Consider the following 144,179-nt stretch of genomic DNA (forward strand, 5'->3'; position numbering starts at 1 on the left):
ATTGCAGTTACAAGGGGAGGGAGAGAGGACTCGCTCACACAGTCACGATCAAGCAAGCGATTGTGAATGTCTACGTCAGCTTGCAACTGCAGCAAACAGATCTGTGTAATAACAACATAGATCTGAGCGACACAAATCTAAATAGATACTACAATTATTATTATTATTATTATTATTATTACATTGTGTGAATGAGAGAAGGCTGCCCTTGCTGAAAATGTGGACGTTCGCACCCTATTATGACGGTTATAATGCTAAAAACTGTAGGCTACTTTTCTATCCAGGCTCAATCCTTACTGCTGTCTCCCATGAACATTCCTAACTTCATTATGTAATCATTATGTTTCTTTGCACTGTGAGAGAATGCGGTGATGATGGTATGAGAGTGGATAGGAGTTTATCCCATTGCTTGGTCCTCCTTAAAATAACCTGATATTTAAATCATTTCCACTCTTCATCTCTGCAATTCATGAGCTGCTATAATAAACTTGATTTTGCCAATCTATCTGATAAGGCAAACCATTCTCTTTGTCATAACCTCGGTAGGCTAAAAGGGTTGGTCTAGCTTGTATACAGTAGTTTAACTTTATCTTCCATTTTGCCTGTATTGGATATCCGACAAATGTATGTGAAGGGGCTACAGTGAGGGGGGTGCTGCCTAAAATTTTACGAGGGGGGTGAAGGGGGGGCTGTGTTGAATATCACATATTAAACAAGCAATTCTGGTGACTTGACGGGAGAATGGAAAATTAATATTATGGAGGACGGTTACTGACGGCTGGTGCAGGTTTCTTTTTATGAGCATGGCGTTATTTCTATTACAGCATATTGGATGACTGTCATTCATATTCTGTCATTCACCTAGCTCGAATCACCCGCACACATAGTTTACTTTCATAGCAGCCGAGTGGGAGTGAGTAAGTGTTAATGTTAGTGTTAAAGTGTTAAATACTCTTTGCTTTGTGAGAGCGCGGTGTGTCTTTTTATTATTTTCCTTATCCACCTATTTTAGTTCATTGAACACACCTGTGCCTTGTTATTTGTCCAGATTATAAGCCTGGCTTTTGCTACACTGTTGTTCAGTCTTGAACTTTCGTTCTATGGATGTATGCATGCATGTTTCCCTGCGAAATTTGATTTTTGCAACTTCAAGTCCTGTCTCCTTTCTGCACTTGGGTCCACCTAAAACCACCTGTTACAGCAAGACTGAACCAAACATGGACCCAGCAGAGATGGACCAAGTACGTGCTGCTCTGGCTATTCAAGGAGCAACAGTCTGTAGGCATGAACAAGTTCTCCTTCAAGTCATCGACAACGTGCAAGCTCTCACCGTGGCCAGACCCAGGGTCAGGCGGCGTCAACTACAAACCCACCACCACTTGTGCATCCCGAACCAGTTACCCAGCGAAGCAGAGACCTACGACTGCCGGCCCTGGAGCACTATAGCGGTAATCTGGATGAATGTCGGGGGTTTCTGACACAGTGCTCTTTAGCATTTGAATTACAAGCTGCCATGTTCCCTACTGATCGCACTAAAGTGGCCTACATCATTTCAGTACTTCCCGGTAGGGCCCTCTCCTGGGCCATGGCTATCTGGAACCAGCAAAACAACATGGTGCTCCAGCTACCAACTGTTGACCGAGGAGATGAGGAGGGTCTTTGATCATCCTGTCAGCGGAAGCGAGGGGGCCAGCAGACTTCTTCAGCTCCGCCAAGGCTCATGGAGTGTTGCTTTTTGCCATGGTCTTACTGACGAGATCAAGGATATGCTGGCTTCCAAAGAGACAGTAAATTCGTTAGATTCCTTCGTATGTCCATTCGAGTGGATAATCGTATCCGAGAGAGACGCAGAGAAACCTACAACTTCCTCACCACCACCAAGTCCCGAACAGCTATCGTGACATCATTACCTGAGTGTCTTCGATCCTTCCTGAGTCCACTTTGGTCTGCAGCCGAGGAGCCCATGGAGTTAGGGAGAACCCGACTGAGAGAGATGTTGCCTCTACTGTGGAGGACCAGACCACTTTCGCTCCTCCTGTCCTGAGCTGTCGGGAAGGCCGGAGAGGGAGACCTGTGACGAGTCCTATTATTACATCAGCTATCATCTCTCCCGAGTCTACTGGATCTGGTGTCCTGTTGGCAGCCTCTTTCTCCTGGGAGGAACAACTCCATTCTCTTAGGGTATTCATAGACTCTGGAGCGGCTGGCAGTTTTATGGATATTGGCCTGGCCAAACCAACATTCCCCTGGATAGTCTCGACCATCCTGTCACTGTTACTGCTCTAGACGGTAGACCCCTGGGATACTAAAATGAGCCAGCTTAAATTGTATTTAATATACTAAAATGTTAAATTATGTTTTAGCATATTAAGTATACTTGAAATGTTAAATTGAAATGTTAAATCTTTATTTATATGTAAGTGTACTGAAATGTACTTTCAACACACTTATCACTATATGTAATCTTAGTCATTCAAAACGACTGAAATATGAAGTACAATTAAGTATATTCGAATTGTGTCACTAGCATATTTCTGTGTATACCAAAAGTACACTTGAATTAGATTGAAAATAGGGCTGAATGGCATACCTTATCTTGGTCCTAATTGTTTATCCGAATTTACAGTTATGGTTAGCAACTTAATGCACATAATATCAGGAACTGAAGTATACAAAACTGAACGGTAGCACTGTTCATACATAATCCAATCTCAAAATGAGCATAGAATCCAATAAATAACCTAACTGTAAGTGTTATTGTTAACAAAAACGTACATTTGAGACAGGAATGCTGGGTAATATGTAAATGACATGAAATATACTAAAAGTATATGAACCCTTCACTGCCTGATGTTGCGTTTTGGCAACAATGTCTTTAAACACCTGGTAAAATGCACACGATCAATTCACAAAAGGAAACTACCATCTTGAACAAGAGATCCTAAGAAACACTTTTAGCACCATCTGGTGGCTGATTGTTAACAATCAGCGTACATTTTTTTTATGAAAAATGGCTGAAATCATAAGTCTTTAAAGACAGACATTCTGCTCCACTGAAAGAATCTCGTACATCGTCAAAAGGGTGAGTTTCTGAAATTCAATGGATTCAAAATGCTCATAAGATGTCCAGAGATGCCAGAGTAAATGTTCTAAGAAACATTTTTGGCAAAGGAATAGCCACTTGAAATGTAAATGTTGCGTATAGGCAACATTGGGTGTAAAGGACTGTAATCACACTTTCATGCTTTGCATAGGCTTTAATGTAAAAATAATATTTTTGTGTCTCAAAAGCTGAATGAAAAGGAGATCCAGACTCTGAATGAAGTTATCACACATCTGTGAGAGTGTTAACTGCCTATATTCTTTTTTTTTGCATTAAAAAAGCCATAGAGACATGAATAAATGCAACATTGCACAACTATTGATATGAGTGCTGAATTATCTTATTTTTTTCCTTGGGCAGTCAAAATCACTGCTTAATTTTCATTCAAGGAAAACTGAGTAAATGAGAGAACTGAAATTAAACTTTATCATATTTATTTTCAGGTTATGCTACCAACGTTTTTGACAAAACTGTAGGGTTTACACAGCCCAAAACAACCTACAGTCATGAGAAAAAATTAGGACACCCTATGAAAACCTTTGTCTTCTTCAACATATTCAAACATATGGACATTTGATATTCATTTGAACAATATTGAAAAATGTAGGTAATATAACTAAACAAATACAACTGAAACAAATTATTTAAAGAAATTATTGGTAAAATGTAATTAATAGAAATGCAATCTTCTTGTGAGGAAAAAGTTAGGACACCCCTACATTTAGTTCCACTTAAAATGCCTAAAATTATAATAAAGAGCACCACATCAGGTGCAAATGATTAGAACATCGTTACAGAGGATTTTGGAGGAGCCTGTCCTATTTAAACCTCAGATATTTAGTTTGGTTTGCTCTTGATTGTTGAAGTGAGTTGCATCACCATGGCGAGATCAAAAGAGCTCTCTGAGGCCTTCAGAAGAAAAATTGTAGATGCATATGAGTCTGGGAAGGGATATAAAAAGATCTCCAAACTATTCGAAATTGGCCATTCCACTGTCCGGAAAATAATTTACAAGTGGAGAACATTTAAAACCACCACCAACATGGCCAGGTCAGGCCGCCCAAGCAAGTTCAGCATAAGAGCTGACCGAAAGATGCTTAAAGAAGTCTCCAACAATCCCAGAATGTCATCACGAGACCTACAGGTATCTCTTGCCACAATTGATGTCAAAGTACATGCATCCACCATAAGAAAGAGACTGAACAAGTTTGCATTACATGGGAGGTGTGCAAGGAGGAAACCCCTGCTGTCAAAAAAAAACATCAGGGCAAGACTAAAGTTTGCCAGAGAACACCTAGAGAAAGACCAGAACTTCTGGAACAATGTGCTTTGGACAGATGAATCCAAAGTTGAACTATTTGGGCACAGTAAGAGTAGACATGTTTGGCGCAAAACCAAGACAGCATTTGAGAACAAGAACCTCATACCAACTGTGAAGCATGGGGGTGGAAATGTCATGGTTTGGGGCTGCTTTTCTGCAGCAGGGCCTGGTCAGCTCACCATCATAGAATCCACTATGAATTTTGTATTGTATCAGAGGGTGCTTGAGGAAAATGTGAGACCATCTGTTCGAAAGTTGAAGCTGAAGCAGATGTGGACCATGCAACATGACAATGACCCAAAACATTCCAGTAAATCTACCAAGGAATGGCTCAAGAAAAATAAATTGAGAGTTCTGGAATGGTCAAGTCAAAGCCCGGATCTTAATCTTATTGAGATGCTGTGGATTGATTTGAAACTGGCTGTGCATGCAAGACACCCCTCGAACATCACACAGCTGAAAGAATTCTGCAAGGAGGAGTGGGAAAAACTTTCTCCCAATTGATGTCAGAGACCTGTAGACAGTTATAAGAAACGTCTAATTGAGGTTATTTCAGCCAAGGGGGGCAATACTAGCTATTAGGGCATAGGGTGTCCTAACTTTTTCCTCAGTAGGAATTGGCATTATTGTTAATTTTTCGTTAAATAAATGATTACAAAGTTACATTTTCATAGTTTTTTGTTCAATTACATCCCCTTTATCTATAGACATTGTTAGAAAGAAGATAACATATTGATATGTCCATATTTTTAAGAGAATAACTTAATATTTTGGGGGGTGTCCTAACTTTTTCTCATGACTGTAGATCTAACCTACAACTGAATTTCTCATTGATTTTGTGGTAACTTGAGAAGAAACCAATGCCGAAACGTGTTATGCTTAATAACCTTTACTTTAGAAATAATAAAAGGTACAACATGTACCGAGGCACAAGCTAACCAGAGCAGCGTCCACTTGGCAGCAGGGGTCATTGCAGGAACACAAAGATGACATAAGGGAGGAGTCAAAGGTCATAGGATAAGACCATAAAAGAATAATACAGATATTCTCATCCATTATACACTATGTATTCAATATGAGTATTGTACACACTATAACAGATCCCATTAGAGGTGCAACTGCATTGCAGTTGAAGGGCCAGGTTACCTAACATTCTGCACTGCCTCTCAAGTACATTTGTTAAAAACATGAATATATTAACATATATTTTAAGCATATTATTTATACTTTTAATCTATTTTCAGTTAAAACCCTAAAGCTACCAACATATTTCGTATACATTGTTTACCAACGGGGATTTGGCCAGACCCCAAGACTGAAAACATAAAAAATCCAACAATCTTTCAAAAAGTCATATTTTTTCTTTCATAATCATTTGATGATTTTTTATTTTTTTATTTAACCTTCATTTTACCAGGGGAGTCCCATTGAGATGATGAGACCTCTTTTTCAAGGGAGCCCTGGCTAAGAAAGCAGCAACACAGTTTAAAACAGCATAAAAGCAAACATCTGCAGAGTTACACAACATATAAGCAACATATAAGCAAGCAACACCAAGAGTACAAAAGGCAAAGCACACAAGCAACACACAGGATCCTATGTGTAACAGTAGACACACAAAAGCAACACACAATCAGCATTAAAAGGTACAAAAGCAAGACATAGAACACAACACACAAGCAAAACATTAAAGCACATAAAAAACAAAGCATGCAGTAACAGTAAACACCTCGCAGAAGCATAAGGAGACAGGAGGAAACAGGTCTAATGGAAGCAGTTACAGACTCCTATGAAGTCTGCCTCCAAGCCCTTCACTAGACTTTTGAAAGCCCCGACCGGGATCAGCTCCTCAATTTGTAAGTCTGTCTGTAAGTGGTTCCAAGCTACAGGGGCGGCGAACCTAAAGGCCTGCAGTTCAGTGCGAACCTTAGGGACGTTAAGTAAAAGTGTGTCGCTCGAACGCAAACAGTAATTACTAGTTTTGAACGAGATATACCCACCAAGATAAGAGGGGAGCAGACCAAGGATAGACTTATATATAAAGATGTACCAGTGAGTTAGCCTGCGAAGGGCCGATGAAGGCCATTGAACTCTGGCATAAAGGGTGCAATGGTGAGTGACAGCTTTGCAGCCCGTAACAAACCTCAGAGCACTGTGGTACACGGTGTCCAGGCGTTGGGCAGAGGCATGCATGTACAGCAGATCGCCGTAATCAAGCAAAGGGAGGAATGTGGCCTCAACCAATCTTTTCCTGGCGGAATAATAAAAACAGGTTTTATTTCTGAAATAAAAACCTAGTTTGAGCTTTAGTTTCTTTACTAGGTTTTCTATGTGAAGTTTAAAAGTTAAACGATCATCAATTAAAATACCTAGATACTTGTATTCTTCAATCTGACTGCCCTGCAAGGTTGTAATGTTGGGAAGAGAAGTGGATGTTTTCTTGGCTTTTGAGAACAGCATCAATTTAGTTTTTAAGGCATTCAACACCAACTTTAAATCAAACAACTGAGATTCAACAATACCAAAAGCAGACTGCAGGAACTTAAGTGATTGAACAAGGGTGGCACCACAACAGTAAATAACAGTATTGTTGGCATAAAAATGAAACTGTGCAGTTGGAACATTAAGACCCAGATTATTAACGTAAATAGTAAACAAAAGTGGTCCCAAAACAGAACCTTGGGGGACCCCTGAGACAACATGCATTACACTGGAGGAAGTACCGTCAAATAAAAATAGCCTATCAAAAAGAAATGTCATCTTGCTGGCATTTTAACAATACCCATTGATACAGCTTGCTAGCAAAGTGGATAGCTTGTCAGTTTAAATTATGACTAGTCGACAAATGCTTGATTTAGCAAAGCTTTATTCGTTCCAAAAAAATTTTTTCACAGTTAAAGGCAAACTAAACTCACATTTTAAATGTGACGAAACAAAAGCAAGGAATTCTATCAGAGCAGAACTTTACTGCACGTTATCTGATGCTTCACGGTCAGGTAACCATGACAATGATCGCAACGACAGGTAACGACAACTGTAACACCAATTAAAAATGCTTCAGGCAGCAATGTTTGTAAACACTAAAAGTGGTCTATAGTTTAAAAGTTTTAGGAGGAGTTACAGTGAGAAAATTGAAAGAAAGAGAATAAGTAAAAGAAATATGATGGGTAACAATAGTTGGACTTGCTCAAGCAAGCCCACTAATAATAAGAAGTATGGGCACGATAGGATATGCCTGGGGCAGTTCAGTGGAGTGATAGAAGTAGAATGTAGAGTGGTTTTAACTGGTAGCTAAGAGAGTGCATTGTTGTGTAATCGTTCTAAGAATGTGGTCTGCAGGTCTCCTGCTGTTTTTTATTTAAGAGTTCTGAGAGTTCCATGGCAGTTGCAGTAACAATGGAGCTCACAGAATACTGGCCTATAACATTCCACCATGTTAATGGATGCAGGTTTTTGAGTTACAAAGGTTAGATAGATAGTTGAAAAAGTTGAATAGGTTTCAGAAAGATTTTATCAGGGTTCATAATTTGGAGTTTGTGGCATATTTTACATTTGGATTGGTGTGAATAGCTTGAAAGGTGTAAGAGCAGCAGTGGTCCAACAATGATTTCCAGAGACCTCCATGTTAAAAAGTGCACTTTCAAGTTTAAAAAAAGGCTCAAAATCAAAAGTCATAGCATATTGAGTTAGACGTCTCTGTAAAGTTGGATTATTGTGAACATCTTAAAAGTTGTAGTTGAGTTGCAGTGGGAAAAAGTTGGAAGAAAGCGAATAATAACTAGAAAAATAAATTTTAGAAGAAACTTTGTGGGCTTGCAAAGTCTTATTTTGGTAGTGCAAAAGGTTTAACGATGGTTTGGACGATAGATACATAGATTTGCTGGGTAGTTGAAATAAAGTGGGATGGGTTGGTTGGTTGGTTGGATGGATGGATGCATGGGTTAATTTCCGGAAGCAAGCCTACTATTACTACTACTACTACTACTACTACTAAGAAGAAGAAGAAGAAGAAGAAGAAGAAGAAGAAGAAGAAGAAGAAGAAATATGAAGAACAATAGTTGGACTTGCTGAAGCAAGCCCACTAATTATGTGCAGTCACCTTACAATTGCAGATTTACATTGTATATGACAATGAAGGTGTTCTATTTTCTTGAGAATGTTTCCTCGACAAAGTAAAGATTAAACAATGACATTGCTAAATAGACTGGGGTTCAAACCAGGCAACAATGATTACATTGGACAATGTACAATGGACATACATAATAGTAGTTTCAGAAGTAAAAACATTTATTTTGTCCTTTTCCTATACAAGAGCCCTTTTTCAAAAGGTACATTGCAGGAATGAAGAATTCAATGGTTGACAATGAGTTCACTGAACTCCAATGGCCTCCACAGTCACCAGATCTCAATCCAATAGAGCACCTTTGGGATGTGGTGGAACGGGAGATTCGCATCATGGATGTGCAGCCGACAAATCTGCAGCCACTGTGTGATGCTATCATGTCAATATGGACCAAAATCTCTGAGGAATGTTTCCAGCACCTTGTTGAATCTATGCCACAAAGAATTAAGGCAGTTCTGAAGGCAAAAGGGGGTCCAACCCGGTACTAGCAAGGTGTACCTAATAAAGTCTAATCTACACAGTGTGTAATTGATTCCTATGCAAATCAGAGTCCCTGTAAAAACAAAGATATTTATTCCAAAATTGCATGAACTATTATTCTTGTATTAAGTTGGACTCAATTCAACTTATTGAGTGATTTGTTGATGACATTTTTGCATTTTAGCTCATTTTAAGAGTGCCATAGCAAAGGGTCTGAATACTTACATACATGAGGTATTTCTGTATTTCAATTTTAATTAATTTACTGAAATTTCACAAAACGTGTTTTTGCTTTGTCATTCTGGGGTATTGTGTGTGGATTGATGGCAAATTCTTTTAATTTAATCAATTTTAAATTGAGTCTATAACACAACAAAATATGGAAAAAGTGAAGGGGTCTGAATACTTTCCGAAGGCACTGTATATTGTGTTCACTGCAAGGCACTGAGGACATCACAAACAGAATTTCAGAAATACAAAAAAAACATGTTAAAAGATATTGCCCAAATGTACAGATACAAAACGCTAAAAATGATGAAAATACTACATATCAGTAAGAGACTTTATAATGTCTGCATTTTTGATCGAGGTCAACTCGTATTAATTCTCTTGTCTTTTTAATACTGTGTCACATATGAAAATAACTCTGCATAATTTCTACAGTAATTTGCTTTAATGCCTAGTTGACCGATGTTCACAAAATAATAGAAAATAGGTCTGACAAACGCACAGCGTTCGTGAATCTGAGGATGTTTTCATCCTTTCTTACTTTACTGGTTTTCTTCTTGTACTCAGACCAATGTCTAGTTTCAGCTGTTTAAGTAAGTCTCTTTAAACTACTGAAACTGGATGTATTTTAATATGGCAGTGCTGTATAAATGCACATAGGCTGTTAGGTGAGGGTTGACATGACATGACATAGTGCTATGGTAAGTCACTCCACTGGGTTGACCCTTGGTCCTGACTGGCCTGGATAGAAGAGGGAGAGACCACTGTGAGAGCTCTCCTAAAAAGTCACATTTAGTGTTCCATGGACCAGAGGGCATTCACATGAATACTGACTTGGTCCAACAAACCGTCTGGGATGGGATGGCTGAAGACAAACAGCATTGCTTACAACAACAGCCAACTGATGTGTGGCCCCCTGAAAAACATACAGCGCTTCCAACTCTGGTCTTCAACTCTCCTTCTTCCAGTTTGGAGGATAAGTGAATGGCATATTCCAGTTGCCACATTTCATTCAGTGCTGAGAAGTCCTTCTCTTTGAAGCCCCTCCTCCCACAGTTCCAGAAGACCCCCCACACACATAAAGGAATGTGGACGGACAGACTGAGAACAGATAGACATGACTAGAATAGAGAACTCTGAACTATGGAAGAAGGCATGAGTTTAACTGTATGGACGGAGACCCACAGAGTATGAACCCATGTCTAATAAGGCACACAGTGAGTATGGAGTGAGAGGGCCTCTACAGCCTCCCTATCCTATGGCTGTGCCTGTGTGGGTAACCGTGTAAGGATTTCTGGGGGGCACTCTAACTGGCCCATGGGTGCAGCTTTCAGGGGACAGAAAGGCACAAAAACCTCACACATAAAGACACACATAAAAAATCTAACAAAACATTGAAACAGCCGCTTATCTTGTAAACAAGTATTATTTGGATCATAGCATCCAATTTTTTATCCTTAGAAAAAAGGAATCCTTTACTCAGCATACTTTATTTTGCCATTTAACTGCAGAATTTCAGTAGAGGAGAATCCCCCCTCTCTTTTTAGTTGGTTTGGTGCAGGTCAGGGCTGGGCTGGTGAATTTGGTTGGGTGAGTGGGGGGGCAGTGGGGGTTTAGTAGTAATTGCCCACGTGGGAGGGCATGTGTGAATTGGGGTGGTGGGGGACGCTGGGGTTGGGGTAGATACCCCCTGTAGGAGAACTCCAGTATGGAGTGGTGGGTCCAAAGAAGTTAGAGGAGGTGACAGGCATCGAGGGGGGGTGTGGGGACACAAAGTTGACCTTCTGCTGGTGGGCGTGGTAGGAGGGCATGTAGGCCAGGTCTGAGGGGTACTTGTACATGGAAGTCTCAGTGGGGTGGGGCTGCAGGGCCTGGGCGATGCCGTGGAAGTCAAACTTGTATGCATAGCGCTTGCCGTGCACTTTAGTCATTATGTTCTTGTCGTAGTAGTAGCGCAGGGCGCGGCTCAGCTTGTCATAGTTCATGTTTGGCTTGCTCTTGCGCTCGCCCCAGCACCGTGCCACCTCATCCGGGTCGGTCATCTTGAATTCGCCATTGGTGCCCTCCCAGGTGATGCAGCCGGCGTTGGCACTGTCAGACAGGAGCTCCAGCAGGAACTGCCACAGCTGGATCTGCCCTGAACCTGAGGAGGGACAGTAAACAACCACAGCAGTCAAATACACAGCTGATGTATCTCATACAAACACATCAAGACACCGAACATTCAATTATTCACAACTCCATAACAAGTCCTCTAGTGAAGACTGAAGACTGTTACATTACATATGCCAACGACTACTCCCAGAGCTCACTGATGCTCTTATTATTACCTGGGTTGGCCAGTCGGCTGCTGGTGGGACCCAGGATCTGGTAAGGATCTATGGGGAGAGCAAAATGTTGGTAAGATTGTATGACCATGCATTACACTGATGCTTATGTGAGGGTTGTGACCCACTATGGTGGTCTGTGTGTGGAGTGTATGGTGGATGGAAGGAATGAGCAGTCAGAAATCCATTACCTGGCTGAGGCCTGGGCTGCTCAGTGGACTTGGACACGTTCTGTGTGACCACCGGTGAGCCTGGAAAAGGAGAGGTTAGGAGGGGAAAAAAATGAGAAAAAAATCTGCCGGTCAGCCATAATCACGGTACACATAACCATGGTACACATCTTAATGGCACGTCAGGCCTGTTTCAAAGCAAAAAGGCAGAAGCTATTGGCTACTTTAAGTACTTAAAGCACCCCGTTTTCAGGGCTGACAACTGAGTTTAGGTCCAAGAAGGTCTCTCTGTGAATCAGAGGGGGTGCTCACCTTTGCCACTGTGCATGTTGTTCGACCATCCTGTCCACCTTACAGCATTATAAGAGGGGTCTAGGAGGAAGAGAAAGAGAGGTTTATCAACATGGTACACTTTACTGTTTCAATGCTTAAACTCTTTTGAGTCAAGATGAGCCTCCTCATACAGTACAACCTCTTATACTGAAGGTCACAATTGAAAAGACTTCGTGACTCTGCTTGAGATGTGGCGCTGTATTGGCAGTACATACTAACTCCCCACCTACTACTCTATCTCAGGAACAGCATGTGGTGTGAGCAACAAGATTGTCATGTACATAAGGGAAGAGAGCAGTGCCAGAGAGTGCTATAAAAAGGTACTGCCCAGGAAACTCGTTGCAGGATATCTGGCCAGGAATACAGCGCCCTCCATAAGTATTGGAAAGAAGAAGCATTTTTTTTTCTTCTTTAGGCTCTATACCAACAACTCCAACAGTTTGGATTTGAAATCAAACAATTACTATGGGGTCAAAGCAGAGATTCTCAGCTCTAATTCAATGGGGGGGTTTCAGATTCGGTTCACCATTTAGAAAGTATTTTTTAAACATCTATTTCAGGGCTCCAAAAGTATTTTTGGAAAAAAATCATATAATGTCTAAATAAAGTATTCATGTTTAGTATTTGGTTCGACAATCCTTTGCATGCATTAACTGCCTGAAGTCTGCGACCCACTGAACCCCACCAGACACTGGGTATATTCTCTGGTGATGCTCTGCCAGGCCTGTACTGTAGCCATCTTCAGTTGTTTGTTTTGAGGTCTTTTTGCCTAAAATCTTATCATCAGGAAATGACAAGCATGTTTGTGGGGGGGACATGCAGCGTTCGGCCTGTAGAGGGAGCTACAGGACCGTGGCCAGGGTTCGGAGGCGAGGCTGATTGCGCAGGTGTTGCGAATGAAGCCTCGCTAACGAAAGGTTTTAAGATGTGTGTGCCTCTGCTTTCGGGAGAGAGGAAGGAGGGCGACTGGAAAGTCGCCGACTGTTTTTGAAAGACTGGAAAGTCAAATCGAGATAACGATTGTGTTAATAAACGGGACATTCCCTCACCAACACGCTGCGTCTGCCTCTGTGTGTCACGGACATTGTTACAATGTTCAATTGGATTGAAATCTGAAGATTGACTTGGCAGTATGTTTGGGGGCATTGTATGATGAACCCACATCCAATAAATTTAGAGGCATTTTCTTCTATTCGAGCAGACAAGATGTTTCTGTACACTTCAGAATACATTCTGTTGCTGCTGTCAGTGGTAACATCATCCATTAAGACAAGTTAGCCAGTTCTTGTGTCAGCTATACATGCCCAAACCATAGCAGTCCCTCCACCTGTCACGTCCTCCACTTCCACCTAGCCTGTGTCAGTCCCTCTCCCTCTCCCCAGTCTGTGTGTTCCGTGTGTGGGCATGGCTCCAGGCTCCTGCCGGCTCATTCACGTCATCATCTCCACCTGCCAGTCTACACACCTGCGGCTCGTCTACTCATCACCCATCTGTGTTTTATACCCCGGTTTTCCGTCCACTCTTTGCCAGTTCGCCATAGTACTTCCGACCTATACGTCTAGTCTGGTTTCGGATCTACGAGTGTTTTCTGGACTTCTTAGAACTACCTACCCGTGTATCGACCCCTGCCTGGACTACCCGCTATCCTGCCCTGCCTGCCTGCCCTGCCTACCTGCGTGCCCAGTCTAGGCTGCCTTCCTGTTTCCCCCAATTCCTTCACTAAATACACCACCATGTTTCACGGATGAGGTTATGTGCTGTAAATCTTTTTTTCTTCAAACTTTCCTCTTGCAAACGCTCTGGTACATGATAATATTCATCGTATCTGTCCACAGGACCATTTTCCTGACCTCTGCAGGCTTTTTAGGTACTTTTTAGCAAACTGTAATCCTGATGTGTACAGTTGTTTTGGGGTTTTTCTTAATTATGGTGAGCATTCTTCGGTCATCCACTGTAGAAGTCTTCCTTGGCCTACAAGCCTGTTTGCGATTGCTGAGCTCAATGATGTGTAATGATGTTACAAACAGTTGATTTTGGTAAGTCTAAGGTTTTGACTGAGTTTCTGAATGATTTTTCTGATATTCCAGCCTCATAATGGCTTCCTTGACTTTCATTGACGTCTCTTTGGTCTTCATGTTGACAGACACCAATAGCAGACTCCAAAGGCAAACACATAGCCTAGAATCAATACTAGACATTGATAGCTCTCTTATGCCTCCACAAATGACGTGATGGAACACAACTCACTAACCAGGTCAAGTAGGGATGCACCAGTTCTATGGTAAACCACGGTGTCAAACGCTACGGTTTTCATACTGAAAAGATTTACCAGTTCACCAATGTTACTGCTTAATGTACTTCTAAAACTACCATTACCAGCATTCCATTGTGAAAACAAACAGCTGCACGTATGCCATCAGCGTCACGCTTGAGAAGCCCGTTACTGAGTCTGTACTGAGGTAAAGTTAGCAACAGTGGCAGAGGGAGGGGAAGCAGTAAGGCTATATCCACTGAAAAAAACAGCTAGAATCCAAAGTGTGGGACTACTTTGGCTATCCTAAAAATTCCAATGGAGTCCTGGTCAATGGAAATCCGACTTGCAAGACGTGCCGGAGAAAGGTCTCTGCCAACGGAGGGAACACGTCAAACTTACAGTGCCACGTGTGAGCATCATCCGCACCTCTGAGGAATTCAAGGTGAGTTAATGTAAGCTAGCTAGCTAGCAAGTTGGCTAATGTTTTGGTCTTGCTAGCCCAGTGACATTGGATTCACCTTTACAATTCATTTTGTAGCTTGTTGGTTACAGTTGGAGTAGGAGGGTCAGTCTACGCTGGAATGAGTGGGATAGAATGTTCCATTTATCCACCCTTATGTAGTCTACAAATGAAAGTTACCATTGATAGTTTTTCTCTCTTCTTTTAAGAGCTTCTACATGGCAAGTGGCTAATAAATTCATGAAAATTACAGACACACAGACCTGTAAGACACATGCGCACACCTGTCTCTCTTTCGCTCTCTCTTTACTTAATTAGCGATTAGCAAATCGTGGTCAGCAAGTTCAGCGACAGCCAGCAATGGTTCAGGGCAACGGACCATAGTGAAATCCTCTGAGATGAGCACGACACCCCCCCCCCCTCAAGACAAGCACAACAAATGAATCACGTTATGTCATACTGCACTGCCAAAGATATAATGCTGCCAAGTAGTGGAAAAGCCTGGATTTCTCTACTTGATGAACAAAGCAATCCCACAATACAAAGTGCCATCAAGAAACTACTTTGCTGCAAAAAGTGTCCCAAAGATGTACAATGTGTGAACTAGTGTTCAAAGTAAAGTAGCTCAAGCCCAGTGGTTTTCTGAAACCACAGACCTTTGGACTGGCAGGTCTGCTGGTGGGGAACCATACATCAGCTTAACGGTGCACTACATTTCCCCTGAATGGCAACTTCAAGCCCACTACCTCGAGACCCTGAACTTTCCAGAAGACCATACTGCAGAAAACATTGCTGAGGTCTTTGTGAATAGCTTCAGGAACAGAATACAGCAAGGAAAGTCTGTCTGTAATCACAACTGACAATGCTTCGAATTTGAAGAAGGCCTTTGCAGAGTTTCCATGTGTGTGGATCAGCTGCTTTGGACACAACTTGAACCTGGCCATCTCCAAGGTCCTAAAAATAGACAGGGTTGACTCTGCCATCTGGGCATGCCGTACACTGGTGAATTTTTTATTTTATTTTATTCTCATGCAGTTGGAAGAAGCAGCAGGAACTGAAGAAGAAGAAGGCAGAACTGGAGCTCCCTGCCCACTCCATGATCCATGATGTGTCAACAAGATGGGGGTCAACATTTGAAATGATCTCCAGGTTCCTCGAGAAACAACAAGCGATCTGTGCGGTGCAGGCGGCAGACAGGACCATGTGGTATCTAATGCCCAATGACACAGCCTCTGCCATTATAGAGGATATCAATCAGGTCATGGGCCCCCTCAACACCTTGACAGATGCCCTGGCCTCAGAAACCCGAGTCACACTCTCATCACTGAAGCCAGTTCTTAGGCACATCACCAAATAAATACTGTGACAGGTAGTGATGGCAGTTTGACACTGAAGCTTCGATACGTGCTTCAAACACTGACCAACAATTTTATCGAAGCACTGCTTCAAAGCTTGCTTTGGTGCGAAAAAAATCACGTGACATATGACGTCCGAAGCAGCAACTGCTTCGTTGCCTGAATGAATCACCTGACTGGTTCGCGGTCCAATCAGGTGATTCACTGGCACTGCCTCGTCTCGATTCTGACAGGTGATAGGTTGCGACAGTTTTGAATTTGAGTGCCTCAACACTTTATAACCGCTCTAAACAATGCACAATTTGTGGATTGTCGTAGTAGGTGTGTTGTTGGTATTGCGTTTGTATTCTCTGAGTGTTCTTCTTGTAATCTTTGAGTGTTCCCCATCCCACATAATCACCCCCTGCCATAGTTACACAAACACACCCAACCTATGCCATATTTTCCCCAGCACTCTCTCCTCAATAACACAATACACACATTCATCAATCTTTATTTGTAAATAGAACATGATATTCAGTCTTAGTGTGTGTGTGCATCAAAGAATTTCATCAAAGCAAAGATACTGTAGCGAACGGCGGGGTAGAGCAGCTTGTCTTAAGCGGGTATCGAACTCGCAATCTTTCGCTTACAAACCGGCCGCGCTAGCCACAACACCAAGAGAGGTAACTCCCTTGGCGGAATTGCTAACGGGCCTTACACAGGGTCGTTACAATACTTTAAATCCAAGGGTGATCAAAGCAAAGATGCTTCAGAACAAAAGATCTTTTCTACAAAAGTAAAGTAGTTTCTCCAACACTGCTCATTGAGGTGTGTGTGTGTGTTCGTGCGTGCGTGCGTGCGTGTAATTAAAAGCCTCCTGTCCACCAACTAGCCTGCCTAATTTGACTATAGCCTTGCACTTCGCCAGGAGAGGTCACTGTAACTGAAGCTTCGAGTAATGAACCCATTTTCGAAACAATTGGCTCAAGTGGTTCAGTGCTTCACAAAAGCTTCATTTGCCCATCACTACAGCCAAGATCAAAGGCAGGAGGAGAGGGAAACCACACTCACGTTTCAAAGACGCACACAGGATAATTTCGCAGGCCAGGAGATAGGCGACGTGTCGGGATCTCGGGCAAACGATCTGGATGCAAACGATGGCACCTCGCAGCCAGGTAGGTTATATTGCGGTTCTAATTAGCTGATTGTCATCAGGTGTTTGCGTTACGCGTGAGGTGTGGCGTGGTTGCATGAGTGCGTTCTGGGCAGGGACAGTTGAAGCAGCGCGATGACACAAGCCAGTTATTCGGGAAGTGAGTGGGGATTTTGTACACTTCCTCTTTAAAAATACTTATGGAGGGAGCTGTACAGTATGTGGCTTTATCTGAGATGCAATGATTTCTCAAAAGTAGAGGAACCAAGATGTTTTCAATAAAATAACAGTTTCTTGACCAGATTACAACATACTGACTACAAACAGAGGGACTAACACACACCCACAGACGCATAAAGACAGGCCTTTTATGACATTTCAACAAACAGCCAAAACTGCAATCAGGTTGGGTAGTATTGCCCCCTGTTTGTGAAGTTCAAAACTGATTGAATGTGGTGTGAGAAACTGGAGTGCTAGGAGTTGAAATCAACCACTATGAAACAGGATGTATCTTTTCCCCATCAGGCCACCAAGTAATCAAAATGTCACATAAATGTCCACAACCTTTTGTTCTTATCCACATGATCATTGATGATCATTGGTGTGACTTGTCACTGTGTGTGTGTGTGTGTGTGTGTGCACGTGTGCGTGCATGCGTTCATGCGTGCATGTGAGTGTATGTGCAAAGTAACCCATACAGTGAAGGTGACAAGAACAAGACAGATTTCACTGTTGTCACGCAGACTCTCTTTATTTCCCATCTTGACTCATCAATGACCTCAGAATCGACAACTGGTTGAGTTCCATGCCAACGCCTTTCTAAACAATGTCCAACACTGCCCCCTTCTGGAGAACATATGTTGCTTTCCTGTTTAAATCATCAAATAAATCAACACACTTCGGCTTTATTAAAACCTGACTCATAGCTTTGTCAAAACAATCGTTTTCTAGAACACTATGCCATTACATGTCTTACATAATTCATAATCCTGTACTGAAAATATGAAAACATTTAAACTTCAACCACATCTCGGAATACTTTTACAGGATGATTATTTTTTCCTTATTTCCTTTCCCTGATGTGACTTTATAAGAAACACTCCATCAGAAACACTCCCCTACATTAAAGGGTTCTCTTGATCTTCTCACTAATTTCTAACTTTCAACTCTTAACCCCTGAATTGCCTCAATATTTCTGAACCTGGAAGGGCTAAACAAAGAGAGGGGCTCTCTTTCCTCTCCTCTGGGCCGGGGCTGGATGGAGGGAGCAGAGGGGAGGGGAAAGAGAGATAGAGAGAACGAGGAGTAACAAGCGGGCGGCTGGGGCTCAGTGGAGCCTGTCAGGTCCAATCTGGAGCAGGCCAACGGGCACCAGCCATGAGAGGGGCATACAGACTGGGAGCGAGGAGAATCCAGATGAGCACACCAGGTCAGGAGCACAGCACAGCAATGCAAAGCTAACACAGACACAGCAAACGGAAAAGCACTTAGCCCCTTTACCTTTTTTTCCCCAGGCCTACTCTAAGTTGAGCCAGTTTCCACTCTGGGCTGGGGTATGGTGCACACTCCAGTCTCCTGGGAGACTTGACTGCAGACCAGCTAGTCAAAACAAAGGCTGAGCACCAGTGACAGTCGAGTCATGGACCGTTTTTAACCCACAATCTCAGCCAAAGAGAGAGACTCAAGGCAGCGCAATGCTTTTGTATAAGAAAAGAGCCAAAGAGGGAGAGGCACTGACAAAGCTGCCAAGCTTAACTGGATCCGGTGCACCATCATACAGTACTGTATGTATGTCTGGATCCTATCCACTTGTGAGGACATGGAGGGAAAGATAAAATATGAAACAAAGAATGGCCCATCAATCTCCAAACCTTCCCTCTCTGTGACCACTGAGAGCCCATGTGGTAAATCACTGAATCGATGAAAGTACTGTCTACCAGTGCCCTTTAGCTCAGCACTCACTCAATTTCATAGCTGCTGCATTCCATGTTTTATAAGCTCACTTTTATTCATAACATTGCATTTACATCAGACAGTCTGGAAAAGATTTGGAGGTATCCTGCTGAATACTGGTGCTTACAATACCCTGAGAGAGCCTATGGTATTTGATTGTTTTCTAAAGGCAATATGACTTTGAACATCTGGCGAGAAAAGATCAAACAAGCACGATCCTGGCATTTCTTAAAGCAAGAGGCTTTTATGTTTTGGCTGTGGTTGTGTAGCAATGGTCCGGACACAGAGGTAGTGGTCTGGGAATCAACCCGTTTATTGTTCAGTCTTAAGTTAGTAATATGCTTTCTGCTCCGCGACTTTCCAGCCCTCGTGTCTTCAGCACCTTCGTTCTTCATCGCCACTCTCCTACTGAAAAGCAGAGGCACACACATCTTACGCCATTTGGTAACGTGGCTTCATTCGCAACAGGTGTGCGACAAAGCCTCGCTCCCGCATCCTGGCCACGGTCCTGTAGCACCCTCTACAGGCCCGAACGCTGCATGTCCCCCCACATACCCCCACCGCCCGACACAGGCCGGGGATACGACAGCCGACAGCCTACTCCCCCCCCCCTGCACAGGAGAGGAAGTCTGCCACGACCATCTGCACCCCTGGTCTGTGCACGACCGAAAAGTTGAAGGGCTGCAACGCGAGATACCACCGGGTGATCCTCGCGTTCACATCCTTCATGCGGTGGAGCCACTGGAGGGGAGCATGGTCAGAGTAGAGGGTAAAAGCGCGACCCAGCAGGTAGTAACGGAGGGCGCCGACCGCCCACTTGATGGCCAGGCACTCCTTCTCCACCGTGCTGTACCGGCCCTCCCTCTCCGACAGTTTGCGGCCCAGGTACAGCACCGGCCGGTCAGCCCCCTCCACCTGCTGGGTCAGCACTGCTCCCAGGCCTCTATCCGACGCGTCCGTCAGTAGGGAGAAAGGGAGGTTAAAATCAGGCGCATACAGGACCGTTTCTCCGCGAAAAGCGCCCTTAAGGGCCTCGAACGACCCCTGGCACTGGCCCGACCATTGGACCGGATCGGGGGCACCCTTCCGGGTGAGGTCCGTCAAGGGACTGGCCAGCTCTGAAAATCCCGGCACGAACTGCCGGAAATAGCCAGCCAGCCCCAGGAAGGCCATCACCTCCTTCTTAGTCTTGGGCCGCGGAGAGGCGGCGATGGCCGAAGTCTTTTCAATCTGCGGCCGCACCTCCCTTCGACCCAAGTGGTACCCCAGATCCCTCCGCCCGATCACGCACTTCTTCGGGTTGGCCGTCAGCCCCGCCTGCCTCAGGGACCGCAGAACAGCCGCCAACCTCTGCACATGCTGCGCCCAGGTGTCACTGTGAATGACAATGTCATCCAGGTAGGCCGCAGCATAGGCAGAGTGCGGCCGCAGAATGCTGTCCATGAGGCGCTGAAAAGTGGCTGGGGCTCCGAACAACCCGAAAGGGAGCACCGTGAACTGGTATAGCCCGAGCGGAGTGGAGAATGCAGTCTTCTCCCGGGATACCGGCGATCTGCCAGTATCCCTTCGTGCAATCCAACGTCGTGAAAAATGTGGCCGTGCCAAGCCGGTCCAAGAGCTCGTCAACCCGGGGCATCGGGTAGGCATCGAATTTGGAGACCGCATTAACCCTTCTATAATCCACACAGAACCGTATAGCCTCATCCGGCTTGTTGACAAGCACGATGGGGCTACACCAGTCACTGCGGGACTCCTCGACCACACCCAGCTCCAGCATGGCTTCCAATTCCCTGCACACTATCTCATTTGTGTACCGGTAACCTATAGGGACGCGTGCGCACCGTTAAACCCGGCTGCGTTTCTATATGGTGGTCGATAAGCGTAGTCCGACCGGGCAGGGGAGAGAACACGTCGGCGAACTTAGCTTGCAAATCTGCAACATCCGTGGCCTGGCTAGCAGAGAGATGGTTATCAATACCGACCGGAGTGCTAACTTGTGATTTTGGGACTTCCGGTCCGAACTCATGTCTCTCTGGAATTATTGTAGCCAGAGCAACAGTGACCACGTCGTTCCATTTTTTTAGGAGATTTACGTGATACACCTGCAAGCTATCCCCCCGGTCCGAGCGTACTACCTCATAATCCACGTCCCCCATGAGACGTGTGACCACAAACGGCCCTTGCCACTTCGCGAGTAATTTCGTGCTGGAGGTGGGTAACAGTACGAGCACCTTGTCTCCCGGTGTAAATTCTTGCAGGTTAGTTCCCCTGTCGTATAGGCGCTTTTGACGCTCCTGGGCTTGCTGCAAATGCTCGCGTGAAATAACCCCTAGGGCGTGGAGCTTTGTGCGCAAGTCCAGGACGTATTGAATCTCACTTTTACGCTAGACCCTTCCTCCCAATTTTCTTTAAGAAGGTCTAGGACACCCCGGGGCTTACGCCCGTAGAGTAATTCAAACGGGGAAAACCCGGTGGAAGCTTGGGGGACTTCCCGTACCGCAAACAGCAGGGGATCTAGCCATTTATGCTAATTCCGACTATCCTCGTGTACAAACTTCCGGATCATTGATTTCAAGGTCCGATTGAACCTCTCACAAAGGCCATCAGTGGCCGGGTGGTAAACACTGGTTCGAAGGGTTCTCGACCAATGGTAAGGTTGATTTTGTGTTTTGAGAAGCAACGAAAGACACTTCAGGCCCCAATTTGCTTCCGCTAAAGAGCACTGCGCAACATTAAAACCATGTGCAAAGACCGTTTTGGTCATTTGGTGTCACCACAAAGTCTGTCTGCCCCGACCAACACAAACTTTGTAATATAGGCAGGGCAGTAAATGGGAGTTTTCGGAGGACGTGCCCAGGGGTGTTCTACAGCTCAAACACGTATGACGTTCCACGTTAAATAATTACTCATGAAAATAGACACTTATTTGATCATAACAGGCAGTAGATGTCGTCTGTCGGGGATCAAGTCTCCCCCTCATACAGCCAGTACATCCTCTATAAATATGTGGAAGTAGGCCTAGTGTATATTCTCGCATTACTAAGTTCTGTAAACCTAAAACATAGAATGACCAATGTTGCATACGCCTCAGCTCTCTGTGCCAATTATTAAATCATGGAAATGTGCATGTCTTTGATTGGGTATACAATCAAATAGGAGAATATCTTAAACATTGTATACTGTAGATTAAAGGAAAATATGCACACATGCTTCATAGGAGAGCCTTTACGCACAAACTAAAAAGATGGTTGGTAGAATCATTCTGAAAGTTGTAAAATTTCACTTATTCAATCTATGGTAATATTGGGAGGGGGACATAATATAAACTAGAATACTAGCACACTGCTTGATCTCCCACACTGATCATTGGAACCGTGTGCATCGTGTGCAACAGGTTCAAACAATGCGCTACACAATGATCCCACAATTTCTTTTTACGTTGAATATATAAATCCACTATTGCCAGCGACCCTAAGTAGGCCTACAATAGGCTACTGTAATAATAAACATACAGTCATGACAACGTTTACAGAGAGGAAACAAAAAGGTATGAAATTATATAAATAAATGCATGTAGGCAACTGTAGGACTAAAGTGGCAGGTAATTATGGTTATGACTGGGGGATAAAGGGGAATTGCCTATTTATTTAGCTGATGCAAATGATAAAAAAACATGAGAAAAGTCTGATTCATTAAACCGTACAGCATTTGGAGACGCGCAGCAGGTTGAATTTGGCAGGCCACTGTAGGCTTGTTGAGTGCTTAGATCATAGATATTTCAGCTCGTGGGTACATTTGTTGCCTCAGTATGGACATTTTATTTGTCAAAAATGATTAAATATTCCAACATTCGTAATGAAATCCTGATTGGCAAGAACAATGGACATCTTCATATCATATTAAATTATCCCAACCCACTCATTGAGACCTGCCCTCCCCTCTACGCTAACTGAAGCTAAACTATTATCAGCATCATATTTCCTTCTTTCCCGCCTAGATAGGCCCATGTCCTGTGAGCAAGGCAATGTGGTGGTGACATCACATTCCACATGTACAGCATATGCACCTTGTTTTAAGACAGTAATAGAGGCTTGGGTGGGTCTGACAAATGTCAGTGTAAATTCTGGCTGTGCAAGGTTTCTCCTTAGAAGACACTTAAGACAGAGATGGATAAGGAAATATGAGAACTGACTCTAGCTCATACACGTTCAATGAACCACCTGTTTTGCATAACATCATACATTTACTATAGGCATTTATGCCATCACTTAATGCTGTCTCTATTGTTAACTTAAAAGTGTGTGCAAAAAAAAAAACGAGGAGCTTACTTTGTGTTTTCAATATTAAAGTTATTTATTTGTAACTTAGGTATGTGTTTACAATACTCAAGTAGGTCATTTTTTATTGATGTGTTTTTTCAAGATTTGACTTGGTCATTTGTTATTTGATGCGTGGCGATTTCAACATTCAAGATGCGTTGTGGTTGTTTTATATGTCAATATGACCATTTGTTATTTGCTGGGTTCAACATTCAAGAATCGTTGTGGTCATTTCATCTATGAATTTTGGCAGAAGTAACGTTCCATAGTTTTGCGGTGCCATGGGGGAGAGATCGTTTCCGATTAACAAACAAAGGCGTGACAATTTATCCAGCACGCTCTCCCCCTTCAAACAATCCCTCAAATTCCTAACTTAATTCTGTAATCATTCTGTTACATTATTAAAGCCGACTCGCGCCCAGCTCGAATCACCCTCACACACAGTTAACTTTCATAGCAGCCACATACTGCATTACTTTGCTTGTTGTATTATTCCTTCTCGCGAAATAGACTTCCTACAGTACGTACCTTCCCCCAAGTATTAATTGTTAATGTTAGTGTCAAAGTGTTAAATGCTCTTTGCTTTGTGAGTGCGCTGTGGTGGTGGTGGTGATGGTGGTGGTGGGGGGGGGGGTTGAGACAAATAGCCAAAATGCGAGGTGGGGCGTGGTGACATACAGTAGGCGCTTGCTACTGTAGATTGCAACGCATGATTGGATGACTTGGGAGTGGCATACTGACAAATATATGCAACACTTATCAGAGCTGTTTATAGGCCTTTTGCCTATAGTGTTGCCTATAGTGTGGCCTTTCACTCACACTAATCACGATGTCAAAAGTCACCAGAATTGCTTGTTTAAACATGTGATATGCAACACAGCCCCTGGTTCAAACATGGATGTTTTCATCACCTTGTGGTGATGCTGGGTATCTTCTCTGCTGATGCTCTGCCAGGCCTGTACTGCAGTCATCTTCAGTTGTTGCTTGTTTTGAGGTCTTTTTGCCTAAAATCTTATCATCACCAATGAGAATGCATGAAATGAAATGCATGAAATGAAATGCATGTTCAATTGGAAAAATACTTACTTTCCACTTTTTGGCCCTGAAAAACTCCCTAGTTGCTATGGCAGTATGTTTGGGGTCATTGTCTTAATGTATGATGAAGCACCATCCAATGAATTTGGAGGTATTTGCTTGTACTCAAGTGGACAATGGGTTTCTGTACACTTCAGAATACATTCTGCTGCTGCCATAAGCAGTTACATCATCAATTAAGACAAGTTTGCCAATTCTAGTGGCAGCTTTACATGCCCAAATGTTTCATAGATGAGGTGGTATGCTGTTAATCTTGGGCAGATCCTTTTTTCTCCAAACTTTCCTCTTTCAATCACTTTGATACATAATAATATAAGACCTTTTTCCAGACCTCTGCTGTCACGCCTGAGGTTGCTGTCTGGTGACTCTGGCGCCCTCCTCTGGCGGTACGGGGCCAGTGGCCTCCCAATCTACCCAGATTTGTTTCACCTGTGTGTTCTGTCCCCTGTCCCCTATATCTAGCCTGTGTGTTCCCCATGTCTTTGTCAGAGATTCTCCCTGTCTGTGTGTGAGTACCCTGTCTGCCAGTTGGTTTTTGTGTACCCAGTTGTTTACCCCGTTGCCCTACTTCATGTTTGATATTCCTTTAGTTTACCGTTTTCCACTTGTTAAGTGCGTACCTTTGTTTACAGAGCTTGGCTTCTCCACTTTTATTTTACCCCTTTTTCCCCAGTGTTTGTTTATGATTACTTTATAAAATTACTTTATTAAACTTCTTGTGATTAACTTTACGCTAGTTCTCTGAGTATTCCTCCGCACTTGGGTCCACCGCATCATCAATTGTTAACGCTCTGCAGGCTTACTTTTAGCGAATTGTAACCTGACCATCCTTTTTGAGAACTAGTGGTTTGCACCTTGCAGTGAAGCCTCTGTAGTTCGTACTCTGTGGATGGTAGTTTCTGACACATGCATGCCTACCACCTGGAGAGTATTCCTGACCTGTGGGTGAGTTTCTTTTTTTTTTTTTTTATTAATTATGGTGAGCATTCGGTCATCCACTGTATATACAGTGGGGGAAATAATTATTTGATCCCCTGCTGATTTTGTTAGTTTGTCTGATTACAAAGAAATGAGCGGTCTATAATTTTTATGGTACTTTTATTTTAACAAATAGAGACAGAATATCAACAAAGAAGTCCAGAAAAAACACATTATATAAAGTTATAAATTGATTTGCATTTGATCGAAGGAAATAAGTATTTGATCCCCTACAAACCAGCAAGAATTCTGGCTCATACAGACCGGTTATATGCCCATGAGGCACACAGATTAGTCCTGTCACTTTAAGAAAGTACTCCTAATCTCTGCTTGTTATGGGTATAAAAGACACCTGTCAATAGAATCAATCTCTTCCATTCCAACCTCTCCACCACCATGGGCAAGACCAAAGAACATTCAAAGGACATCAGGGTAAGAGTTTTAGACCTGCGCAAGGCTGGAATGGGCTACAAGACCATCAGCAAGAAGCTTGGTGAGAAGGAGACAACTGTTGGTGCAATTATTAGAAAATGGAAGAAATACAAAATAACCATCAATCCCCCTCGGTCTGGAGATCCATGCAAGATCTCGCCTCGTGGGGTAAGGATGATCATGAGAAGGGTGAGGGATCAGCCCAGAACTACACGGGAGGAGCTTGGTAATGATATTAAGGCAGCTGGGACCACAGTCACCAAGAAAACCATTGGTAACACACTACACCGTAACGGATTGAAATCCTGCAGTGCCCGCAAGGTCCCCCTGCTCAAGAAGGCACATGTACAGGCCCATCTGAAGTTTGCCAATGAACACTTAAATGATTCAGAGAAGGCTTGGGAGAAGGTAATGTGGTCAGATGAGACCAAAATTGAACTCTTTGGCATAAATTCGACTCGTCGTGTTTGGAGGGAGAGAAATGCTGAATGAACAATCCCAAGAACACCATCCCCACCGTCAAACACGGAGGTGGAAACATTATGCTTTGGGGTTGTTTCTCTGCTAAGGGTACAGGACGACTTCACTGCATTGAGTGGCCAATGGACGGGGCCATGTACCATAAGATCTTGGACGAGAACCTCCTTCCCTCAGCCAGAGCACTGAGGATGGGTCGTGGATGGGTCTTCCAGCATGACAATGACCCAAAACATACAGCCAAGGCAACAAAGGAGTGGCTCAAGAAGAAGCACACTAAGGTCATGGAGTGGCCTAGCTAGTCTCCAGACCTTAATCCTATCGAAAATTTGTGGAGGGAGCTGAAGCTTTGAGTTGCCAAGCAAAAGCCTTGAAACCTTCAGGATTTGGAGAGGATCTGTAAAGAGGAGTGGACCAAAATCCCTCCTGAGATGTGTGCAAACCTGGTGACCAACTATAAGAAACGTCTGACTTCTGTGCTTGCCAGCAAGGGTTTCTCCACCAAGTACTAAGTCATGTTTTGCTTGGGGATCAAATACTTATTTCCTTCGATCAAATGCAAATGAATTTATAACTTTATATAATGTGTTTATTCTGGACTTCTTTGTTGATATTCTGTCTCTATTTGTTAAAATAAAAGTACCATAAAAATTATAGACCGCTCATTTCTTTGTAATCGGGCAAACTAACAAAATCAGCAGGGGATCAAATAATTATTTCCCCCACTGTACCATCAAATAAAAGCTGAGAATCTATACTTTAAACTCATTGTAATTGTTTAATTTTAAATCCAACCTTTGGAGCCAAAATAAGAACAAATGCTAGAGAAATATTACAGTATTATTATAGACAATTGTCATGAAATATTATTGTTGTTTTTAATTAATCCATTTTCAAAATGTTTTCAATTATTATAAATGTGTACCCAGAGAGGCTTGGATAACCTGCACTGTCCTATTGTCATATTTGGGCAAACTTTGTGTTGCTCCTATTTAAAAGCAATGAGGAAAAAACTGGTCTGCTATCGCTGTTGTCCAATGAGGTCTTGCCATACCAGGAATTAATCAATAAGTGGAGAGTCCCTATCGAATGAGAGTAATCATGATGGTAATTGTAGGATAGAGGCATAGATAGAGTACATTAATTAGACACATCGAGTGTAAAAACTAGTAAATACAATTTCTTAATTGTGCAACCACTGCATGTGTTGCATGACTTCACATCAGGGTTAGTTTTCAAAGCATTTACAGGAAAGCATTAATAAGTGCATTTATAAAGCATTAATGCCTAATTGCAAGCTTCCTATTTGGCAAGCACCAAGTGAATATTGAACAATCTAAACTAATGAGTTATAATTTTTTTTTATTTTTTTTTTATAAATGTATGAACCCTTTACAAAGAGGACCGCAATGTAAAGTGTTACCATCATGGCTATTGAAAGGAGTATTTGCATTTCGCAGGCTTATAATGCATTATGGGGTGAAAATAGACAATCAAAGTACATTCATGATGCATTATAAACAACTAGCTCATAGAAAATGAAGGCAAACATGTGTCTGATAGGCCATTCTTACTACATCAGAAATGACTACGTATGTGATGGATACAGACAGTTTATTTGATCTAAGACAGCTAAAGAATCCACTGAAAAAGACAAACAGCATGTAAATATAACAGAGGTAGCTACGCTCCCATGATGAGTAACCATAGATGGTTTATGTTTCTCCTTCGTCACTATGAAAAGTGAAACCAAAGTAAAAGGCCTTCTAAAATTCAGAGCAGTTTCCCAGATTTAGTGTATGGAAGATTGTGGTGCTCCTACCTTCTTTGGCAGCCAGGCATGGAGACTGGTCTGTGTGACATGGAGTGTTGTAGGATAATGATGAGCTACCTGCAACATGCCAGATTGATGGAATGTCAGAGGTGTAGGATCTGGAACTTACATGTACCTATGTGTTGAGGCATTACGCACACAAAATACTGTAGACAAAACCCATGAAGAATCAATTCTGTGCTTTGTTCTTATTCACCAATCCACCAGTGTATGAATATTATAGTAACCTATATCATGATAGCTTATAATAAAGTAATGTATATTCAAATTTGTATTTTCCACAAGTCATTGTTGGCTAGTATGATGTTTGGGGCTTTAGGATTTCACAGTGAAGTAACAGTGACCAATATCCAGCAGGTGGAAGTAAAAAGACAAGGAATGAAGTAGATCACAACTAAATTTGAGATGCTTCTCAGGTTTATGTCTTAAAACCATAATTATATGTCTGTTCAATATAGAATAAAATAAGTATTGGATATATAATTCTCTATCCTTAGACTGCTGTAGTCAACAATTAAAACATTTACTTCAGATTAATAAAGTCAAAGAAGCAAGCCTATGCACATGGCTGGCTATTCATTTCACCTTATGGAGCATAACTCTTCATTGTCAGTGCTTACACAGGCACCCTGGGTAGCACCAAAACGCTCTCTTAATTTTAGCTGCCCCGGGGCATAAATCAGTGGGTGGAAAAACAGATCAAAAAATGCACTGAGAAAACAACTACTACTGCTACATGGGGAGCATAAGATTTAACGCAAAGCCTGCTAAGGGGAGGTGCTGGTGGGAAGAAACCCTTTTCTGAATGGAGAAAAGAGATGAATAATGAATAGTTTACAGCAGCTTTTCTTGCTGCTTCTGCTGGATGCCTTTTTCTCATTTTGGAGGGTGCCCATGGCAGGCTTGGGGTCTGTTGTTTGGGAGGTATGGGGGAGGTGGGGCGCTCTACATACAGTGGGGGGAAATAATTATTTGATCCCCTGCTGATTTTGTTAGTTTGCCCGATTACAAAGAAATGAGAAATTGCCAAGCAAAAGCCTTGACTTCTTTGTTGATATTCTGTCTCTATTTGTTAAAATAAAAGTACCATAAAAATTATAGACCGCTCATTTCTTTGTAATCGGGCAAACTAACAAAATCAGCAGGGGATCAAATAATTATTTCCCCCACTGTACATATTCTAACCCCCACACCATCCCACCCCAACCCAGCCCTAGCCACCCTCAAACTTCTGGCCCTGGTTTGGATCTAGGGGCTGCTGAACAGGGGAGGCATTGTGTGAGGCAGGGTCCCTGCACAGCAATCAAACGCAGCTCCCCATGCAAAAATAATCCCACATGCAGGGTGTAAGTGCACGGGGCAGGCGTGCCACTGATCCATCCTCAGAGGGGGTGGAGAGAAAGAGAGAGAGAGGGAGAGGAGTGGGTGGGTGGGTGGGTGGGTGGGGGTTGTCGAAGAACAGGGTGGGGGTTAACCCTTCCCCTACTGCGTTCCACATGTGGGCTGCCCCAGACAGGCAAAGAGGCAGAGTTGCTGAGAAAAACACGAGCCAATACCACAGAGAAAGGCAGGCCTACAACTAGAGAGAGAGATAGAGAAACACGGCAACACTAACACTTTGGGTGAGGGAGGCTTGGCTGCATCGCCTATTTATTTAGACACGCTCTTCCCCCTTTTGAAAACAAACACATCCCAGTAATTTGACTGCACAGTGGGAGGACTGGGTAATGTTCAGCCTCCTCATGCCACATCTGCTCAGAGTCTGTTATATGACATAATATCTCAAATAGCAGTTTTATTTTCTTTCTATTTATTTTCTTCCTGTTCTATGAACAGTGGCGGACTTGGCTATGTTCCATCCGTTTCAAATTAATGTTTTGGGCTACTGTTTTACCTGGGGTTTGCAATGTGCATTTGACAACTGCAAAGCACTCTTGGCCGGGCTCCCCGCCTCCGCCATCAGACCTCTGCAGCTCATCCAGAATGCTACCGCCCGTCTGGTGTTCAATCTCCCCAAATTCTCCCATGTCACCCCCCTCCTTCGCACCCTTCACTGGCTCCCGGTAGCAGCTCGCATTAGATTCATGACCCTGGTGCCCGCCTACCGGGCGACAAAGGGAACAGCCCCTCCCTACTTACAAGCAATGGTCAGCCCCCAAACCCCTGCCTGATCACTCCGCTCTTCCTCCTCGGCTGGCCGCCTGGCACTGCCACCTCTACGTGGATGCAGTGGTCGTGCTATTCGGTCATGGCTTTTCACTGTCCTGGCGCCCTGGTGGTGGAACAAGCTTCCCACTGCTGTCAGGACTGCAGAGTCATTACCTACCTCCCACCGTAGACGGAAGACCCATCTATTCAGGCTACATCTTGACTGTCCCTCCTAAAGACCTCTTCATCCCCACTACCCCCAGTTTCTCTACTGTAAAAAAAAAAAAAGGATATGGATAAAGGCATCTGCTAAATGTCTAAAATGTAAAAATGTAAAAAAATGCCTACACTGTTTACCTGGGTTTGAAGGCTGTGTAATGGTAATGCAACAGCAGAGGCAGACAGCCAAGCTGCTGAGCCCCTCCACTCCAGTGCTAATATGCCAATAGAAAGAACTAATGCAGGGGGAGCTCAATAATAACCTAGCCAGTGAGAGAGTGACTGTGAGAGAGAGAACTCCAGACTTCCTTTTCCTCCCCAGTCCTCAAGTCCAGATGTTTATGGTCTGCATAAACTATTGAGGGCTTGAGAATGTCCCCCACTCTGGAGCAGGCAGCAGCAGCAACAGTGCAGGAGCCCAGACTTATCATCTCCTCCCCACTCCCTCCCTGTAAATCCATCCAGTTACAAAGAGCAAGGACAGCTGGGATACAAAACTATTGCTATTCTCCTATAGCACTCAATCATGGCCACTTCGGGCCATTTCCACGCACTTCAATAAAATGCTTCCCCTCTCTTTCTCTCCCTCCCTTCTAGTCAGTGGATACGGTCTCTGCTTGTCTGAGATTTGTCTGTGCTCTGTTGTAGCACATGTGGTATCAAACCGACCTACATGGGTGCAATAAAGCAAACAGTCCACAATCCCTCCCTGACAGACTAATTTGAACAAATTCTCAAATTGCAACCCAAATTGAAAGCACATTGGCGGCCAGCGCTTAAAAAAAAAAAAGTTACCTACAATGAGGCCAAAATAATGCACACCCTTATTACAATTTGCAACTAGAGACAAAGATTCAGATATGGTTGGAATGCCTGACGAGTGTATTTATTAGACGTTATATTATTAGACATGAGTATTAGGACAGAGGCGTGTGCTGTTACGGTAGGGAGGGGAAGCCTCTGTTAATCAGAAGCCTATGTTAATCAGAGTTTCAATAAACAGACCCCAACATACATGATGTACACATATGTGTATGATATGATTGCAGTTTGCAGAAGACCGTCATGTTGGGGGGGAGGAGGGGGTGGAAGACATTACACAGCCTGTAATCACTAAATTCTTCCAGGGCCTGCCTCTCTCTGTGTCTGGGGCTTAGCTGTATGCTTGTGAGTGAAGCCAGAGGTCTCCATTCTGGACGGGGTTGCTGCTAGTCTGTGATTGTGTTTGTTTGTGCTGCAGGGAGAAAGAGATTGGCTTCAGTTTCAAATCTGCAGCCCCCAGGTTTGGGATAAACCATCAAACCTCCCCTTCCCTTTCTAACGTGCCTTTAGTAACCCAGTTCTTCCCACCTCCGGCCACCCTGCGTCAATATACTCCGCTCAACTCTCAAAGGGCCGGCTGCAACTGGTCAGTTGAGGCACAGGATGAGAGCATTTGTCGCTTTGGCTTGGGAAAGGGTCCAAAGCAATTTCAATTGCTGAACAGCGGATTCTGAAACATCTCTTTCAACCGTCCCAAATGAAAACTGTGTTGTGGAGAGGGCCTGGCGGCACAGAGCCTCCCGTTGCTCAACACAATGGGGCCGTTATACTCACAACAGCCATCCCCATGCCCAGACACAACACACAGAGAAAACTGTTGACACTGTTAAAGTTTCCATTACATCACAGCAAGGCTCATCACAATTTTTTAAAAGCACCGTTAAAATGAGTCAACCCATCAGGGACTCCACCCTGCTCCATGTCATGACATTTGCAGTAGCAGTTGCTATTCTGAAGAGCAGTACATAAATCAGAAGCTAACAGTCAGACAGTAAATAGAATCAGAAGCTAACAGTCAGACAAGGATTGTGGGATATCCAGAGGAATATTTACTGGTTGACTTCAAGAGTAAGGTAACTGATTGGTGGACAACCTCTTACATTATGCCTTCACATGCTTCATAATGGCCATCCACCAACCCCCTGAAATACAGGGGATATCCATAAAACCTGAATTATAAAATGTTTAGATGATCAACCATACCAGATGCTGTCTGTCTTTCTGACATTTGCATATTGGTGTGGATAAACCTTGTTTCTTTACAGCCGCGTCCTGCTGCCAAAACGTGAGGTCATAACGTACAGAAAGCCCTCGAAAAGAATCAGCCAAGTTGCCTCCATTGTAAATTATGGATAAAAGTTCCATGCTGTGCTGAACACATAGGCCTCACTTGGTTTCTGAGGCAATGCACCTGGGCTTCATCTGACTGTGGCCTTATGTGGACTAAGGCACTGTTAAGGAGTTGATGGTTATCTTAAAAAAAAATCCAGTAAGGCTAGCTGCATCATTGTTTGGCGACTGTAATATGATGACTATGGTGACAAAACACAGTGAGTCATGTTATTCTCCTTGGTTGGGCATTTTCACCCTTAGTCCAAAAACAGAAGAGACACACTGCCAAATCTGTTTGATTTGTATACCTCCTCTGCACTGTATGAAAGACCCAGGCAGCCATGGTCTAGCATGTTACAGACAATTGACTGGGAAAGGTAGGGAGAAGGTAAAAAAAAAAACTTATATTTCCAAAATATATTACCATTACGTGCTGGATTCATTGATTTCTTAATTTATCTTATTGCCTTCTGCTATTTGTTGCCTTTTGATGCTGAGCAAACTTACTTTCCCTGAGGTAATTGAGATGAGAGAGCAGGACTTCAGCGTTGTACATGGTGGTGAGTCGGAGGAAGTCGTCCTTGCTCATCTTACACAGCTCCCTGCCGTCTACGTCCTGGAACATGGCAGTGTCAATCTCCAGCAGGCCATACTCCTTGATGGCCCACTCTACCCACTGATGGACATGGTCCTGGGACCACAGCGATGGATCTGATGGGACACAAGGAGAGAGATGTTTGATGTATGTCATGTTGACTGCATGGTTCTTCAACTCTGGTCCTGAAGAGCTAGTGGGTGCACAGCCCAGCACGAACACACAAGCTAATCAATGTATCATGGTTTGGACACATTTTATTTAATCAGGTGTGTTAGTGCTATGCTGGAACAAAAGCCTGCACACCCAGTAGCTCTCCAGGACAAGAGTTGGAGGTGTACAAAAATAAGAGGACAGTGACAACTTCTGTGTTTAAGGAATCTTTTACTTGGTGTAATCAGGCAGCAGAACAAGTCCATACTCTGGGTCCAGCTGTGTGGTCTGAACCAAGAATTGAGTTTTTCCTCAGCTCTTGTAATGTTTTACCCCTTTGATCCATCACCCAGTCTGAAGCAGGTATAAGGAAATGTGGTCAATGATAATGCTAATCAGACAGGTCTGTCTAGTCACCATATGCAAACAATGAATAAACCACTTGAATGGTGGACAAAAGAATATTGTAAACCACACCCACTTTCAGGTCACCACACCTTTGGGGTCTCTTGTATAAAATGTGTGTCTCTCAAACATGTAGTTGCATTTGAGCTGCCTTTCATTACTCGGTGTACCATACAACACAATTTTGCTTGGACAATAAACTTGTTACTTGACTGAACGCTTTTGGAACTGCAGGACATTTTATTTCACAAGGACGAAATTCCTACATAATTGGCGAGCCAGCATCAGCCGACAAGGGGGGACGCTTGGAGTAGGAGTCTTCTTCACAAACTCAAGACAAAACAATTCCTTCTTCAATCCAGGAACACTGAGAAGGATTTAACAACCAGAACCTTCCTTTATTCTGAAACACCTTTCGATGAACAAAGAAACGAGGAACCTTGTAAGATTTCATTGCATTCTAAAAAGTGGAAATTTATCCCGTTGAGGCTACTTAAACGTGTAAAAGTTTCATCCACTTTGGGTGAAAAAATAAGCAATATAGGAAAAGTTAGATTTAGGAGTTTTTTCAAGACTTCTCCTTGCATCTGATGGATGGATGATTTTGACCTGCTTACACTGTAAAGTTAGAAAACTATACTGGGGTTTAAGTGGGAGGTGGATTTGTAAAGGAACTGGGCTTTTCAGATAAGAACCAGCAGGGTATCCTATATCTATCCTGTGTCCTTGTGTTAAATTGCCACCGTAGGTATATTGTACTAGAGTGTACTTAGAACCTAATATGATGGAATGGGCCATTGAGTATGTTGGGTTAACCCCAACGCAAAAAGTCGTCTGGAAACATATGCTGAACAGGATGAACGACGATTGGTAGCAGAGAATAGCATTACCCTGTGCCATCAAGTGACTTCTCTGAAAAACAGATTAACTGAGTGCAACGCTTTGAATGTATCACTTACCAAGCAACTGGAAAAATGCCAGAAGTGCCTTTGGGCCAGAAGTGAGAGGAATCCAGAAGTTAAGCATAAGTCTGCAGCAAATGTGTAGGGCAGTGGGATGGGTCCTCTGATCCACGCACATGCTTGGCAGAATTACAGAGGCTAGGTACAGCAAATGGTTTGGATGGTTTGGATGATCATGGTTTGGATGATCAAGACAGAACAACAGACAGCACACCCAGATGGATTTACCATCCTCGCTGGAGATTTTAATCATGCTGACCTTAAGACTGTCCTACCAAAACTCCATCAGCATGTCAATTTCCCAACAAGAGGGGAAAACACCTTGGACTTGGTCTACACTTCCCACAAAGGAGCATACAAGGCCTCCCCCACATCGGACTCTCTGATCACATCACTGTCATGCTAATGCCAGCATATAGGCCCAGAGTGAAAGTCGGAAAACCGGTCCGGAAAGAGATAACTGTGTGGCCGGAGGGGTCCAGGTCTGCTCTCAAGGACTGTCTTGCAACAACAGACTGGGACATGTTCAAGCAAGCAGCCACACAGAACAACCATACGGACAATGAGGAGCTTACAGACACTGTCCTCTCTTACATCCGTAAGTGCTCTGATGATGTGACCCACAAAAAGACCATCATCACTCGGGCTAACCAGAAGCCATGGCTGACAGGGGCTGTCCATCGGCTGCTGAGGGCCAGAGACAAAGCCTTCAGAGCCGGGGATGAAAATGGCCTAAGAACAGCGAGAGCCAGCCTGTCCCGTGGCATCAAGAAAGCAAAACTGGACTACACAAATAAGATTACCTGCCACTTCAAGGACAGCAGAGACACGCGGAGCCTGTGGCAGGGCATTCAGACCATAACGGACTACAAGCCCGCGCCACAGACCTGCGACAACAACATCTCTCTGCTCAACAACCTCAACAGCTTCTTTGCACGGTTTGAAGCAACAAACACTACAAGCCCACAGAAAACTCCACCCCCCCCCCACGATCAGGTCCTGTGCCTGTCTGCTGCCAGTGTGAAGAGGACACTCTCTACCATCAACCCCCGCAAAGCAACAGGCCCAGACAACATCCCAGGCCGTGTGCTGAGGGACTGCGCAGAGGAGCTTAAGGATGTCTTCACGGACATCTTTAACACTTCTTTGCGTCAAGCTGCTGTCCCATCACATTTCAAGACCTCCATCATCATACCTGTGCCAAAGAAATCCGCTCCATCCTGCTTCAATGACTATCGCCCGGTAGCACTGACCCCCATCATCATGAAGTGCTTTGAACGGCTAGTCATGTCTCACATTAAGTCCATCCTCCCCCCCACCCTGGACCCCTTTCAGTTTGCATACCGAGCAAAACGTTCCACAGAGGACGCAATCTGCTCTGCTCTCCACCCAGCCCTCACCCACCTGGAAAAAGCAGACTCATATGTGAGAATGCTTTTCATAGACTTTAGCTCAGCATTTAACACCATAATCCCGCAACAACTGATCTGCAAACTGGACCAGCTGGGGCTCAACACCTCCCTCTGCAACTGGCTGCTGGACTTCCTCAGCGAGAGACCACAGGCAGTACGAGTCGGCAACAACACCTCGAGCAGCATCACACTCAGCACAGGGGCCCCCCAAGGCTGTGTGCTCAGTCCCCTGCTCTTCACCCTGCTGACTCACGACTGCACATCAACCCACAGCACCAATCACATGGTGAAGTTTGCGGACGACACAACTCTGGTGGGTCTCATCTCCAAGAACGACGAGACCCACTATAGAAAGGAGGTCAACCTTCTGACCACGTGGTGCAGAGACAACAACCTCCTGCTGAATGTCAGCAAAACGAAGGAGATTGTGGTCGACTTCCGGAGAGGGCACACCGAACACCCACCACTGACCATCGATGGTGCTGCTGTGGAGAGAGTGAGCAGCACCAAATTCCTGGGGGTGCACATCAGTGAGGACCTCTCCTGGACCACCAACACCGCATCACTGGCGAAGACAGCCCAGCGGCGCCTCTACTTCCTCCGCAAGCTGAAGCGAGCGAAAGCTCCCACACCGATCCTGACAACATTCTACCGAGGCACCATTGAAAGCATCCTGTCCAGCTGCATCACTGTGTGGGGCGGTAGCTGCACCGAACACAGTAGGAAAGCACTGCAACGCATTGTGAACACAGCTGCTAAGATCATTGGTGCCCCACTCCCTTCCCTGCAAGAGACTTACTCCACCCGCCTCACCCGAAAAGCTACCTCGATTGTGAGCGACGCAAGCCACCCCGCACACAGTCTGTTCAGCCTCCTGCCTTCTGGAAGAAGGTATAGGAGCCTCCGTGCCCACACCACCAGACTCACGAAAAGCTTCATACCCCAAGCTGTCAGGAAGCTAAATTCTCTCCCCTCACTTCCCCCAGCCACATCCTCCTAGCTGTCAGGAAGCTGAAACCACCCCCCCCCTCCCAACCCTTCAGCCCCCCCCCCCCCCCCCAAAACACACGGACTCTGGACAATCCACTATTCTATTGCTACAATGCACTATTGCACTATTATTTTTTTATACATAATACACAGTATTTGGCTGCTATTTTACTGACTTTACTGTCTTTACTGACTGCTCTTTTTGCACTGTTTAAATTATTTTTATTGAATGTTTTACTTTTAGTATGTGTTATCTGTTGTGCCTGGGCACTTTATCTGTCTCACCGTGGGAGAGTGAGAAACGTCCTCTCGATTCCTTTGTATGTCTTGACATGTGAAGAATTGACAATAAAGCCACTTTGACTTTGACTTTGACTGTTAAATTCTGCAATTGACTGTTCCTGTGGATTTTGTGGACTTGTTGCCTGAGTATCAGAAGACCTGCAAATAGAGTGTGGGCAACTGCTCAACAGAGAAAATTGCACTGATGACTCTTATTGGTAATCCACAACCAAACTTGGGACTTAAAACACAACACCAATGAGGAGTGAGAATCCTGCAGCCTACCTGAAAAGACTCAGCCTACGTGAGAAGTTTTCCTGCTACACAAGAAATTCTGGGAGTCTAAATCCCCAAAGAAGTGATCCAGCTTTCCTGGCCCTGGCCATGCAACAGTATGGTTCATACATTAATGAAGCCACCAAACTTGCACTGAACCTAAAGCAAAAAGAGGGAAATTGGACTTTTGCAGTGGACGTAGTTAGTAGCTGGTATGAAACAACACAAAGCTCTCCAAGTCAGAAGTGGAAAGTATCAGCAATAGTCACCAAGGAAGGTGACAAGAAAGTTAATCACAGAAACAAACGTCACAATTGTAGAAAAACACACACAGAGATATTGCTGGGCCAACGGAGGCGTGCAGCCAGAAAACATCAAAAACAGCAACACCCAGTGATTCTGAAAGAGCTCTGCAGGACTATCAAAACTGCATTTAAAAAGGCCATGGAAACTTCATCCTACAGCACCTAGACTCCCCCGGCACCTACGCCAGGATCCTGTTTGTGGACTTCAGCTCTGCATTTAACACTATCGCCCCAGCTCTCCTCCAGGACAAGCTATCCCAGCTGAGCGTGCCTGAGCCCACCTGCAGGTGGATCACTGTGTGCTCTCTCCTCTACTCTTAACAGCTGCACCTCTAGCCACCCTTCTGTCAAACTCCTGAAGTTTGCGGATGACACTACCCTCATTGGATTAATCTCCAACGGTGATGAGGCCGCCTACTTGGAGCTGAACGCCCTAAAAACTGTAGAGATGGTAGTAGACTTCAGGAGAAGCCCAGCCCCAACCGCCCCCCTCATCATGTGTGACTCCCCAGTTAACATTGTGGAGTCATTCAGATTCCTGAGGACAATCATTTCAAAGGACCTCAGGTGGGCGGAGAACATCACCTCCACCATCAAGAAGGCCCAGCAGAGGATGTTCTTCCTGCGGCAGCTCATCAATCACTGTCTGGTTTGCTGCCTCCACTGCCAAGGACAAAGGCAGAATGCAGCGGATCATTCGGTCAGCCGAGAAGGTCATCGGCTGCAACCTGCCATCTCTCCTGGACCTGCTCCACTCCAGGACCAGTAAGAGAGCAGGAAAGATCATCGCTGATCCTTCCCATCCTGGTCATCACCTCTTCCAGAGACTTCCATCGGCAAAAGGTTCCGGTTAATCAATACTAAAACATTGCGCCACCTGAACACCTGTTTCTTCCCGATGGCAGTGAGGCTCACAACCAAGCCCCCTGCCTCTCTCTGACCCCCCCCCTCAACCTGTCACACAAACAACGCACTGACAGTGTAATTTATAATTATTTAAAATGATTCTAATTTATAGTGTACATGCCCCACAACCATTTCACAGCCTCTTGTGCCTACAAGATGTATTGTTCTGCTGCTCTTTTTTGTAAATGTGTTATTTTTGTTCATACTTTGCAATTTTGTACATTTTATACTTACACATTTTGTAATATTCTTGTCAATATTTGCTATTTGTTTTTTATGTCCACGCACCAACCTCACCAAGTCAATTTCCTGTATGTGCAAATATACTTGTCCAAATAAAATTATTCTGATTCTGATTCTGATTCATCAGTAAAGGTACTGGTACCAGCCTACATGAACTGCAGTGAAATGCCAATGATTCACCCCAACATGGGAACATGACCAGAACCAATCAAGGATTTGGTGACATCACAATTCCACAAAATGATCAGAACCATGTGGAGGACAAAGTCCTGGATGATGATGGTGTGAAACACAATGCTCATGAGAGAGGAGACCAAGAGCTGGTCAAGAGCTACCTCCAAAAAGAACAATGGAATGCAAATTGGACAGGATCACATGAAATTGTGGACACTTGTGGGGAGGGAAATTTGAAAGTTAGAATAAAGAAGGGGAAGAAAATACCAAGATACAATGGTATCATGCTGACAAATGCATCTTAAATAAGAATAAGAATAAGAATAAATACTACACTTTATGTTTTTTCAGATGTACGAGCCATGAACCAGATCATAAAAGCATCAAGGGGGGATTCTACATAGGAAGTTGACTATGTCTCTACAGATATTAGGATAAGGGAGTGTCTGGGACTGCTAATCAATCACATGAGAACTCTCCTATCTGCATTGACTGACAAAGCCCTTGATCAACGACTTGACTGCTTGGCTGTTGAAGGCATTGACTGACAAAGCCCTTGACCAATGATTTGCCGTCATGTCAATACAAGGAGCAGAAACCACTTTCCACCTCTGCACACACCATTTTTAGACTGGGAGCAATGTCTTTAAAGATCACAACATACTCTGGGATTGCTCTTTATGCTATTTTTTTTTCTTTTTTTTTTTCTTTGCCAATTTTGATCAATGCATTCTTGTTGAATGTGACGAGCCATGAAATGAATCAACACAAAGTTAGAATTTTACTTTTATGGACACGTTAACAGAATACTGCTTCCAACTGGGATAAGGATGAAAGGTGTAAAATCACCATTCCAACTGAATTCAACTCATCATAGAGATACTCAACAAAGATACTAAAGAATTGTGATTCCATGCATTGACCAATTGAAGTGCCCAATGTGCAGGATTGTCTTCAAATTTTATCTTTAAACCTTTCTCAATTGCTTTTAGTTTGATTAAGGTTTAAGAGGGGATTATGTAACGAAATTTGATCAATGATAATGCTAATCAAACAGGTCTGTCTAGTCACCATATGCGAACAATGAATAAGGGGCCTCAGCGATACCTGATACTGCTATCTGCCACTTGAATGGTGGGGGTCATTCCAGAATTGGAGGACAATTTAGGCATCAACACTTTTGAAAAATGTACCCTTTATTTTATCATTTTCTGAAAAGAAAAACGGGTAATAAACCATTAAATAATTTGATTTGTCCAGTTTAGGCATCAAAGGTACACTTTTTATGAGATGTTTTATTTGTTGTGTGCTATGCTTGGCACAACCCTTTTACGACTACTCAGGAACCTGAAAAAATATATTTTAAAATATTGTTTAATAAATCATTTACCATTAAGTAAAGAAAGTCACATTCACATTGAATACTCATTTAATTTCAGATAAGACTTGATTTATATTCATTTAAGCAACTTTTGAAATCTATGTAGTCACAGGTTTTTTTTTTGTATTTTTTTACTAATTTCAGTATTTATTTTCAAATATTTGCTCAAATACATTATGCATATAATCATTCAAACTATTAAAAGGACAATATGTTAAACCCTTGTGAGCTGAGAAAATCATTTAAGATTCTTTTAATAAAAATTATATGGTAACAGGGTTGCTCAAAGTAACAGGGTTGAATGGATACATTACTTTTGATTGTAGATCATGACATAAATGTGACAAATAAATACTCAGGACCACAGGAATGTTGTTTAATAATATTTTATATATCTTTTCGATGAAGGATCAACAGGATGAGTAGGAATGATAAATGTCAACAAGACCACAAACTGGATCTGATCAAATATTCAATGGACAAACATAAAAAATAGTCATATTACAGTAGGCCGACAACCTGGCATTAAAATGAATGAGCATATCAAAAATAGTCATGAACTAATCAATATTTTAGAAAGCTGATTTAATTTTCGTGGCTGAATATCCCATACCTCTCTTGCGATGGCCATGTAGCGTGAGGTAACGTTCTCTGGGGGAGGAATGAGGGTCAGCACATCCTCTAAGGGATGCCAATGGAGATCGTCCCTCGTCGGCCAGAAAAAACGTTTTTCCCCCACGCTATGCATACATTTCACCTGGCAGTGGGTATCATTCACCTCTTGGATGATCCCTGGGTAGGTGGTGTGGTCGTACACCAGGGCACACCATTTCCCCACAACCTCTGGACTGTGCCACTGCACTTCTTTTGGTGTCCTGTGTATGGGGTCTTCTGTGTGGTCAAGTGGGGGATTACAGCTGAAGCACTTGTTTTTTTGGCTATCACACTCCAGATTCCCTGTTGCAGAACACATGCAGCTGACGTCGCGGTTGAGAATTTTCCCAGTTGAAAGAGTGATCACCTGGTGGAGCTTCATTGTGGACGGTACAATGACTAGAGGGGTGTTTAATCCTTCAAGTACCTTTTTCCTGGCATTACTTATGAGCCTCTTTCAACTTTTTTCGCTGGGCACGCTGCACTCTCACACTGTGGTCTTTTTGCCTTTTCTTCTTCCCTGTTTCTACGTCTTTCCTCCACTTCTCTTTCTCTTTTTCTAAGTACTACTGTCTCCTCTGTTCATCAGCATCACGCCTGGCACGGTAGTGCCTCTGCTTTTCAGCAGCGCTCAATGGTGTGCAAGAACTCTGTAGAAATCAATTTAAAATTTTTAAAATGTCTATTAACGTATTGAAAATGATCTGAACATGATTTAAACACAGTTGAGTTCATTTTGAGTTAATAATCCCATCCAGGTAGTTGTTGCAACCTCAACATGCTTAGGCTACCTGGTGGCAATAAAAGGAAAAAAAAGACATATTCTGGAAAATACGGTAATACATTTAAAACATGTAGATTATGCTAAATTATACATACACATATAATTTTACGATAGATAATAGATTGTCCCTTCTGAGTGAACTGAAGGAGATGCAACCCTGTTACTGTAGTGCAACCCTGTTACTCTAATTACAGTAACAGGGTTGCAAATCAATGCTAATGTTAGCTTTTACCTCAGGAATAGATGCTAGCTGTGGAATGTAAATGTTACTGTCAAGGTCAAGGACAAACTTAGTTATCAAAATAAAGAAAGAAAACTTTGAAATTCATTTGTCTTATTCTGATAATATGAGTAATAGGGTTGCGTTGGTTAGAGTGACACACTCAATCAAGGCTGAAAAGATTGGAAAAATATGAAAAATAGAAGAGAGGACTTACCTTGGTGTTAGCAAATGGCTTGATGATGTCATTTCCTCTGTGTCATGTGACTCACTGTCTCTTCCTCTGCCAGGCTAAATAGGTTTCGGTAACAGGGTTACGCGGATTTTGTGGGACACAACTTCAGTGCATAATTACAATTATTTAAAATATGTTGACCACTTTTTCGACAACTATATTTACATTTTGTCTCAGGACAAGTATAATTTACACAACAAGTGCATGTTTTAGTATTTTGTACATGGATTATTTGAAATTTCATGGATGGGACAGAAAATGTCATCCAATTCTGGAATGTCCCGTGGACAGGGTTAGGGTCCAAGACCGACAGACAAAGAGTGAGAGAGAAAGTATGTGCCATCATAAATGATAAGCTCTAATGTAGCCCTATGGAAATTAGGCCTAACTATTAAAAGTTCATTAATTAATAAATAGTATATATAGAATAAGTTCATTAATAGAATACATAGGACTAAAAAGGGTAAAACTATTACTATGTTTGGTATTGGATATTGTGCAAAATGAATAGAGTTTCATGGGTTAAGTTCATGTGTTGAATTATTTACATGATGTGAAATGTATTTTGTTTTATTCTATACTATGTTCACAATGCTGGCAATATTGTAAAAGAATTTACTTTTGATTTCTGTGAGAAAATATTCAAATATAACGTTTGTGCATTTTGTTTATTTTCATAAGCCAATGAAAAAGTGAGTTGGAGGTCAGGTGTCAGGTGGAGGAGAAGGAGACGTTAGTTGGGAGAAGGCGAAGAAAGAGAACGGATGTAATATACTGCTGGCTGTGAAATCTAATAGTGTGGAAATAGGTAGCCCACTTATTTCTTGTTTAGAACAAGGTAATGCGAGTACACAACCCGTGAACTCTACAAATTACTACGTTCGGCGTATGACCTGTTTAGGAACACTTTCTCTGTAGAGGAGTAACCGTTCCGACGGTCAACCAACTGGATTAGCCTAGCCTAGCTCAGAAGTGAGATAGCTAGTTTTTCCTTCGGAGGCTTATGGGCTGTGTGTTCGACCAACAAGGGAGTTCCAAACGTCGATAGCCACCGGGAGAGACAGTAGTACCAAAGAGTCCTGCCGTTGGAGAGAACTACCCAGGTTGCCGAGAGAGGAGCTTCGCGAGGCTGCCGGCTTACGGAACTGGGAGTTTGATGTGTCGTCTAGCTCGTGGGAGTGAAGGAGCCGCCATTTTAGGGTGAGCTACTACGCACTCAAGCTACACGCGCCAGGCCTGCAACACACTGGACTTGGTATTGTGTCGTAGTTGTCTTTGCCGGCTTTAGTATAGGTTTTATTTATTTTAATTGAGGTTTACAGTCTTTACCATTTACATTTTGATATTTGTATGTGTATGTTAAGGGTTGTTGTATTTTATTTCATGTAATCTATTTTGGGGATTTAATATCAATGAAAGAGGACGAATTTGAATAAAATAACAAAAGACATATAATTGGTGGGACTGTGTTAATATATAATAGACAAAGTAAACATACCATAATAGGTAGAGATACCATTTTATTTAAAGAATTCAGGTTAGCCACCCCTATTAATTGCTCAGACCAGCAAAGGGGCGCTACATAAATGGAGGCACCGCTGAGATATTTGGTTAAAGGTATTGTTTTATTTTGTCTTTTTAGTACTTAATCAAAAGTTTAAAGGGCAAGTAGGTGCATTTTATTAGCACAATTAAAGGACTTCCAAGTAATAATTTAGTTGCAACATTAGGATATGTAAGTACAACTTTAATAACAAGATTAAAATACCAGTAAATCTTAAATTGTAAGATTAAAGGACAACTAGGTAAAAAATTAGCTCATAGTTTTAAGAATTAAAATTCACGTAGCTATTAAAAACATTGACAATGGATGTTCAGGCTGTGCAGTCGGAGTTGGTAACAGAGCTCAGAGAGTGGTGTGAAGGTGAGTCCCTCTCGGAAGACCACATGTTGCTGGCGCTCGTTCCCAAAGGCACGGAAGTGAACCAGATTGAACAAACACTGGAAACTGTGAAAATCCTAGGACGAGTGAGAGTACGAGGCAGAAGGTTCAACAGGAAACTGGATCGTGTCACGGCACTGTGTGAATGCAGAGAGAAGATTGACCCGACCCTGGTTCCGTCTGAAGTGGAAGACCTCACTACAGACATCAGTTGGCCGATCATCATTGCCCCTAAGCGTTCAGCTTCCGATGGAGATTCACCGAATCCACTGCAAGTCCTGATTGATGCCTCAGCATCCAATAGCTCTGCTGAATCCATCATTTTGGCTGTTGGCGATGTGTTGTCAAAGATAGGGAAACCGTCAGGGGAGAACAGTAGCTATCGTCGCCTACGGATGTTCTCTGGCACCTTACCAACTCCTGTTGGAGAAGAGGCGTTGGAACATTGGCTTGAACAGGCCCGTTTGATGGTCGAAGAGAGCGACTGCTCTGACAAAGAAAAGCGCAGACGCATCATGGAGTGTCTTAGAGGACCTGCCTTAGCTGTAGTAAAAGCGATACGGACGGCGGAGGCCGATGTTACCCCTTCTAAATGCTTGGATGCTATGGAGAGCGCTTTCGGTACAGCTGAGTCAGGTGAAGACCTCTATTTTGAGTTTAGGCTACTGCAGCAAAGGAAAGATGAAAAACTTTCTGATTTCATGAGGCGACTAGAACAGTCACTCACCAAGGTAGTCAGTAAAGGTGGTATTCCTGCCAGTCGTACGGACACTGCCCGAGTGGAGCAGCTACTTCGGGGTGCCATACATTCAGATCTCATGCTGGTTCAGCTTAAGTTAAGGGAGAGAAAGCAGAGTCCTCCTCAGTTCTTAGAGCTGCTGGCTGAAATCCGAGCGGAAGAGGAATATGCAGCTGCTAGAGTCAAGCTCAGCACGTCTGTTCATAAAGTTCATGCTCACGAGGATGTAGACAGCAGACAGACAGAGATACAGTCCTTAAAAGCAGATATCAAAGAGTTGAAATCATTGTTTGCTCCTATGAACACAAAGTCATTTGAAGAAGTGGATGATGACAGAGGACCTGCTCAAAACAGCCGAAAGCCAAACAAGCCTATAGGATCTGATGACAGCGTTTGCTACAGGTGTGGTGAAAACGGACACTTTGCCAACAAGTGTCAGAATGCTGAAAATCAGAACAAAGTCATTCAAAAGCTCATTCAGTCTCTCAAGAGAGCTAAAGAGGGACAGTCACGCTAGAATACTTCCTTAACCCTGTATGTCATAGGTTGTCTCATGAGGACATGCAGACAGTTAGAAGGGGGAGGATGTAGCCCTATGGAAATTAGGCCTAACTATTAAAAGTTCATTAATTAATAAATAGTATATATAGAATAAGTTCATTAATAGAATACATAGGACTAAAAAGGGTAAAACTATTACTATGTTTGGTATTGGATATTGTGCAAAATGAATAGAGTTTCATGGGTTAAGTTCATGTGTTGAATTATTTACATGATGTGAAATGTATTTTGTTTTATTCTATACTATGTTCACAATGCTGGCAATATTGTAAAAGAATTTACTTTTGATTTCTGTGAGAAAATATTCAAATATAACGTTTGTGCATTTTGTTTATTTTCATAAGCCAATGAAAAAGTGAGTTGGAGGTCAGGTGTCAGGTGGAGGAGAAGGAGACGTTAGTTGGGAGAAGGCGAAGAAAGAGAACGGATGTAATATACTGCTGGCTGTGAAATCTAATAGTGTGGAAATAGGTAGCCCACTTATTTCTTGTTTAGAACAAGGTAATGCGAGTACACAACCCGTGAACTCTACAAATTACTACGTTCGGCGTATGACCTGTTTAGGAACACTTTCTCTGTAGAGGAGTAACCGTTCCGACGGTCAACCAACTGGATTAGCCTAGCCTAGCTCAGAAGTGAGATAGCTAGTTTTTCCTTCGGAGGCTTATGGGCTGTGTGTTCGACCAACAAGGGAGTTCCAAACGTCGATAGCCACCGGGAGAGACAGTAGTACCAAAGAGTCCTGCCGTTGGAGAGAACTACCCAGGTTGCCGAGAGAGGAGCTTCGCGAGGCTGCCGGCTTACGGAACTGGGAGTTTGATGTGTCGTCTAGCTCGTGGGAGTGAAGGAGCCGCCATTTTAGGGTGAGCTACTACGCACTCAAGCTACACGCGCCAGGCCTGCAACGCACTGGACTTGGTATTGTGTCGTAGTTGTCTTTGCCGGCTTTAGTATAGGTTTTATTTATTTTAATTGAGGTTTACAGTCTTTACCATTTACATTTTGATATTTGTATGTGTATGTTAAGGGTTGTTGTATTTTATTTCATGTAATCTATTTTGGGGATTTAATATCAATGAAAGAGGACGAATTTGAATAAAATAACAAAAGACATATAATTGGTGGGACTGTGTTAATATATAATAGACAAAGTAAACATACCATAATAGGTAGAGATACCATTTTATTTAAAGAATTCAGGTTAGCCACCCCTATTAATTGCTCAGACCAGCAAAGGGGCGCTACATAAATGGAGGCACCGCTGAGATATTTGGTTAAAGGTATTGTTTTATTTTGTCTTTTTAGTACTTAATCAAAAGTTTAAAGGGCAAGTAGGTGCATTTTATTAGCACAATTAAAGGACTTCCAAGTAATAATTTAGTTGCAACATTAGGATATGTAAGTACAACTTTAATAACAAGATTAAAATACCAGTAAATCTTAAATTGTAAGATTAAAGGACAACTAGGTAAAAAATTAGCTCATAGTTTTAAGAATTAAAATTCACGTAGCTATTAAAAACATTGACAATGGATGTTCAGGCTGTGCAGTCGGAGTTGGTAACAGAGCTCAGAGAGTGGTGTGAAGGTGAGTCCCTCTCGGAAGACCACATGTTGCTGGCGCTCGTTCCCAAAGGCACGGAAGTGAACCAGATTGAACAAACACTGGAAACTGTGAAAATCCTAGGACGAGTGAGAGTACGAGGCAGAAGGTTCAACAGGAAACTGGATCGTGTCACGGCACTGTGTGAATGCAGAGAGAAGATTGACCCGACCCTGGTTCCGTCTGAAGTGGAAGACCTCACTACAGACATCAGTTGGCCGATCATCATTGCCCCTAAGCGTTCAGCTTCCGATGGAGATTCACCGAATCCACTGCAAGTCCTGATTGATGCCTCAGCATCCAATAGCTCTGCTGAATCCATCATTTTGGCTGTTGGCGATGTGTTGTCAAAGATAGGGAAACCGTCAGGGGAGAACAGTAGCTATCGTCGCCTACGGATGTTCTCTGGCACCTTACCAACTCCTGTTGGAGAAGAGGCGTTGGAACATTGGCTTGAACAGGCCCGTTTGATGGTCGAAGAGAGCGACTGCTCTGACAAAGAAAAGCGCAGACGCATCATGGAGTGTCTTAGAGGACCTGCCTTAGCTGTAGTAAAAGCGATACGGACGGCGGAGGCCGATGTTACCCCTTCTAAATGCTTGGATGCTATGGAGAGCGCTTTCGGTACAGCTGAGTCAGGTGAAGACCTCTATTTTGAGTTTAGGCTACTGCAGCAAAGGAAAGATGAAAAACTTTCTGATTTCATGAGGCGACTAGAACAGTCACTCACCAAGGTAGTCAGTAAAGGTGGTATTCCTGCCAGTCGTACGGACACTGCCCGAGTGGAGCAGCTACTTCGGGGTGCCATACATTCAGATCTCATGCTGGTTCAGCTTAAGTTAAGGGAGAGAAAGCAGAGTCCTCCTCAGTTCTTAGAGCTGCTGGCTGAAATCCGAGCGGAAGAGGAATATGCAGCTGCTAGAGTCAAGCTCAGCACGTCTGTTCATAAAGTTCATGCTCACGAGGATGTAGACAGCAGACAGACAGAGATACAGTCCTTAAAAGCAGATATCAAAGAGTTGAAATCATTGTTTGCTCCTATGAACACAAAGTCATTTGAAGAAGTGGATGATGACAGAGGACCTGCTCAAAACAGCCGAAAGCCAAACAAGCCTATAGGATCTGATGACAGCGTTTGCTACAGGTGTGGTGAAAACGGACACTTTGCCAACAAGTGTCAGAATGCTGAAAATCAGAACAAAGTCATTCAAAAGCTCATTCAGTCTCTCAAGAGAGCTAAAGAGGGACAGTCACGCTAGAATACTTCCTTAACCCTGTATGTCATAGGTTGTCTCATGAGGACATGCAGACAGTTAGAAGGGGGAGGATGTAGCCCTATGGAAATTAGGCCTAACTATTAAAAGTTCATTAATTAATAAATAGTATATATAGAATAAGTTCATTAATAGAATACATAGGACTAAAAAGGGTAAAACTATTACTATGTTTGGTATTGGATATTGTGCAAAATGAATAGAGTTTCATGGGTTAAGTTCATGTGTTGAATTATTTACATGATGTGAAATGTATTTTGTTTTATTCTATACTATGTTCACAATGCTGGCAATATTGTAAAAGAATTTACTTTTGATTTCTGTGAGAAAATATTCAAATATAACGTTTGTGCATTTTGTTTATTTTCATAAGCCAATGAAAAAGTGAGTTGGAGGTCAGGTGTCAGGTGGAGGAGAAGGAGACGTTAGTTGGGAGAAGGCGAAGAAAGAGAACGGATGTAATATACTGCTGGCTGTGAAATCTAATAGTGTGGAAATAGGTAGCCCACTTATTTCTTGTTTAGAACAAGGTAATGCGAGTACACAACCCGTGAACTCTACAAATTACTACGTTCGGCGTATGACCTGTTTAGGAACACTTTCTCTGTAGAGGAGTAACCGTTCCGACGGTCAACCAACTGGATTAGCCTAGCCTAGCTCAGAAGTGAGACAGCTAGTTTTTCCTTCGGAGGCTTATGGGCTGTGTGTTCGACCAACAAGGGAGTTCCAAACGTCGATAGCCACCGGGAGAGACAGTAGTACCAAAGAGTCCTGCCGTTGGAGAGAACTACCCAGGTTGCCGAGAGAGGAGCTTCGCGAGGCTGCCGGCTTACGGAACTGGGAGTTTGATGTGTCGTCTAGCTCGTGGGAGTGAAGGAGCCGCCATTTTAGGGTGAGCTACTACGCACTCAAGCTACACGCGCCAGGCCTGCAACGCACTGGACTTGGTATTGTGTCGTAGTTGTCTTTGCCGGCTTTAGTATAGGTTTTATTTATTTTAATTGAGGTTTACAGTCTTTACCATTTACATTTTGATATTTGTATGTGTATGTTAAGGGTTGTTGTATTTTATTTCATGTAATCTATTTTGGGGATTTAATATCAATGAAAGAGGACGAATTTGAATAAAATAACAAAAGACATATAATTGGTGGGACTGTGTTAATATATAATAGACAAAGTAAACATACCATAATAGGTAGAGATACCATTTTATTTAAAGAATTCAGGTTAGCCACCCCTATTAATTGCTCAGACCAGCAAAGGGGCGCTACATAAATGGAGGCACCGCTGAGATATTTGGTTAAAGGTATTGTTTTATTTTGTCTTTTTAGTACTTAATCAAAAGTTTAAAGGGCAAGTAGGTGCATTTTATTAGCACAATTAAAGGACTTCCAAGTAATAATTTAGTTGCAACATTAGGATATGTAAGTACAACTTTAATAACAAGATTAAAATACCAGTAAATCTTAAATTGTAAGATTAAAGGACAACTAGGTAAAAAATTAGCTCATAGTTTTAAGAATTAAAATTCACGTAGCTATTAAAAACATTGACAATGGATGTTCAGGCTGTGCAGTCGGAGTTGGTAACAGAGCTCAGAGAGTGGTGTGAAGGTGAGTCCCTCTCGGAAGACCACATGTTGCTGGCGCTCGTTCCCAAAGGCACGGAAGTGAACCAGATTGAACAAACACTGGAAACTGTGAAAATCCTAGGACGAGTGAGAGTACGAGGCAGAAGGTTCAACAGGAAACTGGATCGTGTCACGGCACTGTGTGAATGCAGAGAGAAGATTGACCCGACCCTGGTTCCGTCTGAAGTGGAAGACCTCACTACAGACATCAGTTGGCCGATCATCATTGCCCCTAAGCGTTCAGCTTCCGATGGAGATTCACCGAATCCACTGCAAGTCCTGATTGATGCCTCAGCATCCAATAGCTCTGCTGAATCCATCATTTTGGCTGTTGGCGATGTGTTGTCAAAGATAGGGAAACCGTCAGGGGAGAACAGTAGCTATCGTCGCCTACGGATGTTCTCTGGCACCTTACCAACTCCTGTTGGAGAAGAGGCGTTGGAACATTGGCTTGAACAGGCCCGTTTGATGGTCGAAGAGAGCGACTGCTCTGACAAAGAAAAGCGCAGACGCATCATGGAGTGTCTTAGAGGACCTGCCTTAGCTGTAGTAAAAGCGATACGGACGGCGGAGGCCGATGTTACCCCTTCTAAATGCTTGGATGCTATGGAGAGCGCTTTCGGTACAGCTGAGTCAGGTGAAGACCTCTATTTTGAGTTTAGGCTACTGCAGCAAAGGAAAGATGAAAAACTTTCTGATTTCATGAGGCGACTAGAACAGTCACTCACCAAGGTAGTCAGTAAAGGTGGTATTCCTGCCAGTCGTACGGACACTGCCCGAGTGGAGCAGCTACTTCGGGGTGCCATACATTCAGATCTCATGCTGGTTCAGCTTAAGTTAAGGGAGAGAAAGCAGAGTCCTCCTCAGTTCTTAGAGCTGCTGGCTGAAATCCGAGCGGAAGAGGAATATGCAGCTGCTAGAGTCAAGCTCAGCACGTCTGTTCATAAAGTTCATGCTCACGAGGATGTAGACAGCAGACAGACAGAGATACAGTCCTTAAAAGCAGATATCAAAGAGTTGAAATCATTGTTTGCTCCTATGAACACAAAGTCATTTGAAGAAGTGGATGATGACAGAGGACCTGCTCAAAACAGCCGAAAGCCAAACAAGCCTATAGGATCTGATGACAGCGTTTGCTACAGGTGTGGTGAAAACGGACACTTTGCCAACAAGTGTCAGAATGCTGAAAATCAGAACAAAGTCATTCAAAAGCTCATTCAGTCTCTCAAGAGAGCTAAAGAGGGACAGTCACGCTAGAATACTTCCTTAACCCTGTATGTCATAGGTTGTCTCATGAGGACATGCAGACAGTTAGAAGGGGGAGGATGTAGCCCTATGGAAATTAGGCCTAACTATTAAAAGTTCATTAATTAATAAATAGTATATATAGAATAAGTTCATTAATAGAATACATAGGACTAAAAAGGGTAAAACTATTACTATGTTTGGTATTGGATATTGTGCAAAATGAATAGAGTTTCATGGGTTAAGTTCATGTGTTGAATTATTTACATGATGTGAAATGTATTTTGTTTTATTCTATACTATGTTCACAATGCTGGCAATATTGTAAAAGAATTTACTTTTGATTTCTGTGAGAAAATATTCAAATATAACGTTTGTGCATTTTGTTTATTTTCATAAGCCAATGAAAAAGTGAGTTGGAGGTCAGGTGTCAGGTGGAGGAGAAGGAGACGTTAGTTGGGAGAAGGCGAAGAAAGAGAACGGATGTAATATACTGCTGGCTGTGAAATCTAATAGTGTGGAAATAGGTAGCCCACTTATTTCTTGTTTAGAACAAGGTAATGCGAGTACACAACCCGTGAACTCTACAAATTACTACGTTCGGCGTATGACCTGTTTAGGAACACTTTCTCTGTAGAGGAGTAACCGTTCCGACGGTCAACCAACTGGATTAGCCTAGCCTAGCTCAGAAGTGAGACAGCTAGTTTTTCCTTCGGAGGCTTATGGGCTGTGTGTTCGACCAACAAGGGAGTTCCAAACGTCGATAGCCACCGGGAGAGACAGTAGTACCAAAGAGTCCTGCCGTTGGAGAGAACTACCCAGGTTGCCGAGAGAGGAGCTTCGCGAGGCTGCCGGCTTACGGAACTGGGAGTTTGATGTGTCGTCTAGCTCGTGGGAGTGAAGGAGCCGCCATTTTAGGGTGAGCTACTACGCACTCAAGCTACACGCGCCAGGCCTGCAACGCACTGGACTTGGTATTGTGTCGTAGTTGTCTTTGCCGGCTTTAGTATAGGTTTTATTTATTTTAATTGAGGTTTACAGTCTTTACCATTTACATTTTGATATTTGTATGTGTATGTTAAGGGTTGTTGTATTTTATTTCATGTAATCTATTTTGGGGATTTAATATCAATGAAAGAGGACGAATTTGAATAAAATAACAAAAGACATATAATTGGTGGGACTGTGTTAATATATAATAGACAAAGTAAACATACCATAATAGGTAGAGATACCATTTTATTTAAAGAATTCAGGTTAGCCACCCCTATTAATTGCTCAGACCAGCAAAGGGGCGCTACATAAATGGAGGCACCGCTGAGATATTTGGTTAAAGGTATTGTTTTATTTTGTCTTTTTAGTACTTAATCAAAAGTTTAAAGGGCAAGTAGGTGCATTTTATTAGCACAATTAAAGGACTTCCAAGTAATAATTTAGTTGCAACATTAGGATATGTAAGTACAACTTTAATAACAAGATTAAAATACCAGTAAATCTTAAATTGTAAGATTAAAGGACAACTAGGTAAAAAATTAGCTCATAGTTTTAAGAATTAAAATTCACGTAGCTATTAAAAACATTGACAATGGATGTTCAGGCTGTGCAGTCGGAGTTGGTAACAGAGCTCAGAGAGTGGTGTGAAGGTGAGTCCCTCTCGGAAGACCACATGTTGCTGGCGCTCGTTCCCAAAGGCACGGAAGTGAACCAGATTGAACAAACACTGGAAACTGTGAAAATCCTAGGACGAGTGAGAGTACGAGGCAGAAGGTTCAACAGGAAACTGGATCGTGTCACGGCACTGTGTGAATGCAGAGAGAAGATTGACCCGACCCTGGTTCCGTCTGAAGTGGAAGACCTCACTACAGACATCAGTTGGCCGATCATCATTGCCCCTAAGCGTTCAGCTTCCGATGGAGATTCACCGAATCCACTGCAAGTCCTGATTGATGCCTCAGCATCCAATAGCTCTGCTGAATCCATCATTTTGGCTGTTGGCGATGTGTTGTCAAAGATAGGGAAACCGTCAGGGGAGAACAGTAGCTATCGTCGCCTACGGATGTTCTCTGGCACCTTACCAACTCCTGTTGGAGAAGAGGCGTTGGAACATTGGCTTGAACAGGCCCGTTTGATGGTCGAAGAGAGCGACTGCTCTGACAAAGAAAAGCGCAGACGCATCATGGAGTGTCTTAGAGGACCTGCCTTAGCTGTAGTAAAAGCGATACGGACGGCGGAGGCCGATGTTACCCCTTCTAAATGCTTGGATGCTATGGAGAGCGCTTTCGGTACAGCTGAGTCAGGTGAAGACCTCTATTTTGAGTTTAGGCTACTGCAGCAAAGGAAAGATGAAAAACTTTCTGATTTCATGAGGCGACTAGAACAGTCACTCACCAAGGTAGTCAGTAAAGGTGGTATTCCTGCCAGTCGTACGGACACTGCCCGAGTGGAGCAGCTACTTCGGGGTGCCATACATTCAGATCTCATGCTGGTTCAGCTTAAGTTAAGGGAGAGAAAGCAGAGTCCTCCTCAGTTCTTAGAGCTGCTGGCTGAAATCCGAGCGGAAGAGGAATATGCAGCTGCTAGAGTCAAGCTCAGCACGTCTGTTCATAAAGTTCATGCTCACGAGGATGTAGACAGCAGACAGACAGAGATACAGTCCTTAAAAGCAGATATCAAAGAGTTGAAATCATTGTTTGCTCCTATGAACACAAAGTCATTTGAAGAAGTGGATGATGACAGAGGACCTGCTCAAAACAGCCGAAAGCCAAACAAGCCTATAGGATCTGATGACAGCGTTTGCTACAGGTGTGGTGAAAACGGACACTTTGCCAACAAGTGTCAGAATGCTGAAAATCAGAACAAAGTCATTCAAAAGCTCATTCAGTCTCTCAAGAGAGCTAAAGAGGGACAGTCACGCTAGAATACTTCCTTAACCCTGTATGTCATAGGTTGTCTCATGAGGACATGCAGACAGTTAGAAGGGGGAGGATGTAGCCCTATGGAAATTAGGCCTAACTATTAAAAGTTCATTAATTAATAAATAGTATATATAGAATAAGTTCATTAATAGAATACATAGGACTAAAAAGGGTAAAACTATTACTATGTTTGGTATTGGATATTGTGCAAAATGAATAGAGTTTCATGGGTTAAGTTCATGTGTTGAATTATTTACATGATGTGAAATGTATTTTGTTTTATTCTATACTATGTTCACAATGCTGGCAATATTGTAAAAGAATTTACTTTTGATTTCTGTGAGAAAATATTCAAATATAACGTTTGTGCATTTTGTTTATTTTCATAAGCCAATGAAAAAGTGAGTTGGAGGTCAGGTGTCAGGTGGAGGAGAAGGAGACGTTAGTTGGGAGAAGGCGAAGAAAGAGAACGGATGTAATATACTGCTGGCTGTGAAATCTAATAGTGTGGAAATAGGTAGCCCACTTATTTCTTGTTTAGAACAAGGTAATGCGAGTACACAACCCGTGAACTCTACAAATTACTACGTTCGGCGTATGACCTGTTTAGGAACACTTTCTCTGTAGAGGAGTAACCGTTCCGACGGTCAACCAACTGGATTAGCCTAGCCTAGCTCAGAAGTGAGACAGCTAGTTTTTCCTTCGGAGGCTTATGGGCTGTGTGTTCGACCAACAAGGGAGTTCCAAACGTCGATAGCCACCGGGAGAGACAGTAGTACCAAAGAGTCCTGCCGTTGGAGAGAACTACCCAGGTTGCCGAGAGAGGAGCTTCGCGAGGCTGCCGGCTTACGGAACTGGGAGTTTGATGTGTCGTCTAGCTCGTGGGAGTGAAGGAGCCGCCATTTTAGGGTGAGCTACTACGCACTCAAGCTACACGCGCCAGGCCTGCAACGCACTGGACTTGGTATTGTGTCGTAGTTGTCTTTGCCGGCTTTAGTATAGGTTTTATTTATTTTAATTGAGGTTTACAGTCTTTACCATTTACATTTTGATATTTGTATGTGTATGTTAAGGGTTGTTGTATTTTATTTCATGTAATCTATTTTGGGGATTTAATATCAATGAAAGAGGACGAATTTGAATAAAATAACAAAAGACATATAATTGGTGGGACTGTGTTAATATATAATAGACAAAGTAAACATACCATAATAGGTAGAGATACCATTTTATTTAAAGAATTCAGGTTAGCCACCCCTATTAATTGCTCAGACCAGCAAAGGGGCGCTACATAAATGGAGGCACCGCTGAGATATTTGGTTAAAGGTATTGTTTTATTTTGTCTTTTTAGTACTTAATCAAAAGTTTAAAGGGCAAGTAGGTGCATTTTATTAGCACAATTAAAGGACTTCCAAGTAATAATTTAGTTGCAACATTAGGATATGTAAGTACAACTTTAATAACAAGATTAAAATACCAGTAAATCTTAAATTGTAAGATTAAAGGACAACTAGGTAAAAAATTAGCTCATAGTTTTAAGAATTAAAATTCACGTAGCTATTAAAAACATTGACAATGGATGTTCAGGCTGTGCAGTCGGAGTTGGTAACAGAGCTCAGAGAGTGGTGTGAAGGTGAGTCCCTCTCGGAAGACCACATGTTGCTGGCGCTCGTTCCCAAAGGCACGGAAGTGAACCAGATTGAACAAACACTGGAAACTGTGAAAATCCTAGGACGAGTGAGAGTACGAGGCAGAAGGTTCAACAGGAAACTGGATCGTGTCACGGCACTGTGTGAATGCAGAGAGAAGATTGACCCGACCCTGGTTCCGTCTGAAGTGGAAGACCTCACTACAGACATCAGTTGGCCGATCATCATTGCCCCTAAGCGTTCAGCTTCCGATGGAGATTCAGCGAATCCACTGCAAGTCCTGATTGATGCCTCAGCATCCAATAGCTCTGCTGAATCCATCATTTTGGCTGTTGGCGATGTGTTGTCAAAGATAGGGAAACCGTCAGGGGAGAACAGTAGCTATCGTCGCCTACGGATGTTCTCTGGCACCTTACCAACTCCTGTTGGAGAAGAGGCGTTGGAACATTGGCTTGAACAGGCCCGTTTGATGGTCGAAGAGAGCGACTGCTCTGACAAAGAAAAGCGCAGACGCATCATGGAGTGTCTTAGAGGACCTGCCTTAGCTGTAGTAAAAGCGATACGGACGGCGGAGGCCGATGTTACCCCTTCTAAATGCTTGGATGCTATGGAGAGCGCTTTCGGTACAGCTGAGTCAGGTGAAGACCTCTATTTTGAGTTTAGGCTACTGCAGCAAAGGAAAGATGAAAAACTTTCTGATTTCATGAGGCGACTAGAACAGTCACTCACCAAGGTAGTCAGTAAAGGTGGTATTCCTGCCAGTCGTACGGACACTGCCCGAGTGGAGCAGCTACTTCGGGGTGCCATACATTCAGATCTCATGCTGGTTCAGCTTAAGTTAAGGGAGAGAAAGCAGAGTCCTCCTCAGTTCTTAGAGCTGCTGGCTGAAATCCGAGCGGAAGAGGAATATGCAGCTGCTAGAGTCAAGCTCAGCACGTCTGTTCATAAAGTTCATGCTCACGAGGATGTAGACAGCAGACAGACAGAGATACAGTCCTTAAAAGCAGATATCAAAGAGTTGAAATCATTGTTTGCTCCTATGAACACAAAGTCATTTGAAGAAGTGGATGATGACAGAGGACCTGCTCAAAACAGCCGAAAGCCAAACAAGCCTATAGGATCTGATGACAGCGTTTGCTACAGGTGTGGTGAAAACGGACACTTTGCCAACAAGTGTCAGAATGCTGAAAATCAGAACAAAGTCATTCAAAAGCTCATTCAGTCTCTCAAGAGAGCTAAAGAGGGACAGTCACGCTAGAATACTTCCTTAACCCTGTATGTCATAGGTTGTCTCATGAGGACATGCAGACAGTTAGAAGGGGGAGGATGTAGCCCTATGGAAATTAGGCCTAACTATTAAAAGTTCATTAATTAATAAATAGTATATATAGAATAAGTTCATTAATAGAATACATAGGACTAAAAAGGGTAAAACTATTACTATGTTTGGTATTGGATATTGTGCAAAATGAATAGAGTTTCATGGGTTAAGTTCATGTGTTGAATTATTTACATGATGTGAAATGTATTTTGTTTTATTCTATACTATGTTCACAATGCTGGCAATATTGTAAAAGAATTTACTTTTGATTTCTGTGAGAAAATATTCAAATATAACGTTTGTGCATTTTGTTTATTTTCATAAGCCAATGAAAAAGTGAGTTGGAGGTCAGGTGTCAGGTGGAGGAGAAGGAGACGTTAGTTGGGAGAAGGCGAAGAAAGAGAACGGATGTAATATACTGCTGGCTGTGAAATCTAATAGTGTGGAAATAGGTAGCCCACTTATTTCTTGTTTAGAACAAGGTAATGCGAGTACACAACCCGTGAACTCTACAAATTACTACGTTCGGCGTATGACCTGTTTAGGAACACTTTCTCTGTAGAGGAGTAACCGTTCCGACGGTCAACCAACTGGATTAGCCTAGCCTAGCTCAGAAGTGAGACAGCTAGTTTTTCCTTCGGAGGCTTATGGGCTGTGTGTTCGACCAACAAGGGAGTTCCAAACGTCGATAGCCACCGGGAGAGACAGTAGTACCAAAGAGTCCTGCCGTTGGAGAGAACTACCCAGGTTGCCGAGAGAGGAGCTTCGCGAGGCTGCCGGCTTACGGAACTGGGAGTTTGATGTGTCGTCTAGCTCGTGGGAGTGAAGGAGCCGCCATTTTAGGGTGAGCTACTACGCACTCAAGCTACACGCGCCAGGCCTGCAACACACTGGACTTGGTATTGTGTCGTAGTTGTCTTTGCCGGCTTTAGTATAGGTTTTATTTATTTTAATTGAGGTTTACAGTCTTTACCATTTACATTTTGATATTTGTATGTGTATGTTAAGGGTTGTTGTATTTTATTTCATGTAATCTATTTTGGGGATTTAATATCAATGAAAGAGGACGAATTTGAATAAAATAACAAAAGACATATAATTGGTGGGACTGTGTTAATATATAATAGACAAAGTAAACATACCATAATAGGTAGAGATACCATTTTATTTAAAGAATTCAGGTTAGCCACCCCTATTAATTGCTCAGACCAGCAAAGGGGCGCTACATAAATGGAGGCACCGCTGAGATATTTGGTTAAAGGTATTGTTTTATTTTGTCTTTTTAGTACTTAATCAAAAGTTTAAAGGGCAAGTAGGTGCATTTTATTAGCACAATTAAAGGACTTCCAAGTAATAATTTAGTTGCAACATTAGGATATGTAAGTACAACTTTAATAACAAGATTAAAATACCAGTAAATCTTAAATTGTAAGATTAAAGGACAACTAGGTAAAAAATTAGCTCATAGTTTTAAGAATTAAAATTCACGTAGCTATTAAAAACATTGACAATGGATGTTCAGGCTGTGCAGTCGGAGTTGGTAACAGAGCTCAGAGAGTGGTGTGAAGGTGAGTCCCTCTCGGAAGACCACATGTTGCTGGCGCTCGTTCCCAAAGGCACGGAAGTGAACCAGATTGAACAAACACTGGAAACTGTGAAAATCCTAGGACGAGTGAGAGTACGAGGCAGAAGGTTCAACAGGAAACTGGATCGTGTCACGGCACTGTGTGAATGCAGAGAGAAGATTGACCCGACCCTGGTTCCGTCTGAAGTGGAAGACCTCACTACAGACATCAGTTGGCCGATCATCATTGCCCCTAAGCGTTCAGCTTCCGATGGAGATTCAGCGAATCCACTGCAAGTCCTGATTGATGCCTCAGCATCCAATAGCTCTGCTGAATCCATCATTTTGGCTGTTGGCGATGTGTTGTCAAAGATAGGGAAACCGTCAGGGGAGAACAGTAGCTATCGTCGCCTACGGATGTTCTCTGGCACCTTACCAACTCCTGTTGGAGAAGAGGCGTTGGAACATTGGCTTGAACAGGCCCGTTTGATGGTCGAAGAGAGCGACTGCTCTGACAAAGAAAAGCGCAGACGCATCATGGAGTGTCTTAGAGGACCTGCCTTAGCTGTAGTAAAAGCGATACGGACGGCGGAGGCCGATGTTACCCCTTCTAAATGCTTGGATGCTATGGAGAGCGCTTTCGGTACAGCTGAGTCAGGTGAAGACCTCTATTTTGAGTTTAGGCTACTGCAGCAAAGGAAAGATGAAAAACTTTCTGATTTCATGAGGCGACTAGAACAGTCACTCACCAAGGTAGTCAGTAAAGGTGGTATTCCTGCCAGTCGTACGGACACTGCCCGAGTGGAGCAGCTACTTCGGGGTGCCATACATTCAGATCTCATGCTGGTTCAGCTTAAGTTAAGGGAGAGAAAGCAGAGTCCTCCTCAGTTCTTAGAGCTGCTGGCTGAAATCCGAGCGGAAGAGGAATATGCAGCTGCTAGAGTCAAGCTCAGCACGTCTGTTCATAAAGTTCATGCTCACGAGGATGTAGACAGCAGACAGACAGAGATACAGTCCTTAAAAGCAGATATCAAAGAGTTGAAATCATTGTTTGCTCCTATGAACACAAAGTCATTTGAAGAAGTGGATGATGACAGAGGACCTGCTCAAAACAGCCGAAAGCCAAACAAGCCTATAGGATCTGATGACAGCGTTTGCTACAGGTGTGGTGAAAACGGACACTTTGCCAACAAGTGTCAGAATGCTGAAAATCAGAACAAAGTCATTCAAAAGCTCATTCAGTCTCTCAAGAGAGCTAAAGAGGGACAGTCACGCTAGAATACTTCCTTAACCCTGTATGTCATAGGTTGTCTCATGAGGACATGCAGACAGTTAGAAGGGGGAGGATGTAGCCCTATGGAAATTAGGCCTAACTATTAAAAGTTCATTAATTAATAAATAGTATATATAGAATAAGTTCATTAATAGAATACATAGGACTAAAAAGGGTAAAACTATTACTATGTTTGGTATTGGATATTGTGCAAAATGAATAGAGTTTCATGGGTTAAGTTCATGTGTTGAATTATTTACATGATGTGAAATGTATTTTGTTTTATTCTATACTATGTTCACAATGCTGGCAATATTGTAAAAGAATTTACTTTTGATTTCTGTGAGAAAATATTCAAATATAACGTTTGTGCATTTTGTTTATTTTCATAAGCCAATGAAAAAGTGAGTTGGAGGTCAGGTGTCAGGTGGAGGAGAAGGAGACGTTAGTTGGGAGAAGGCGAAGAAAGAGAACGGATGTAATATACTGCTGGCTGTGAAATCTAATAGTGTGGAAATAGGTAGCCCACTTATTTCTTGTTTAGAACAAGGTAATGCGAGTACACAACCCGTGAACTCTACAAATTACTACGTTCGGCGTATGACCTGTTTAGGAACACTTTCTCTGTAGAGGAGTAACCGTTCCGACGGTCAACCAACTGGATTAGCCTAGCCTAGCTCAGAAGTGAGACAGCTAGTTTTTCCTTCGGAGGCTTATGGGCTGTGTGTTCGACCAACAAGGGAGTTCCAAACGTCGATAGCCACCGGGAGAGACAGTAGTACCAAAGAGTCCTGCCGTTGGAGAGAACTACCCAGGTTGCCGAGAGAGGAGCTTCGCGAGGCTGCCGGCTTACGGAACTGGGAGTTTGATGTGTCGTCTAGCTCGTGGGAGTGAAGGAGCCGCCATTTTAGGGTGAGCTACTACGCACTCAAGCTACACGCGCCAGGCCTGCAACGCACTGGACTTGGTATTGTGTCGTAGTTGTCTTTGCCGGCTTTAGTATAGGTTTTATTTATTTTAATTGAGGTTTACAGTCTTTACCATTTACATTTTGATATTTGTATGTGTATGTTAAGGGTTGTTGTATTTTATTTCATGTAATCTATTTTGGGGATTTAATATCAATGAAAGAGGACGAATTTGAATAAAATAACAAAAGACATATAATTGGTGGGACTGTGTTAATATATAATAGACAAAGTAAACATACCATAATAGGTAGAGATACCATTTTATTTAAAGAATTCAGGTTAGCCACCCCTATTAATTGCTCAGACCAGCAAAGGGGCGCTACATAAATGGAGGCACCGCTGAGATATTTGGTTAAAGGTATTGTTTTATTTTGTCTTTTTAGTACTTAATCAAAAGTTTAAAGGGCAAGTAGGTGCATTTTATTAGCACAATTAAAGGACTTCCAAGTAATAATTTAGTTGCAACATTAGGATATGTAAGTACAACTTTAATAACAAGATTAAAATACCAGTAAATCTTAAATTGTAAGATTAAAGGACAACTAGGTAAAAAATTAGCTCATAGTTTTAAGAATTAAAATTCACGTAGCTATTAAAAACATTGACAATGGATGTTCAGGCTGTGCAGTCGGAGTTGGTAACAGAGCTCAGAGAGTGGTGTGAAGGTGAGTCCCTCTCGGAAGACCACATGTTGCTGGCGCTCGTTCCCAAAGGCACGGAAGTGAACCAGATTGAACAAACACTGGAAACTGTGAAAATCCGAGTACGAGGCAGAAGGTTCAACAGGAAACTGGATCGTGTCACGGCACTGTGTGAATGCAGAGAGAAGATTGACCCGACCCTGGTTCCGTCTGAAGTGGAAGACCTCACTACAGACATCAGTTGGCCGATCATCATTGCCCCTAAGCGTTCAGCTTCCGATGGAGATTCAGCGAATCCACTGCAAGTCCTGATTGATGCCTCAGCATCCAATAGCTCTGCTGAATCCATCATTTTGGCTGTTGGCGATGTGTTGTCAAAGATAGGGAAACCGTCAGGGGAGAACAGTAGCTATCGTCGCCTACGGATGTTCTCTGGCACCTTACCAACTCCTGTTGGAGAAGAGGCGTTGGAACATTGGCTTGAACAGGCCCGTTTGATGGTCGAAGAGAGCGACTGCTCTGACAAAGAAAAGCGCAGACGCATCATGGAGTGTCTTAGAGGACCTGCCTTAGCTGTAGTAAAAGCGATACGGACGGCGGAGGCCGATGTTACCCCTTCTAAATGCTTGGATGCTATGGAGAGCGCTTTCGGTACAGCTGAGTCAGGTGAAGACCTCTATTTTGAGTTTAGGCTACTGCAGCAAAGGAAAGATGAAAAACTTTCTGATTTCATGAGGGCGACTAGAACAGTCACTCACCAAGGTAGTCAGTAAAGGTGGTATTCCTGCCAGTCGTACGGACACTGCCCGAGTGGAGCAGCTACTTCGGGGTGCCATACATTCAGATCTCATGCTGGTTCAGCTTAAGTTAAGGGAGAGAAAGCAGAGTCCTCCTCAGTTCTTAGAGCTGCTGGCTGAAATCCGAGCGGAAGAGGAATATGCAGCTGCTAGAGTCAAGCTCAGCACGTCTGTTCATAAAGTTCATGCTCACGAGGATGTAGACAGCAGACAGACAGAGATACAGTCCTTAAAAGCAGATATCAAAGAGTTGAAATCATTGTTTGCTCCTATGAACACAAAGTCATTTGAAGAAGTGGATGATGACAGAGGACCTGCTCAAAACAGCCGAAAGCCAAACAAGCCTATAGGATCTGATGACAGCGTTTGCTACAGGTGTGGTGAAAACGGACACTTTGCCAACAAGTGTCAGAATGCTGAAAATCAGAACAAAGTCATTCAAAAGCTCATTCAGTCTCTCAAGAGAGCTAAAGAGGGACAGTCACGCTAGAATACTTCCTTAACCCTGTATGTCATAGGTTGTCTCATGAGGACATGCAGACAGTTAGAAGGGGGAGGATGTAGCCCTATGGAAATTAGGCCTAACTATTAAAAGTTCATTAATTAATAAATAGTATATATAGAATAAGTTCATTAATAGAATACATAGGACTAAAAAGGGTAAAACTATTACTATGTTTGGTATTGGATATTGTGCAAAATGAATAGAGTTTCATGGGTTAAGTTCATGTGTTGAATTATTTACATGATGTGAAATGTATTTTGTTTTATTCTATACTATGTTCACAATGCTGGCAATATTGTAAAAGAATTTACTTTTGATTTCTGTGAGAAAATATTCAAATATAACGTTTGTGCATTTTGTTTATTTTCATAAGCCAATGAAAAAGTGAGTTGGAGGTCAGGTGTCAGGTGGAGGAGAAGGAGACGTTAGTTGGGAGAAGGCGAAGAAAGAGAACGGATGTAATATACTGCTGGCTGTGAAATCTAATAGTGTGGAAATAGGTAGCCCACTTATTTCTTGTTTAGAACAAGGTAATGCGAGTACACAACCCGTGAACTCTACAAATTACTACGTTCGGCGTATGACCTGTTTAGGAACACTTTCTCTGTAGAGGAGTAACCGTTCCGACGGTCAACCAACTGGATTAGCCTAGCCTAGCTCAGAAGTGAGATAGCTAGTTTTTCCTTCGGAGGCTTATGGGCTGTGTGTTCGACCAACAAGGGAGTTCCAAACGTCGATAGCCACCGGGAGAGACAGTAGTACCAAAGAGTCCTGCCGTTGGAGAGAACTACCCAGGTTGCCGAGAGAGGAGCTTCGCGAGGCTGCCGGCTTACGGAACTGGGAGTTTGATGTGTCGTCTAGCTCGTGGGAGTGAAGGAGCCGCCATTTTAGGGTGAGCTACTACGCACTCAAGCTACACGCGCCAGGCCTGCAACGCACTGGACTTGGTATTGTGTCGTAGTTGTCTTTGCCGGCTTTAGTATAGGTTTTATTTATTTTAATTGAGGTTTACAGTCTTTACCATTTACATTTTGATATTTGTATGTGTATGTTAAGGGTTGTTGTATTTTATTTCATGTAATCTATTTTGGGGATTTAATATCAATGAAAGAGGACGAATTTGAATAAAATAACAAAAGACATATAATTGGTGGGACTGTGTTAATATATAATAGACAAAGTAAACATACCATAATAGGTAGAGATACCATTTTATTTAAAGAATTCAGGTTAGCCACCCCTATTAATTGCTCAGACCAGCAAAGGGGCGCTACACTAATATCAATAAGCCAACACAAAACAGACCTTTTTGACTGTACTGTATGTATTTAGTCATGCTCCCATGAGTACTCTAAAAAATACCAACAAAAGCATCAAAGAGCCATCATCCATGACCCAGCCAAATAGATAAGGGAGCAATAAAAAACATTTACACAAAATCAGCAAATGTATGCCGATAGAGAGCATGGGATCCCATCAGAATATGAAAGAAACTGTAAAATCGACTTTCAGGTCTGAATGGAGGCATAAGCTTAAGCACCTTTACAGAAGTTTATGATACATTCATATAACGAGAGACATATAATATGTGATTGGTCTTAACTAGAGAGAAATACTACAGGTTTTAGTATTGAGGTGGTAGAAATATACAGTAGAAGCCATTTTTACCTGCAGGGATGATGACCCTCCTCTCATTGGTGGTTATATTTGGGAGCGGAGCATTCTTCTCATCCAGAAAGCTTCCGTAGCTCATCTGAGATGTGTCGTTGCCCCCTACCAGCTTATTACATTTGCCCACACTGCAGTCCACTGGGGACTCCCTGCTACAGAAAGAACACAGTGTCATCAATATATTAGGTCATGATCTGTCTCAATCTATAGCTCTAAGACTGTCAATATGAGATAAAAAATGTTTTAGATATGGACCAAAATAAAAGAGCTATGGACAGAGGAGGAACATAGCTAACACATAGTTAACAGTCAGGTAAGTGATAGATGAAGAGCTGAAGGAATTGCAATATTCAGTTATCTGGTTGCATACAGTAAAGTGAGCAAAAATAGAGCATACCGTATGCCAATTCCCATTTTGAGCACATATAAATTTAAAACAAATTAAGTCATTGGAGGCGACGGACAGATGATATACTGGGATAAGCTAAAAGAGCCGGGGGCTGTTGAGAAGGGTTGTGCAGTACCTTGTACCTAGATATATTGATGTGGTCATACTCTCTCTTGACTCTGACTGGCTGGTTAATCCACTCTTGCTGAGGCGGTAAGGAGTTGATTTTGTGGGGTTGGACGTAGTCCTGTGTGCCAGATGCAGTCATGTCTGTCTTGGGGAGAGGGGCAGCAGCAGCGTAAGAAGGCTCGAAAAGGGACTGGTCTTCACTCACCACTAACAGCGCCTCCTGCAGGTCAGAGGAAGAACATGTTATAGCAAACCAGACAATCTGTGATCTCACAACTTCAATCTCTCACTAGCTGGTACTATTTTGTTTACAGTAATTATGCTCAGTTATGTGTCATATCGCAATCTGGCATCCTGTGGTGTGTGTATATACAGTGCTTAGGTCTATGTAGCAACTACAACTTCCTGTTGATGTAACCATGACAAACATGGCTACAATGTCATACTGTATACTGAGCGTTACATGCCAACTCGTCTGACCTCCCCTCCACAGAGAGAGAGAGCAGCAGCAGCTGAGGGCTCAACAGAAGCAGGGGGTCAGTTCTACAATGACCCAAGTGCAGTGCCTCAGCTGGAGCAATGTCAATGGAGCAATGAAAACAAACAGAGCAGTCTTGTCTTGTAACCGATGCATGGAATACATATCAGAAGTATCTATCACGGTCAAAGATGGTATAACAATATCTAATTTGCTAATGGAAACAGTACCTTCCACAACGGTCTAGCATACAAAAACATGTACCTACTTCAAGTGCTCTTAGCTCAAACAGTCCTAAACTGTTCATCTTGATACTGTGCAATTCAGAGCTGATGAGGCCTCCCTTGCCTCGGCTGTGTCTATTATGACAATGGTTAAACTATTTCAAGGATAAGGCTCATGTCTGATGCACATTGATCTGATGTTACAGTTTAGACCAAGACATTAATCCTGAAGGAGTAAAGGTATGTCCAATGACAATACCCAAGATAGAAACAAATTAAGGTTATTTTTTGGAGTGGGGCCACTCTTACATATTTGTTATTGGATAGACAGGAAAGTAAGGAGGAGAGGGTATGTCAGCAGGGCATGTGCCAGATTCAAACCCATGCTGACATGGTGTGCGCTGTAAGCCATGGTGCTAGACCACTGGACCACCCCAGACCACAGTCTGCAATACTTCCCTTCATGGCCACAATTTACCCATCTTCTAATGGCTACTCCAGCATGATAATGCACCATGTCACAAAGCAAAAGTTGTCTCAAACTGGTTTAATAAACATGACAATGAGTTCAATGTTCTTTAGTGGCCTTCCCAGTCACCGGACCTGAATCCAATAGAACACCTTTGGGATGTGGTACAACGGGAGATTCACAGCTTGAAAGTGCACCTGAAAAATCTGCAGGAATTGCGTGATGCAATCCTGTCATCATGGACCAGAATCTCAAAGGAATGTTTCCAACATCTTGTGGAATCAATGCCACGAAGAATTGAGGCTGTTTTGAGAGCAAAGGCCCTACCCAGTATTAGTATAGTGTTCCTAATAAATGTCTCAGTGAGTGTATGGTTTGCCTTCTATTTTCGTGTATAAATAGGCCTATAGACTGTTTCAATAAAATAACCACTGTGTTTAATTCCAGACGCGCGTCTGTGCGCTCGTTGCATAATGGAAAGCATATCTAGTCTAAACGTGTTGTATCCAACCAGCTTCTTTTTACTTTCAGCAGAGTTTCGTTGCATAGGAAAATTCAACTTCGGGAAGACGAGGACGAGAGAAGGAAATAGTTACCGCTTTCGGAGCAAAGAAAAAGCGGTTAATTGCTGTATTGTAGTAGGCTACTGCTTACAGACATATCAATCCATGTTAAAAGGAGGCGCAACTCCGAAAAGTCAGCTCTCACAAACTCGTACACCCCGTCCCCCAACCTTACCTTAATAGTTCCGTTCATTTTGCGTAATTTTCAGCGGACCCCAACAACATTCCAAACATGACACGCTCCTGAATACATTCCAGCCCCGATATGTCGCAGAGAAAGAGACAGTTAACCGGACGTTTAGTCACCGCTTGTGTGCTACTGCAAGCCCTGCCTCAATTACAGCACCAAACAGCAGGATACTTAGATGATCAGGAAAACAATCGAGTGTTCGCCCCACTGTTAATGTTTTTACTCGGAAATGTTTACAGAGTGGGTACCAGCGTTATGCACAACCTTGTTGTATCTCTTTAAAAACGGGGTTCAACTAGGCTACTGCTATTAATACATTATTCTAACAAATGAAGTTGATAAACCAAGATGCACACGTTTTGATAATTTTTAACAGTTATGTGATTCCATAATATGTTACAGCTTTACGAGTCTACAATCTGGCCATTGTCAATTGTGCTGTAACTTTAAAACAACTAATTTTTAACCACCGTATAGGCTTTTCCAGTGAGAGATGGAGATGCGAGAGTTTCACTTTCAAGTTTTCCTCTAAAGTGCTGATGAATGAGCTGTAAATCATACAACAAGAAATTCGAACTTGAACGACGTGTTTTTGCAATCGAACCTCTGTGAAGTTTTGCTGAAAACACCATAAATAAAATCCAAGCATGATGTTTTGGGTCTGCTCTACATGAGTTTCATTAATGTAATAGACTATATGGTCTATATGGTCTAATGGTCAATTATTGTTCAATGTACAATAGCCTGTCCTATTACAATGTTATTACATTGTCATAGGCTTATGGTTCGATATTGAACTTGAACCTATTATTATTATTATTATTATTATTATTACGATTATTATTACTATTGATATTCCTGTATAACCGTAGTGGTGCGGTACTGAAATGGCTGTTTCTTATTTATGGCCTACTGAAGAACTGAAGTCTTCGGTCCCCACCCCCGTCTATTTTTCCTTTCCTCAACCTTTCGAAATTGCCCTCATCAATTCAGGCACAATTTCAGCGCAGATGGTAGACATGAAGCCAACTCTGAACGTGACCAGACCAATAGGGCCCTGCCCTGGGGGAGCGGCCACAGAGCGGCCCAACGGAGCCTGCGCCACAGCGACTGACACACGGGTCAACCTGTCTGCTCTCGACTTGGGGGTCTGTTGGGGGAGAGGCCCCCTCAAGACCAGCACATCTGGATCCTGCTAGGGGTGAAGATTTCTCCTGCCTGAGGCCAGTTCAGCCTAGTGTAATTAAGGGAGACACCTTGTTTAACTATTTAGCGTTTACTTGTTTCTTATTCCAGTGGTTTGTTTTTCATCTTGTTAGTTAAGACAATGTAATAGATTTTGTTAATTAATTATGGAAAATAAATGTGTAACATTTGATATTGTAACAACATATACGACCTCCAAAACGAGCAAAGCCAAACATTCCCAATGAAATGCTCCAGGCTTTTCCCAATAAAGAAAAGTGTGATATTTGCTGCAAACAACATTAGGCTGCTTAAGGTAGGACTATAATGAGCTACCACTATTGGTTAGCCAAGCAAATTACAAATTAATTTAAGAATTTTACTTGCTAATCTAATTATTCATGCCATCAATTGAGATAATATAGGTTAAGACCAAGGGACCATGGGGGTCCTAGGACCTGTCGAGGTCATAATGAACAGTGGTAACAAACATTTTCGATGGCCAATAAATAGATGTAAGTTGGTTTATACAGTGAACCACAGAATATCTGGCTTGGTGCTGGAACATGACAGCCACACATTTCTTCCTACCACGAACTGTTGGAAGCCAGTAGGTCATTATGGTGGAATAGGCAGGAAGTGAGGTATATGTTTAGTTTAGATTTAGTTTTTAAATGGTTTCCCTTGCTCATTGTGAACTTACAACATTGTACTATGGGAAAGTGCACAAAAAATAGCCTTTGCACAAATGGTCTACAAGTGTGCCTACATTTTGAGTCATAATGCTCCTGCTGCTGCTGATATGATGATGATTATGATGATCAATAGGCATATGCTGTCATTGGGCTATACAAATTAGGCAATAGACTATTACAATATAAGGCCTATTTAAAGTGAACAAATTACTTTCATTCTAATGAGATGGAATTACAAAAGGTTGTGGGTTGTGGTTTGTTGTGATTTCAGTTACCAGCGCTCAGCCATGTTCAGTCTAGGCCTATGAATTCACTTTGTGACAATCGTTTTGGGCCATATTATTATTTTATTTATTTTGTTATAGATCTCCTATATAGATATAATTTTATGGGGCATATTATTCTAACCACAACATTGACACATTGTGCATTAGACTAGAGACTTCTGTAAGGTCCTTCCCTCTCTCGGGCAAAAAGAAAGCTGAAGTAAAATGTAAAAGATGCACAAACCTCTAGAAACAAAAAACAAATTACTCAAGTTTCTAGAAGTTTTATTTGAATATTATTTACTTTTACTCTTATTTAGAGAGAGTATAAATAAAGAGCCATCTCAAAGCATATTTTATCTTCAAACATTCCTTGCTGTTAAAGTCCCCCAAAACAAATCAGAAATTGTTCATAGGACTCATGCAAATGCCCACTGAAACTCAAGTCTTTCTACAAAGAGGCACACACGTTATGACTGGATGAAAAGACCCCTTATGCAAAGGGAAATAAGTCTCCATAACATAACAAGTCGCTCTAGGAAAATATGTTGATTATGGAGATATCATGAACGGCTTGACTGAGCAGAATAGTTCGTTTTCATAGCAGTCTATGCAGGCCTGTGCAACTGGTCTTCCACTAATACTCTAAGACATAAAGCAACATTGAGCTGGCTTTTACACAACACTCCCGCTTAATAATTGCTATGTATTTGTTTGCCAATAGCAAAAAGACAGCAGATACATAGTGTGATTACAATAAATACGTATATGTATAAATTACAATACAATAAATACACTTCTGCAATTAAAACGATATTCGCGCATTGTCAGTCGAAGCAAGGATAATAAATTGGCAGGTTGGAGGAATTCCACGATATAGCCTACCATGTGATTTGATGCTCTAATATTTTAGGCCTACTTCTAGTTTCTGCTTGCACGTCTAATATGCCGGGACTACATTAAGCAGAACGGTGGCATGTAAAAAGACATCTTAAATCGTCAATTAAAGCAGATTTCATCAAAAGCAAACAAGGCAGGCCCCATAGCGTCCCCCAACATTACCTGATCAAAGAGATGATGGTGTCTTACCTTGACGTAAGACGAGGTGTCAGGGACGGTCTGAAACATGCCCGGAAATGTGTAATAGCGTTCTACGAACACTGTATAGAATGAGAAGTATATATAACTATAATTAGCAAATATAATTAGCAAAAAAGACAAAACAAACGCACGCAGATAAGCGTCAAATCATAATGATGAAGATAGAAAGGGTAATCATTAGGTTAATGATAACAACAACAACAACAACAACAACAACAGTAATAACACTATACAACTACTACTACTTCTAATAATAATAATAATAATAATAATAATAATAATAATAATAATATTAATATTAATAGCAATAACAACGTGTGTGCTTTAAAAGAAAAAAATGCATAAAGTAATGTAATAACACTTCAGTAACAAAAGTGTGGGGAAGAATTACCATTAATATATATTTAAGAATGACTCGCTTCCTATTGTTAAAAAAGCTTCAACAAGCGCAGGAAGCTAGGCTACTATCCACACACGATTAAAGCTTTCGTTCGTTCGTTTAATCATTTTAAAACATGCCACAATTCTTCCAATTCAGGGCCCAATGCCTCCATGTGTGCATTGTGCACCAATGCATTTGGTATTTCATGCGTTCTGCTCTGAAATATATATTAAAATTAGGGCTGTCAAAATTAACGCGTTAACGTCGGTAATTAAATTTTGTAATTAATCACGTTAAAATATTTGACGCATTTAACGCATGCGCAGAACCCCCCACCCATACATCCCATAATTCCACCCGATGTCGCTCCAGTGTGCAGCTGAGCGGCGAGCGGATGCTAACAAGTCACAGCATGGAGCAAGACGAACAGGTTGGCCCTCTGGATGGGTTTGAGTTTTAAAAAAACAAAGATGGAACAATGAATAAACAAATAGTAATGTGTACATACTGCAAGAAAGAGTTTCAGTTTCACCGAAGCTGTTCAAGCTTAAAGTACCATCTCAACGCTAAGCATGCACTTGTTGGGGTTTCCAGTGCTACACCTGGCCTGCGTCAGACAACCCTGAATGAACGCAGACCAGTAAGTAAGTCCAACTCGGATAAATTAACCAACACAATTGCCAAATGGGTTGCAAAGGACTGTAGACCGATTTCCATCGTTGAAGACAAGGGCTTCGCCAATGTTTTGAAAGTAGCGTCCCTCGATACATCCTACAAGCCACCATGCAGAGGCACAATAATGACTAGAATCCACGCACTCTATGAAACTGAGAAGGGGAAAAAAGAGGAGGCTTTAGCTCAAGCGGAATATGTCGCCCTGACGGGAGACCACTGGACATCAGTGAGTAACACAAATTACTTGGGAGTTGTAGTTAATAAACTTAGATGAAGAAAGGAAGCTGCAGAGGTCCGGATGAGTCAGTTTAATCGTCTTTAATTAATCATAGCTTCATCATTACAATCCACGGCCAGATGTGGGGGCTCCTATACAGTCAATAATGTCCCCCCCCTTCTAGTCTAACCGTTCAGTCTTATATACCATACAGCATGCCTTATCTTACAGAACAGCATGTACTATCTTCCAGATTTGGGCATGGAAATCCCAGGTCTACATTATTCTAGACATGTTCAACCTATACGGTGGTGATGTTCATACCCTTTACCAAATAAGGCTATTCCCAACACTATCTCTCCTGTACCATCCCGTACTGTCTCCTCAATCCACAGTGGCCCACTGCATGCTGCAACATTCCAAGTGCACAATACTGTAGGCTTATACATAACACATCAGGCCTTCTTCTGGTCAGAGCAAAATACACTACATATTCCCCCCTACATAAGTCCCAACACAGAAAAATTGTATATCGTTAACTCTAATCATACTGCATGTAGTTGTGTGTAACATGGTTCAAAGGGATATAAAAATAACAAGCAAACCACAAATATTATTGTGAACTTAAGCCGTGGAAATTATCAAATAACAGTTCCTAAATAATAGACAGTCTATTCAATGTCCCATTAAGAGCTTACGCGTATATTAAGTCAAGCCTTGCTTATGTGATTAAAAATAAATTGCTATGAACATAAACATACATAAGTATAGACTATTCTGTGATACACACGTGGTCCCATATATGTTCAACAAAGAATAATAAAGAATGATAAAAAATACTTCAAAGAGTGATAAAGAATGACAAAAATACTTCTCTTCAGGTCTTCGTTGCTTGATTTACCCTTACCTGGGGGTCAGAGGTTACTAGCACATAACCCCCCATATGAGGACAGTCTTTACCACTGCCTCGTTTGTGTAACAGACAGAGAATAGAAAGATAGAGAAAGACAGATAGAGAATAGAAAGATAGAGAATAGAAAGATAGAGATAGACAGAGATTTGCTGAACACGAAGCCTCTAACTTCGAACTTCACCTCATCCAAAATGAGGATTTGCCTTCGGATCGTTCAACTTAATCTTCAGTATCCTTTCCATCTTCCTCATTGCTGTCATCGTCATCCAGATACCCAGGGTTTGGATACAAGTCAGGACTATCATAGTCATCAGGCATTCCTGAACCTTTACGGTCTTCTCTTCTTCCCTTCATAACTGCCATTTGAAGTGCTTGAGTATTCATTGCCTTGTCAATTCCTTGTGTTATTAGTCCTCGTATGATTGGAATGCAACAGCAGATTATAAGGGCTAAGACAATCACACAGCCCAGTATGATGGCTCCTATTCTGGCGAAATAGGCTCCCCATTGTCCCATCATGTTCTCCATCCAGGAAGTCCATTTGCTTCCAAATCCAGCACTCTCTTTAACTTCCTCCCTCAGGCGTTTGAGCTTCCTCATGGCTATAGAGAATTGTCCATCGGCTGCTGTGTTGTTAGGGATGAACGTGCAGCACTGTTCTCCAAACATGTGGCATACTCCTCCTTTTTCTGCCAATAGAAAATCCAGCGCTTGTCTGTTTTGCCAAGCCATTTCACTCGTTGCTGCAAGCTGCCTTCCTAGAGACCCTAAAGCATCATGCGTGTAGTTTATGAATCTTTGCTGGTTATAGTAGATGTAGTTTATCCAGTCAGTATTGACATTTATTCCAGCTCTAGGAATTCCCAAACTGTCCAAGCGTCTGTCCTCCTTGTATTCCCTCCGAGATCTCGTAGATCTAGATTGTTCTTGGACTTCCAAGTCCTTTGTTGGGATGACAACGATAGGGTGGATCGCCTGCACCCGAGCACATCTCCCATTCCATCCTATCTGCAGGGTGTTCAGTAGATGTTCTCCATCACAGAGCCAATATTGATCTGCTACAGCTTGTGTCGCATAGTGGTATGGGCAAACACTAGGAGGAGTCCCAGCTTTGTTCCCCTTCTTTAGGATTGCTGATATTTTCACTGTCACAAGCGCCTCCAAGTCCAATACCTTTCTGCCCTTCATTATAGTGTTGTCATAATATTCTCTGGATCCAAGGAACTGCAAGCACTCTGCTTCACAGAGTGGGGCAAAGGTAATTGCTTGAAATGGCTTTATCCCAAATGTTATTCCTGCAACATCAGAGCCCTTCATTCTCTTCAGCCAGTCTGCTTTTAGCTCCCCACAGTTTTTCCAATTGAATTTGGTATTCATGATTATTAACGAGCTTTCTTTTGCTTTGGAGCATATATAACAGTCTTTTTTGCTATGAGTCTCTCCAGTGTATTTCATCCATTGATACCAGAGGTTCCTTCTTGCTTGTCTCATCAGTGGATCTTGAATTGAGTCCTGTGCTGACCTTGTTTTATTCTCATTTATTTCCTCTCCAGGTCCAGATCTGGTTGGTCTCCTCTTTTCCATATCCTCCCTGGTTATCTGTTCATCAATTGTGAGGTTTTTCTCAATAGTGAGTTCTTGTGTTACATCTGACTCCATTGTGGTAGTTTCCATCATCTTCTGAGTTTTAATCTCCATTGTCTGAGTTGGTCCAATTTCATGTCCAACCATAAACATTGTAGGCTCATTCATGGTGGAAACAATTTCTTCTTGAACTAATGGGGTCACTATCTCAGCTTTGTCGACAGGCTCTGGCTCTGTGGTATATTCTTGTTCTATCACTGTAGGTTCAAACTCTAAAGTTGTTTGCACTTGTCTGTTAGTTGTATACGCGGTTACAGATTCTGGCTCTGGCTTAGGACTCGTCAACTCTTCTTGATATTTTTCTGATCGTGTTTTATACGTTGTTAGCTCCATTGACATTTCCACTTCCGGTTCCTTTGTTGTTGTACCAAAGCGTTGTTTAATCCCTAACTTTTGAGTTGTTAAGTTTCACCGTCTTATCTACAAATTCTTTGTCATTGATACCCCAGCGTGGTATCACCTCACGGCATAGACATTTAGCAACTGACTGGGCATCTTTTCTTTTGGTTGGGCATGCTTCTACCCATCTGCTAAATCTATCGACAACAACCAACATATATATTTTGCCTCCTACCGGGCGAGTCATATCCACGTAGTCGAGGACTAGTTCTTTCATTGGCCCATTTGGTGTTAGGATATGTCCTGGAGGAGTTAATACTCCTCTTCTAATATTGTTTTTCAAACAGATTGTGCATCTACCTATGACATGGTCAATTTGTTCTAGTAGATATGGTGCCCAAAATCCGTATTCTTTTGTAATTTTCCTTCTCACTTCCCCCCTCGCTACATGGGCAAGCCCATGAGCGTCATGTATCAACAGTCCTAGCAAGTTAGGAGGTGCTACTATCAAACCCTCATTGTTCCTCCAGAGGCCTGTAGCATCCTGACTCGCTCCTCTGACAAGCCACAAGTTCTTATCTAGTGCACTTGCTTCCTCTTGCATCATGGTCAAGTCTTTGGGAGTAATTTTCTCCTTTAACTCCACTTCGTGTGTCACCAAAAGAACTGCACCTGGTCTGTCTGCTCCAGTTGGCTGGGGGATGCTCAAAAATTGTTCCGTTCCCTCCTGATGTGGTATCTGAAGTTTTCAGGTGATGGGAATTCTCAAGTCTTGGTTCTGCCATCCTGGTAGGTTGGTGATGGGAATTCTCAAGTCTTGGTTCTGTCATCCTGGTAGGTTGGTGATGGGCTGTTACCTTACCACATCTCAGTCGTGCTCCTGAGCGGATTCAGCTAAAAGTGAATCAAAATATGTTTAGCTAAGTTTCGCAAAGTATTCTCTTTCTATGTCTCAAGATGAGCAACATATAGCCTACTTAAAAAAGGTTAGATTTAACTTTGAAACATTAACTATCGTTAAACTTAAAGTCAAAGTTCTGAATGGCAACACTTGTTACTCCTCAAATGATTCGTCAGAGCTATTGTAGCTAACTATCGTAAACTATTTCAGTGCTGCTAGCAATCGTCGCCTTTTCCAAGTTGGAACTTCGTCGCCACAACAGTGTCCAGTGTGCTATGGATTGTCCTAAATAAACTACACGTTCCTGGCAATATTGCAACTTCTTCTGAGAGGCCTTGTGTCCTTTTTCATCATTTTGTTCTGCTTGTGGAAGAACTCCACATTGATGTCTCCACAGACAGGCAGTGGCTGGGGGAACTCAAAGTACATATGCTTGTCCTCTCGCCTTGACTGGGTTGGACGTATGGATCTTGACTTTTAGTTGATAAACCACAAACTGCGGATTCCAATGCCAATTCCCTTTCTTGAAGCCCTGAGGAATCGGGTCACTCCTGTTTTTAACGGTACTGTCCCTGCAGGTGCCTCCACTAAGCATGTGGAGCGTCTCAAACACCATTTTGTGGAAGAGCAGAGCGATGGGCTTGTACTCTAGCTGGTTCTTCAGAAGGTAGCTGTAGTAGTACACATAGCGTCGCTGGCTTGGGATTGTGACTCCCTTCTTGTCCGCACTTCCCCGTAGAAGTCGAGTGCTTCCTATGCCTCCAGGAACTTCCCTCGGTGGAGGAGATAAGTGCAGATCATGACGCCGGTGCGGCCCTTCCCTGCCTTGCAGTGGATGGCCGCCCCATGATGGTCATCCTCGCTTAGCCACTGGTCCAGGTCTTCACAGAATGGCTTGATTAGCTCCAGCTGAGGCGGGTTGTGGTCTTCAAAGGGGTACTGTGCAACTCTGCAGTTAAACTTTGCGGTGTCGTAATGTCGCTCGGCGCAAAGATTATATATCTTGTAATGATTTTTGTGTTTTGAGTCCAGAAACCGTTCTACATCGTCTATGTTGTTTCTGTAGACACCCTCAAGTCTTTCTGCAGGAAAGCCCATAGCAATTATATTCGGATAAATATAGGTCAAGTCCAAGTCAAACCCATCTTCCTGGTATCTCCTTTTGTTTCGGCTGACAATTTCCTTTATTATTGCAGCCATATCTGTGACAGGAGTCCTTAAGGTATTGAGCTTAAGAGAGAGTATTGTTGTCTTTGTACGAAACGCTGCCAATATGTTTCTCCCTCGCAATCCCGTTGGTGTCACCACTAGCTAATGCTAGCTAGCTCTCTTTGTGGTTGTCTGGGATCTCAGGGTCAGACGACTGGGTGATGGAGGCCATGATAGGTGTATAATCTATTAGCGCTAGGAATGTAGCAATCGAAAATAGTTGTATTGGTCAATAGCTCAAAAGTATAGTCTAATATGTAAGTAGGACTCTACAGCCTTGATGGCATGTGCTCCTCAAGCTTGTGCCTCGTGATAAGTTGACCTTGCGACTTAACTTTATTGGAGTGTATAGCGTCTCTATGTCTTCAAAATATACTTAGTAGTAAAATCTGTGTAAACGTTTTGTTTCTATCTAACTATGTGGTTTTTTCTTTGGCTGGTTTGCCTGTTACAGCTGAGAACTCAATCTACAGTTGAAATAAGATAGCAGGTTTAAGAGGCACAAGGTGATTAGTTGATATGGTGTATGGCCGTGTCTGTGTGCATGAGAGCTAGGGGAGAGATGAAGGAATGAAATGTTGCTGGTGTTGGTACATTCAGTCTCTTCCTTTCTCGGTTGCAGGCTTCTCTGTAGTTGTAACTTTATTTTTTGGATCCTTCTTTGTCTGCTTAGACACTACCAGCTGACACCCCCCTTTCAGATTCTCTGGGCACCCCTAAAACCCCCTCTCCGGGCCCCTGTTCGGGTTCACCGGTCCCTGTGATTGCTGTTGCTGTGGCCATTGCATTCGTCCCTGGGATGTATTCATTGGAGTTGGATATCGTCCCTTGTAGGCTTCTCCGCCGCATTCGCGGGCTCTTTTGTAACATTCCCGGACCATATGTCCATTTTTCCCGCAATAGTAACATGGTTTTGCAACTCGCTGGGGTCCTGGATTATAACCTCCTTGTCTAGTATATCCTTGACCCCCCTTTCTCCATTTCTGAGGTTGTGGGTACGGAGGCTGAGGAGCAGCCTGTATTACTGGTGTCAATTGAGGTTGTGTCTGTGGTTGAGGCAGGTTTTGCAGAACCACAGCCTGTGTTCTTTCCTTATTCTGTTTTCTCTTGCTCAACTGCACCTGATTAAGTTTTCTGAGCGTCTCTTGGTCTTGCTCTTTCAAAGTTTGTTCTTCTTTGCAATGTAACTCCACCTGATGGGCTACGTGGTCCATGTAGATAACAATCGTGGTTTTAGCTTCTCCTGTCTCGAGTATTTGTTTATCTTCATCTTTCATGAGGTATCTTCCTTCTGTGTTGAGGATTGGTAGTTGTGGATAGCTTCTGGTGGGCGTAGCCCTTCCCTCATATGGTGGTGGAGCCACAGTTGGGGTTTTGTGTGAGAAAGGAGTATTCGTCTCCTTCACTAATCTCCTGGTTTCCTCTTCCAGGCTCTTATCCACTGCTTTATCTCTTATTCCTTTTACCAATGGGTTGCTCTTTTCAACCATTTGCACTGGAGTAGACGTCTTAGTCGAAGCCACACCCATAATTGTTGTTCCTTCAACCGTTGACTTAGCTGAAGACACTTTTCCAGTAGGCACTTCCTTTGTTTACAGTTCAACTTCTTGGCTGAATGGTTGGTTACTTATTTTGTTGATTCTATATTAATCATCTCTAAAATATTTTATCTAAAATAAAATATGTCTTTAATCAACACATTCAGTCACCATACCAGTGTGAAACGTTCTTGCTCTGGCTATCTTCCTATCCAGAAGCTTACTTTCTAATCTCAACCCTAGTCTTCGGCACTTTGGCGGCGGGACAATTAAGCACTCCCTTGAGGGGACTCCACTGACCCAAGTAACTCAGGTTTGTGAAGGTGCGCCCGAGACAACTGCTCTAACCACCTCCGTGCCAAAAATAACAAATTAAAACAAAAAAGGTTCAGCAGACACCGAGATGCCTTTGCTGCTATGCCTGTCAGCAAGTCAGTTCCACACCCCACAATCATACACCTTTCAGACTCAGACGTCTCTCACAAGGATGTTTGTCCTGTTAATGCTAGCCAAATCAATCCTCCTGTAAATACTAAACAAACCAAACAAATGCAAAAATTTGAATATTCAGTTTAAATTGTGATATGATCATATCGCAGTTATGCAAAAGCTTTACATTATCACACAGGTGATGCACACATAGTATTGTTCAAGTCGAAGCACGCAAAAATTAGAAGCAGATTAGATTGCCTGTGTTATACATGTTCCATCAGTGTCAGCATGATTGTTCTGTATACTATAATTCACTACTATCATCTGTTAATGGAAGTGACCGATCAGAGAGAGAGAGAGAGAGAGAACGAGAGGATCGCTTTATCTTAATTAAGCAACTAGCCAAACAATCACTCAATGGTTAATTATATTATTTTCACAATTACTGAATTTGTTTATTGATTCATTACAAATCAATCACAAATAATCAATCACTAATTCAATTCAATTAATTAATCCTTGATCACAATTGACAATTGTCAGTTATCCCCAATGGAGCAACCAATTAACCAATTTAACCAATTAACCATGTAACCAAACAACTGATTAGCCAATTAACACATTTAACCAATTAACCATATAATCAAACAACCGATTGACCAATTAACAATTACCATATTACCCAATTAACAAATCGACTACTCAATCAAATCAATAATCAATCAACCAATCAGCAAATCAATCATTCAATCAAATCAGCAATCAATTAACGAATTAGCAAAGCAATCATCCAATCAAATCAGCAATCAATCAACCAATTAGCAAACTAATCATCCAATCAAATCAGCAATCAATCAACCAATTAGCAAATCAATCATCCAATCAAATCAGCAATCAATCAACAAATTAGCAAATCAATCATCCAATCAAATCAGCAATTAATCAACCAATTAGCAAACCAACCATCCAATCAAATCAGCAATCAATCAATTAACCAATTACCCAACCAATCACTTAGCCAATTAACCAAGAATCAATCGATCAATTAATCAAATAGCCAAATGGTCAATCAACAAGTCCATATAGCGAACTTCAAACATCAACCAAATAATAGCAGTCTTACTTTGACGTAGGCTATATGAGACGAGCTGTTCTGATGTCTCTCACAAATCGGTCTTTTCACTGCTATCTGGCTCTCTCTCTCGGAACCTCTGTCCCTCTCCTGTTTTGCTCGGAAACAAAACATCAATTTCTTGTTAACATCAATCTGATTAGTTCTCTCAAAAATAATTAAACATTCAAAACAAAACATACAGAAGATACTAGATTAAAATAAGATCAGAAATAAGAAAAATAAACTTCATAAAATAGAACGTTACTTTTTCCAATGCTTAAACAGTTTCCAACATCTCAACGCGCACTTGAGATGTTGGCAACAGGCCCAGAAAAACACATCTTAAACTTCAGTTACATACACCGCCTGGCACCAAGATCTACGTAAGCATGTCCATATTGGGCGTATAGTATCGGCTAAGCTTTACAGCATTAAGACCGCACCCAACTGACCAATAAATTTACACTATTTTCAAAGAACAATAAATTTACACTATTTTCAAAGAGCAATAAATTTACACTATTTTCAATGTGCATTTTCTACAGAGAAAGAACAGAGAGAGAGAGGGAATCTCAGAGAGGAACTACACGGTTTATGCTTCGTTTTCTGGCTTGAAGCCGCTCAACCCCAAGTCAAATCAGTCAGACGGACAGAGACTGTCGAGTGTTCGCGCACCCGAGGTCCCCCACCCGCCTGAGACAAGAGGCCGAACTGCAGCACCCAGATCCCCGCATTCACGGAACAGAAATCCCCAATGAGAAAGAGAGAGGGAGAGAAAGAGAAAGAGAGAGAGCGAAGGCCTTTTAAATGAGATATTTACAGCTAACACTGTGTACACTTAATCATATTGTTTCTCAATTTAAGAACAAGGGTAAGATACTAATTTTATTTCATACGTTCTCTGGAAGAAATTAGCTCAAATAGCCCAGAGCAGGGAACCCGCCCCTGTCAGGGATCTGTAATTTTTCGAGCAGGCAGCCATTCTATTTTTAGAACGAGGAAGCAGAGAGGGAATGCGCCTCTGTTCCAGGATGCATCATCATCGATATATTTTATCAGGCCTCTGTTATCATCGATATCATCGATTTTATCAGGACTTTAACCTGCATACGTACCCAAATAGCCCAGCAGGGAAGCCACCCCTGGCAAGGTTCTGTAATGTTTGTTGTTTTATCAGGGTCTGAACCTGAATGGGGCTCTAACTCAAAACAATGTAGCCTGACCTCAGACGAAATCACTGCGCAGCGTCCCACGCAGAATTTATCGAGTCTCTACATCATTTAGTGTCTTCCTAAATTTAAGTGATCACGACCTCCAGCTGATCAGACCAGTTCACGACAACCAGCTGATCAGACCAGTTCCGTAATGTTAATTGACGTAACTCCAAATAATTCAAACTAATTAGCAAGTTTTTAGGGTTACATTGAAGGATCACATAATGTACATAACATTTCACAGACACTTTGCACTTTGTTTAAATTTAACAGACATGCAATCACCTTCAATTCATCTACCTGGTTCTTTTAAAATTTGGTCGATAGCCCACAGTCAACTTGACATAATAGCCTGTACTTACTTTCTTTGAGGCACACACCCAGCTGGTGGCCTGTTCTTCTGCACGGCTATCGGTTGGCCAAATCCTGTTCGTGACGCCAATTTGTAGTTAATAAACTTAGATGAAGAAAGGAAGCTGCAGAGGTCCGGATGAGTCAGTTTAATCGTCTTTAATTAATCATAGCTTCATCATTACAATCCACGGCCAGATGTGGGGGCTCCTATACAGTCAATAATGTCCCCCCCCTTCTAGTCTAACCGTTCAGTCTTATATACCATACAGCATGCCTTATCTTACAGAACAGCATGTACTATCTTCCAGATTTGGGCATGGAAATCCCAGGTCTACATTATTCTAGACATTTTCAACCTATACGGTGGTGATGTTCATACCCTTTACCAAATAAGGCTATTCCCAACACTATCTCTCCTGTACCATCCCGTACTGTCTCCTCAATCCACAGTGGCCCACTGCATGCTGCAACATTCCAAGTGCACAATACTGTAGGCTTATACATAACACATCAGGCCTTCTTCTGGTCAGAGCAAAATACACTATAGAGTCACTGCACATCAAATCACTAAAACATGGGAATTGCAGTCCTTTGCGCTAACTATAATGAAAACAGAAGAACGTCACTTTGCTCAGGCATGTGCAGAACAGTTTCAAACTGTAGCACGCAAGTGGGAAATTGAAGAGAAAGTCACAACCATCGGGACTGACAGTGCACGCAATATGATTGCTGCGGCTCGTATTCTACCGTATGAGCATATGCCCTGTATCGCTCACGTCATACAGAGAAGCATCACTGTGAGTCTCGCTGACAGCGGATTTGTTGCTGCGTTAGCCAAGTGTCGAAAACTTGTGGGACATTTTAAACACAGCCCAGCAAACATAGCGGAGCTGAATGCAGAGCAGGTGAAACTCGGACAGCAGCAGGAGCCACTGATTCAAGACGTTCCCACGCGGTGGAATTCCACACTTGAAATGGTCAAACGCATCATCCCCAATCAAGCAGCAATAAAAGCAACCCTGGATCAACAGCAGCATAATCTCGTTATGCTGACGCCAGCAGAATGGGATAAACTCCAGAAACTGGAGACCCTTCTAGAGCCCTGCCGGTAAACCTTCCATCATATATTGTGGCCATTCATTGTAGGCTGAAATTAAATTATTAAACCAAACGTTAATCTACTATTAAATGCAACGACTTGCGTTCAAGTAATTTACTTGTGTCTCTCTCCTTCTCTCTGTGTGTGTGTGTGTGTCTGTCTGTCTGTCTGTCTGTCTCTCTCTCTGTGTGTGTGTCTGTCTGTCTCTCTCTCTCTCTCTGTGTGTGTGTCTGTGTGTGTGTGTGTGTGTCTGTCTGTCTGTCTCTGTGTGTGTGTGTGTGTGTGTCTGTCTGTCTGTCTGTCTCTGTGTGTGTGTGTGTGTGTGTGTGTGTGTTCCACTGCAGGTATGTGACTCAGATCCTGGGTTGGGAGGCCTACGTCTCCTGCTCAGTGGTACTACCTGCCCTCTGCCACTTGCGCCGTGTAATGGAAGTTTCTGATGAGGACCCTGCATACGTGTTGAGATTTAAGACAAAATTCAAGGAAGACCTAGCCTCCCGCCAAGAACACACCAACAATGCATGGCTCAAGATTGCAACCGCACTGGATCCACGCTTTAAAGACTTGAAGAGCGTGCCCAAGGCAGACAGAGAAGAGGTGTGGACCACACTTGGAGACCTGCTACGTGAATCACCTACAAGATCTCCACACACTTCTGAAGATGGGCCACCCAAGAAGAAAATGAACCTTCTTCTACAGCTGGGCTCAGATTCAGAATCAGATGAAGAAGAGGTACAGCCTGACAGAGCCTTACACAGGTACAGAGCAGAGCCCACCATTGATATGACGGACTGTCCCTTGCAGTGGTGGTCATCACATGCAGGAGCCCATGACAAGCTGACCCCGCTGGCTCGGAAATATCTAGCCACTCCTGCATCCTCAGTTCCATGTGAAAGACTCTTCTCACTAGCAGGTCACATTGTGCAAAAGAAGCGGTCAGCTTTACTCTCAGAAAATGTGGACAAGTTGGTTTGCCTCAGCAACTGGCTAAAGGATGAGTAGAGAAGAGGGCCACATGTAAATGTGTAGGCCATGTTCTTTTGGTTTGATAGAAAAGATAAAAAAAGAGAATGTCTTTGTTTTTAGTTTTTCCTTTGTTGAAGAGAAATGGCTAAGATGGCTAGAAAGTGTGTTACAGAAAGAGACACCACCCTATTTTGTTTTCCTATTTTGACAAGGAAATGTTATTGTAAAAAAGAAAAGAAAAAGGTTTCATTCAAATAAGAGAAATGGCTTGGCTAATGGCCAAGTAAGTGTGTTACAAAAAGAATGTTCTTAACACCATCCTACTTTGTTTCGAGGAATAGCAATAACAATGTTGTCATTGTACAGCAGTTTGGTGTATATTTTTCAATATTAATACCACACTGTGGATGTTATTATAATAAACATGCATACATACATATTGTATGTTAAATGTATATATCCGCCTTCTGTCATTTATCTTTCAATTCCCGCAACAATATACAGAAGTAAATGGCATATTTTGGACCGAATCGAATGGTGATTAATCATGATTAATTAATTTTTAAGCTGTGTTTAATCATTTGACAGCCCTAATTAAAATATTATAAAATATCCCTATTTGGCTAATATTGCCATTTCTTGGTATTTGGATTGTAATCAAATTAGTTTTGATTGGATTTATTTTTGTCAAAGTGATTATTTTTCATTTATTCAGCCAAGTATCAGTGCCTCATGCAAAACATGCGGTTTTGATTAGCCTAGTAAACACATTGAAAAACGTTTGTTTTTGCTACTGCTGTTGGGCTTTCAGCTTTACTGCAGTTTCAACTTATTTACAAAATATCAATAACCACTACTATTAAAGCCATCTTTAGAGCGCGCCACAAACGCCTTGTGGTTTAGTGAATCGCTTTCTATTCGGCGCCACCACTTCCATCAAAATAAGGGGAAAGGGTCAGCTTTGGCCCCTCTCCTGTTGCTCTCCTACACAATTAGCACATTAATATTACCGTCCCGTTTTATTAAGGCCATGTAGGTAAATGTGCTCATCTATCATGTATTGTAGTTGTTGAAGTATAAGAACATACACGTTACCAAACTCGTTCTCAGGGTTGGTTAACTCTTGAGGTTCCTCGGGTCTCCACCGAATTGGGTAAATCCGCTGTTAGTTTTGGTGCACCTCACTGCTGGAGGCAGAGTACAGAGTACATTACAGTTGGTTGTTCTGGTGCCGCTCGGGCAATTTAACATTTTGATCGAGAACCTCGTTGTGTTTTTATCATGTTGTAATTTTGTATTATGTATGGTTGTAAATTATGTGTATGCAGGGCTCCCTTGTAATATAGACCTTGTCTCAATGGGACTCCCTGCCAACATACAGGTTAAATACAAATAGCCTAACAATGATATGTTCAAAATACCACCACACTACTGTCATGGTTCAGTTACGTTAACTTGCTCAAAAGAAAAATCCGTGTGGAGAAGGGCAGCAGAACCCCAATCCCAATCCCCATCACCTCATCCCTTAAAACTTACCACATATTGAAACACTTTTCGCTTTAATAAGTGCAGTTTACAAGTCTAGGGTGAAAGGGAACCTCGAGGACGGTGTCTTTAGCAGTTCCCTCAGTGTGCTATGATGAAGAAGGCTGGGACTAGCAGCATTTAACATTCCTTAGATCAGGCAAATTACATTGACACAAACTGTTTTCACAAAGCAGAATGAATTAATAATGAAGCTATTACATTTATGTTTATTAAAAACGTATTTTATTGTCGGTGCATCTACACCCAGGGCTATCTCACTGTCCTTTTCGTTCAGGCCAGAAATCCTATGCCTATTCATTGTTATCGTCAAAATCCGATTTACAAAAATTGTAAAAGCCCACTTCCCATACAGTCCACGAATATAAACCATTCTACAGTGCCCCAATAGCAACAAATTATAATCTCATCACAGATAGATTGTGCAAGCAACACATTCTGAATAGCATTGTTTACAGAAAGACATATTTTATTGTACAATTTCACGTTTCGGTGAGGTGTCTTGCTTATTTCTCACCAACTCGCTTAGCCTACTCATACATTATACACTTGTAGGGGACTATTGTTTATACACTTGTAGGGGCCTATTGTTTTAGTATTTTCAGCTCCTGTAGGCAAACGGCTCACTTTGGGCTCCCAAACGCATCCAATTTCTAAACGGTAAAAGAGCATAGAATTCCGCATCTGTAGCCAATTAGCTCGCGGCTGAGAAGGACTGTTGAATAACTGCATGGACTTTCCTCCGAGACAGCCCGTGGGCTGGAAGCCTCTAGAACGAACTGATTTACTTTAATTTATACATTTTCCCCATACCACTAATTCTCCCTCCTATAGTAGCCATGAAAGTGAGTTGTATTGAGGGCAAGACAAAACATAATTCGAAAACAAAATGTGTGTAGTAAACGGAATAGGTAAAGATAAACACAGAAAATCCTAGGAAGAGCAGTCGAGGGTCGGTCCAGGGTTCGGCAGGCAGGCGGGTAGTCAGACAGGCAGTGGTTGAGCAGGCAGACGGGTAATCAAAACACGAATGGGCTAGGTCAGAGGGCAGGTCAGGAAGAGGGACCGTAACAAATGCTGCACTGTAAAAAAAAAAGTTGAGAAAACTCAAATTATCAAGGCAACATGATGCAAGAGATATTTGAGTTCTCTCAACTTATGTGTAGGGGAAAGTGAGGTAATGTGAGACATCGGGTAATGTGAGACACCCCCTGTATCTAGGCAACGAACACATTTGTGGTCATGTGACCATTATGTTTTCAAGCCTCTCCCATTTCCACTTGGCCATGAAGGAGAGGACCTCATGGTGCTGTGGTAAGCATGTTTTTTTCACTAAAATATTTTTTTTGCATGGAAAAGTAAATTTTCTTGCTGTCAACTTAATCAACTGTTGTGCCAAAGCAAATTGATTCAGGTAGAAAAACGTATATCATACATGTTGATGAACTACCAACATATAAAACCATGTGATGATGCTAGCTGAAGATTAGCCTGAATTGCTAAGAGAGGTCGTTTTTTCTAAAATAGTGGCGGTGGGGTAAAGTGAGACAAATGCTGTGGGGTAAAGTGAGACCTTGATTTCTCTGGTCTGTCTCAGTAGCGTCCGTTACATTGGCATGGTTGAGAAAGTTGAGGATGACGAAGTACTTGCACAATTTCTCAGAAGAATCCAGGGAAACACGAAAGAGTGGGAGAGACCCACATTTGCTATAAAGGAAAATGATGTGGCACATGTTCCTAAAAGTGATGTGGTGAAGAAGCTGCCTCAACCTAAAAGGCCTGGAGGAACCACACAGAGAGAGCAACTCTTCATCTTTCCCTGTAACCTTCAGGGCTGGAATGTAGAGTAGGCCTAGTTGTAGAGTATGACAGTAAGCTGAAGTTCTAATCCAGGTGTGTCTAGTCCTGTGTTCTGAGTCCCATGCTGTTCTAGCTGGTTCTGATTGTCCTTTGCTCTGACCCCCAGACACTAGCTGGCTCTAAGGGTCCTGTGTTCTGACCCCCAGACTGTGTTCTAATCTAACTGGTTCTATCTGTCATTTGAATGTTAATTAAAACATTTTGAATTATATTATGTTGTATTTGATTTTGTTCAGAGTTACTTTCAAGTGTTTAGAAAAAAAAAAGTGCTTAATTGACCAATCCCCATGATTCTGTTACTAGTCCGACATTAGTTCTGGAATGTGTGGTTGTCAAGCTAGCTGTCAGGATTCTAACTGTTACAACATGTGTTGTTATGGTAGTTTCAGAGTGGAAAAAGTGGACTTTTTTTTAAAACAATCATATTCTCACTGCCCTTCTTCCTGAATACATTCTGATAATTTCCATTGCTAGGAAACATCCTGAATTAATGGGAAATGTGTACATTTTACTGATATATCATTTTAGCTCGCTTGGAGGGGAGCAAATGTAAAAAATGTCTCACTTTACCCCACTCTCCCCTACTGTTGTTGGCTTTAGATAACATTTCAAGTAAATTGGACAAGTTCTGCCAACTTGGAACTTCTTGTTCATCTAATTATATTTTTATCCTGATAAGAATGAATTTCTTGCTTTAATATCATGTATTTCTACCTTCAACACACTCAGTAAATTAGCCTGAATACCTTATATTTTTTGTATTTTCATTTAAAGGAATAGTCACTAAATGTATATACATACTATAATGACCACACAACAATGGAAGTCAGTTGAAACCTTGTTTATTGTAAAGTGCTTCTTGCTATCTGTTCACAGAACTCCACAAATGCTACAAATGTATTTTACAAACAAAAGGGCTCACATGATAATGTGCTGAATAGGTTGAGAAGAAGTAAAAGTCAAAGAAAAGGAAGATAGCCAGTGCCTCCTGTGAAAAAAAAAAAAGATCCAGAGCATCCACACAACAAATCCAAATATTTCTTATTCAATCAAAAAGCTTGATTGCAAACAGAAAAAATAGACACAATAAGGCATTTTATAATAACTAAAATGATAGTTTGTGTGGAGGGCTGCTGCTGAGCCTCTTGCCGCTCATATAACTGCCTTAAACAAGGATGTTACATGGTAACCGCTGGTCTTACACACAAATACCTGCGGAAGAGGAAACTTCATCACTTCCAACATCCCCTCCCTAACCATTCACACACACAAATATGCAGGCCTCTACATTCTCCAAAAACATATAGAGTCCTGGTCCTCAGCTCTCCTACGAGCTGGTCAAAGAATAAAGCAGAATAGCCAGTGCCTCCTGTGAAGAAAAAAAAAACCCAGTGCATCCACACTACAAATCCAAACATTTCTTATTCAACAATTCTTATTCAAGCTTGGAAATAAACCTGTGCAAACTTGCTCAAACTGAACTGCTCAAACCGGTGGAACAGTTTTATCATATATGGCTTCCGTGTTAACATTCACAGCAAAAGCTTAGTTTTCAGAGACCTTATGCGCTGTGAGCATCGAGAACCAAGCTCAAAAAAGATGGTCTGGATTGCTTCAAATGTGTACTTCATTGGTTTGGATAATCAATGTTCATGGCATACAGCAGGCCAAAGAGGTATGCCAAGGCAGTTTGAAGGTTTGGTAGGTTGTGTAGTATAATGGCCCCTTCCAAGACAACAGCCATGTCTCGTATTGTTGGTAATGTGGTGGCATCGTCGTCTTCATAGACGGTCAGGATTGCAACATGCACATCTCGGATCACAGCTTCCTCAGGATCAGTGTCCTGAGGAAAAGTCAGAGACATGATTAAGTACTGTGGAAAATTAAGGAAAAAATCATTTTACTGATTCTAACTTTATCATTAGTACCCTGCTACTTTTCCCATTCAGCTTGTGGATGTTTTATAATGTTAGACCCAAAAGTGACCCATCACCAGTTGTTAACAGTTTTTTTTAGTTAATACTATTTATTGCACAAATACACCAGCCAACAACAGTTGCCCCTCAGTAGATAAAAAGAAGACAGTCACTAAAAACTCATTCCATGCACCACACTTATCTGGACTGATGAACTGCAATGATGGCAGGTGTTTTTTGTGCATTTTGGATGAACATCCTGAAAACCATCTCTGGGGGTAAATAAAATATCTTCCACAAAGTGTATTATGCATAAAATGATTACCGTAAGCTTTGAAATCCTACATTGAGCAGCACTTTCATTTTGCAAGTCTATTTCCTACAGCTACTATTACTTACCAAACACCTCAGGAAAAACTCAGACGCGTCCTCCCGGACGAAAATGGGCAGGCCTCTCAGTGCTGCTGTTGTTCGTTGAGACACAATCTCCCTTGTCTACAGACAGACACACACACAACCACCCACCAATTCATATAGTGCGGCATTAAGGCATATTTCTACAAATCATAGTTATCAAATGTCATCAAGAACTAAAAAGATTGATTACATGGATTTTTACAACCGCTTGTCTTAAGTGTTTTTTGGCTGCTGCCAACATTTTTACTGAGAAGAGATGTGTTTACAAGCATGTGTATACTGTAACATATATGTATCTCCTAGAAATGTTAGGCAAAGGAGCACTTGATATTTGGCTTTGGTGGACAACGCTCTTTTGGCTGCTTAACATACCAATTGGTCAAGGTTTGGAAGTAAAGTAGTAAAGCCAGGTCATTTTTTGCATAAGCATACTTTTAGCTTTAGGCACTTTACTCACTTCTTCATCAAGCTTATCCAGGAGGTCTTCCATCGTCGGATCCAAAGCTGCCTTCCTTGCCCGATACAGTCTTAGCAGGCGAAGCACATATTTGTCAAGGGATGCATTGAACGTTCCAAGGAGGTCCTTGCTGGTGATTCGATAAAATTCTTCAGAGATCTGCACACAATTAACAATATAATTTCATTATTTGCCCATATAGAAAATTAGTGTATCAAGTCTAATTTGTATTCTGTATTTTATTTGCTGTTTTTATTATTTTCTCAACAGGGACAGAAAAACACAGTAGAACACAATGCAGGATTCACTACATTCAGAGGCAAGAATGGGGTGCTGTCCCGTTACACACTCTGAAATGAGCATTTAAATACAAATAAATACACATGAAAAACCTTACCTCTTCAAGAGAAAACAGCGCAGGCCATCTCTTCTGGACCGCTGACACCATACACTGTAAAAACTGTTACTTGGATCTAACTCAATAAAATTAAGACAACATTTTCCAACTACTTTTTGCAAGTTTAGTGAACTAACTGATATTTTAAGTAAGGACAAGTTAATAATATGCATTTCAATGTATGCGAAAAGTAGCATTTTCAGAAAAAGCCAATAAAATGAGTACAATCAATGTAAAAAATATCAGCATATTATACACATTAGACTTAATTAAAATAGGTAACATTTAAATGAAAAAATACTAGTTAATGTCGTCTGATTTATTAATTTTGACCAATTTGCCCTTTCTGTTTTGTAAGTGTAAACGGCTGCAAATAATTAGTTGCTATTATGTCAATTTCCAACATTTATTAAATCATTGCCATATCCAAACAGTAGCAATGAGCTGGACAGTATAAACATCTGTATTCATGCATTAAAAAAAGCATGACCCCAGCTAATAAAGTGCTGGTTAATAAAACACCTTTACAGTAGTGTGTAGATAAAATTGAAACATTAACAACACTAACATTACAGGTCACAAGCATGAGCATCTGACCTCAGCTTAGCATAATACAATAGCATAAAAACATCTCACTGATCCAACCTACTGACCAGTTTTTAAAGTGCAGCTTCACAGCAGGGCTATTTTGTGTGTATAAAATATAAACTTTTTTTCACACCAAGTAAAAAAAAAGTATGACCTGCAGGATAGTATAAAAAACATAACAAGGACAAACCATTACAACATCCTGAAAAAATTCAACGTATAATGATATTGAACAGACAGCTGAAAAGAAAACAGCTGTTCACAAGTGCAGAGTGACAGTCATGTCTGAGTGCCTAGGCAAGGAGCTTGTTTTTCAGAGTAATGAACCTGGGGCTTGGTTTTGGGCGCAGTGTGTCAAGTCCTACGAAAAGTCTTTTAAACACCTCAAATGTTTTGGAAAGCTTGGATGGATACTCAATATTAAGTGCACATGTCAACCCAAGCAGTAAGCAGCATGCTTTGGCCAGATTTCCAAGATGGGTAAGGACTGCTTTCCCTCAATGATGATTCCTACTGCATCTGGCTCACGGCAGACATAGATGCTCATATTCTTCATTTTCAGGTCCTCATGAACAGTGGTCTCTGCAGCCCCCTTTGAGAAAAGATAAAGTAATTAAGACAAACAATCTCATTTGTTGATGAAAAACAAATACTCCACCTCTACCTGTCAAATGCTGGTTCAGTCAGTTCACATTAACAGCCAGCACAATTTAAACCTGTTCACCAGACTGACCCAAACCTGCTTTGAGACAATACTTACACAGTAATCAGACCATATACTCAAAGAGGCATCTCAGAGTGACATCTCTCTTCTTCACTGCAGTGGCACTTGAGTCCTAGTTAATAGAACAATATTGAATAAATTATTTGTTGGTAAATTCACTCCAACCCTGTAATGCCATCATTACTGTAGGTCTGTATTAGTTTTTCCTTTTTTATTCATTATAATATATTAATAGTAATAACACTTGAGACTATTTAGAAAAAAACTGTCTAATTAACAACAACAAAAACACACCCAGATAAGCAAGATAACTGAAAAACAAACTACCGGTACTCAATTGATTAATATTGTACCTTTTATCTTTGTAACCACTTTTGCCTCACCTGTATCAGTTCCATCAACAAGTTTTTGATGTGTTGACCAGTTGCTCCTCCCTTGGCACTAAAGAGCTCTAGGAGCTTTGGGGTGTGCTTGTCCAGCTGTGACACAAACGCTGCTTCCAGGGGAACCGCGGTACATCTTCGGAACTCCTCGTTTACCTGTAAGACAGCAAATGTTTGACTGTTATTTAAGGGGGTTTAAAGATTAGTAACATTTGAACTTTATGCAAAGCAAAAAAGTGAGTCTACTATCTCATGTCCCAAGTCACAATTTCCAAAAAGTCCTCAGAAGTGAGTAGTGTCAGGAAAAACTGAATGATAAGTCACTTACCTGGAATGGTTCGAAAAGGGCAGGCCATCTTTCCTTAAATTCTCCCACACCAGGAGACTTGGCAACCACTTCCTGTCTTCTCCAGCTGTATGTTCTGGCCATCATATCATTTATGCTCCTGACAGAGTCCTTTTTCTGATGGGCAGCAATTAGGTCAAGTCTCAGATTCTCAAGGGTGTCATCTGTTTCACCATGTGCGTGTGAGGGTAAGTAATTCACTGTGGGGGGGACATGCAGCGTTCGGCCTGTAGAGGGAGCTACAGGACCGTGGCCGGGGTTGTGTCGGCGAGACTTTGTTGCACACCTGCTGCAAATGAAGTCTCGCCGGCGAATGTTTAAGATGTGTGTGCTTCTGCCATTTGAGGAGGGGAGCTGGAAACGGCGAGACGGGCACGCTGTCGGAGAGAGAGCGGACCGTGTGTGAAGGAGGCTGGAAAGCCAAGAGACATTGAAAACCCCTGTATGAATAAACGGGAAAGTTGTTCCCTTACCGTGAACGCTGCGTCTGCCTCTGTGTGACAACGAACTTTGCTACATTCACCTCTGGCCTCTTTGGTTTCTTGACATTTTTAGCAGCTTTTCGCTCATCATTTGACTTGTTTCTCAGTGAGTATCAGCAGTTCAGGGCTTCCAAGTGCTTTCCGTTTTGTCCGGTAGTTTCCACACTTATACTTTAGGCTTTGCTGCCACCCATAAATTCCATTAAAAGATCCGGGCTCCTTTAAGCAGGGATGCTTTGCAACTAGTGCCTCTGCCACTGCACATCTCTGGGAATCATTGGGGTAAGCTGTGTAGGAAAACATGGCCTCTGCCAGGCGCTCCAGGATGTCTGATTTGACACTTGGTGATGTCATTGGGGTGCCATCTCTTAAATAAATCTTGTTTCCTTGTCTTAAGGCCAGTTCAGTGTTGTGTGAGAAGGTTGGAATGGGAAACACAGCAGGCCATGGGCTCTACCTTTCAGAGGGGGAGGGACTCAGAATGACGGTATCCACTGAGTCCCCACTGAGACTCGTACACTCATATAAAGAGCTGACATCAGAGGCATCAGGGGTGCTTTCCATCAGGGGAACAACTGTCAGCATCAAGTCCAGCGGTGCATACACAACTTTAAGTGTGTCTTTATCTTTCAGCTCATTGGTAGATGTTAGGGTAAAGAAGTCATCAAATTCCTCATCTTTGTATTGAAGACATATCTGTGGGGATGGAAAAATGTTCTTTGACAGCTGCAACCAACTCGTCCACAGTTGAGGGTATGCCACTGCTGAGAGTGAGTTTCTTGACTTCATGATCGATGAGGACCCGGAATCTCACAGTTTGCTCCATGTCTAGGAAAACAGAAGACAGAGAGGTATGTTACTCAACACTGGAGAGAGAGGTACAATGATACTCAACACTGGAGACAGATGTGGCGCTTCAATGTCACCATTAGCTTTCCTGCAACAATATAGGCAGACAGAGGACATACATCAGTAAGGTGTCGTTGCTCAACAAGAGTTATATGGTCTGTCTTCTCCAGATAATATCCATGATAGTGTTCATCATACCAGGATATCTGTGTTCTCACAATAAAATACACTCTTTCCCCAATAAGTGCAATTTGAAGAATCACTGCAAAATCAGGAAGACCTGCAGTAGAACCATAGGCCACAAACATGCCTTTTGAGTACCTCGTTCCCTGATAGGTGACTGTGTCAGCCAGCTGAACTTGAGACTGAGAAGGAGATAGATGCCTGATTGACTCCTGAACATTTACATGTAGGACCTCCACTGGAACTGATGTTACTCTTACAACACTAAGAGCAGGCAAAAGTGTTGTGGAATGCAGGTGGTGGCTTATCATAAGCTGGTGCTTTGTAGCCAGGGACAGGAGAATGTTCTTGAAGTTGCCAGTATGCCTTACAATCCGTTTAAACTGGCTGTGCTTTGCTTCGAACCGCATCGTCCAGAAAGCAATCACTGGTCCAAAAGCTTTTATCAATGCAGGATAGTGTTCTAAAAAGTGGTGCTTCGGGATTACATTTTCATTAGGGAACACTTCCTGGAATCTGTGTCGGTGTTCAGAAATTTTTGAGTCAAGATATGCAATGCTTTCCTCATTATGGATTGGACCCACAACAAGCTCAATAATGTCTTTTAAAGACATCAGCAGAAGCCAGGCTGGATCATTCAAAGGTATTTTGTGCCCAATAATAAATGGCAACAGTCGTAAGAGGGCCCAATTTTCATGCGCGTTTCCTCCAATCTTTTTTCTTGAGGAGAAGGTAGCAGGCACTGGCTGAGGAGAGTTAGTTTTGTCAGCCCACTTATATGGAAACTGTGAAATAGCACTGTTAAGTTCACTAAATGTGAAATATTTCTTAGAAATGAAAACACTGAAGCACAGACCCAGTTCCAACGGAACAATCCCTTCAAAAATGTCATGTAATATGTCAGGTGGATAGCCAGTGACACAGTGGAAGTAGCTCAGATTTTCAGTCAATGGGCAAGCCTTTTTAACACCAAAACAATGTGTCAAGGCAGGGTTTTCTTTGACAGTCAATACATGAGCTGCATGTGCTTCTTGGGTGCGAGCAGGAAATGCACCAGACCTCACCTCCTTTGTCTGAAATTCTGATCGCTGTCCAAGACAAAATCTGCAAATGAATGGTCCAGAAACATTTTCCACTAATCCACAAATTGAGTGTGCCCCAAGATTGTCTGCAGCAACGCAAAACACACTTCCTTTCACATTTTGTCCAACCGAGGACATGTAGAAGATCCAAGATAGCAATGTCTTTTAACAAAGGGGCAAGCACTTCCTCATAGCCAAATCTTTTGATGTCCACTGCTTTACATAAAAGGGCCAAGTACACAGAGCTCAGAGTTGACCGAGATGAGTGTGGAATGTTGCCAAACACCCAGTATACAGCTGTAATCTTATGCTTCTTTCTTGAAGTTCCCAGTGGATTGCAAATTTCGAAGTCATCAATGTACAGTACAAGTGTAATTCTTAGTTCTTCAGAATAAAAAGAATTATCTTTATAGATATCTTTACCGTCTTGATATGATTCATATTTTGTAGATGACTTGTCCTTTTCTTAACTTTTTCTCTAAGATCTTCTTTACCCAAAATGTGAATCAAAGATTTAAGAATTGGGATATACTGGAAACTTCTCTTCTCATTTGGTTCAAGGATATACTCAACAGGCTCAACAACTTCAAATTTTTCTTTATAATACTGCCGTCTCTTGAACGATGAGGATAGAGGACCAGCACTACTGAGTGCTGCACTTAGGGGATTGGAATTGCACAATTCTTCCACCAAAGATGTAACAACAGTGTCATCAATGGTTTGGTTACTTTTCATAAGATGTGAAACAATGATACTTTTAACTGAAGATATGGGTGCAGAATTTGCTATGAAGTGAAGATCATCAACCAATTCATCAATGCACCGAACTGAAACATTATGAACACTCTCTAATTTCAACAAGAGGGATGCTATATACTCTACAACTACATTGCTCCCATCTTCCTCTTCATAGTGTGCATTAGTGCTACTGCCTTCATGATTACCATCATTGTGGATCTCATCCTCTTCAGATGCTTCAAAATCAAGTGCTTCCTCTGGTAACCTACATGTAACCAGCAGAACCGCTGCCATATGAGGTTTGTCCTCTTGTGGGTGCCGTAGCCCAAGTTCCCTCTGACACGCCCCTCAGCTAGCCGGTCAGCGGCTAATCATCTATTAGCGGCAAAGCCACTCTATAAAACAAGCTCCCAAGTAGGCTATTGGACATTCCTGGGTTCTGTATACTTTGCAGCTCTTATCTGGTTTCACGGTGCTCGTCAGTAAAAAGGTATGTGCCACTGCCTCCTCTGTTACGCTGTACCACTGCATATGTTTAATGTTCTGTCTAAATGCTAAATTGTGGGCTACAGGCGTTCTACTGTCACCAGACGCTTCCGAGTAGTCGGCTACGTTAGCACTACTGAAGGTATTTACAGCCCATTTGTATTACTGGTTGTTTAACATCAGGCTGCCTTGTTCAGAGGTTTCTGCGTACATTTAATAGCATGTCTTAACGTAGGTCTCGAGTGAAAAGACGCTCAGCGACCGTACTGCAGTGTTGCCTTGGAGACAGTCAACAAAGGTAAAATTATCCATACAAATGTTGTCTGTTAACTACGGAATTGGTATTCTGTCTGTTAAGCTGAAGCACGGCCTTTTGGTTATTGAACAGCTCTTGTGAGCTTACCATGTCATTAGCCTGTTATTTAAGTGTATAGTAGGATAATGCCTAGTGCACATTGTAATTAATATTGTTAATTATGTTCTTGCTGTGTATTTATGTATGGCTTACTCTGTCTGTTTGTGTCCTCAGGTAGCAGTTGCCACTGCTGTTTTGCCTTCACGATGTAATGGTAGCTTTTGCCCCTTTTGGTTTGGTTTCTTTCTCTTGTTGTTTAGTTTTGTATTATCTGAATCGGCCTTCTACTTAGTTGCCTCTTTTTGGCTCCCTCCCCCACGGCATTGAGATACATGGGGTATTGGCTGTCCCGGTAGTCTGCTGCATTTAAGACACCATCTAATGTCCAGCTTTCCTTGTCCCTTCCAGAGCTAGTGAAGCTGTTCATGGGACAGGTCGCCGGAGTCGAGTCTTCCCCCTGCACTGCGCACCGTGTTTTTGTAGTGGTAATCTGCACTTATTCACCATATCTGTGATCACCTACATTTTGCAGTGTCTTGTGCCTGTGTGTGTGTGTGTGTTTGTGTGGATAGGCACTGGAAACGAGAGCACGAGTGGTGTGTCGTCCACTTCTCATGGACAGGTAACCGCCCCTTCCCCAACAGCTCTACTATATCTTTGCTGTGTTGTAACAGTTACCTATCTGGTGGCAGCCATTACCCCCCTCTCTTTGCTAAGGCATAACTAAACGAATGACAGAGTGGCCTTTTACTGTTATTTATAAATAAATCTTGTTTATTTTTATAATTGAGATCACGTCTCTGTCCTTACTTTGTTTCGTATCTGTGTGGGAACCCGCTTGTCTCAAGCAAGGTGTGTAACAGCTTACCTCTGTAATATCCTGGTGGGAAAGGCCCCAGGTGGCGTTGTCGTGCACTCTAGAGCCAAGACCTTATAAACTACCAGTTGGTCACATACAGATAATCCCTGGTTTGAAATATTGTGATGTATGCTTCCTCTGTTTGTGTGTTGCAAACGTCCCATACACATTTGTTTGGTGATCACATCCTATGAAGACACACTTCACAGTCTCGTTATTCTTGAGATGATGACCTATGTGTTCAAAAAAATCCTTTTCATTGGGAAATCCAGGGTTTTGACACAAAGGGCAGGTAAATGAAAGACTTACTTGTGGTGAGTTAAGGGATTTAGCTTCTGGGTGGTATCTTGAGAGGTGAGAGCGGAAGGAACTCCAGGATTTAAAAGAACATGGGCAAGCTATATGGCTGTGTCCAAAGGTCCCATGATGCAGTCTATAATGCTTTAAAATGTCACTCTTTCCTGGTACCACAGTGCTGCACAATTTACAGGGCCATCCCATCTGTCAATGGGGAGAGAAAAAAAGAGTTAGTTATCTCTAGCCTTTTGAATACAAGCCAGAAAGCCCTTTAAAAAATACACTTAAAATACAAGTGAAGATTATCCTGCTGAACAAGACAAGAATGATTAACTTTAGTTCATCGCAGAACTTATTTTAGAAAATAATCTGAAACATCATGTAAAAACCCCACTGACTTTTTGTGATGATATCATCATACAGCACAACAGGCAGTTAACTAATTACAATATTGGGAGGAGGGATTTTAATGCAAATAAATTAGTCAAAATCTTCTCACTTAAACAAATGGTTTTAAAATGCATCAACAAAATTCATATGAATATATCAAGAGACAGGGGTTAGACATCTGCACCCAATGATTACAGAGCAATAAAAATATGAAATTTGGGTTATGAGTTATGCATAGAGTAGCCTACATAGTGAGCGTACACTTTTGTGAACGAGGAACTATGCCGGATATTTGCCTTAACTATGCTTTACCAAAATTAAACAGCTTTGGACTAATTGTGATGGTTAGATAAATAATCGGAGGCTCTCTGCCTTCTATGCAGCATCTCTTGGCTGAAAACCAAACCCTGCATGATGAGATCAGATTAATGCAACACCAATACACGTATTAATGGCTCTCTGTAATTATGTTTTAAAAATTACATGAACAATTCTCTCCTGGCTCTTCCGTAAGCAAAGGGTCTCTCCTTGTACACAAACCATAACGACAGAGCTCCACCACGTCGGTGGATTAAGCCACAGTCAACTCAATGTAAGCTAAATAAACTAGACAAGCACGGTTATTGTTCTAATGTAAGCCAGCATTGTGTATAATAGGCCTGTCATCTACAGGAGACAGAGCTTACTTGTAGATAGCTAACGTTAGCATAGTTAGCTAATCGCTGGCTAGTTAGCTAATCGCTAGCACGTGGTAGCATCTATGATCCTAATAACAGATAAGCATGGGGTTCATTCATGCACAGCAGTGCAACATTTATTTATTTACCATGAGTTAATACAGTTGAAGAGGCTCTGCAATGTAGGCTAAGTTTATTCGTTTATTTGCATTAGCCTGTTCCTTACATGACACGGTGCCATTTTAGTTGGCGGTCAAAACATTTTCAAGGTCAATTTTTAGTTGGCGGTCAAAAAGTTTGTAGGAAACAGAGCGATGCTTTTGCAGATGCGCAACACAAACACGTAAAATCTAACTTTTAACAATACAAAGAGTTACTTACATGAGGTACGTGAAGTATAAATTATCCGGCTCCGTGGAAAAACCTGTTCGAATAAACTCCTGGAACAGACGAGGGTGAAGGATTTTCCTGGGCTTGTTCTTCCGTTGCTGCAGGGCGGGTCGTGTCTTTTTACGTCTGATATATACTTTTCAAATGAGTTTTGGAAAATCAGTTTATGGGGAAGTCCAATGAAATTAATTTTATTATAGAAAATATTAAGTTTCGAAAATATTCACACTTTTTACTTATTGATAACTCAAAAAACAAAGAAAGAAAAATTAATTAATTAATTGGAGTAAATATAGTTTTTAAAATGAAGTCATATGGACAATAGCACTGAACGACTTTTTACAGTGTAGGCTGCATCTCTACTATTTCTTTCCGTCTAAGGGAAAAGGTCACTTCCATCTTGTGCCGAATCAGTCCCATGTGCCTTTTCTTCTTCTTCATTTCTTCGACCAGAGCAAGCTGTTCCTCTTCAAGAGTAGAATCATCATGGTGTTCCGGATTGTCCGGGACATGATTGACCTCTCCACGTTTGGCCTTTTTCAGTGTGAATGGACAGTCATTCCCATCTCCTTGCTTTCTTTTTCTGTTTACATTTACCTCATTGCACCCTGCATCACGCAGTTTTGCCCTAAAGTTACCAATCTTATATCTGATACTCATTAGCCATCCATCACAGCCTGTTATGCTATCTGACTCCTTAAGGCACGGATACTTGAGAACCAGCGCAGAGGCAACTGATGCTACTTGATCTTTTTCAGGATAGCCTCCTCTGAGGTCAAAAATAGCTTGTGCCACTTTATCCAAAACTTCCATTTTGACATCTCTGGTCACATCAAGGGGCTTCTTTGTCTTTTCATAGATCTCATTTCCCTTTCGCAATTTCAGTTCAACATCATATGAGAACTTAGGAATGGGGAACGGAGAGGGCCATTTAGTGACTTGTCTTAATCTGCTAGATAGAGTCTAGAGCAGGCATGGGCAAACTACGGCCCGCGGGCCACATCCGGCCCGTTTGTCTTTTTAATCCGGCCCGCCGAACTTGAAGTTATATTAATAAACCTTGTTAATGTTTTATTTCCCCTGCAATTCTCACTCTAGATACAGTGACCTTTGTTGAGGTGAGGCGTATTACTCCACGTTTGCGCTTTACTCTTTCACCCCTCAGCCTTTCTGTAAAGATGAGCGGAGCTAAGAAAAGGAAAGTGGACACAGAATGTCGAGTATTTAATAAAGAGTGGACAACGAAATATTTTTTCGCCGAATACCGATCAACTGCTGTATGCCTGATATGCCAAGAGACTGTCGCAGTTTTTAAAGAATATAATATCAGCCGGCACTTTGCCACAAAGCACGCTAACTATGCTAGCAAGCAGTCAACGAAAGAACGGGAGGCTACTGCGCAGAGGTTGGCAGCTAATTTACAGACTCAACAACATTTTTTTCATCGTCAAGCTGCCATTCATGAGTCAAGTACCAAGGCAGGTTTTATGCTTTCATTCAAATTAGCAAAAGCCAGCAAGCCTCTATCTGAGGGCGAGTTTTTAAAAGAATGTATGGTGGAGACAGCAGGTGTCTTGTGTCCTGAAAGTAAAGACAAATTTGAAAAACTCAGCTTATCACGCAGGACAGTGACTCGCCGTGTGGAACTGATAGATGAAGCTATAACCAGCGACTTAAATAAAAAGGCAGAGTCGTTCACGTTATATTCATTAGCACTGGATGAAAGCAACGATGTAAAAGACACTGCTCAGCTCCTCATTTTTATCCGAGGGATTAACGATACCTTTGAAATAACGGAGGAGTTTTTGACAATGGAGTCTCTGAAAGGAAAGACACAGGGAGAGGACTTGTACGACCGGGTGTCTGCTGTCATCGAAAATATGAAGATCCCTTGGAGTAAGCTCATCAATGTCACCACAGATGGATCTCCAAATTTAACGGGGAAAAATGTTGGCCTGCTGAGGAGAATCCAGAATAAAGTGAAAGATGAAAATCCTGACCAGGATGTTATTTTCCTTCACTGCATCATCCACCAGGAAGCTCTATGTAAGTCAGTATTACAGCTGAATCATGTTGTGAATCCTGTTGTAAAACTTGTCAACTTTATACGAGCAAGGGGACTTCAGCACCGTCAGTTCATTACGTTCCTAGAGGATACTGATGCGGACCACCAGGACCTACTTTATCACTCCCGTGTCCGCTGGTTAAGTTTGGGCAAAGTCTTTCAACGAGTGCTCAAAGGGGAGCTCAAAGAGGAGATCGGTGCATTTCTGGAGCTACTGGGGAAGGCCGACGAGTTTCCTGAGCTGAGCAACAAGAACTGGCTTTGTGATTTTGCGTTTGCTGTGGACATATTTTCACATATGAATGAGCTGAACGTGAAGCTACAGGGGAAGGATCAGTTTGTGCACGACATGTACACAAACGTGAAAGCCTTCAAATCCAAGCTGGCTTTATTCTCCAGGCAAATTTCAAATAAGTCATTCACTCATTTTCCCACACTAGCCACGCTGAAAGAGGCCGGCGCAAAAGTGAAGAAATACAGCGAGTCACTGGATGCGCTGCTCGGAGAATTCTGCCGTCGGTTTTCTGATTTTGAGAAAATTGACAAGTCGCTTCAGTTGGTGGCCTGTCCATTGTCACAAGACCCTGAAACAGTACCAGAGGAGCTGCAGCTGGAACTAATCGATCTGCAGTCTGACCCCGTCTTAAAAGAGAAGTTCACCTCTCTTAAGCTGAATGACTTTTATGCTTCACTTAATGAAGCCGCGTTTCCAAACCTCCGGAGGACGGCACAGAAGATGCTGGCGTTGTTCGGCTCGACCTACGTGTGTGAACAGACGTTCAGCGTCATGAACATCAACAAAACCAGCCACAGATCCAAGTTAACAGACCAACACCTCAGGTCCATCCTGAGAATCGCAACAACAAAACTAACTCCAGACTTGGAGCTGGCTAAAAAGGGAGACCAACAACACTGTTCCCACTGAAACTAAAAGTAAGTTTCTCTGTTGTGTTATGTAAAAAATGCATTTGAAAAATAATTTGTTCAATAAACCTTACATGTTACACATAATTTCTGTTAAGGAATGTGTCACAAGGTGAATATTTTTATTGGGGATTTTATAATGCATGCTTTTATTGAATGATTTTATTTGCAGTGTTTTAATTGTAATTCTCTTTTATTGCTGTGCTGTTATTTTTGTGACCTGTCCAGGGTGTACCCCGCCTCTCGCCCAATGATGTCAGCTGGGATTGGCTCCACCCCCCCCCCCGCGATCCTCATAGGATAAGCGGTTTGGAAATGGATGGATGGATGTTATTTTTGTGTTTTTAAATTTGAAGTGTTTTAAGTGTTTTTATTGCATGCTGGCTCCACATATTGGCAAGCCGTAACTCTTGTCCGTTCATTTTCAATTGATATTAAAGCACATGTTTTCTACATATCCCATGATATATTTTTTTCTCCTATGAGGTGGGTCACCAAAACACTCAATCCGCTCCTGGTCCGGCCCCTCTGTCAAAATTTAGAACCCATTGTGGCCCACGAGTCAAAAAGTTTGCCCACCCCTGGTCTAGAGAGAGAGAGAAAGTGGGAAAACAGTCTGATTCTGCATCACTATATAGGGGCTAATGTGACCAACAATACTTATAGACCCTTTTAGTGCAAACAGCAGGCACAAGACAACATACCATTTTCAGCTGCTTTAATTGAGGATGAATGTCCTTGTGGTCACCATCAATTTTCCACCGACTTTATATGCTTCTAGAGGGTGGTAATCCGTCAGCGCATCTGGATCCAAGGCTACAATTTCAGAACAGTGATGTTCAACAAGTTCATAAGATCTGAAATGTTCAATGTACCATGAAGAGAGCCTTTTACAAATGAATGTCACTTCCTCTGCATTGACAAGAATGATAATAATCTTATGGAATTCTGGGAGGTACTGCACTGCCCAGAAGATAAAATCATGCCCTCTGCATACTGTGTGCCATGCAGGTGAATAGTTTTAGACAGAGACACACTGTGAAGATGTGGGTACTTCTTCTCAATTTCACACTTGAGTGATGTATTTAATTCTGAAACCCTGACCACTTTCACTTTTTCAACATATAGCTTTGCCTTGAAAAGGTTGCGCCTATCTAGATGGTAGGCTAACATTTGCTGGTGTTATGAAGAAAGTGTGAGCAGCACATTTTTCCAATTTTTAGTGTCGTGGACCACCTTTTTAAAAAAGCTATGTTTAGCCTCAAATCTCATCGTCCACAAGTCCACCAACGGCCCATAACAGCGAATTAGATGCGGGTAATGGTCAATAAAGTGATGTTTTGGCCTAAGTCTGAACTGCGGAAAGGTACTAGTGAGTAACTTGCGATGATCCCGTAGTTTGGAAGACGAATAACACAATGCTTCCTCTGAGAGAGTGTGTGAAACGACAATCTCAACAATTTCCTTAAGGTCCATTAAAATCTCCCAAGCAGGCTCGTGTTCTGGTATCTTGTATCCAATCATAAAAGGAAGCAAGCGCAACAATGTCCAATTTTCATGTCCGTTACCTCCAACACTTCCTTTGTCAAAGCTTGCTTTTGAAATTTTGTGTGGTTTGTTTACTTTGTCTGTATACCTGTAGGGAAATGATGTTATGCAGTCGTTTAGTGAATCAAATGTAAACAAACGTTTTGCAATCAGATTTTTCAAACACAAAGACAATTCCACAGGAATGACCCCCTCAAAAAAGTCATGTAAAATATCTGGAGGGAACCCATTAACTGGATGAAAGAACAGTAGATGCTTCCCCAGTACACACTCCTTTTTTACACCATTAATGCTTTGGAGGTTCTCATTCTGCCGAAGCTCTTCCAAAAAAATGTTGTGTTCATCAACATCCCTCAACTGGAAATCATGAGGTCCTTACTTATCAAACAAAATCGACAGAACTTCTCTACAGTAAAACTTTCATAAAAGCCTGCAAGACTATGTGCTCCAAGGTTATCAGCACACACACAAAACACAGTACCCTTAATGAACTGATCTAATACTTCAACAAATATTCCCTCTTGTTCTAGACACTTTATATCGTTAATCAATGGCTCAAGAAACTTCTCATAACCATATTGCTTCTACCTAGGAGAGCTAGCTGAATTGAAGTGAGGCTGGACCGGAACTTGGCTGGTAAATTGAGAACAACCCAATATACTGCAGTTATCTTATGAAGCTTTCTAGAGGTGCCTAGAGGGTTACAGACTTCAAAATCATCAATGTACAATGCCAGACTGATACATTTGTTCTGCTGTCCAAGTAACTTATTGTCCTTGTAATACTTCCCGTCTTGAAAAGACTTGTAGTGTCCAGGTAAAGAGTCTTGATCAAACACAATTTGGTCCAAAAAATCTGCACGTCTAAACAAAGTCTCAAGTACCTTAGTGACAGATACATAAACAAAAGAATTGATATGGGCTGAGTTATACAAATACTCTGTGGGTTCTATTATAGAAAAGTGTTCCTTGAAATATAAATTCCTTCGGTGACCTGTAGACAGACAACCCTTCTTTGAAGTTGTTAATAGGAGTGGATTGGTTTGAACTATAGCATCAGAAATTTCTTGCAAAACGGAATCATTTACTTCAATTTCATATCTTGTAAGGAACTCTTTAACACTTTTCAAAGTCTGAATGTTAGAAAAAGACAGCAGGTTATACAAATCCTCTACAATATTCTGAGTTGCACTTCTAGAAACATGCAACTCTGTTTGCATATGTAGAAAAAGAGAAGCCAATTTGTGCTCAAGTGTCTCATTATCCACATCTTCAACTATCTCTTCAACCTCATCTGCTCTCACACTATTCTGTGATGTCCCTGCTTTACAGTCATATTGTTCACTTGCCTCATCTTCAGTGTTGCTGCTCACTATAGTTCGGAAATCTTTAAGTGTACAATTTCTATGATTTCGACTTTTATGAGAACTGAAGGTTGGGCGAGTGTTTGTTTTAAGGGTACATCCAAGAATGGGACATTGCACAGTTTCTCGATTCTTTAAATGTTGTCCGAGATGGTTCCAAAAAGTATTTTCACTGCAAGTCTCTTTAAAATCACACAACTCACATTGAAATGATGATTCCTGTGGATTGGTGGATTCTCTGTGTGACCTTGATATGTGTGATCTCAATGCACCATGTGTTTTAAAGACACATTCTGTGTAAATGCACGGCCAGTGGGCTCCTTTTCCGTGACGAAGGCGACAATGGTTTATAAGAATTTCTGCAGAGGAGCTGGCAAACTTGCAGTATCGGCACTTCATGCAATCCACGTCTGCAACAGAAGAGACACACAATGAAGCATATTCAATTGTGCTAAAAGCATTTTGCTACAAACCCTGTGATTTGCATTTGTAATTGTACAATGACCCAATATTGCTGTAACTACAATTACAACAACTAATGGGTGACAATATTGAAGCAATAACAAGTCCAAAACGTAACATGTTACATTACTGAATACATAGCCATAGCTTAGAGGGTTGAAGGCTATTCACAGACAAATAGCCTAGACTGCACATCAACAAACTATACATACCTTCACAGCTAACTTGCTACTAAGTTCATATTCTGTGCGCTAATCAAGTCAAGACAAGTTTACTTATGTAGTGCATTTCATACACAGGGGTAATTCAATGTGCATGAACAAAAGCAAAGAATAATCGTAAATAAAAGCAAAGGGCACCAATGCCTCAATTAAACTAGCCCCCCCCCCACTTAACGTTACTATCTTTTAGGGCAGGGGTTCCCAAAGTGGGGGTCACGAGATGATTTTCAGAATCCTCTTGATGTGACCCCTGAGGTGATTACGACAGATTCATATTATAATCTATCTCGCTATCTATCTAGCTAGTTCTATCTAGCTAGCTACTCCGCGGGCTGAAAAGTTTGGGAACCCCTGTTTTAGGGTATGTGCAGATCCTTGTCTCCCCTAAAAACGTATACCATGAAAATCCCATCAAAACGCGTTAGTAACTGTTAGAAATTATTTTGATAAAAACAGTTTATTATTGCTATAATAAAAATACATTACTGCAGTGTGCTAAATTTACTAATGTGATGGCCTGTTGATAAATGAGCGATGGATCAAGCATTAGTCCCATAGTAAGTTGGATTAATACATGGAGACGTTAAGCCAGGTCATCAAGAAAGATGTTGCAACACACACTTACACAAAGAGCTATCGTGGAAAGTAACAGAATAGGGAGGGCATACCAGAGTAGGTATCTTATCTCTTACAGGGTGCTGACTCCGCAGATGGAATGAATGGTGTGACCAGCCCGTGAACAACAAGGGATGCCAAGTCTAAACCATGGTTCCTCCCCAACCAAATAGCCAATCACAATCATTTTGTATACTGTAAATGCTTTGTTTGACTGTTTGAATGCATCCATTTTTGGAGTGTTGGTTACAGATTAACAGCTTGCTGACTGTGATTTTTTTCTCCAAAAGTGGTCCTTGTACAAGTTTGGAATTCTGACATATAAATAAATAGCTAAAAGTAAGAAGTAGTTTGTCTTCTCCTTCAAATAAAGAACACGTTTTCACATAACACCCTTGGTGCTTGTACATAAATTATTTTAGGTAAGCTAACTGTGCATAAAATGCCCTGTTATTGTAGCTTAGCGTTATCGATAGCTAACAACCAACAAGAACGTGGGTAACTTCGCTTAAAAACATTATTAAGACAAAGATTCAAACTAATTGAATCTCTTTTGCACAGCATAGTGCGCTTTACTGTTAACGCGTTGAAAAAAATTGTTAAAAAACACGTTTTATTTCGTAAAAAAAAACACTTACCTGACAAGGCAGCCCTGAGAAATGGTCAACTTCATGCAGCAGCCGTTAAAAAGGAAAATTCCCCGCCGTTGACTTCGTGTGTAGTCCCCTGCACAGAGGCACGGAAACCCCGTATAGCGCTGCAATGCGCATGTCTATGGGGTGAAGTTGTTGCAACTCTCAAAGCCTTGTTACATTGAAGTTCTTGTTTAGTTCTTGTTTAGTCAACTCTGGAGGGAAATTTGTTGGGCAGGCTTGCTTTTGTTCGTTGCAAGTGGCAGATCTTTGTTTCTGAGTCAGATTGTTTAGAAAATGTGTGTGAGACCAACAATTACTAGTTATCTTTTTTACAGTGTGGTCACGAACTTATAAAGATGTGATATTGTACAGTAAAGGCCTACAGTAATGTCAAAACGTCCTTAACTAACCATAGGTTATCAGTCTTATCAAAAAAAGAATAATACACAACACTCGCATTCATTAGATTCACACACATTGCATACAGTACCAGTCAAAAGTTTGGACACACCTTCACATAAAATGTTTTTTTTTTCTTAATTTTATTTTCTACATTGTAGATTAATATTGAAGACATCAAATCTATGAAGGAATTATTTAGTAAACAAAAAAGTGTTAAACAAACCAGAATATGTTTTATATTTTAGATTCTTCAAAGTAGCCATCTTTTGCTTTGATGACAGCTTTGCACACTCCTGGCAAGTTTGTGTCCAAACATTTGACTGGTAATGTAGATATTACAAAGTTAAACCCGCAGGAATAACGCAGCAGCAGGATACACGCTTTGTGGCCTTGTGAGTTTGTCTTTCCTGTTCAGTTGACCCCACTCAGTTCACTAACTTAATTTCCTACACAGTGCCCTTATCCTAGCCCCCACCCAAAGGTGCCTCAAAGGATGTCAGGCAATTCACAGTTGCCCAAGCATATGATTTTTACTACAGCCTCATCAAGGTCGTCACTTCAAGCAGAAGAACAACTAAAGCGAATTAAGAGGCTTTCAATAACTCTTTATATCAGATATTTACACCCCTGGTTTAATCAATATAGTGGTTGACTTCCTTTTAAAAATGTTAAGCCCTATAATCAGTTGCAATATAGTTCAACCAATTATCAATATTATAGCCTCATGTGGAATGGCCATACTTATCCTACTCAGTTGATCTATTCATGGGAGTTTGTTCCTTTCTTGATTAGGCCTAAAGCTGTGATGCGCATGGAGGCTGGGTGAGTTCACTGAGTTTTCACTTGATCGATTCACTTACATGTGTGGTTATGACACAATTGGGAGAATTAATTACATTTTACAAAAATGTTACTTTCCCTGAGCAATGTAGACGGTATTGTTATCAGTATGTGTACACTACGAAGGACTCTGAAATCTCTGAGACTATACAGACGAAAGAAAAAAATCAGACCTCCTGGACATCGCGTGATTCATTTACATTTATGGCATTTAGCAGACGCCTTTATCCAAAGCGACTTAGAACAAATATATTTGTTGAAGTAAGTGAATCATCTATCCATCAGTCATCATAAGATAAAGTAATCAATGCTCAGACCAGGGGCCATGGGCAGTCACAATGCTAGAAGATTTATTTATTTATTTTTAATTAACAGGAGAGAAACGTGTACAGGGGGGTAGTGGGGGTGAAGAGGTCTTTAGGAGGGACCGTTAAGATGTAGCCTGAAGAGATGGGTCTTCAATCTATGGTGGAAGATTGGTAGTGACTCTGCAGTCATGACAGCAGTGGGAAGCTCATTCCGAACACCAGATTGGGCGGCAGCATTTTGGATGAGCTGCAGAGGCCTGATGGTGGAGACCAGCCAAGAGTGCGTTGCAGTAGTCAAGGAGAGAGATCACAAGTGTTTGGACCAAAAGTTGTGCTGCTTCTCTGGTGAGGAATGGACGTATCCTTCTGATGTTGTAGAGGAAGAATCTACAGGAGCGTGCTGTCGCTGTGATGTTCGCCACAGGATAAGTGGTTGTCAAGGATCACCCCAAGGTTCTTGGCTGTATGGGAGGAGGTCACAGTAGAATTCTCTACTGTGATGGAGAAGTCTTGGAGAGGGCAGGCTTTCCCTGGGAGGAAGAGCAGCTCAGTCTTGTTAAGGTTGAGCTTGAGGTGGTGGGCTGACATCCAAGCAAAAATGTCTGCAAGACACGCAGAGACACATGTTGCCACCTGTGAGTCAGGTGGGGAGGAGAGGGGGGGGGGAAAGGGGGGAAAGAGAGAAAGAGTTGAGTGTCATCTGCGTAGCTGTGGTAGGAGAAACCATGTGAGGAAATTACCGAGCCAAGAGATTTGATATAGAGGGAGAACAGTAAGGGCCCTAGGACAGAGCCCTGGGGGACCCCAGTGGTGAGGGCTCGTGGAGAGGACATCGACACCTGGTAAGAGCGATCGGCCAGGTAGGATGCAAACCAGAAGAGTGCAGAGCCAGAAATGCCCAATTCTGAGAGAGTGGAGAGAAGGATTGGGTGGTTTACTGTGTCGAATGCAGCGGACAGGTCCAGAAGAATGAGAACAGAGGAGAGGGAGGAAGCTCGAGCACAGTGGAGGGCCTCCGTGACAGCAAGGAGAGCAGTCTCAGTAGAGTGCCCAGCCTTAAAGCCGGATTGGTGAGGGTCAAGGAGGTTGTTCTGAAGGAGGTAGTTAGACAGTTGGTTAGAGACGTTCAAGGGTTTTAGATAAGAAGGAGAGAAGGGATACCGGTCTGTAGTTATGGACAGCAGAAGGGTCAAGAGTTGGTTTCTTGAGAAGAGGCTTGACTCTGGCTGTCTTGAAGGCAGCTGGGACAAATCCTGTGGATAGAGAGGAATTGATTAAGGTGGTAAGGAACAGAAGGAGGTCTTTGGAGATGGATTGGAGAAAGGGGGAGGGGATAGGATCAAGGGGGCAGGTGGTTGCCCGCTTGGATGTGACCAGTTTTAGAACATCATCAGGGGAGAGGGGGGAAATATCTGATAAGCCAGAGACCAGGTGTAGCACAGTGGGTTTGGGATGAAAGGTAGCAGTGTTGGTGAGAGGTAGAGGGAAAGAGCTGCTAATGTCATCAACCTTCTTTTCAAAGTAGGTGACAAAGTCAAACGCAGACAGGGAGGAGGGGGGAGGAGGAGGGTTGAGGAGTGAGGAAAATGTGGGGAACAGTTTCCTTGGGTCAGAGGCAGAGGATTGAATTTTGGAATGGTAGTAAGAAGCTTTAGCAGCTGATGCAGATGAGGTGTAGTTGAGGAGGAGAGAGAGATAAGGGTCTAGGTCATCACAGAGGCCAGTTTTTCTCCATTTTCTCTAGGCTGCCCTGAGCCCTATTCTACAAGCTTGCAGGGTTTCAAACAGCCAGGGAGTGCGTGGAGAGGATTGTGCCGGCCTTGAGGTCTGTGGACAGAGAGAGTCGAAGGATGAGGAAAGAGAGGACAGGAGGGTGGAGGAGGCTGCATCAGTGGATAGAAGGGAGAAGGATTCAACAGAGGGTAGGCGGATAAGACAGAGGAAGAGAGAGCGGTGAGTGAGAGGGTGCGCAGGTTGCGACGAGAGGATACAGTGTGGGTAGAGACTGATTGGGAGGGGGAGGATTTGAGAGGAACTGAGAAGGATACAAAATGATGATCAGAAACTGGAAGAGGGGTAACAGTAAGGTTGGAGGTATGGGAGGATCTGGTGAAGACAAGGTCGAGCTGATTGCCCGCCTTATGAGTCGGAGGAGAGTGGGACAGGGTAAGGCCGAAGGAGGAGAGAAGGCCAAGTGCTCCAGACGAGTGAAGCTTCTCCGACTGGATGTTGAAGTCACCCAGTAGTGTGAGCGGTGTGCCGTCCTCAGGGAAGGAAGTGGCCAAGCTTACCTGGTGGACGATAGATAACAACAATGTGAAGTTTGACAGGGGAGGTGACAGAAACAACATGGAATTCGAAGGTGGATATGGACAGGCGAGATGAGGAGTCCTGTTCCTCCTCCTCGACCAGAAAGTCTTGGGGAATGAGAAAAGGAATAGACATCAGAGAGGGCTGCCGGAGTAGCTGTGTTATCCGGTGTAATCCATGTCTCATGACATGAAGCAGGCATAGGCTGAAATGGCCTCTGCTTTCCGGACCGCTGACTGGCAGTTCCAAAGTCCTCCCGTGACAGTCAGGTCGTGGTCAGTTGAGCATGGTGGGTAGATTAGATTGAAAGGGTTGTGATTGGGGGTGTAGCGTCGATGTGTCCTGATGGATGAAATAACAGGAATGGGGAGGAAGCAAATTGTGATATTTGCCGGTATAGAGATCGAGGGTTTGTGGGTAATACAAGATTTTGGTAGCACTCAGTACACTCAGAGTAGTGAAAAAACAAAGTAGTCGAATAAAAATACTTAGTAGTTTGGCCTTCCTCGATGGACTCCACAGATTGACTCCTTCGTCTTCGTGTCAGGAGGCTGTCGCTCTGTGATCGTCATGATATAAATGCAGATTCTGTGATTGCTGATGACTAGCAGGGTAGCAGCCCCTCCCACCTGATGATTAGTTAACGACCAGACAGGTTTCACCACTCACTCAATCCCAAATGTATTAGTCCTGGTCCAAGGTGAGCAGGAGTTAAATACCTTGCAGGATAGTGTTAGGCCCTCCCACTGGAGATTGACAGCACTTCACAGCAATTGACTTCAAACAGTTGGCTTCCAATAGAAACTAGGTTCCTGACAGCACACTGACTTTAAACAAGATTAAACTAACTTACTTAGACTGGAGAACAGGCTTCACCACTCACTCAATCCCAAATGTATATTCCTTGTGGAACAACTTCAACACCATGGGCAACTACATGGATAGAAACTCATGCATCTCAAATGCATACAAGAGGGGTATGTAGTGACCAAAGCACCGTCAGGCTCCTATTAAACGTTTTGGACCCTCGTGGAGTTCAAATAAGACGGAGAAATCGACTGCGACGTCGGCTGTACAGCATCCCTGTTCCAAACTTTTTATGGCACGGTTTATGCCGCTGGGACCATATGTACTGAAAAATGTATGCACTCACTGTAAGTCACTTTGGATAAAAGCGTCAGCTAAATAGCATATATATTTATGTACAGTTACGACAAATTCAATCCATATGGAATTTGCATAAACAGCACAATCGACGGCTTTTCAAGAATGATAATTCGGCACCATGGCTACTCACCTAACAGTAATCCGAAGGTCATTGCTGGTTATTTCATTGACGAAGTTGAGCAGAGGATAAGGACACCTACTAGAATTTGGTCAGACTTGGATACGGAGAACTGTTACATGGAGCAAATGCAATGAGGTTCCTACAACATGATGACCAGGACGCATATGCTAGAAATTGCTACATCTATGGGTCCAGCAACTACAATCAACGAATCGAGAGTTGTTGGACATTTTTGAGAAAACAGTATGCCTAGTATTGGATGAACCGTTTCCAACACCTGAAGGATTCAGACTGTTTCACAGGTGACTTCCTGGACAAGCAACTAGTATTGTTCACCTCTGTTACATCCCTCGGTCCTGTATGCGTGTGGGTTCTTCTGTCGTGCTGTGTTTTGTGTTCCCGTCTATGTCACTCTCATTCAATACAGGTGTCCGTCCACAATTGGCCTGTCATTCCCATCCATCATCATTCGCGCACCTGTTCTGGACCAATCAGCCGTCCATCCGTCTATTTAAAGCCCCTCCTGTCCTCTGTTCGGGAGTCATCATCTTTTGTGTTTTGTTTGGTGTCCATTGTTGAAAGTGTATTAGCTGTTTCTTGTTATGGTTTAAAACTATACACGGTATAGCGTTTTTTTGGGGGGGGGGGTTTACGCACAGGGACAAGGGGATAGGTAAGGTGCCCATGGTTTTACTTAGCATCACGTAGCCGCATCTTTGTTATAAACATTAGGCTAGGACCGGGAGTGTTATGGTTCCCCCTTCTGACCGACCCTCTGGCACCACCTCGAGGCCGCGGCGGTCATCACTGGAGCACTCACTCCCCAGTCGACAGTGCACCTGGGTCAGATCTCCAATCAACACACCTGTGACCCATCCCATTTTCATTTTTTTAATTTTTCCATCCCCAATCAGCGCCCTATATAAACCCTGCCTGAACTCCACTCCAGTGCCAGAACGTACTGTGACCTCATGGTAACTTTTGTGTATCTAGCATCACTTACGCTAAAGCCTTCTCGAGTGTGTTGCCTCCTCGTTGTTTGTCTCACCCTTGTTTCCTGTGTTTCCCCTGCAGTCTCGACCCCCTTGGATTCCGCCCCAACCCTTTCACAGACCTAGCCCCCTTCGTCTCCGCGACCCCTACCCTGTTCCACAGACCTAGCCCCTTGTCTCCACGGATCCTCTCCCTCCCCGTATACTGGACCCCCCCCCCCCCCCTATCTACCCTGGACGGCCCTCGACTACTCTCCCTGGACTACGGATTTCCCCTAGCTATTTTTATAGTTACCGACGTACCTTCTGTCTCTTGTGCTGTCATTGGTTCCACCAGTTGTCTCTGCGTAACAGAACGTTCTGGCCATGATGGAACCAGGCAGATCTGGAAACCCTGGCAGAGGAAGGCAGGGGCTGGACTCGGAGACCAACCCCTACTTGCCATCGTCCGACAACACGGAGCACTTCTGACCAGGGTCACCACTCAACTTGACGATGCTTTCCGGCAGATCAACGAGCGGATTGCCCAGCTGGAGGTGAACATCACTACCCACGGCCAGCTTCTAGTCCAAGCCCTGCCATCTCTGCCCCCAGAACAGAACCGGACTGCAGCGTTCTCCGCAGAACCCGGTGCACAGGCGCCACCCGGATTTCGAGAACCCAACCTCGCCTCTCCTCCCCCCTTCGAAGGAGACTTCGACCTCTGACGGGGATTCCTAACCCAGTGCAAGTTAGCTTTCAGGTACCAACCCAGCAGGTTCCGCTCGGATAGGGACAAGGTAGCCTCTGTCATGTCTCTACTAACCGGACGAGCACTTAAGTGGGCTATTGCTGCGTTAGGGAATAACGGGACATTAGCCACCAATTACGCTACCTTCAAGACAGAGTTCGAGTTCATGTTCGACCACCCCCAGGATGGTTCAGATACCGCAGCTCGCCTCCACATAATACGACAGGGGACGCGTTCAGTAGCTGACTACACCGTAGAGTTCCTCACTCTAGCTATTCCGCTGAGAGCGGGTGGGGGAATAAGGCTCTACTCAGCGTTACAAGCGCGGCCTCCATGACTCCATTAAAGACTGGCTAATAAAGAACCAACCCACTTCGTACAACAAACTAGTTACCCTCGCCCTGGAGATGGACGACTGCCTGAGGGAGCGTACGAACGTAGCCAGGATCGAACCCCATCTCTGAGAGCTATTTTTACATGATACCCGTCTCACCTACATCCGGTCGGCCAAGAGACTCAACTCCCGCCAGGCATGCCTCTTCTTCACATGCTTTAGTTTCACCATCACCTACCGACCTGGGTCTAGCAACACCAGAGCCGACGCGCTCTCCCGACTGGCACCGGAGGAGGTGGCCCCATCGACGCCTGACACCATCCTTCCTCCCACCTGGGTGGTTGGCGTCGTCACCTCTGCGTAACAGGGTGCCCCCCATGTGTTTTTTTAGTAGATCTTGTGTGGTTAGGTAGCTAGGACTTTCTTTTAATAAGTTATTTTCTTTGGCACCGTTCACAGTCCCCTTTGTTCCCTTGTGGCGATCATTTGTTTGGACAATAAATATTCTTGCATTTTAGCCCTGGATTTGTGTTTTGTGTTGCAACGCACCTACATTCAGCATGCTCGCTGTATCGTGTTAGGCCCTTATTTTACTCTAGACAGAAGGGTCGTAACAACCTCTTTGAAGATCATCGAGGTGAGGATAATGGACCAAAGACCAATCAGCTATAAATCCAAAATAAGCACAGTTTCTGAATTCAAAAGTTTATGAATAACCTCAATGATGTTGTGTGTTATTTGTTTTAGGATGAATTGCAGTGTCTTGTACATTTCTGGAATGTACACAAAATACGCCCTTGCCGAAATGCTGTTGCTCCAAATGGCCGTCCACTCATGATGTACAACCTTCCACACCTTTCTGGGGCAAGAGATTACCTGAAACGGGTCCCTCTACAGACAGTGGTGGCTTGTCGAGAGGAATGCCTCCAGAGAGGTCCATACGTTTTCACTTTGTGTTGCCTGATAATGACAGAGAACTATCTACACCCACCCACTACACCAGATGAAGCCATTGAATTGTATCTATTCTTAAGGGCTTACATACTTGCGAACTTCTAGGCCACTCTTCTCTAAGGGGTCTGCGAAGCAGCTCCACGCGCACGCCCCAAATTGTCAGGTACATGCTCTAAAGAAGTTAACACAGCCATCTACACAGCTGCTGGCAACGTAGCCAAGGACAACCTCACAGTGCTAAAAAAGTGTGTGTGTGTATGTATGTATGTGTGTTAATATATGTCTTTTGTCCCCCCAGTATCAGTGGTTAGACCAACGTCCCAGAGAACACAAGTGTGGTGACGCAGAACCGTGTGGCTCTGACCTGTGAGGCCTCTGGCGTCCCTCTTCCTGCTATCACCTTCCTCCTATAACGAGGATGAACACACAACAGTACAGGACACCGCAGTAGACACTTCAACCTCAACGTACTGGGTTGGAACACTACTACATCACTGTCAGGTGATCACGCCACAGCAGCTCTCTAAGATGTCTCTTTAGATGCTGTTGAGTCTGGATGGCTATAAAGATTGTTGAAATCAATGATTTTAGCTGCAAATGATCAATTGCTAACCCCCCCCCACCCCACCCCCAACACACACACACACACTCACTACTTCCGACGTCTCTCTCAAACAAACCAGAAACACAATAAAGGACAGCCAGCCCCTCAGCCCTGATGGATCCCACAGACTGCTGTCCAACTGATGCTCCCTGCAGATTCATATGTTGTAAAAAAAGAAAAGGGTGCTATAGGGTTGGAAAGGCTGGGGATTATATGAGGTTAGTAAGGTCAAAGGTGAGAGACTGAAGGCCTTACATGCAGTAATTAGCAAGCTGTCTTTGTCTTTCTCAAGTGTTGAATGCCCAGATGACAGACATGGGCCGCTATGTGTGTGTGTGTCTGACAACCTGGCAGGTAGCACAGAGAAATCCTTCAACCTCAACGTCCATGGTGAGACACAATTGATGGATGGATGTATGAATTGATTTACAAATTAATAAATGGATGGATGGAGAAATATATTGATAACCAGTTTGTCTGTTTTCCTTCATCTCCACCATAATTGGAGTGAGCCCAGATAATGTGACAGTGGTGGTGAATAACTTTGTGTCTCTAACGTGTGAGGCTACAGGGTTCCCCCTTCCTCTCTGAGCTGGCAAAAAGACAGGGGTACCGACGTACTCATCATGCCAGGTAACACACGCACACGCATGCACACGCACGCACACACACACACATACATATTTATGTTGAATTGTGATGGACACATGTTGGATCTTAATCTTTGCTGAACACTCACTCTTTCTCTCTTTCCTGGTTCCTCTCTCTCCCTCCCCCATCTCTCCCTCCCTCATCCCTTCTTCTATTTCTCTAGGTGTATGCACCTTGCAGATTTTGAGGGCTTAGATGTCTGACGGGGGCAATTGCAGCTATGTAGCCATGAACCCAGCTGGAGAGGCCTGCAAACTCATCTACCTCACTGTGTTCAGTCAGTACCTACAGTAGAGGCCACATTATACATTTACATTTTAGTCATTCAGCAGACGCTCTTATGCAGAACAACTTACAGTTAGATCCAGAGCGACATATGCTATTGGACTTCTCTTTGACTCCGCAGCAGTGGGGACTCTCCTTTGGTAGTGAGTGTGCATATGGGCAACTCTGTGACGTGAGTCCAATGCTGTGCCCCCTCCCACCATGAGTGAGTGGCCTGCTGGTGACAGAGTCTGACATGAGTGAGTGGCTGGGCTGTACAAGAGTGGCTAGGTGGTGACAGAGTCTGCCAACCTTCGCATCCTGGCAGAAGGATAGATGCTGGAGCTGAAGGGGGCAGAGGTGAGACACAGAGTGGGAGGTCTAAACCCCTTGACGATAGGGGGTGGGGTTAGGGGAAGGGATGGGATGGGGTTGGCTTATGTCCTCTTTGTGACATTATACAGTAGGTTTAAAAGCTTCATGCTAGGGCGATGATGTCGCTGGGATACCGCGACGGCAGTAGGGAGTTGGCTCGACTATTTGCCATGTTTTATTTCAGGCAATTCACCTCTGCAAAACAACCACCAAGCATCACTGAGCAATTCAAATGGATATGCTTACAATGTGTTATATAATATAATGTTTCTCAGTTGATTCCGTGCATTACAGCAGTAGGCTATATGAACACAGCACACTCACAAAGCAAAGAGCACAGTTTATGTCATAAATTTTCCACTCTGGCACTGCGAGTTAACTCAGTGATTCATATGATTGAAATGAGAGCGTTCATGAATTAATCAAAAAAGCTTACATGCCATGTGCAATGAGGAGAATAAATCTGAGAACAGCGTCAAGGGATAATGAGAGCAGGCAGGTGGGACATTGGGTAATTGACATTGTAATAATAATAACAATAATAATGAGAACAACTGTTTAGGAGGTAATGATCAGCACCATCTACAGTGCCTTCATTACATATTCACCCCCCTGGACTTTTTCCACATTTTGTTGTGTTACAACCTGACTTTAAAATAGATTTAATTGATTTGTTTTGTCACTGGTCTACACAACATGCCCTATAATGTAAAAAATGTCACTAATTAATTAAAAATCAAACAGTGATATGTCTTGAGTCCATAAGTATTCACCCCCTTTGATATTACACTCCTAAAATTAGCTCAAATGCAAAAATGTCTTCAACAAGTTACACAATAACTTGAATAGAGTCCATCTGAGTGCAAGGATAATAGTTCATGTGATTTCAGAATGAATATCTTTGTTTTTATAAAGGTCTCTGATTTGCATAGGAATCAATTACACATTGTGTGGATTAGATTACTACCAACTCAACACATTTCATAATTTTCTCTTGATCCTGACAAACTCCCCAGTCACTGCCGGTGACAAGCATATCCATAACATGATGCAGCTAACACTATTATTAACACAAGGGATGGTGAGGAAACTGCATTGCATGTGCTGGATTTACAGTAAACTTAATGCTTTGTACACTAAACATTATGGATGTGAGATACATTCTTTTCCATTAAGGGATTATTTTTGGCCACTCGGTTATAGACCATTTTTTTAGACTGACTGGGATGATGTCCTATCGACTGTGCTTTTTCCTCTCAGCCATTCAACTTTGTAGATTTTTGTAAGTCTTCCCAGGCCTCAGGGTAGCATTCCTGAGCAGTTTTGTTCCTCTTCATTCGCTCAGTTTGTAATGACAACCTGATCCACACAGTGTGTAATTGATTTCTATGCAAATCAAAGACCATATAACAACAAAGATATTCATACCAAAATCACATGAACTATTATCTTTGCACTCAGATGGACTCTATTCAACTTATTGAGTGACTTTTTGAAGACATTTTTGCATTTGAGCTATTTTTTGTGTCATAACAAAGGGGGTGAACTTATTGACACATTTCAGCTTTAATTTTTTATGAATTTGTAAAAAAAAAAAATATATATCACTTTCACATTCAGAAGAACACTGTAAACCTAACTGTGTTAGTGTTGTGTTCATTTTATATGAAACCATAGAAAATAAATAAGTATAACAGCTTAAATGTAAAGTTGTGGCAAAGATATTTTGCAAAATATTTATAGAATATGCATTTTGGCTAAGAATGCATCTACAGTTTGTATAAGGTTGATAAAACATTGATACATCATACTACGCTTCCTGAAAGTCATGAATATCATCATGACTAAACTTATATCTTTCTTCTGAGCTTTTCCATTAGTGAAAGTCTCTTGGCATATTTTCCAGAAGAACGCTTATTGTCCATACAGCAATTCTGTCACCATAGATGGGAATATGCACCTTCAAACTGAGATCATCCAGCTCTCCTATCGTTGTGGTGTCACCCTGCTGACGGGTCGAGCCCTGACCTGGGCCACTGTGGAGTAGGAGAAGCAGACCCCGGCCTGCGCCAACGTGCACCTGTTTACTCAACCAACCCCCGGGTGGTTTCGGGGCACGAGGCAGGGAGACGCCTTACTGCCTACCGCCAAGGGAACCAGCCCATGGCAGACTACTCAGTCAGCTTCCGCACCTTGGCTAGAGAGGCCGGATGGGAGGAGAATGCTCTCGTCGTCCTTTATGTTCAGGGACTTTCCGAGGTCATCAAGGACGAGCTCGCCCTCAGGGAGTTATAAGACACTGGACGCCCTCGTCGACCTGACCATATAGGTGGACAACCGTCGCAATGAGCAGGTGCACGAGAGGTCGACTCAGGGCGCGCCCCATCATTACACACCCAGCCCAGAGCCCACTCACCGCCCCCCCCGGATGAACTTTCTCCGGTGGAGCCCATGCAGTTGGAAGGGATGCATCTCCCCAGAGAGGGCACTGCTTGTACTGTGGGCGAGCGGGACATGTCTGCGCCGCATGCCCGGAGGTCTCTCTAGCCACTGGAGGGGTGCTAGCAAGCCGATGTCCACCCTTTGACCCAAAAGACACCAGAAAATGTTTCCCCTTGGTGGTGCAGTGGGTCCAACACACCCGTCACATATGGGCGTTAATTGACTCGGGAGCTGCGGGGAATTTGCTGGATGCCGGCCTGGCCCAAGAGTGGGGTGTTCCCCTTTTAACTCTCCCCGAACCTATCCCTATCATGGCGTTGGAGAGCCGGCCCTTGGGCTCGGGTAGGATAACCTGGTGCACGGTCCCGGTGCGGCTCCAGGTAGGAGAGGGGCATGGGAAACTTATCCAGCTTCACATAGTAGACTCTCCCGATTGCCCTCTAGTCCTCGGCCACCCCTGGCTGTCTACCCACAACCCCCACATAGACTGGTCAGCGAGCCAGCTCCTCCGTTGGGGTAACATCTGCGACAGCCACGGCCAACCCCCTTGTTCCTATCCTCCAAGACCCCTCACTGCCGTCTCCACCAGGACACTGGGGCCCCGGGGGGAGAGATCAGGCCTGACCTTTCCCGCGTTCCCCGGGTTTATTAAGGCCTGGGAGAGGTGTTTAGTAAGCAGCGGGCCAGGGAATTACCTCCCCATAGACCTTAGGACTGTGCCATTGACCTCCTGCCGGGTACCACGCTCCACGGGGTAGGGGGGTTCTTCTTTGTGGTGAAGAAGGATGGAGGACAGCGCCCCTGTATCGATTATAGGGGTCTGAATAACATCAACATCAAGAACCGATACCCCCTCCCTCTGATGACTACGGCCTTCGAGTCCCTGTAGGGGGCACGGGTGTTCACCAAGCTGGATCTTCATAACGCCTACCATCTCGTCCGTGTCAGGCAGGGGGATGAGTGGAAGACCACCTTCAACACCCCGAACGGGCACTATGGATACCTGGTCATGCCCTTCGGGCTTGCGAACGCGCCCGCGGTGTTTCAGGCACTGGTGAACGACGTGCTCCGTGACCTGCTCAACCACTATCTTTGTTTACCTGGATGACATCCTCATGTTTTCCCAGGACCTTGCCCAACATGAGCAGCATGTTTGACTAGTTCTCCAGCGTCTCCTGGAACACCGGCTCTTCGTAAAGGCAGAGAAGTACAAGTTCCACGTGGACACCGTCGCCTTCCTGGGTTTCATCGTTTCCCAGGGACATCTCCAGATGGACCCCGCCATGGTCCACACTGATGTGGGAACTGCAAGCTGCTGGCGGCAAAGCTCGCCTTGGAGGAGTAGAGACACTGGAGGTTCCTTGTGGAGGGCGCCACACACTTGTTCACTGTGTGGACTGACCACAAAAACCTGGCATACATCCACAGGGCCAAGTGGCTCAATTCACTCCAGGCCAGGTGGACACTCTTCCTCACGAGTTTCGAGTTCACCATCTCCTACCCCCCGGGGTCGAAGAACGTCAAGCCTGATGCCCTTTCCCGTCGGCGTGGAGAAATGCCCCAAGCCCATCCTCCCCAGTGCCCTCATCACAGTCCCGGTCTCTTGGGGAATCGACGCTGTGTTGAGAGCAGCCCTGTGCCGCGAACCTGATCCTGGGGGGGGACCGCCTGATCGGCAGTACGTGCCCAAGGACGCATGGCCGCAGCTACTCCAGTGGGTGCATGCATCGACCCTCACCAGCCACCCTGGCGCCACCAGGACCCTGGAGTTTCTCTGGAGGAGGAAACAAACACACAAGCCTTTGTTGCCGTCTGCACGGTGTGCGCGCAGAACAAGAGCTCCCGCCAACCCTCTGCTGGGCTCCTCCAGCCCCTACCCATTCCCAAGCATCCCTGGTCCCACATCTCCCTTCATCTCTGCCCTCCCCCCATCAGATGGCTTCACAACCGTTCATTGTGGACCGTTTCTTCAAGGCGGCCCACTTCATTCCCCTCCCCAAACTCCCGTCGGCCCAGGAGAACGCTAAGCTGGTGGTCCAGCACGTCTTTCGGGTCCACGGCCTCCCCCAGGACATGGTTTCCGATCATGGCCCTCAGTTCGCATCCAGGTTCTGGAAGGCATTCGCCATTCGCCTCCGTCAGGCTGTCCTCCAGCTTCCATCCCCAGTCGAACGGCCAGACGGAGCGGGTCAACCAGGATCTGGAGTAATATAAACTCATGCCCTCAATTCAAAATGGCCCTTACAACCCACAAATAGCAACATGCTCACGTGTGTCGTAATAATTTGCAACAGGGAAATATTACATTCAAGAGCTGCAGTCATTTTATTTCATGACTGCATTTTTCAACAATTTATGAAGGTAATAGCATCCCTATAAATTAACAGGGCCACCTGATGTGTTGCCGCTCACCACATTCAGAGTATCCTTACTAGACAAAGCTGTAAAAAGTGGGCAGTGGTACTTAATGTATAATAAGGAGATGAGGATGCCGTGGACTTAGCTGTAAGACATGTTTACTAAGACAACCAGGAAGTTACACAACACAGCCTTATGGGTACTGTAGTCCCCAATGCTATACCTCCACTTTTTAGCTAAGCATTATGGTTTTAAATAAACATCTTTGAAACATAATCTTCTGCATGTTCTTTCCTTTAGCACATATGAACTGTTCAGTTTTTAACTCATGAACTGTTCTACTTTTTTTTAACCCTATGAACTCAGGTTACTTTTTTAAACGCTTATTCACATGTCCAGTGTCACAGGTGCTTTTGAAACCCTGACTGTTCTAGTGAACCCTGCCTGACTCTTGCCCTGGGGCACGCCCAGTGGGACAAAGGTGAAGTCTATTTCTTCTTAGTATGCCCCTGTCAGTCTCTACCAAGTATGACCTTGGTGTTGTGGCATTACTCAGTACTGAGTCTGCTCAGTGGTGATCCACACTTTCTGTCCAGATCCGAGTTCTGGAAGTGGTCTGGAGCGGTGTCATAGGTTTTAGTGCGCTGCTTGCTTATACCTTCCTTCCTCATCCAACTGGCAAAAAGCTTGCGGATCCAGCTTCCTTGAGGGCTGGGGTACAGATGTGTGCGAATGTCTCCCCATGAGTAACTGGACTGGAGAGAATCCGTGCTCCAATGGTGTGGCTCAGTACACCAACAGTGCTCTGATTGGATCTTTGTCTCTCTTCTAGAGATTCTTGATGGTCTGCATGGCACGTTCTGCTTTTCCATTAGCTTGTGGTTAACGTGGACTGCTTGTAACGTGTTTGAAGTTACACTCTTGTGCATAGGCTCTGAAAGTCTCTGATGCAAACTGTGGTCCATTGTCGGACAATACAGTCTCAGGGCCTCGTTGATAGCTCTGATAGTAACCTCAGCTGTTGTGACTCTCAGCTTGGCTATGTTACCGCCACAGCCGACGCCTGCCCGTGTATGTCTCTTGATGTGCTGTCAAGCAGGCTGTGTGCTACAAGGCTCCGCCCACTCCGTCGTTATCGCCAACAGGGATCCTGACTGGATACGTCCCAACAAGCGTGCCTATTGGGACCCAGCGCGGGGCGTATAAAAGTGGGGCCAGCTTGTCAGTCAGGGGGTTGTGTGTGTTTGAACAGTTCCCTTGCGAGACGTGGTAGAGACAATTGTGTTACAAAGATTTCGGTTCATATTGTAGTACTGTGCATAACGCACTTGATTATTATTTGTTATTGTTATAGAAAATTGGGCCAAGTTTAGTTTTGTTGTACTGATTTGCACCACGCACAGTGGATTCTTTTGTTTAGACACTTGAAGAGTAGAGGTGGCTGTTCTTGCCTGTATTTAAGTTTTGACCACTGCATTAGGCCAGTGAGGTTTTATTTTCGCTTTGGTTTTGTTAAATAATGAACGTTTAGGTTTTGCTCTCCTTTTATGAGCTCTCCTTTGGTTATATTTGTTTGTTTGAGTTGAACAGCCCCTGCCGGCCCTTTTTCCTTTGTAGTAGTCGCCTGTTCTGTGTCACCCTTGTTACCTTTATAAAACGATCTAAGTTCCTTGTTAATAAAATAACTATAATTTACCAAATCCATCTGGTTTTATGTTGCTTTCCCCTAGCGACCCGGGTTGTAACAGGCTACTTTGATGTATCTTGAAAAGTAGTAAACAATCAGCAGGTAAGTCTTTTTTGACCACTTGAATAGGTCCATGCTGTCCTTTTGCCACGGTCGTTCTGGGACTATGGTGGGAATGAGTGGCTCTCTGTTTTGCATTCTGTGTTTCCGACAGATTTCACATCTGTCCACTCTCTGGCGTATCTGTTCTGAGATGCCAGGCCACCATACTGATTGCTGGGCTCTTGCTTTGCATTTTACAATCCCCTTTCTGGAGCGTTTGTCCTCTGAGTGTTTTTGGTATCAATAGTCTTTCTCCTTTCAGAAGAAATTCACCTGCCAGGTGAAACTCTGCCCTGACCTGCCAGTAGGGTAAAACGTCTGGATCCAGTCTGTGTTTCTCTGGCCATTTAGTCAGGCAGGATTGTGTCACTTTTTTGCATGTTTCATCAGTTTGTTGTGCCTCTATTATCTGTCTCACACGTGCATCCGTAGCTGGCAACAAGGAAACAATGGCATCAAGAAACACCCGGACCTCCTTTTCTTGTTGAAGATCGTCACCGGATGGCGCGTCACCCAGCAGAGCCCTTCATAGTGTGTCTGCGGTGATGAGACTTTTATCTGGTGCATGGATGATGTCAAAGTTGAATCTCAGAAGTCGCAGGCGGAATCTCAGGATCCTGGGCAGCAGCTCATCCAAGCCTCTGGTACTGAACAACAGAACCAGGGGCTTATGGTCTGTCAGCAGTGTAAACCACAGACCATGAGATGTAAGAGGTAAGTACAGCTCCTATATTGTACAGCTCCTATACTGTACGACGATGCATCTGCTACAGAGAATATAGTATACACATTGTGACAAAAAGTGATGACGTCACATAAATTTAATCATCGAAAATAATACTTGAAAATTATGTCTCCGCCCCCTTTGGGGGCGGATGTGGTGGGCTGTTGATGCTGGTCCAATGAGACGTGGGGGGAGAGGCTAAAGGTGTTCTGGTGTTTGTCGGTATTTGACATTTTTATGAGGATGTGGTCACCCCCGTAGGATGTAGAACCGTGAGAATGGATTGGATGGGTTAGGGGGGGGGGGGAGGGGAGGGGAGGGGGCCCCCATGGGGGGCCCTGAACTGTCTGAAGAACCATAGGGGGTTCAGCTAAAGTTTGTCACTGATAAGGGGTGTTGGGAGGGGTGGTGATGACTTTATGTGGCATACAGGCATCTATGTCAAAATTGCATATGAAGCTTAAAATAAAACTTCAATACTGGGGGTTAAAATGATATATGACAGTGTCTAAAATGGCTTCTACAAGGATGGAGGGGGAATTGGAAGGGTGTTTATTGCCCTATGAGACGTGGGTGAGAGTCTAAGGTGTTCTGGGGTTTGTCGGAACATGACATTTTTATGAGGATATGGTCACCCTCGTGCGCTATAGAACCGTGAGAATGGATTGGATGGAATAGGGGGGAGGGGGGGCCCTAGGGGTCCCTGAACTGTCTGAAGAACCAGGGTTCAGCTAAAGTTTGTCACTGATAAGGGCTGTTGGGGTGTGATGATGATGATGACTTTATGCTGCATACAGGCCTCTATGTCAAAATTGCATGTGAGGCTTAAAATAAAACTTCAATACTGGGGGTTAAAATGAGCAATTAAAAAATGGCTAGGCTGCTACTCTAGTGCTAGTATTGTGTTCAATAATGAAGGGATAGGGTTGGTAAAAGGGGGGGCTTAAAAAAAAAAGGTTCAATTTTTAAAAATGTTTAGTTTCAAACGTGGGTCTGACCCGTGCCTCGGACGTGACGTTGATAAGATCACGTGTTTCCCGGGCAAAAAAGGTGTATACAGTCATGAGAAAAAATTAGGACACCCTATGAAAACCTTTGTCTTCTTCAACATATTCAAACATATGGACATTTGATATTCATTTGAACAATATTGAAAAATGTAGGTAATATAACTAAACAAATACAACTGAAACAAATTATTTAAAGAAATTATTGGTAAAATGTAATTAATAGAAATGCAATCTTCTTGTGAGGAAAAAGTTAGGACACCCCTACATTTAGTTCCACTTAAAATGCCTAAAATTATAATAAAGAGCACCACATCAGGTGCAAATGATTAGAACATCGTTACAGAGGATTTTGGAGGAGCCTGTCCTATTTAAACCTCAGATATTTAGTTTGGTTTGCTCTTGATTGTTGAAGTGAGTTGCATCACCATGGCGAGATCAAAAGAGCTCTCTGAGGCCTTCAGAAGAAAAATTGTAGATGCATATGAGTCTGGGAAGGGATATAAAAAGATCTCCAAACTATTCGAAATTGGCCATTCCACTGTCCGGAAAATAATTTACAAGTGGAGAACATTTAAAACCACCACCAACATGGCCAGGTCAGGCCGCCCAAGCAAGTTCAGCATAAGAGCTGACCGAAAGATGCTTAAAGAAGTCTCCAACAATCCCAGAATGTCATCACGAGACCTACAGGTATCTCTTGCCACAATTGATGTCAAAGTACATGCATCCACCATAAGAAAGAGACTGAACAAGTTTGCATTACATGGGAGGTGTGCAAGGAGGAAACCCCTGCTGTCAAAAAAAAACATCAGGGCAAGACTAAAGTTTGCCAGAGAACACCTAGAGAAAGACCAGAACTTCTGGAACAATGTGCTTTGGACAGATGAATCCAAAGTTGAACTATTTGGGCACAGTAAGAGTAGACATGTTTGGCGCAAAACCAAGACAGCATTTGAGAACAAGAACCTCATACCAACTGTGAAGCATGGGGGTGGAAATGTCATGGTTTGGGGCTGCTTTTCTGCAGCAGGGCCTGGTCAGCTCACCATCATAGAATCCACTATGAATTTTGTATTGTATCAGAGGGTGCTTGAGGAAAATGTGAGACCATCTGTTCGAAAGTTGAAGCTGAAGCAGATGTGGACCATGCAACATGACAATGACCCAAAACATTCCAGTAAATCTACCAAGGAATGGCTCAAGAAAAATAAATTGAGAGTTCTGGAATGGTCAAGTCAAAGCCCGGATCTTAATCTTATTGAGATGCTGTGGATTGATTTGAAACTGGCTGTGCATGCAAGACACCCCTCGAACATCACACAGCTGAAAGAATTCTGCAAGGAGGAGTGGGAAAAACTTTCTCCCAATTGATGTCAGAGACCTGTAGACAGTTATAAGAAACGTCTAATTGAGGTTATTTCAGCCAAGGGGGGCAATACTAGCTATTAGGGCATAGGGTGTCCTAACTTTTTCCTCAGTAGGAATTGGCATTATTGTTAATTTTTCGTTAAATAAATGATTACAAAGTTACATTTTCATAGTTTTTTGTTCAATTACATCCCCTTTATCTATAGACATTGTTAGAAAGAAGATAACATATTGATATGTCCATATTTTTAAGAGAATAACTTAATATTTTGGGGGGTGTCCTAACTTTTTCTCATGACTGTATATATGACCCATGGGTGGGAACTGTAGTAGTAAGTAGTTGTGGCTGTATGACATTGTCTAAAATGGCGTCTACATGGAGGGTGGGGGAAATGGAAGGGTGTTTATTGATCCATGAGACATGGGTGTGAGGCTAAGGTGTTCTGTTGTTTGTAAAATTAGTTGTAGCATCTTGACATTTTTATGAGGAAGGGGTCACCCCCGTAGGATGTAGAACCGTGAGAATGGATTGGTTGGATTATGGGGGAATCACAGGGCCCTGAACTGTCTGAAGACCGACCGACCGAGGTCCTGCTAAAGTTTGCCTCTGATAAGAGCATGTGTTTCCCAGACAAAAAGATGTATATATATGGGACCCTGAGAGCTGGTCACAAAGGGCCGAAGACTTGGGACTGCTGAATCTGACCAATTTCTCACTCTCTCAGCCATGGAAGATGTACGTACGTTTTTCCTATGGGGTTTCCCATCCAGAGGGTGTAAGGGAGGGTTTCTGTAAGAGAGGTAATCTTTAATCTTTCCAGATCAAACAATTGACTCTACAAGTCTTCAATCGTCACCTCATCGTGAACGTCAAATAGCCCGTGTTTCTCCATATCGTCCCTGGAGGGATGCTGCAGGTATATTAAATAAATAAATAAATAAATAAATAAATCAACAAATTATTAAATACATAATTAAATAAAAACTATCTGTAACCTGCTTCTCTTCTTTTTACAATGGAAGCAGAGGGTTACAACGTTGAAGATTCTGGACCCCGTGATACATTCAGGCTGTTCCTATCGGCTGAGAGCGACAGTGAGGCGTATTTGCCGACGTCACCACAAGCTTCTCTCCACAGCGAGGATGCGCAGCTGCCTGGACTGAACCATCTTGAGGAGAATCGCCAAGGTTTTTATAATAATGATGATGATGTTCAACTGTCTCCCGTCCCCAGTCAAGATGCGCATGACGATGGTGGTCGCCCTGATGCGGTTCTCTCAGCTTATTATGAAGGTCTTAATGAAGGTCTGGCTCTAGCAGAAGTGTCTGATGAAGATACCGATTCAGAGACCGATTCTGTGAATAGTCTAGATTTTGAACAGAGTTTGATCAGTATTGAAATGAGATTGCATACGGCCCGGTTGTTACGTGTGAGATCCAGAAATATAGCACAACCTGTTGATCGCCGTAGTAGGCTTAGACATATACGAAAGCGTACAGGCGTATTGAAACGTATCGCAAGACGTCTGTTTACTGCTTAAAAAGTCACAGTTTCATTCAAATTAATAATATTAAAAAAAAAAAAAAAAAAAAAATGGCTGAATCAGACAGGGTTAATCATCATGATATTCCACATGACCTCCGGCAAATGGTCAATGATCTTAATACGTCTAGTGTTGTTAGAGAGTTTGAACCTGTAGACCGTCCAATACATCAGATGCTTCCCGATGTCCCTGTAAACAGGCCTCAGGAGCACTACTTCCTCCCGACCGAGGAGGCGTTAGATGATATACTCGAGTCCCCCTGGACTCCAATACCCCTTTCCCAGATAACTGACTGTGAGTCCCCCTGGACTCCAATACCCCTTTCCCAGATAACTGACTATGAGACCCCCTGGAGTCCCGCTGATAATGTATGTTGTCAAGCCCTCAACGATGTTGAAACTCAACACGGGAGCGGTGGAGGTGTTGGAGATGGAGAAATTAATGATAATGTAATGGGTAATAACAACCAGCAATTACCAGAGGAGGGTGAAGCCGGAGTGTCTGTACCGTCCTGTAATGGAGGTAACGGGGAGGATTTTGCGGAGCGTATGGAAATTGACCGAGTCTCTATTGACACGCCTGATGGCATGCAGGTAATAAACAGAGATAGCTTCAATAATGTTGAGGTGAGATCATTTTTAAATTTCCCAATGCCAGATAGGGCACATACCAACCCTAATTTTGGAGAGTTTTACCACGCTGTAGTAAATGGTTTTCAGAACCGAATGTCTGCGATAATCGAAAGAGTTGGGGTAAACCCTCGCGATATTATCCAGCTCAATTTACGAGCTGATAGCTTACAAGATGACGTCTCAATGACTGTGCGTTACGGTGAAGGTAGGCTAACAGATTTCAACCAAATTCTTGACCGTCTTGTTCAGTCTAACATGGCTATTTTCAGTGGTTCTGGAATACATCTTTCCGTGAACATTGTCAGGCCTCCGGGCGGTTCTGGTAGGCGGAAAATTAATACATTATTTATTACGGAGATCCTAAAAAAAAAAAGCAAACATTTATTTGTAATTCCAAATCAGAACCATGCATGCTTCGGAATAAACCTAGCTCTACTTGCAAATCCCGGTTTGACCGTTGAAGAGGCAGGGAGGGAGGGTTACAATATTCATGTCGAAGCCGGGCTCGGGCCTAATGATAGGACCACATTCGAAGATGTGATCAAATTTGAACAGCTGTTAAACTGTAAAATCGTTATTTTTTACAGAGCCTCAGATAGAGTTAATCTGATTACGTTCCATACTGAAACAGAGTCAGAGACAATCCGTTACATGCTTTTGCATGACAATCATTTTTACGGGATAAAAAATGTTAAAGGATTCCTTGGCTGTGCATTTTTCTGTATTCATTGTTACACGGGGTATAGTCGAGAAGGAGGACACTATTGCGAAAAAGCTTGCAACGTCTGTCTTTCAGACTGTAAACAACAAGCTGCATTTCAAAAAGTCCATTGTAATGATTGCAATCGTAACTGTTCAAATAGTGTGTGTTATAGGCTGCATAAGGTGTGCAGATGGCACCCAAAAGCTAAAAAGATGGCTAGCAATTGTCAAATAAATAAGAAATGCCTTAAATGTGGATTTACATACCGTATAAACCTCATAGACTCTAAACCCCATGTCTGTTCAATTAAAGTTTGTCACATCTGTAAACAATTCCTTCAGCCCGTTAAACCCCCATCTTTGTCAGCTGTTCAGACTTCTGAAGAAGTGTCAGAGTGCGTGGATATTCATCAATGTTACATGCAATCTAAACCTAGTGTAGCAGAGGAGAGGATTAATCAGAAGCTGGTATTTTATGATTTTGAATCAAGCCAGACAACTGGAACACATATCCCTGTCTATGTGGCTACACAATCCCTGCAAGGGGCTCGATGGTGTGCCCAGGGTCCTAATTGTGCTCTAGAGTTTTTATTGCATTACCGGCAAAACCAATTCAAAGGCACGGTGTTCTTAGCCCATTATAGCAAAGGTTATGACAGTTATCTAATTTTAGAGGCATATGTAAAACAGGGGATAACACCGTTCGTCATAGCCCAAGGGAGTAAAATCATACTCATTATTGATAAACAATTCCGGCTCAAATTCATTGACACATATTCCTTCATCCCCATCCCCTTAAGACAGTTTCCAAAAGCGCTAGGATGTAAAACTGAATCGAAAAAGGGATATTTCCCTCATAAAATGACAGATTATTCAAAAATGTTAAATAAGTACAAGGGTCGGTATCCAGATGCAGAAATGTACGGATGTGATGAAATGTCTGTAGAGCAGAGAAACAGTTTCTTTAAGTGGTATAACACAGTAAAAGATCAGGAATTTGACTTTTTAACCGAGTTAAAGGCTTATTGTCAGAATGATGTGGAGATTTTAGCTGAAGGTGCCAGCAATTTCCGCAATGAATTTATAAAGACAACTCAATGCGATCCTTTTGCGAGCGTGACAATTGCGTCAGCAGCTTTAGCTGTTTTTCAAACCAATTTCTTAATCAAAAACACAATCGCATTACCCGATGCTAACAACTACAGACGCCAATTCAAGGCCTATTCCCATGCTTCGATACAGTGGCTTGAGTATCTAGCGTTTTCACGCTGCATAGACATTGAACATGCATTAACACCTCTGGGTGAACGTTGTTTCGGCCCTCTTCATGTCGATGGGTATGCCGTGATAAAAGGTGTGAAAACAGCATTAGAATTCTATGGATGTTATTTTCATGGTTGTCCGACTTGTTATAACCCTCACGACATATCGCCGCTTACAGGAATAGAGTTTGGTGTGATGTACTCTAACACTCTGAAAAGGCTAACTCGGTTAGAAACAGAGTTTAAGCTGAAAACAGAGGTTATATGGGAACATACATGGAATTCGATGAAACAACAGCAACCTTCTGTTAAATTATTCCTAGAGAGATACCGGGAGCCTAGCCCTTTAAATCCTAGGGCCGCGCTATTTGGAGGCAGGACTGAGGCTATTGTCTTAAGACGCAAAATTGAACAAGGGCAGACCATCCAATATGTCGATTTTACCAGCTTATACCCGTATTGTAATGCAGAGTTTGATTATCCAATTGGTCACCCGGTTATAATCAGGAAAGATTTTAAACCGGTTGAAAATTACTTTGGCTTTATACATGCTAAAGTTCACCCGCCGAGGGGTTTGTTTTTCCCTGTGCTACCTATGAAAAATGACGAAGGTAAATTGCTTTTTACACTCTGTCGAACATGTGGGATTGAGAATAATCAGAATTCGGATTGTTTGCATTCTCTGGATGAGAGATCGCTTCAAGGCGTATGGGTTAGCATTGAGTTATTAGAAGCTCAAAAAAGAGGTTACATTATAGCTGAAATTTATGAGGTCTGGCATTTTGAACAGAGATCCGATAAATTGTTTAAAGATTACATCCATACATTCCTTAAGCAGAAGCAGGAGGCCTCGGGGTATCCTGATGATGCCACAGACGAGGTTAGTAAACAGGCTTATATAAACGATTATAGAGAGAATCAAGGTATCCAACTTGACCCGCATAAGATTGTGTACAATGCAGCAAAGCGTCAGATCGCAAAACTTTTACTTAATTCCCTCTGGGGAAAAATGGCTCAAAGATCTAATCAACTTACAACCAGTATCGTGAAAGAACCCAAAGAGTTTTTTCAGTACCTCTTTAGCAGTAAGTATGATATAAGCCAGTTCCATTTCATAAATAATGATATTGCAATCATTCAATGGCGTCATAATTCCAAGTGTGTCTTACCACCCGGCGACTCAAATATTTTTTTAGCGGCGTTTACGACAGCATATGCGAGAGGTGTATTATACAAACAGTTACATTTATTGCAAGAGCGAGTACTATACTATGACACCGACTCAATCGTTTACCTCTCCTGCCCTGAAGATCTTTACACCCCTCCGACAGGCAATTATCTAGGTGATTTGACATCGGAATTAGCGGCTGATGATTATATTTGTGAGTGGACCGCAGCGGGTCCGAAATCCTACGGCTTTCTCACCCTACAAGGAAAGGTGTGTTTGAAAGTCAAAGGTTTTATCCAGAATTATGAAAATTGTAAAAAACTTAACTTTAATAATTTGACTGCTCTGGTAGAAGACTATATTATAGATCCTAACACGCGACGCGAGATCCCTGCCCGTTACAATAGAATTAAACGTGATATCAAAGCTTTTTCGCTCGCTAATAAACATCAAGTTATCAACTTTTCTGTTGTTTTTGATAAGAGACGCCTTCTCCCCTCGGGTAGAACATTGCCGTTTGGTTACTGAGTTGTTATTACCGGTTATCATCTGTTATTACCTGGGTTCACAATAGCCTGTGTTCACAATGTATCCTAATGATGTTTTATAGTATTTGAAAAAATGTATTCTACAGTGTATTCTACAAAGTGTCCTAATGGTGTTTTATTTTTTTGAAAAATGTATTCTACAGTGTATTCTACAAAGTGTCCTAATGGGGGTTTTATTGTGTTTGAAAAATGTATTCTGCATTGTATTCTACAAAGTGTCCTAATGAGGGTTTTATTGTGTTTGAAAAATGTATTCTGCAATGTATTCTGCAATGTATTCTACGAAGTATCCTAATGTTGTTTTATCGTGTTTGAAAAATGTATTCTACAATGTATTCTACAATGTGTTCTACGAAGTATCCTAATGCTGTTTTATTGTATTTGAAAAATGTATATCTCATTAAATTCTTATTCATACGTCACCCCACCTCGTCGTTTTTTACATATTCTGGGCTGGATATAATCAGGGTTCATCGTTAACCATGCGGTTAGTCTGTTTTAGTACAGTTGTAAGAATGGATGTGACTGTCGATCTGGCATTCCAAATGCCATGTAGCATGCTAATAGTGGGGCCTAGTGGCTCAGGTAAAACTTTTTTTGTAAAACAATTACTTGAAAACATGGAGAGTACATTTTCAAAAGTGCCGGCTCGTATAATCTGGGCATACTCTTCATACCAGCCAATGTATGACGAGCTCAGTCAAAATGTCAATATCGAATTTGTAGAAGGTATTCCCGCAAACTTTAATGATGAAAATCTATTCCCACGGAACCAACACAATCTTTTAGTGGTAGATGACTCCATGGATGTGGGTGGCAATCATGAAGAATTAATGAAAGCGTTCACAGAATATCGCCATCATAAAAAATTGAGCGTATTTTATCTGCTTCAGAATTTGTTTAATCAAGGGAAACATTCGCGCACGATTAGTTTAAACACTAATTACATGGTGCTGTTTAAATCACCACGTGATAAAATGCAGATCCGGGTTTTAGCTCAACAAATGTATCCCGGCCTGAAAAAATTCTTTTTAGAAAGTTATGAAGATGCTACAAGGGAACCGTATACATATTTAATCGTTGACCTGCGTCCTAATTGTCCAGAACCCCTAAGACTGAGGAGGGGAATACTCCCTGGAGAGTGGCCGGTGGTCTATCAAACTAAAAAGTGACAAGAGACTTTTTAAATAAATAAACAATGTCTCAACGGATGAAAAGAAACCTTCCCATTTTAAAAGCTTTGCTCGCTCTAAAACCCTCGGAGAGAAGAAGTTTTCTATGTAGGGGGTCGGAAGATCTCATACTAGCCCTGTGTGAGATTGCATTAAACATATTGAAGGGAAACATACCTCTCACCCCTGGACAGTTCACTAAATTAAAAAAACATAAAAAATTGAGCGTATTTTATCTGCTTCAGAATTTGTTTAATCAAGGGAAACATTCGCGCACGATTAGTTTAAACACTAATTACATGGTGCTGTTTAAATCACCACGTGATAAAATGCAGATCCGGGTTTTAGCTCAACAAATGTATCCCGGCCTGAAAAAATTCTTTTTAGAAAGTTATGAAGATGCTACAAGGGAACCGTATACATATTTAATCGTTGACCTGCGTCCTAATTGTCCAGAACCCCTAAGACTGAGGAGGGGAATACTCCCTGGAGAGTGGCCGGTGGTCTATCAAACTAAAAAGTGACAAGAGACTTTTTAAATAAATAAACAATGTCTCAACGGATGAAAAGAAACCTTCCCATTTTAAAAGCTTTGCTCGCTCTAAAACCCTCGGAGAGAAGAAGTTTTCTATGTAGGGGGTCGGAAGATCTCATACTAGCCCTGTGTGAGATTGCATTAAACATATTGAAGGGAAACATACCTCTCACCCCTGGACAGTTCACTAAATTAAAAAAACAGAAAAAATTTATCAAGCTTTTTGCCCAGCGTAAAACCGGATTTAAACACAAGCGGAAAGTGCTGACGCAATCGGGGGGCTTCCTATTGCCCTTATTAGCGACAGCCCTACCCTTTATAACTAGTCTGTTCTCTCGGCAGAGATAGTCAGAGACATTCTGGGCATGTCTGCGTTTAATAAAATGTACATGATTTCTCCACAACAGCTGGATAATTTAACCCAAAAGAGTTCACAGAGCATTGGCGAGCGAGCCCAACATGTCTTGCAAAACAATATGGAACGAGTTCTGAAACAGACAAGTGTTGACTCGCATACTAAAGCCAAGCAGTTCAATGATTTACTCGATAAATATCTAACCTTGCACCGCAAGGGGGCGACTCAAGATCGCGAAATCGTTTTTAAACTACCTGACAAACCCTCTGAGAAATCAGGTGAAGCCGATGAGGGCTACATAAGAGTGGGGGAGGAGGAAGAAGCTTCAGACACCCTGGAGGAGGAGATTTTGGAGAATATAGGTTCTCGCAATCGAAAAAACGCCGCCTACATTCTGCAGAAGCTTCGTCAATCAGACCTTCTAAGATGGAATCGTTCAGGCGAGATAATTGTCCAGGATAGCCCTATTAAAGGATCTCATATTTTCGATTTGATGAAGACGTTGTCAAACCGTCGGTTCCATTCCGGAACTCTACCGCGAGGCTGGGATGTTTTTTTAAATACAATTTCCGAATTAAATATTCCAATCACAACGGTTACGAACACACACGCTCGCCAGCAATTACGCCTTAAACCCTCCAAAACCGCGAGTGAATCAATTCCTCAGATACGTCATAGCAAGAGAAACCGTGGAGAAAAAAAAAAAAATTCTCCATTGTCAACATCATTATTATTAGACATGTCTTACGCCATGACCCCTTCTAAAAAAAACCCAATGGAGATGTTACAGATGGCTACACCTGCAGACTCTGAATGGTCAACGCCCACCGAATGGCAACTCTCTACACCCATCCATTCTAGATGGTTAGATTTCAATCGAAAAAAATGAATTCAAACAGACTGTATGATGTTTTAATCAATAAAATGATTTATTGAAATTAATATATGTCCGAAAAGAGTATTCATTCATGACAATTATAACACTCATTAAACAGTTTTAAAGAGCAGGCATTCTGATTATACATTTTAACAGTCTTCACCCGTGAAATACATTTAGCATATTTCTTGACAAACTTGCTGACCATAACATCATTCTTTTTTAAATGATCTGAATACAATCGCATTGTTTCTTGAAAGGAGAGTCCTTTAAATCGATGACATAGGTAGAATACTACATGGGCTCCACAAGTCGTTGAATAATCATCTTGAACCTTCTGTTTGTTATAGAGTATTTCTTGAGCATTCCTTGATAGAAAACGCATAAACGTTTCAGGGTAGAATCTGTGATCTGGAGGATTTGCATATGAATCAAAAAATGTTGCCTTGTCTGGTTCAGCTTCGATAATCATACCCACCCAATGTTCGCCTTCTCGGTTCTGATCGTGCGTGTTAACGACTAGATAGCTGGGGCGTCTAGCTATCTTGGAGGGTAGTAAATCACTAGGCCAAACACCGGCAAAAGCATCACCTAAAATTGGCTTTAATATAGACTCCAGCTGATGGTTATCCATCCTTTTATCAGGTTTAAAGGTTTCCACTTTTTTTTTTTTAATAGTCAATCAGGACTTGACGCTTTGAGTTTATCTCTATAACACTGTCGTAGCAGGCGTACACTATCAGGGTCATTGTCTGAGGGAGGGCTATTCTGAATCTTAAATCCAGACGACATGTGCCATGCACCGAGGGTGAGAGAGCCTCGCTGTCTAATTCATCATCCCTTGACAAATTGAACAGGAACAGCGAGTATCCATTTTCAAAGTTGTCACGGTTGATGCAGAGCGGAGAGTCTCTGATATGTCGGTTTGTACCCACATATAAGTTGTAAAATTCTCGAACACTCTGATGGGTGTCAAAGTGGGGTTGGTAGGGTTTTGCGGGGATATAGCGTGAATTTACACTGAGACTGAGATATTCAAGATCCGAGTGATGGAATTTGAAAGGGTTCTTATCTCTTGCGCCTACGAAAGCTCGATGATCAACTAATCCCGCTACTATATATTTAGGGAGCCTCCCTAAATATAAATTGTCTTGCGCGCACACCCGGGAGCCTCTAGGGATTGTATAATTCTTAACGACTACCCGGCTTATAGGGTATAACGCATTGGATTTCATCAGAGCAGCCGAATGTCCTAACATGACATCGGGTGAAACCTGTACTTTTTTCGCAAAAATACTTGCAGATAGGATTTTTAATGCATACTCCTGGTCAGCAGCTGACACCAGTGTAAAAGCACTTTTGGCTTTCACCAGTTTCAAACGAACATCGACATTGTTTAACAAGAGTCTTTCGGAGAAAAATATGTCACTGTGTAGAGGCCCCATTACTTCGAATGCGCGTGAACCTCGACAGAAGCTCGCGCGCTTAACAAGTCCGGCGTTAGGACCATCAGCGGCAATAGATACAGAGTCCAAATCTACACCTTCATCTTTGTACCATAGACCCGCGGAAAACTGACTCTCCAAGGTTTCTTTTGAAAAGTTGAGCAGAGTTTCAATAATAGATCTGTAAGGATGTGTAGCGGACGATGAGCTAATGAGAACATCATTTAGACTAACATCTACCTGGGAGAATATAGTATTTAAGGGGTATTGTATTATTCCACAATTATCACCGCCCCCCAGATCTGTTCCATCAGCCTTGGTAATCTTGAGTCGTAGATATAGCAATGTTGAGTTTAGATCTAGATATGCACTTCCACTTCCTGATATCTGAAAATCCAGAACCTCTTGATCCACAATAGAGTTTAGAGGATGGATCTCCACGTAACCGCTTTGTTCTATAGACAATTGGGTCATGGGCGGTGCAAAAAGGTCAAGTTCCGATTTGGTGCACTCTGCTGAGAGATGATGTACAAGAGACATTCTTCTTATTCTTATTATTTTTAGAATATATTTCCGTCAGTTTGTTTTTTAGACTTTCTGGGGTTTTTTGATATGCGTTTCTTAGAGGTGCGATGCTCTAACAATGCCACAGATCTTTTTCTTCTTCTTCCTCTGGCAAGGCGTCCTATTCCAGATCCTTCCTGAGACCTGCTGGCGCGATCGGCGATATGACGGGTTACGGCCCCCACAACGTCAGATGCTATCCCCTTCGCTGCTGTTTTCAAATGCGGTTTAACTATATATGCACCGCGCTTAAGAAACGGTAGGACAAATCTGAACGCCCTACTTAAGATAGACCCTAACCCTCGACCATATTGCACTGGAGTACCTACAAACCCACTTAGACTGCCGCGCCCTGTTTGGTTTACGTAATAATTCACAAATCTTTGTGAATCCATTTTTTTTTTTTTTTTTGCTGCTGTTTTTGCTTTGTTCTATAGATTCAGATGAGAGACTTGGGTTTAAAGTGCAGCTTGCAAATTGTCTTCCCGTATGTGAATCGAATCGGCTTGTTTAAATCCGTTTTTAGCTCAATCTGTATATCCTGAATGCGCTGTTTATTAACAGTAACGTAGTGTAGCCTGCTGTAGGAGAGAGTGATTACATCCCCGTAAGATCCTTCTTTTTTAACGATTCTTAGAAGAGGAACCGCATAGTCACCAATATGCTGGGCTTCCACGATATTCGTATAGACGAAAAAATTATACTGCCCCGCATTAATATCGCAGGGATATTTACTCAACGGTTTTCCACCCGACCGTGTCCAAGCGTCGGGTTCAAACCCTAGCATGTAGGCTAGTGGAGCCTTGAACCTGAGAGAATATTTGTCAGGTCCTAATATAGAAATTCTTTTATGTATAGAACTGTAATATAAAAGTAGATCTGTTTTTTGTTTCTTAAATATGGCATTTATCTCCTTCACTATCGCATCGACACTGTTATAATAGCCTGTAGGGATTTTCTGGTAGATTGGAGGGTCCCGCGGTCTCGAATGGTCTTTCAGGTCATAGGTATCTTCTAAACTTAAAATATTATTCCAGGTATGACAGTACATTATCTCTGCTAACGCCACCTCATAAGGTCCATGTAACTCTATAGGCTGAGACAGCGTTATCGTATAATTTGAACTGTTATTGCTAGGGTAAACGCTGTGACATGCATTTGAAGGGAGAGTCACATAGAAAGATTCTCGCTCCTCCATCCTTGCTTCTTCTAGTTTGGCTTCTTGTTTTTCTTCCTCCCGAGCTCCATGACCTCTTTAGCCGGGAGCCATGAGTCAAACTGACTAGGCCAACCTTGCCAGTGGACTAAAACCATCTTCCGGCCCTTTTGAATTTTCTTGTCTAAAATCCTTTCTACCCGAAAGACTGTGTCAGAGGTGATTCTCACCTTCTGCAGTTCTGCTTCATAGAACGTGCCAGTAAGAATTTCACCTTTTATATCCCTTAATTTATAAACGGGCGGGAGTCTAGGGATACATTCGTTAACTATAAAGTATTCATCAGTGAATGATTGTTCGTACATTTTATCGAATATCCCCCTGTATTTGGAAACCCGCACAATGTCACCCTCTTTGAATTTAAACACAGGGGTCATACTGTTCAGAGGTAAAGTCCCGTATAAATTCTCAAAGACTTGCATGCTATTGGAGGATGTTACCTCAACAGGTTTCATTTTGATACTGCTATGATAACTATTATTATAGCTATCAAGCAAATCCCGAATCATATCAATATATCTGCGGGTGTTCTTAGCTGTGAAAAACCTCCACATCTTTGTCTTCAGCGTACGGTTAAAACGTTCCACGACTGACGCCTTCAAATCACTACCCGTTGCAAAGTGTTGAATATTATGTTTCTTCATTAGTTTTTCAAAGATACGGTTAAAAAATTCTTTTCCAGCATCCGTTTGGATTTTAACTGGTATACCGCTCTCTTCTAAGACTGCTGCAAAGGCCTCCGCAACTACGACGGCCGTCTTGTTTTTTAAAGAGCGTGCATAAGCTTTTTTTGAAAATACATCTATTACTGTAAGCAGAAATTTAAAATTATCATTGTCTTCAGACAGTGCACCCATATCGCAAAGATCCGCTTGAAATTGATACATAGGACGTGGCGCAAAAACACGATTTCTAGCATAGGTTTTTCTAGCCGTTTTGTGTAAGGTATACGCCTCTTGACCAGACAGCCACTCTCGTACTTGATCACTGCTAACTTTTTCAGCCGTCTGCTCTTCGACGGCTTTTTGAAGTTTTTCTACCCCTCCAAAAGATCCCGGGTGTGCAGGGTCATAATATATTCTCTTCATTACACGCTCAGCCTTTTTTGAGGTCATGACGACTAGCAATCATGCGAGATCTGAGTACAATGTCAATTTTGCATAATTATTTATTGATTACAAGTCATTACATCTGAATGATTACATGTCATTACATTTGAATGATTAATACAAGTTTTTAATACATCCCCACAGAAGTGTATAAGACATTTAGGGCCCTATCAACATCAAATGCTAGACCATTCTTAAAACGATATGTTGCTACATCAATTATATAGGTATACAACACCATGAAATGACTAAATTTGAAGCTATGCATAGACACTTCTCTAATAATTCCATCTAATGTTTTTTCAAATTTCTCCGCATCCGAGGCATTTGAACCAATATACACCAATTCCTTCCAACGGTTAAAAGACACACAATCTCTCACAATTTCCAATGACCTCTCAAAACGGACAACTTGTTCAATGTCAACATCGCTACATGTTTGAAATAAAGATTCATCATTAACACGATTAGCAATAGCCCGTTTTACAAGAGAGCTGACCCCAGGATGACCTGAAGCGGAATTTAAAAAGTTAAAGAATAGTCTGAAAGCATTCCCCATTTTTGATCAGTTTAGAACTTGTTCAAAAGAGAGTGTGAACTATTTCAACACGCTTCCAATAGGATACGAGTTCATCTATCATATGATCCCGGTCCTTGTCAACCCCCACATACGCATCAACGATCTCTTTAAGTTCCCCCTGGATGTTTTCTTCATACTTCAGACCGTATAGAAAGACCTCGGCTACTCCTTGAATACGGCGTGTTGCTATCGCCCCTACTCCAACCGTCTCCAGAGCAAACATAAGAGTCGGGAGAAATTTCCATGTCCACAGGGAGGTCATCAACGTCTCAAAGTTGCTGAAAAAGTAATCACTCTCTGGAGGGTACAGACAAGCATGCCGACGTTGGCTTGGATGACCGGTTTTACACCCATAACATTCGTTTTTTAAATGTTCATCTATCACCAGTGTTAACAACATGGCAACGCCGGCCTTCACCGTGTCCAGAAAAACATCAACATCCTGACGCTGAGATTGAAGCCGGTTCTCTAGAATTTCTTTAACCTCTACAACCATCGGATCAACCAAGGGAGGGTTCTGAGGTGTCCCCTGGGCAGTGATGCTAGCTTCCGCAGAGGGTTCGTTCTGAGACCCAGCGGACCCTGGTACTTGCAGGCTAGGCGAAGTCGGAGGTGTCTGATGGCCGTTGAGGACAGCATGATCTTCAGCCACAGGGGCTGCAAAATCTGAAGCCTGACCTCCGGGGGTGTATAGACCGGGTGCTTTGTCGAATGTTGGCCTGCCGGTATACGGCCTATATCTTCTGACGGGGAATTCAAGAGTCTCGAACAGAGTATTTGACGCGTCGCTGTCGGGCGAGACGGGTGAGTAGGTGACAGGGGTAATAGGCTCCTCGGAATCGCTCTGAGGCTCTAGGGCTTTCCACCTTGTGAGGTCGTCCGTCTGGGCATTCCGGTAGTCTTCAAGAACCGGTTTATACAAATCAGCGTAGCCGCTAGATTCCTGAGAAAGGCTCGGAAGATAGCTGAGAAGCTTAGACTCTTCATCTTGAGATTCTAAGGGTTTACATTCCCCACCTGTAGAGTAGCCTTCGTCTTCACTTGAGGATGGCAAATCGTTGACTGTGAAAAAATCAGCCATGTTGAAGTAATAAGTATTGTCGCACAAACTCGTTTTTCCAAACTTCTTATATAGATTGTAGGTGAGGGGGCGGGGTAAGGGGCATGTGTCTAGTAGGCGTGTCTAGTAGGACTGGATAGTAGAGGTGTCTAGCACGATTTACTATGATTCAACACCGTCTGTTTCAAGCGTGTCTTCAGGAAAAAGATTACGACTGCATGACTCTAAGTCAGACAGAGATCTAGGGGTTAAACGCCTGGAAGGGCCTGAGATCTGTTTACCTGAGCACGTGTTCAGACTTTTTGCCAGCTGGAGGAGTCTCAGTCTCTGACTTTCCAGCTTGAAAAACCCAGTGATAGATTTCAGGAGATTTCTCAAGGTTGAGAAGTCTACCACTTTGAATGCCAGTTTAATAGGCCAGTAGCGCTCTTTCTCCATCACCGTCTTTGGTCTTTCAGAAGACTCTGCCTCTGTCTGGAATCGCACCAACAGCCATATGTGAGATCTTGAACAGTCAACAAGAAAAGCTTCCTGCGGGTTACGGCTCGGTACTCTAAGATCCACGCCCATCTCTATAGAAGCTTTCATACCCTCCAGGGGCACACTTTGTGCGTCGTGCACAGATTGCATGTAGCGGATGAATTCCAAGATGTAAGCCTTCAATGTATCGAATTCTGATGAATAGATTCTCAGACGATTCTCTGATTCTTTTTCGAAAGCGTATATGTCCGCATAGGGGTGTGCACCTCCAGATGCAAACTCTACATACACTACACTACCATCCATCAATTCCCACATCATACTTGTAGACGCCATTTTAGACCCTGTCATATAGCCTCAACTACTACTACAGATCTCACCCATGCTCATATATATATACATACACCTTATGCCCGGGAAACACGCGTCTCATTGGGCCACCCTCAACAGCACACCACATCCGCCCCCAAAGGCGCGTACGCCTCCAAAGGGGCGACCGCCCCCAAAGGGGCGGAGACATAATTTTCAAGTATTATTTTCGATGATTAAATTTATGTGACGTCATCACTTTTTGTCACAATGTGTATACTATATTCTCTTGCTACATATACATTTGGGATTGAGTGAGTGGTGAAGCCTGTTCTCCAGTCTAAGTAAGTTAGTTTGATCTTGTTTAAAGTCAGTGTGCTGTTGGTAGCTTGTGTATTTTGCTGTGGCTATCCTGCCTTAAGCTCAGGAACTTAGTTTCTATTGGAAGCCAGCTGTTTGAATTCAATTGCTGTGAATTGCTGTCAATCTCCAGTGGGAGGGTCTGACACTATCCTGCAAGGCATTTAACCCCTGCTCACCTTGGACCAGGACTTGTTACAGTGGAACGTCTGAGGAACCAAATGACGGCACACAGAGAGGGTAGGGTTTAGCCCGAAGGCGTATTTAATAGTAAATAATAATAATAATAATAATAAGGAGAGGGGTAGGGGACAGAAGGATAATACAAGGGGTCGTCTGGGTCTGGTCCGTGGGTCGATAGCGGGAGGTCCAGTGTTTGGGGGAGGGGGAGAGAGCCGTGGGATAATCCGTAGGGGTAGTCGTCGGGGTCCGGTTCAGGGTACGTTAACGGGGAAATCCAGTAGTAGAGAGGGGTAGGTCCGTGGAAGGGTTGACGAGGGGGTCCGAGGAAGACGAGGGTTCTGGAGGGGCACAGGAGAACAAGGTGAGTCACAAGGGAAAAGACAAGACACAAGGAACAGCTAGGAAAACTCGGGAGGGCTAGAAGCGTCTGCAGGTCTCGTGGAAAGGTTTACCGTAGGTCACAGTACGATCTGGCACTGGAGTGAAGACCGGGCAGGGTTCTTATAGGGTGCTGATTGGGGATGGGTTGCAGGTGTGCTGATTGGGGATCGGGTCCACGTGCGCTGTCGTCTGGGAGGAAGACACTCCAGTGATGACCGCCACTTCTTTGCCTTAAAACCTCCTGGGTTGCTTTCGCAGTATATTTTGGATCATTGTCCATCTGTACTGTGAAGCGCTTTCCAATCAACTTTGTTTAATTTGGCTGAATCTGAACAGACAGTGTATCCCTAAACACTTCAGAATTCATCTGGCTGCTTCTGTCCTCTGTCACAAGAGAATATAGTATACACTTTGTGACAAAAGGTGATGACGTCACATGAATTTAATCATCAAAAATAATACTTGAAAATTATAAGTCCCGCCCCTTTGGGGGCGGATGTGGGTGTTGTTGTTGTTTGCCCAATGAGACGTGGGTGAGATGCCAAGGTGTTCTGGTGTTTGTGAAATTAGTTTTAGCAACTTGACATTTTTATGAGGATGTGGTCACCCCTATAGGATATAGAACCGTGAGAATGGATGGATTAGGGGAATCCCGGGGCCCTGAACTGTCTGAAGACCAACCGAGGTCCAGCTAAAGTTTGTCACTGATAAGGGCTGTGTGATGTGTGGCGATGACTTTATGCTGCATACATACATCTGTCAAAATTGCATATGAGGCTTAAAATAAAAGTTCAATACTGAGGGTTAAAATGTGCAATTAAAAAAAGGCAATTAAAA

The 144,179-nt window shown here is 42.7% G+C and overlaps 2 protein-coding genes and 1 pseudogene across 3 annotated transcripts; 1 reads left to right on the forward strand and 2 right to left on the reverse strand.

Moving 5' to 3' along the window:
- Positions 1-10,868: 10,868 nt before the first annotated feature.
- Positions 10,869-70,893, reverse strand: LOC310824249 (Friend leukemia integration 1 transcription factor-like; the record flags this gene model as incomplete). The annotated part of the gene is made up of 9 exons (XM_083697087.1): positions 10,869-11,398; positions 11,586-11,633; positions 11,774-11,833; positions 12,065-12,124; positions 28,366-28,434; positions 33,406-33,609; positions 65,176-65,330; positions 65,710-65,915; positions 70,855-70,893. 9 exons carry the CDS (start codon positions 70,891-70,893, stop codon positions 10,869-10,871), a joined length of 1,371 nt encoding a protein of 456 aa, XP_083553213.1.
- Positions 70,894-76,231: 5,338 nt separating this feature from the next.
- On the reverse strand, positions 76,232-77,171 carry LOC310824028 (phosphatidylinositol 3,4,5-trisphosphate 3-phosphatase and dual-specificity protein phosphatase PTEN-like; annotated as a pseudogene). Its single transcript has one exon. The product of its transcript is annotated as a phosphatidylinositol 3,4,5-trisphosphate 3-phosphatase and dual-specificity protein phosphatase PTEN-like (transcript).
- A 23,924-nt stretch (positions 77,172-101,095) lies between these two features.
- LOC310824029 (general transcription factor II-I repeat domain-containing protein 2A-like) lies at positions 101,096-102,274 on the forward strand (the record flags this gene model as incomplete). The annotated part of the gene is made up of 1 exon (XM_083696925.1): positions 101,096-102,274. One exon carries the CDS (start codon positions 101,096-101,098, stop codon positions 102,272-102,274), a length of 1,179 nt encoding a protein of 392 aa, XP_083553051.1.
- Positions 102,275-144,179: the final 41,905 nt, after the last annotated feature.

The sequence above is a fragment of the Argentina silus genome, assembly GCF_951799395.1.
Source record: "Argentina silus genome assembly, chromosome: Y".
In the NCBI taxonomy this organism is placed as follows: Eukaryota; Metazoa; Chordata; class Actinopteri; order Argentiniformes; family Argentinidae; genus Argentina; species Argentina silus.